Source organism: Myotis nattereri, assembly GCF_964212035.1.
Source record: "Myotis nattereri genome assembly, chromosome: 4".
Lineage (NCBI taxonomy): Eukaryota > Metazoa > Chordata > Mammalia > Chiroptera > Vespertilionidae > Myotis > Myotis nattereri.
The window spans coordinates 72,535,128-72,679,306 of record NC_138079.1 but is presented as its reverse complement, the minus strand read 5'-3'; the positions used below and the strand labels follow the sequence as shown (position 1 = coordinate 72,679,306).

The following is a 144,179-nucleotide window of genomic DNA, read 5'->3' as shown; positions in this document are numbered from 1 at the left end:
TTTCCTAAAAGATTTTACTATTTGGGTAGATTCTGGACTTTCCTCCTCACATCGAGGTTCTGAAAGGCCATGAAAAATCAAGTCCTGGGTATTAATTTGGGCAACTGCCTTTCAGGTGAAAGCCAAATTTAGGGCTCCGCTTATGTTCTGGGGTTGGCAAACTTTTTCTGTAAATAACCACATAGTAAATAATTTAGGATTTTCAGGCTACATACTTACCGGCCATACACTTTCTTTACACTCTTTGTTTGTTATTTGATTTTTTTTAACCCTTTAAAAATGCAAAAAACTTAGCTCTGGAGACATGCAAACATAGGCCTTGGTTTGATAGACTCTTCTCAAGAGTCTATATTCCCTCTTCACATTTTTTTTTTCCCTCTGAGATCCTTTACAGTTCAGTGATGTATTTTAAAGTTTATAAAACCTTTTTTTTTTTTTTTTGGCATTTTCAATAGTTGTTAGTTGGAGTGTCAGGATATCCAGTGCTACTGAAAATAGAAGTTTTATGTTTATTTTACGCAACTTTATAAATATCTACTTAGATCAATGTTCACACTGGTCATGTTCTATTCATATCATGTTTGTCTTCTATCTCAGATCTTCGTTCTGGTATAAAATTTTTCTCTTTCAGATATATCCTTTAGCTGTTTCATCCATGAGAGGTCTGTTGTTGGTCAAATTCTTGCAGTTTATATTCTTTTTTAAAAGATTGTTTCATTGTGCATTTAATTATGTGTTTCCTTGTATTTTCATCAGCCCTTTGAAGATACTGTGGATTTAATTTTACTCACCCTGAATGGGATTTATTGTGCATTCTGATTCTGCAGATTTATATTTCTTTCATTAATTCCAGGAAAATTCCAGCCATTAACTTTTTGAAATACCTCTTCCTCATTCTACTCTTCTGTCTTTGGAAAGTCCAATTAGATATTCTTTAGACTTCTCAGGGTCCTCTGTGTCTTTTACTTCATCTTTCATTGTGTCTCTATCTCACTTTATCTCTGCTCCCCTTCCTTCCTCTCTGGCTTTCTGGTAATTTCTGTAACATTTTTTCTAATTCATTAATTCACCCTTAAGTTATTAATTCATCCATTGCATGTATTTTTTAAAATATACTTTATTGACTTTTTACAGAGAGAAATGGAGAGGGATAGAGAGTTAGAAACATCGATGAGAAACATTGATCAGCTGCCTCCTGCACACTCTCTACTGGAGATGTGCCCGCAACCAAGGTGCATGCCCTTGACTAGAATTGAACCTGGGACCTTTCAGTCCGCAGGCTGATGCTCTATCCACTGAGCCAAACCAGTTAGAGAAATTGCATGTATTTTTTTTTAAATCATTATAATCTTTGTTTCTGTAAGTTCTATATTTTTATTTTCTAACTCATTATTTTGGGTCATCTCCCATTAGCTGTTCATTTTGTTGATTTTCTCATTTATATATTTTAAAATATTAAACATAATAAATTCTATAGCTTGTTTTTTTAATTATAATATCTGAAGTGTTTAAAAGTATGTGTTGGTTATTTTATTAACTCTGTCTTATAGTGTGTCTCTATTTTTATAAATTTAATGGTTAAGAGAATTTTTTTGGGGGGAGCGGTATTCCATGTGGTAATCCTATGAGGCCTCGAATGAGAAGATTGCCTTTTAACAGGTACAAGGTTGCTTACCCTATTCATGATAGTTAATTTAAATTAATTCAGGATGTGGTTGGTAAGCCTTTAAATGCCATTCCTGCATGTGTTCTAACTTTTGGATAGGAATTCTCAGGGGCCAACAGTCTGTTTCACTCTACTCATAACCAAAGCAGGGATCAACATATTTTGTTGCTATCTCCTTTCGCAGAAGTTGTTTTCTTTTTTCTAGTGTACTTTTTTTTTTTTTTTTTTACCAAGGGTAAACCTCTTCAGAGGTATACACATTAGGGATTTGTTCAGAGTCTCTACTAGCTTTTTATAATAGAAGCATAGAAGCTCTTTGTTACCAAGTATCAGTAAATACCTTCAGGTGCTTCTATTTTCATTAATTTCTGTTGCTTTTTTTGTGGTCTCTGGAGATTTCCTTTATTCTTTTTTTTTTTTACTCTCAGACTATACTTTAATTGGACATATTTAATATTTTCACTAGTGTATTTGAGTGTTTGGGAGGACAAACATCTTCTGGATTTGTAGAATATTCCCAGAGAGAGAAATCTTGTGTTAGACATGTTATTTTAATTTATTTGCCTTCAGAGAAGACAAACTACTTAAGGATTTAGGATCAAATTTTTATTAGAATCTGATAGTGTTTTCCTGATCTTAGGAAATCACTTACACTTACAGTCTCAAGTGTTTATTTGTTGTTGTTTTTTCCAACTAAATTAGGATCATATTAATACCAGACTCACAGTACTGTGGATGGATGGATGAGTTAGTGGATGTCAACATACTTTTGAAAACCATAATGTACTATGCAAACATTAGGTGTTATTATTATACTAGAAGGTTTTCCTTCCCCTGGCTGCTGGCACCCGGGACCCAGGCCTTTGGTCCGGCCACAGCGAGGCTTGGCTTCTCTGCTGTGGCTGCAGCGGAGAAGCCAAGCCTCTTTAGTCTTCAGTCTTCAGTCTTCACTCCACGCCTGAGTATGCAAATTAACGGCCATCTTTGTTGGGTTAATTTGCGTAGTTGCTCTGATTGGCTGGTGGGTGTAGCAGAGTGACACCAATTTGCATGTTTCTCTTTTATTAGTGTAAATTATTTTTGTCATAACTACCATGATGAACATACCTTTTTTAGGTTCTCTAAACCCCAAAATAGAAACTGTTGCTGACCTATAATTGTAAATTGATAATGTTTCAGATGCAGAAAAAGAAAAGTGTTTCTCAAAACAAAATAAGACAAAATACACATCCACAAACTTGTTTGTATTTGTTACTTAGCAAAATATTTATAAATAAATAAGATAAGATAAAACCAACAGTTGTTTTATCATACTATTGTTAACTTTAATAGTGTTTTAGAAAAAAATTATCTTATTAATAAGTCAAAGTAAAAATACAAATGTAGACTTTCTCAATATAAAATGTTATTTGTCAAGCAAGTTAAGCTCCCATAAAGTGTTTAACAAACAACATATTCAATTATTATCTGCACATTATGGTATGTAATTCCATTTACTTGTACAACTTATAAAATTTTTAACAATACTTATATTATGTAGTCTATCTTTTTCTTATATCCTGCAACAGCTTACCATGTAATTTTAAATTGTAATTATTTGTACTATTTACAATAATGAATTGTGTTTCTTTGTTGCATTATTTATTTGCCTGAAAAAAAATTATTACTTCAACTTCTAAGAAGGGTAATACAAGAAGACAGCCTTCCTTCTTAACCATAAATTGTTTAAAGTTTATATGGTCACAAATACATCTTATTTTATGATTACAAAATTATATTTACAGCTTCTGTGGGAAGTATTGTTCTGTGGGAAGTTTATTTTTTGGTTAATTGGTTGGTAAAGCACCAACAAATTTAATATGTCAGAAAGAATATGACCAATTTAGTTCAGTAAGAATTTTTTTCTGATTGGAAAAGTTTAGAGAATTTATGACAGAAAAAGTAGGACTAGCTTCCAAAGAGCAAATTGAAAACGACAAATCATTCTCAACCAGAATTCAACTTGAAACACACCTGAAAAGTTTTTATTTATCTAGTTTTAGGAAGATACTTTAAAATGTCTTCCGTTTCTTAAACACTAACAGAAATAGCTAACAATTCTCTTTCCGGTACACTTCTAAGCACTTAATAATGTTAATATACTTAAACATCCCAGTAGCCCTGTGTATGTTTCCTACAGATGAGGAAACAAAGAATATAGTGTGAATAACTTGCACCAGGTCATCTATCTATAATAATAAAAGTGTAATATGCTAATTAGTCTGGAAAGCTGAACAACCTTCTGGACGTCATTCCGGACACCCTTCCAGATGAAGCCATGGAAGTGGGGGCAAGGCAGAGGTGGCTGCCATGGTGGGTGGGGGCCATGGTAGAGGCCGTTAGGAATGATCAGGCAGGCAGAGTGGTTAGGGGTGACCAGGCAGGCAGGTGAGCAGTTAGGGGTGATCAGGCTGGCAGACAGAGTGGTCAATGAGTCTGGCAGACAGAGGAATTAGGAGCTATCAGGTAGGCATGCAGAGTGGTTAGGAGCCAGTGGTTCCAGATTGTGAGAGGGATGTCTGACTGCCAGTTTAGGGATTGGGCCTAAACTGGCAGTCAGATATCTCCTGAGGGGCCCCAGATTGTCAACGGGTACAGGCTGGGCTGAGGGACCCCAACCCCATGCACAAATTTTGTGCACTGGGCCTCTAGTATATATATAAAAGCCTAAACAACCATTATGACCAAATGACAGGATGACCGGCTGGTAGCTATGATGCGCACTGACCACCAGGGGCAAACGCTCAATGCAGGAGCTGCCCCCTGGTGGTCAGTGCGTTCCCACAGCCAACCTTCCACAGTCCCTCTTCCCGGCCGGCCGATTGGCCCTGATCAGGACTGGGCAAGACGGCCCCGATTGGCTCCAATTTCTGGCCAGGCTGAGGGACCTCACCCGTGCACAAATTCGTACACTGGGCCTCTAGTTTAGCAAATAATAGAGGGGCAAGTCTGAACCTGAACACAGCTCTGCTCTGGAGTCTCTATATTGCCTCCAACCAATTCTTTTTAAAAACCAATTTAAAATTTTCTGTTCATATTGGTAAAGTCCTCTTCACTTTTCTTGAATAACTGACTTTTGAAAATACTTGGATTTTAAAGGAATGCTTGGTAATTCAAATGAATTTTTATTGACATAACTCCAGTAAACATAAGAAGGCAAAATGAAGAATTTGAGGCAACTTAGAGGAACCCATTTTTGTACATGGGACAACTGGGGAGTATGTTCTTACCAAGAAATAGTTTCTGAATTTCCCAGCCTTTCTTCAATGTCATAATTCTGATTCAAACATCTCCCCAAATGCATTGACCAAGACAGGCCTGATATTCCCCTTAGTATCACTGAATTGTAGACATACTTCTTTTTGGCTATAGGCCTCTGACCCTTTTTAGGCACATTTACTAAGGAAACTTTTGATGGTAAATTCTTTCTCTGCCTCATTGAGATGTAAATATTCTCCCTAGATCCTGACAGTTTTAGGATCCAGACTGTCTTACTGGAGTTCCTGGGAGTCCCCCCACCCCCTTTGAAATGTAATCATCAAGAAAGATAGGGCCCCTATTTTCCTGTCCCTGGGGGAGGGCAGGAACCTAATTTTGATAGGTGCCAATTACCAACCCCAGATGGCTCAGTCACTTTGACCAACCTCCTCCCCAGTGTCCTGTCCTCTACTTTTCACCTAGTTCATCACTCTCCCTAGTGTTTAAAAACAAAGGTATTATGTTTCAGTGGAATTGAGTTCAATCTCTCTCCTATTACAGTTCTGTTGATCTCTATTGCAATTGTTTTATATAAAATACTAGGGGCCCAGTGCATGAATTTGTGCACCTTGAAAGGAACTGTGGGCTACAAGGCTGCGGAGGGCACAGGGGCAGGTCTCGGCCCATCCTCCACACCCCTGGCTGGGCCCTCCCACTGTAGCCCCTGGTCCCCCATCTGCTGGCAGCCCCACTCCCACCGCTGCCCCTCCCACATGCTGACATGTCAGCGGCAGGTGAGAGCACCGGGAAGCAAATAATTTTCAGTAACCACCAGAGGCTCACCCTGATGACGGAAACTGGTGCCCCGCCTTGGTCTGGCACCCCCGCTCACCTGCTCCACCATCCCACCTTGGCCAATGCCCGCCATGTTTCACATGCGCCCCCTAGTAGTCAGCGCACGTCATAGTGGCCGGTTGTTCGGTTGTTCCGCTGTTAGGTCTATTTGCATATTAGCCTTTTATTATGCAGGATTCCATGCTGTTTTAAACAAGTGTCCAAGGCACCTTTTCCTTTACAGCATCAAGACATTCCAACATACCTCCAGAGGTTTGGGGGTGAACTCTACACAAGCTGGACTGTTTATAAGAAAGATGTATATAAATTGTTGGTTGTCTAGATTGTTTTCCTTGTTCATTTTTACTTAACTCATCTAGTTCTATTTGGTAATTTTTCTTTTGTTATGATTTAGCCTATGGGGACTGAGAGATAAATTGCAATGTTAGTGGAACCTAGCAAATTAGGATATTTCCCAAACCAGGAGAAACATAATCCTTGAGTTTTTAAAAATTCTCCAAGTATTTATATAAGCATCAATTCAACTGATATTAATTGTACAAGCACCTTTATTAGTGCATTAGTGCCAAGGTTATAAGGAAGAATAAGTAAGGACTTCCCTGATTTCAAGGGGCTTGCATTCTATTCAGATGTTAAGAGTGACATGGGCAAAACAAGGCCTCCATAACTGTGTAAAGATGACAAAATCCTAAACTGAAAAGGAAATACATTGTATCTGAGCATTTGAGATGTGTTGGTAAATACATAAATACTAATACAAGTAGGATAGGGTTTTCTGTTTTAATAATGCTCTGCAATTTTGTTTTCTCTCTCTACATTCTCTTCCTTTATGCTCTGCTCCTATCTGCTATAAAGACCATTAACTGCTGACATACACTTTGTCAATTATGACATTCAGTTCTGGCTTGACACATCTGACCTCTACAAACCCTTAGGGCTGCTAAGTGGAGCAGAATGCTGAGCTCTTGGTGAAAGAGATAATCTCACATTTCAGTACACACATGCATATGACTTTGATAAAAACAACAACACAACTCTGTATGGAACAAGCTAAATTAAGGAATAGTTAGGAGTTTTCAAAACAAGTCAAATATCTTACAATCTATGTTATTTTCCTGATAACGTCCTATTTGGCATGTAAAACATCCCTAGAATTTTTTTTCTTAAATGTGTAGTATCTTCCCATCAGCATTGTAGTTCTTTGACTTGTTAGAGAATAACTAATTCCTTTAGATGCTACTGTAGTTTTGAATTGTCACATATTGATTTTGTCAAATCAATAATGCTATTTATTTCCATTTCCATTCTAAAGGTAACACATGGTCATTACTGACTATATTACAAACTGAAAAATAATTTGCATGTTTTAGAAAGTGTGCTGAACAATTTCTAGGTAACACTTCAGTGAACTCATTTGTATAAATTGATAGTGTACTTTAAAACTGTAAATTAAAATAGGCACCACTATATTGGTTTATGAGTGTTAAATAATAAGGAAGGACAAGTTTGAAACGAATTGTCTATCAGGAAGAAATATATTTCCTTAAGGAATGTCATTCCAAACAACTTTGTTCTGCTGTAAGGTTTAAATTAAATCTTGTTCCCAACAAGAAAGTTATGACTATTGATTTTCTTAGCCCTAATTCACCCAAGCCATTATCTCAGTCTCTATAGCATTTAACTGCTTTAATTTACTTACCAAGCTGAGGATAATCAACTCCCTTTACTCTTTCACTAGGCAAATCAACAGTAATTTTCTCTAATCAGAAACTATTGTATTGCACAAATACATATCTCATAAAAATCTGGCTGATCTCTTCAAAAAAAGATGAAACCCTCAATAAAAATCATCATTTTAGTTTCATAATGAGTGATAGAAAAGTATGGTGAAACCATAGTTTTGCATACCATGACACCATTGACCATCTATTTTTTTCTTTATGTGTGTGTTCCTATTTTTGTGGCAGGAACAATACTTAAAAAGTTGAAATATATTGGGTTGTCCATTATGTCTAAATATTGCATTTGATTGGCATGAAATTCAACTTCTATTACAAGGAAAACAAAGCCTTTATCCAGCTAAATAAATCTAAACCTCCTATTGAGATTTCCACATTTGTTCTTTCTTGAACTTGTTTGGACACAAATGAGCCCAAAGCTCTTCTTTATTTGGCCACATTACCAAGCAAACTTACCTGTGCTCCAGGTTTTAACTTTAACCTCCAAGGAGACACCCACTAGTCCATCTAGCCTTGAACCTCCTCAATTTGCAGCCTTGTAATTATTAATAATGGAAATAACAATAAAAACACCTTAGCATTGGAGAATCATGTGGACTGCCCTTCTCCTTGGCTAGTGGAAGTAGGGTTCTTATATCTTGAGAAAAAGAATTTTCTAAGACTCTCACAAGAAAATGAGTGGTTTTTATTTGTGTGAAATGATATCCCTCGGTTTCTAAAGTCCCCTTTCCCTTAATCCAGTTCTGGAAAATGTGCTTCTGGGGATTCAGCAAAGTTAAAAGCAAAGCCAGTGTCCAGAGTTTCCCTTCTACGGTAGAGCTTAGTCTGGCAGAGCATCAGACTAGTTGTAATCCATTATGTGGGGTCCATCTGGCCATGAACCAAGTGAGCGAATGCAGGGGAGCATGACACCTACAACAAGAGGTCCAAGAGGGCAAAGGGGCCAAGAGAGGGAAATCCCTTTGCTCAGGAGCTTATGTATCTTGGATTTTGCACCCTTGCATGGTGGCTACTCCTATTTTGGCCAATGCCCTGTTCCCAGATGTGACTGACAGACAAGCATCTTTACCATGTCATTCAGACCTTACTGGGCATGTATCTCTTCTTTATGCAATCTATTTCCCCAGGATCTGTGGGGGACTGCAGCTTTCTGGCAAAGCTGTACAAATGGCATGCCTATATTATCTAGCCTTCCCTTTGCTCCTTTCATGTTATTAATAACCAGGTTATTATAATGGTAGCAATCTTTTACATATAAACTCTGTTTATAGTTACACATAAGCTATACATATTTTGGAAAAATACTTCCATACATATTATCTTGTTTTACCTTTGCAATATTTTTATTTATTTATTTATTTATTTATTTATTTATTTATTTATTTATGGCTTAAAGTATTACAAAGGGTATTACATATGTGTCCTTTATTCCCCCCGCCCTTGACAGTCCCCTGGCCTCCCCTACGCCCTAGTGTCTTATGTCCATTGGTTATGCTTATATGCATGCATACAAGTCCTTCGGTTGATCTCTTACCCCCCTCTCTCCTGCCCCCCAACCCTCCCCAGCCTTCCCGCTGCAGTTTGACAATCTGTTTGAGGCAGCTCTGCCTCTGTATCTATTATTGTTCATAAGTTTATAATGGTCTCTATTATCCATGAATGAGTGAGGTCACGTGGTATTTTTCCTTCATTGACTGGCTTATTTCACTTAGCATTATGCTCTCCAGTTCCATCCATGCTGTTGCAAATGGTAAGAATTTCTTCTTTTTTATAGCAGCATAGTATTCCATTGTGTAGATGTACCACAGTTTTCTAATCCATTCATCTACTGATGGGCACTTAGGCTGTTTCCAGATCTTAGCTATGGTGAATTGTGCTGCTATGAACATATGGGTGCATATATCCTTTCTGATTGGTGTTTCTGGTTTCTTGGGATATATTCCTAGAAGTGGGATCATAGGGTCAAATGGGAGTTCCATTTTCAGTTTTTTGAGGAAACTCCATACTGTCTTCCATAGTGGCTGCACCAGTCTGCATTCCCCCCAGCAGTGCACAAGTGTTCCTTTTTTCTCCACATCCTCTCCAGCACTTGTCGTTTCTTGATTTGTTGATGATAGCCAGTCTGATAGGTGTGAGATGGTACCTCATTGTTGTTTTGATTTGCATCTCTCGGATGATTAGTGACTTTGAGCATGTTTTCATATGTCTCTTGGCTTTCTGAATGTCCTCTTTTGAAAGGTATCTATTTAGGTCCTTTGCCCATTTTTTGATTGGATTGTTTATCTTCCTTTTGTTAAGTTGTATGAGTTCCCTATAAATTTTGGAGATTAGGCCCTTATCAGATATGACATTGGCAAATATGTTTTCCCACACAGTGGGTTTTCTCGTTGTTTTGTTGATGGTTTCTTTTGCTGTGCAGAAGCTTTTTATTTTGATGTAGTCCCATTTGTTCATTTTCTCTTTAGTTTCAAGTGCCCTAGGAGCTGAATCAGTGAAGAAATTGCTTCAGCATATGTCTGAGATTTTATTGCCTTTGGATTCTTCTAGAATTTTTATGGTTTCCCGTCGTACATTTAAGTCCTTTATCCATTTTGAGTTTATTTTTGTGTATGGTGTAAGTTGGTGGTCTAGTTTCATTTTCTTGCATGTATCTGTCCAATTTTCCCAACACCATTTATTGAAGAGACTATCTTGACTCCATTGTATGTTCTTGCCTCCTTTGTCAAATATTAATTGAGCATATTGGTTGGGGCCGATTTCTGGGCTCTCTATTCTATTCCACTGATCTATATGTCTGTTCTTGTGCCAATACCAGGCAGTTTTGAGAACAGTGGCTTTGTAATACAACTTGATATCTGGTATTGAGATCCCACCTACTTTGTTCTTTCTCAGGATTGCTGCAGCTATTCCGGGTCTTTTTTTATTCCAGATGAATTTTTGGAGAGTTCGTTCTAGTTCTGTGAAGTATGCTGTTGGTATTTTAATGGGAAGTGCATTGAATTTATAGATTGCTTTGGGCAGTATGGACATTTTAATGATGTTAATTCTACCAATCCAAGAACATGGTATGTTCTTCCATCTGTTTATGTCTTCCTCTATCTCTTTTTTCAACGTCCTGTAGTTTTCTGAGTAGAGGTCTTTTACCTCTTTAGTTAAGTTTATTCCTAGGTAGCTTAATTTTTTTGGTGCGATGGTAAACGGGATTGTTTTTATAATCTCTCTTTCTGAAAGTTCACTATTGGTGTATAGAAATGCCTCAGATTTCTTGGGGTTAATTTTGTATCCTGCTACATTGCCAAATTCATGTATTTTTCTAGTAGCTTTTTGATGGAGTCTCTAGGGTTTTGTATGTATAATATCATGTCGTCTGCAAATAAGGACAGTTTTACTTCCTCTTTTCCAATTTGGATGCCTTTTATTTCTTTTTCTTGCCTAATACCTTTGCAATATTTGAGGTGGGTTGGGAAGGTAGTATTTTTCCTGATATGACTTAGATTACCTAATATTTCCTCAAGCCTAACACTGACAAAATGAACCCCACTGATGTCCTCATTCATTTACTCCTATCAGAAGAACATGGACTAGACACCTCTGCTGCCTCTCTGATTCTTCTCTTCCTCTCTTCTCTTATTGTTTGATATGGCTCTTGAATCTGTACATTCTTTTCCTCTGTATCCTGCCTCATTTTTGATTTTCATCATTGCATAGTTAACTGATTCTAGCAATCTGTGTATGGCTTCCTTGATTCTAGAATTCTCCCTCTTTATACTGCATATTAAGACCAAGTCATATTCCTAGTCTAACAAGTTCAGCAGTCAGGCTACAAAAACATCATGATTTCTCTACTTTCCTTTGTATAAATTCAAACTCTTTCTGGGCATCTAAGGAACTTTTTACTCTGGCTCCATCTTGCATTTCTTAGTTCAATATCATCTATTACATGTCATCATGGCCTCCCAATTTCAGTCAAACATGACTCACTATCTTCATTCTGACACCTAGTTTTTAGAAATTTATCTTTATTGTTGAAAGTATTATAGGTTCCCCACCCCCTTTTCCCCATTGACCCCTTCTAGCCTGCACCTGCCTCCTGCCCCAGGCCTTCACCATATTATTGTGTCCATGGGTTTTGCATATATGCCTGCAAGTTCTTTAGTTAATTCTTCCCCCTCCACCCCTGCAACCTCCTTCTCTCTCTGAGGTTCAACATTCTATTCCATGCTTCTATGTCTCTGGATCTGTTTTGTTCTTTAGATTCTACATATGAGTGACATGTTTTTTTGATATGCACCTGAGTCACTTGACAAGATGGCCCTTTTCCTTTTCTCCTGTCCATCCTTATCCATACCTTAAAGCCAAAGACTAATCCCACTTTCTCAAACCTTTCTGGATACAGTTAACTAATCTTTCAGACCTTGATTTTTGTGGGTTTTTTCTCTTTATTTTTATTATTGACACTATTGCAGGTGTCTTCATCCCATCCCCTTTTCCCTATTCCACCCGACCCCCAATTGCCCTTCCCTCTGGCACACTGTTGTCTGTGTCTAAGGGTTATAGATATATGTTCTTTGGATAATTCCTTACTCTACTTTGTACATTTTTGATTGTAGAGTTTAGATAATCATTTTCTTTATTGTAGCTTATACATTCACTTGGAGGTCAGATTGTAAATACTGTTCTTTCCTACATAAAGTTAATTATTTGAAGTGTATGTTTTGGAAAGATAGATGGTAGGTTTTGTAAAGCAGCTGGGAAATATTTTTGCCTTCCACTCTATTCCTTTTGCATGAACATCAACGATTGGTTAAGCTTTAATCTGCTATGTGAAAATTCAAATAGACATCCAGATGGTGAGAGCTTTGCGTTTGGTTTGGCTTTCACTAGAGTACTGGTGATGTGATGCATCTCCTTCTCCTACAAACAGTAATTTACCTCAAGCCTTAAATACAAGCATATGGCAGGTTGGGGCTGCAAGTCACTTTGGTTTAGATGACATGTTGTCCACTACAAACTCATATATTTAAATGGCCAGTGTATCTATAAATATCAATGAGGTTGTTTGATTTTCTTGAGTATAAATTTTATAATGGGTGTGATGTGCATATCTCATTCTTTGAGATGATGATTGAACATCTCAGGGGCTAAGACTTATGTTAAACCTCATACATGAGATCATGGTATAAGGCACAGAATGATGATTAAAAATCTTATAACAACTAGATTCTGCAATAGGGTGAATAGGAGTCATGAATAGAGAATGGTGGAAAGTATCCTTTTGAATCCTCTGTTAAAAGTAGCCTAAAGGGATGGTAATTTTCAATAGTTCAAAGCACCTATTGTTTCTAAATGAATAAATTAAAATGAAAATAGGTATTTAAAACCTCCCTCTTTTAACATACTAGAGGCTGGTGCACGGATTCGGATTCAGATTCGGATTCAGATTCGGATTCGTGTACCCGTGGGTCCCTCGCACTGGTGCATGATTGGGGCGTGGGGGAGACTGTGGGAGGGCTCCAGGGCGTGTCTGGCCCATCTTGCCCAGTCCTGATTGGCCAGACCCCAGCAGCAAGCTAACCTACCAGTCAGAGCATCTTCCCCCTGGTGATCAGTGCACATCATAGCTATTGGTTGAATGGTCAAATGGTTGCTTAGGCTTTTATATCTGGAGATATCAGTGACAAATATGGAAAAGAATGCACTCTGCCAAGCACAGAACTAACCTGCCTTATGCTAACTCCAGCACTAGATTTGGGGGTATTAGTGGCACTATGAGAAGTGAAGCATTGATGAGGCTTCATGCAGAGAAGCATAGGTTACCATACAAGATGGAATGTTGTTAGCAAGTGCTATGGTTTGCAAAGGAAAAATGAGATTTTATTTTGGAGTGATATTTACTTTCCTTTGAAGGTAACTGTTTTTCTCAATTCCATTTTTTTCTGACACTTTATTGTATTGTAGTAAAGTACAAATAAAATTTACCACTTTAGCCATTTTAAAGTGTGCAATTTAGTGGCATATAGTAAATTTACAATGTTGTACAATCAGTACCTCTATCTAATTTCATAATATTTCATCTTCCCAAAAGTCAATCCCAGACCCATTAAATAGTTACTTTCTATTTTTGTCCCTCCACCCAAACCCTGGTGGAAACCACTAATCTGCTTTTTATCACTATGGATTTATCTATTCTAGGCATTTCATATACATGGAATTGTGTTATTGTTCACCTTATTTCACTTAATAATATAATGTTTTTAAGGTTTATTCATGTGGTAGCATATATATCACTACTTCATTCTTTTTTGACTGAATAATATTCAATGTTTGACTATAGAATATTTTGGTTATCTATTTATCAGTTGATGGACATTTTGGTTGTTTCCAGTTTTTTTACTATTCTGCATAGTGCTATTGTGAACATTTGTGGACAAATATTGAGCATCTGTTTTCAGTTCTTTTGGTTGTATATCTAGGTGTGGATGTGCTGGATCATATGGTAACTCAGTGGTTCGCAACCTTGGCTGCACATTAGAATCACCTGGGAATCTTTTTAAAGTCCTGATTTCTGGGCCTCATCCTCTGTAAATTCTGTTTCTTTGTTATGTGATGGGGCCACAACATTAGTAACAAAGGAACAGAATTTCCGGAGGGTGAGGCCCAGAAATCAGGATTTTAAAAAGATTCCCAGGTGATTCTAATGTGCAGCCAAGGTTGAGAACCACTGTGGTAACTCTATGTTTAACTTATTAAGGAACCATCAAACTATTTTCCACAGCAGCTGACCATTTTACATTTCTACCAGCCATTTATGGAAATTCTGATTTCACCACATCCTCACCAATATTTTCTGTTTTCTTTAAAAATTTTTCTTATAGCCATCCTAATGTGGTTTTCACTTGCATTTTCCAAATGTCTAATGACAGAGAATATTTTCTCAAGTGCTATTGGTATATCTTCTTGTTCTTAATACTCTAAACACCTTTAATCTACAGCATAAATTAATTGAACCTGTATCCTTCCAAGAACCATTTATTATTCATTACTGTTTTTTGAATGACATATATTAAAAAACCATAAAAAATTTTCCTAAAAATTACTCATTTAAAGTAAGATTCAAGTATCTTGCCATTCCCTACCCCTTTCCCCCGCCAATTTTTTTCCAAAAACTTTTCTCTGAATTCCATAAACCAACGGGTAGCTGGGTGTTGGGTGCTGTGAGAGGGCAGTCTCTTCTCTAAAGACATTTAATGATAACACAATTTTATCTTTAGATTCCTCCACCCCATTCCTCTCTCTTACTCTATTACTATCTTTCTTATCTCTGTCATTTTAGTCAGAAACAGATTTGCCTACTCATTGAGATGAACATTCTGTATAGAAAGGTGAGATAAATTGTCTCCTATGTTGTTAACTATCTTTCCTGTGACCTTAATTATCTCTCTTGAAGATTTCTCTTTCATACAAACCTCAACAAATTAGACAAGATTGAGACAGGGTTTTTCCTATGGCATGTAGTTAGTAATGGAAAGCTGACTCTTTTGGGGTTGTTTATGTGACCCAAATTTAGTGGGCCACAGATGGAAAGCAAGGGAATCCAGCTTTGGGAATGGCTGTTTACATGTGGAGGGTTTGCTGGAGGCCTGCTTCAGCCACATTTCCTGCAGGATTCCCTTGAGGAGATAAAAAGAGCAGCTGAATGCTGCTTTCACTGTGTGTTCCAGGCTATTCTTTGTTTTCACCCTGAGTTTTGTACTTGTGCTTATATGTGTACATCATTTTCAAAGGCAGAATGTGATGAATGTGACTGTCATTGCAAAAAAAAAAGTTAAAGCAAGTTGTTCCCCAATGATTTCTACCTCTTTTCCATGGGTTCCAGTGGATAATAGAAATAGAGTCCACCTACCATAAGTAATGGTATATGTTTACTGCATGTAATACATCCACACACTTCAAATGTTGAAGCAAATTTCACTTATGGTACCTGAAACTTTCTATTACACAGAAAAGTTCTGTAGGTAATTTGTGCAGTTAATTAACTGTGGATGTAATCGACTATTTTGGAGAATAATTAGCCACTTCACTGTCATATAAGTGTAGAAAAGACAAAATACATACAAATTAGAGAGCTGCCACTGTAATTAGTTGAGGTTATTGAAAAGAACTCGTCTATATTCGACATTTAAGAAGACCCTGCATCAACACAGGCAAATTAGAAATGACTATTTAGATACATTAAAAAATACTTCTTTTGGCTCACTCAACCCAATTTTTATAAAACTTTGAGACAACCTTAACATTAGTTAAGTATAATGTTATGCAACCCCAAATAATATTTAAAACATTATTTTAAAAAAATTATAGTGTTCCATAGGGTTATTTCCAGGGAAAATAAATTTAGAGAATTTCACTTTCTACATTATTCTATAAATATTATTTTAAAATATACAAATATTTATAGAAGAAAATTAATTAGCTTTGGAAACAAGTTGGTACATATACAAAGAATCCAACACTATCAAAAGTTCAAAAACTCAACTTTTCATTGGCTATAGAACAAATCATTAGGGGAAAAAATGCCTGATGGGCAGTAACACTGACAGATGGTAATACACTGCAGTTAATACTTACAATTTCCATGCTTAGAAAGTTTCTTTCTTTTAGAATTAATCTTCAAACTGTGACCCACTTGCAATTTATGGGAAGAGAGAAAGTATGGTAGAGCTCATTAAGAAAATGAAAGAATAATACATCTAACTATTTTTGGCATATGATATGCCCTTTAGATGGGATATGAACAAAAGGATTATGTATGCTGTTATAAAAGGGTATTAAAACAAAACCAATTAGTATATTCCACAGAGAGTTGTTTTATAATTGTGTCCTTGGGGCAAATCAGTCAAAGCTCTAAACCAGGACCTTTAACAAATTCCTCAGAATGTGCTTCACTGAATGAAATGTGCTGAAGACCAGTTTTTCTTATGAAAAGCTAACAAAATTAGGAACAGCAATGGGCTGAAAATGCTTTTATTTGTAGGTGTAAGACATGTCCTGCACAGTGACAAGGTTTGTGCAATGTTACTTATTTCTGCTTCCTATTGAACCACATAACCTTGCTGTTATAAAAAGGAATAGTCAGTCAAAAAGGACATTAGGAGTGTGAGGTGCTTGTACACATTGTCCATTTTTATTCAGTTATTCATTCAAAAGACTTTTCAGCATTTGCATAGGGTTGAGAATTTTGTTAGAAATTAACAAATCAGGGTGTTTAGTAAAGTGATAGAATCAAATGAATACATCAGTATTTTAGTTTCTAATAAAGGTATACACCGAGGGTATTATAATTGGGTGTAAGGAATAAACAGGCCATTTTGTCAAGAAACAGGAAAGACCTGATAGGGGGGAGACGGGAGTATGTGTGTTCATTAACTCAACAACTATTTATAGATTGCCTAGTAAGACACAATACCTGTCCTCAAGAAGCTTATAATTTTGAAAGATGAGTAGTTATCACCAGTAGATGGAGGATAAAACTGCATTCCAGGGAAGCACAGAGTCTTTGAGTATGTTTGGATACGTTAGCCAATGTGTCTTCCGCACTCATCTACCACATGTAGCTTAAACTGCTACAGCTTCTCCCAGGGAAATAGTGCTCAGTTTGTTTTGTTTTTGTTTTCCTGTAGAAGAAGACACTGGTCAGTGAGTAGAAGACAAAGTCTTAAAGAAACAATACATGATCTGCCCACTGATTTAAGGTTTTCTCCAAGTAGTGAGGAGTTCAGCTAGAGTTTTAACCCAATGACACATGGCACAATAATCAGTTGGTGATGGGCTTTGGAACAGAGAGAACTTTTGTATAGAGCTCTTGATTGTGGGCAGGCTGTTCCATGTAATAGATGAACTGAGCAGAGAAACCATGTCAATAAATTAAAAATAATGAAGCAGACGTAGGGAGGCAGAAATTGGAGCCCATGCATTAATTTAACAATTTAATAAAAACTTTCTAATTCAGATTTTCACTCCCGATGGCCTTAGTTGTAGATATTAGCCCATATGAGAATGTATGAGCTATTCATACTTTTTAAAATGGATTTTAAATAGAGGAAGAGGGGAGAGAGAGAAAGAGAAATACTAACCACCGGTTGCCTTCCACATGGAACCCAACCAAGGATCGTACCTACTACCTGGGTATATGCCCTGACTGGAAGAGAACATGCCACCTTTTGGTGTATACCCCAACCAACAGCCAGGGTGAGCTATTTATACTTTTATCACAAGCATCTCCTTCCATTTCTGACTAGATTTTTTTTGGTATCCAAAAGTACTAGTAACATGGGAGGTTGGGGGATCTCTAGGTAGTTTTGTAAGGCTGTAATATAAAGCATAGTAAGAGATGAGTCTGGAAAGAAATGGCAGGGCCAATAATATGAGTGGCTTTACTAGTATGTGCTGTGATTAGGAGTTTGATTAGTAGTAGAAACAATGGAAATGACCACCAACCTCCAAGGTTGGCATGCTCAGACTGCAGTATGTAAAGGTCACTTGGGTGCTTTGGAGAGGTCATCCATGGAGGCAGTCTCCCAGGAGACTATGAGAATGACATTAATAAGGGATATTAAGAATCTGTGATAAGGCAGTAACTATGGAAATAGATGATATTTAACTTAAGACATTTCAGTGTGGTAGAATTTACATGACTTGGATGCAGATTTTGAGAAAAGAAGAACTGAAAGTAGAGTCTAATAACAAATGAGTGTCAGTACTTCATCAATAAGGGAAATCCTGGAAGTGTGGTGGCATTTAAAGAAAAGGAATGAGTGCAGTTGTAGAGATATTAAGATTGGGGTGTTCCTTCAGTAAGTATTCAGTCGGTAAAACCAAGAATGCAATAAAAGTAATTTGTATTTAAAAATGACTTACAATTTCAATAAAAAGCAGATTTGAACACAGGGAATTAAGCAGGAAACTAGATGATAGGCACTTCCTAAGATTATTATTAAATTGCACCTATACATATTAATTTTGTCCTTTTAAAAATTGCAATAGCTGTCATTTGGAGACTCTATGCCAAGAACTGGGTAACAAATTCATGGGCATTATTTAATTTTCCCTAATAACCATCCTCTGAGCAGTTATTAATAATCTCATTATATAGGTGGGGAATCCTGGACACACAATGGTTAAATAACTTACCCAATGTGCTAGTAAATATGGTAAATATCCAAGCCAAGTGAGACCACTCCTGTCTCACTTCATAGTCTGTGTAATGAGCAACTGTGTGCACATTATCTCCCAAACGCCAACTGCCGGGTGAACTGGAGAAAGCTCAACTGTCCACGAGACTGGCCATAGGCATAGGTCATTTGAGCACTTCAGTTCTCTCCCTCCTCCACACCAGTTTTCTTCTGACTCTGTGGGCTGCGCTGGAGTGGGTAGTTTGAGGAGTAATAAGATGCATGGTAAAAAGCAAATTCAGGAGTAGAGAATTAAATGGTATTTCTCACCTCTTTAGCCTCATGGCTGCAACAACTGAGTCTTACTATTAGCCCAGCAGCATGTGAGTGGGGAAGCCATGGTGGCTGGTTCTACCCCACAATGTCACACTGGCCAGGATGAGAGAAAGAGACTCTGTATGAAATGCTACTTAATTCAGTTTGACAATTATTTGTTTTTGACAGGTGAGATCAGACTTGATACATGATTTTTGAGTTATACTATAAGTACAACCAATTTTTCTTTGTTGCAAAAAGGAGAAAAGTCATCACTTTTTATTAACTAATAAACAGACCATACTTTAAAGAGTTAATGTTAAATACATCCTGAGGCATGAGTTGGCGGGGGGGGGGGGGGGGGGTTATGAGGAGAACGAAGTCAGATATGTAATACCTTAATAAAGAAATTAAAGATTGAAAAAAAAATAAAAATAAAAACATCCTGAGAAATCTTTGCAAATGCTGTCTCTTAGCTTGTTCTCAAAATGTAAAGGTTAGAAACTATTTCAGAAATCATGGTCACATGTTTTAAATAGCTTCTTCTTTCATTTAAGCAGCTGTAAAAGTATATACATAATTCATTGTCTTGCATTAATGAATAATGCCTTAGAGAAGAAAATAACATAGAAGAAACCCAACATTAGAGAGGAAGCAAGCAGCCTGGACACATTTCTACACATTAAAAAATATATTTTTTAGAGATAATATTGCATAAGGCTTATACAGTTTGTTTGAAGGCACATTGGAATTATCTGGTCTTGAACTATTCAATACTATGTTTATTTAAATAGCCTTATGTGGTTGTTTGGGTTTAATGAAAATTAAATAAGAAATTTATATCCTTTCTCATAGTAAAAATCAAAGAAACAGAAAACATTAAAAAAACAAAACAAAACAAAACATAGAATGGCCCTGTCAGTGTGGTTGAGTGTTGATCCAGGAATCAAGAGGTCTCTGGTTCGATTCTCAGTCAGGGCACACGCCAGGGTTGTGGGCTTGATCCCCAGTAGGGGGCGTGCAGGAGGTAGCCAATCACTGTCTCATCCATGTTTCTATCTCATTATCTCTCTCCCTTCCTTTCTTTCTACAAATCAATAAAAACATATTTAAAAGAAAACACAGAATGAAGGAGGAAAAACATTAAAAAATATGGGAGATTATATATCAAATATATGTTATCTTGTTTTAGATAAACTTCTATATTCATTTATTTCCAATTTTTTAACAATTAAAAATGAAATTTATTAGGTATTTAATGACAGATTTGTCAACCTGTAGGTAAAGATTATAGAATGAATTTGTCCAATAGTTTTGGCCAATTAACCACTAAATATTTTATTATTGGGGTTAATATCTTCTTTTAAAGCTTTATTATTGTTATTTTTGTTGCAATTATAAGTTTTGTTTGGATTGCTGCTTCTGTTCCTCTTTTTAATCTCTTCTCACTATCCTTGAAAGAATGCAAACATTTAGTGCAGTTTTATATAATTAGATACTTTACAAAAATAAATAAAAAATGGACTTTTGAATTCTTGAAATTCCTGGATATTGCAGGAATTGAGTGTCAAGGTTCTGGAAAAAAATACAATTTCTTTGAATTAAGGTAGATAGGATATCAGTAAGCTAGACTTCGCAGATTTTAACACATAGGCTTCCCATTATACTTCTACTTGATTCCTTCTTAGGGCAATGACAAATGTATTGTTTTGGATGGAATCTTTCTGAATTGGTGTCAACCTAAAGATTATCTCTAAGATTATACAAGACAAAGAATGTGCCATTTTCAGGGCAAATAAATAATAGGGTTATAAATAATGAATGATTCTTTTGGGTTATTACTCTTTGTTGAATGTCAACATTAATAATGCTAACTTTATAGAATTTTTTAGAAAAGTGTCCTTGACATAATAGAATAGGTATTTACTATAAGTTTTGTTTAGATTTTTCATTTTGCTTTTTAGGTAACCTGGTACACTATTAACTCATTGGGTTGAAGGGAGCCCACAAAGCTATGTTTTTGCTAAGTCATACTTGTCATCTAATCATAGGTGTTTTGTCCAAGATTTTACTTATATCACTAGAATTAGGAAGTTCATTAAGCTTTCTAGGTATAAAATCAATTTAAATGATAATTACATTTCTCTATATCACCAACAAAATATCAGACTATAAAACTTTAAAAATAAAACCACTTGTAATAATATCAAAAAACATAAAACACTAAAGAATAGATCTGACGAAAGATGTGCAAAAGCCCTGAACCAGCAAACTATAAAATGCTACTGAAATTAAAGATTACTTAATAAAGGGAGGGAAATACCATGCCCATGATTTATAAGACTTTCCAAATTGATGTATAGATTTAATGTTATTCCAACAAAATACTAACAAGTACTTCTGTGGAAATGAGCAGGTTTATTCTAAAATCAACAGATAGACAAAAGGTAAAAAATAGTCAAGAACAAAGTAGGCACATTTAACATAAATAAGAATTGTTATAAAAATATAGTGATTAAGGCACTATGTATTGGTGCAAGGAAAGACAAATAGGCCAATGAAACTTGATAGTTCAGAACTAGAACCACACAGAAAAGGACGCTCGATTTTGACAAAAATGGCACTGGAAGAAATAGACTTTTCTATAAATGGTGCTACGTAAGGATATACTTAAATAGATATATAGGCAGATGGATAAGAAAAATTATAACTCCCACTTTACAATGTATACAAATATCAGTTCCACCCGGACGCTATATATAGGGTGTTCCAAAAAAAATGTATAAGCATATATATTTTTGATAGGTCAATTGATGTTTTTTTCTTTTCAGATTTAACCCATTAGAATTATTCAAAGTGTGCATACATTTCTGGGGGACACGGTGTATGTTAAAGGAAAAAAAATCTACAATAAAAATAAACATGACTTTGTGGCATGGAATGCCTTATTAAACAGGGAAACAATGCTCTAACACAAATAAAAATATAGATTAGACTACATTATTAATAGATCCTCTTATCAAAAGACAAAGAATGAAAAGGTAAGCCCAAAATGAATTCCATCACCCATTATTTCTCCATTAGCCTCTCTAATCACTTTACGGTAGCTCCTTATTCCATTCTAAACTAATACACCACATTTTGTAAGTATGAGTGTGTTCAGGGACTGTGTCTGTTTATTTCAGTACTGCTTCCTGTGCCTATCCTGGAACTTTGAATATAGAGAGCACTGAGACAATATATGATGAATTAATAAATTTATGTATTAATAGTGGCCTTGGGAGAGTATGTGGCATGCATAAAGATAACCAAAGTTCGAACTTCAAAGAATAGGTAGTCAAGACATGAGAATGTAGTGTGGAGGTCTGAGAAGGAATAACTTGAAGAATAAAAGTAAATTAGGCAGTATCATGCACACTAAAGGAGAAGAAAATAACACAAGCAGCAGTCAATGACTAACTGTCAAAAGGTGTACAGAGGTCAAGGCCAATAAGAGCTAAAGTATGTTTGGCTTTGGAAGGAGGATACTCATAACAAGGGTAAACATAGATTAAGTGATGCAGATGCTAGACTTCAGATGTAAAATGGTTGCCATGTAGTTTATTCAAATAATTTCTAAAATATTTTATATTATCATTGATAGAATCATTTCTTTTGACTCCATACACTGTATGTAGGTATGGATTAAATTTCATGGCTAGGAAAAGCCTTAGTTTAACCTGTCTTTTTGACAAAGGTAAGATTTAAAAGCCTAAAGTAGTGCAGCAAAAGCAGAACTCACATGCCCTATACTCACTCCATTATTTTTCCTCTTACACCATCCTATATAATAAAAGCGTTGCATGCAAATTGTGTCCAGGAGTTTGACCAGGGGGCAGGGCTGGCCAGGGGAAGGGAAAGAGGCCCCAGCTGGCAACCGGCAGCTGCTAGGGACCCTACCAGTGCACAAATTTCATGCACTGGGCCTCTAGTCTGTTATATATAAGTTGCCTATGCTCAAAAGGAAGTATAATATCAGACAATACCAGACAAACAACCAAGGACAAGGTTAGCCTCACAAAAAGCAGTTGGTAGTTTGCCAGAGGGTACCATTTACTTTGGCAAGTGTGGGGTTTGCATTTTCTTACATCAATGCTGCTCTTTAAAGTCTCTTTAATGGCATGTGAATTTAGGGGTTAAATATGCAGAGGTCACAACATACTAATATGGTTCCATTTATCTAAATACCAATTGCTAACAAAATAAGGTGGGCAATTCAGAAAATAATGTGCCAATTGAATGAGGAGGTAAAAAATTTAGGTTGTATATAAATTTTATATACTTTATATATAAAGTCTTAAGTATAAAAGCAAAATGGGGAATAACAAGGTAACCAGGTGGCTACACAGAGGTTCTGAGTTCCTGGGTGTTAAATGGAAGGGGATTTAAGAAAAGAAAATCATAATCAGTGAACATTTATTCTTTTAGGGACTTTAAAACCTTTAAGCAATTTAATCCTTATAAAAAGTCTGGCCCTGACCAGTTTGGCTCAGTGGATAGAACGTCGGCCTGCAGACTCAAGGGTCCCAGGTTCAATTCCTGTCAAGGGCATGTACCTTGGTTGCGGGCACATCCCCAGTAGGGAGTGTGCAGGAGGCAGCTGATCGATGTTTCTCTCTCATTGATGTTTCTAACTCTCTATCTCTCTCCCTTCCTCTCTGTAAAAAATCAATAAAATATATATTTTTAAAAAAATCTGGCAATAGATGTTATTGTTATCTTAATTTTCAAAAGGAAACACCAAAACACAAAGTGCTTATAGTAACTTTCATAAGAACTTAAGTGAAGAAGTTGCAGCCGTGGGATCTGAGTATTAAGGTATCTATCTCTAGGGACTATGTCTTTTAAAATTTTTTAATTTTATTTATTAAAATGTTTTCTTATCGATTTTGAGATAGAGAGGAAGGTTAGGGATATATATAGAGAGAAACATCATCAATCATCTGATCAAACGCCTCCTGCATACCCCTACTGAGGATCGCCCACAACCCAGGGCATGTGCCCTGACCAGGAATTGAACCGATGACCTCTTGGTTCCTGAATCAATGCTCAACCACTGAGCAACACTGGCCAGAGCCACACTAGCCAGGTGGGACTATGTGTTATCCACTGCATTGTACAGCGGATGAGGAAACAAAGGTTCAAAAACATTTTCCCTGCCTGAACATAGCAGTGGTTCTCAACCTGTGGATCGCGACCCCTTTGGCGGTCGAACGACCCTTTCACAGGGGTCGCCTAAGCCCATCCTGCATATCAGATATTTACATTATGATTCATAACAGTAGCAACATTACAGTTATGAAGTAGCAACGAAAATAATTTTATGGTTGGGTCACAACATGAGGAGCTATATTTAAAGGGCCAGAAGGTTGAGAACCACTGATAGAGCAACAAGATAAACCTCATCTGTGCTCAAGTTTTTCTCATTCTGTAATCTGTGCAATCCCTCCACTTTCTACTTTGAGGAACTGTGCACATACCCTCCCATTCTGGTGGTGCATAATTCAAATTAATATAATGAAAACTTCAATACATCTTGTAAGAAAACCTGTTTATTTTTACTCAACTCAGCTTTTCCAAGTGTGTCTCTAACTTATTTGACCATGTCATGACTATTTTACCTGTAAAATCTATTAACTTTACACCAATTTTATATCTTACAGAATGCATTGAGAAATGGTGCCCCATGCCAGATAGTATCACAATTAACCAAAGGGTGTTTAATGTAGCAGCAAAGACAAATTTCACCCCACCTCTGATAAGAGCTTACTGCTGATGATTTATTATGCCCCTCTTCAACTTTTAGGATAGCTAGAGTAAGAATATTCCTGAGTCATTTTCTGCTTTGCTTTATTGAAACCATCTAATCCGAACTGAGAGTGAAGACATAATAAATAGTTATAATAACTATATATTTTACACATTTTTAAAAATTTTTTTTTAGCCCAGCCAGCATGGCTCAGTGGTTGAGCGCTGACCTATGAACCAGAAATTCATATTCGATTCCCAAGCAGGGCACATGCCTGGGTTGCAGGCTCGATCCCCAGTGAGGAGTGCGCAGGAGGCAGTTGATCAATGATTCTCTCTCAACATTGATGTTTCTAGCTCTCTCTCCTTCTCCCTTCTCTCTGAAATCAATAAAATATATATATATATATGTGTGTGTGTATATATATATATATATATATATATATATATATATATATATAAAAGAATATTTAAAAAAAAACAGAGGAGGGAGACTATGAAATATTTTGTTGGTATTTGAAATTTATAAGTATACTACCTGAAACAGAGCTATTAGCGGGTAGAGCAGGGTTAGCATTCAAGTCTTGTTTCTGGCTTGGATGTAGAGTGGAGTTATGTTTCATTGTGCACAGTTTTTAACAGCAAATCAGACTTCGTTAAAAATTTCACACTAGGGATGAAAAGGATTTAACTTTAAAAACTGACAAAGGGGAACCTGACTATTGTTGTGGAAAAGTGTTGTATTCCCAGAGTCCCTGCAAATAATCGGTCCCTTAAATTACCTGAAAACAATTTAAATGCAATCAGATAATGTGACAAAGTGTTTAGTGAGCTGTGGCTAACGCCTACTTATACCCAATTGAGTTTTGAACGTGATCTGTGTAAAGAAGGATTGTGTGGCTTTGGGAAAATGGAAGAGGCAACATATTCTTACATAATTTTGCACCTAAAATTGTTTAGTTATTATCTGTCACTTTTTTCTTCTTGTTTTATATCTCAATACATTATTATCACCACCCCCCCCACACACACACACACAGAATGCAATTTGAATAATGTGCATACTCTGAAGAGAATGAGAAAGGGGCAGGGAGGGAGGGAAGTAGGAAGAGAGAGAGACAGACAGACTGAGACAGACAGAGAGTAAAACTTTAGGAGTAAAACTATGTTTAAGGAAGGGAAACATAAGTTATCAAAATCAATAAATTTTTAAAATTGTTAGTAACTAGTCTAAGTGGTTAAAGTAGTTAAAGTTGTATGTACAATCATAGAACCCCAATCAAGTACTCAGAATATGGACTTGTAGTTAGCCATGATAAAATGTGCTAAAAATATTTAGCCAAAATTCTATTAAGCATATTTTACTTGTCATATTTTTTCTTCGTGTGTATATGTTTGCATTTTCCATTATGTAAATGCTAACATTTATCACATGGATCATTTTTGAGGAAGTAAAATTTTCATTTACATTTTATAAGAAAAAAGAAAAACTTTTTATGTAGACTGTTTCAGGAAATATTCCTAAAGAGAAAATGTATTGCCAAGAAAAAACAAATGCAGGTTAATTTCCATTTATGGATGATAGGTTTTCTATGGTTATCAAAATAAAGATTTATTTTCCAAGGCTAAGAATTTATAGAAAAGTAAAACAAATAAGCAAAGAGGTAAGAATTTAGAAAACTTTTTTCTAGAGATTATTATTGGAGGGTAGTATTATAGAAATGAAATGGCAAGAACTTGTAAGCATGGTTGATACAGGACTTGGAAAATTAAGAATATTTGGGATAGTTTGAGTTTGAGATTTGGAGTTGAGGGTTTCAGAGGAGGTAGAGAAGGGGGAAGATTTGGTTTTTTTTTTTTTTATCTATTATCCTTAACCCATTTGGTAAATATCAATGTAGCCCATGAATGACGTATACAGTTGAGTATGGGTGTGAAATGAATATGTGTATTTAAACTTTCAGAGTTCTTTTTTTGCATAAGTCTTATAGATGACATTCCTTCTAGTGATAATTTTATGTCATTTTTAACAAAATAATAAAAAATGGCAGCAGGTAAATGGTTTCTGCTTGATTCCAAAGATAGAAGAAGCAATTAGACAAGTCAAATAGATCAGAAAACTTTTCATGAGGTTCTTCAGTATGAAACAAAGTCTTTGCTGTCTAATTCAGATCTTTTAAACTCAACCTTTCAGGGCATTGCAAACCTTGTTTATGCATAGATGAGTTGTAGCATTATTCTTTGGTAGTAAAGCAACTTGCCAATAAATTTGAACATGACTTAGCATCTAGATGGCTCATTAGACTCTAGAAATGGAAGGAAAATTTTTCATGTATATTGCAGTATAAAAATGTAACAATATGATTGTATGTAATCTTAAGAAAATATTGACAGATTCACTGAATTTTTAGGTGTGTGGGGAAATAATGTTTTTCAATAAATGGATCAATATAATCATATATGAAAATAAGTTAGTCATAAAACACTGGAATTCTCTATCTTATTCTTTTGGCTTTTCCATATTTCTTGCCTACCCTCTTAGCTTAAATTTCATGTCCACACAACTCTTTGGCCAATATATCTAGTTCTTTGTTCTCTTGAAAATATTGCATACACTGACTCCTTCATTAACAAATGAGATTATAAAATGCAATAAGATTATATCACTAGCTTTTAATCATCTGCAGCATTGTAGCTCCTGATACTCTGCCAGTTCTTCTATAAACACCATATAAATCCCAGCCAGAAGAAATGCAGCCCTATTTTTATTAGTGAGAAAACAAGTACAAAAAAATAGGTAACCTTCCCCCAAATCTGTAACTATTAATTGTCAGAACTGGGTTCAAATTTAGCTCTGATAGACTGTAAGCATCATTATATTTCCACTACACTGTTTCTTGCTAGTAGCACCATTCAAATAATCTATAGGAATTAGTCATTTAATGCAATTTATAGCAAATTAATATTTAATAATGCTGCACTTATTGTAATGTTATCATGGTGACTGTAAAAAGGAAGAAATTATTCATGAGGTAAATACTATTTATTCTATTCTGTCTGTCAATATTTAACTTTTATCCTATGTCTGATAATAACTAAGATTAAGGTATATTCGTATCAATAAGCCAACAGGGAAATAGTGTAAAAACTTCTTGTCTCTGCCTTAGCATTATCATAGGCCAGCCTGTTTACTAGCACCATCTTAGTAGTCTAGATACAGCAAGCAGAGCTGTATCCACCAGCTCATTTTCCTGTCACTTGCCTAAAACTTTTTGAAAACTGGATTCCTTCTCCTTGGCTGGGTTCCAAGTTCAGTGCTAGGTGCTATATGGACAAAACAGGCATTAATTGGCTTGTCATCTTAGAGTTAACTCTCTAGCAGGGGATACAGATGTTAAATATATCAACATTGCATGTGTGTGTATATGTTCTATGTATATATGTACTTATATATATGTATACATATACATATGTACATATTTATAACATGTGTATATATTTGTATAGATGTATTTATAAGTGCTATAAAGTTATAATTAAATAGTTTCATGGGAGAGAATAAAAGGTGGGGATATAGTTTAGTTAATTTAAATGGGTGGTCCTTACAGTCATTATTTTGAAATAATATTCAGGCTGAAAACTAAAATATGAATGGGTATTAAGCCAGTGAAATAGGAAGGGAAAGGTATGTGTCCTTTTAAAGTACAAAAAATGACTAGTGTGTCTATAGCATGGTGAATGCATCAGATAATCACGAGATAATAGTGGAGAGGTCAGCTGGCCTGGGTTATGCGACAGTCTCCGTTCCTTTGGATTTAGCTGTAAGTAGAGTGAAATAGCATTGAAGAAAGAGGCTTTTACTAGAGGATCTAAATTCATTTTTAAAAGAACACTAGTAGGTGAGTGGATATAAAAAGCTGTGGTACATTTACACAAGGGAATACTATGCAGCTATAAAAAGAAGAATCTCTTACTCTTTGAGACTTCATGGAGGGACCTGGAGAGTATTATGCTAAGCAAAATAAACCAATCAGGGAAAGACAAGTGTCACGTGATCTCACTTATATGTGGAATCTAATGAACAAAATAAACTGAGGAACAAAATAGATCTAGAGAAATGGGTGCATGGAACAGATTGATGAATCTCAAAGGGAAGTAGGGAAGAGGGAGGCAGGAAGAGATTGATCAAAGAACTTACATGCATATATGCATAACCCATGGACACAGACAGTAGTGTGGTGAAGGCCTAGTGGAGGCAGGAGCAGGGTGGAGGAAGTCAATGAAGGAAAGAAAGGGGACATCTGTAGTACTTTCAACAATAAAGATAAATTAAAAAACAACAACAACCCAACACTCTGGATGCTGCATAGGAGATGGACTGTAGGGAGCCCAAAGTGGTATCAGTTAAGAGGCTGTTGTATTGAGTAGATATTGCTGCCCTCAATCAAGAAGATAGTAATGGTGATAGAGAGATGGATAAAGGTAGATGGGCTCAAGATATATTGCTGGTAGATTGGATGTGAGACCTGTGTCAAGAATGACTCCCAGGTTTCTGAATTGACCAGCTGACTGATAATTGTGTCATTTAAGCATGTTTTAGGGTTTCTGTAGAAGAAATGCAGCTTAGTTAGGAGCATTAATGACTTAATTTGAAACTTTTTTAAATATGAGAGACCTGTGGAATATCAGAGTGGATATCTCTCAGTGAAGCAGTAAAAAGAAAAAGTACCTAAGACTTAGATTCAGGTCTGTACAAGAGACATGCATGTGAGGGTAACCAGGTTATAGATGGTGTTAAAAGCCAAGTAAAATAAGATTAATTATGGAAGAGGTATAGTCTAAGCCCTGAGGATTGCACAAAAGGAGATCTAGAAGTGTGCCTAGCGAGTAGGGGAAAAATAAAAGGCTTTAGTTTCACAGAAACTATATTTTTCAGGAAAGAAAAAGTAGGTAAATGTGTCAAAGCTTCTGTAAATTCTAGTTAAGAGAAAGCATATCTGGGATTTGATAACATGGAATTTGCTGGCTACAAATAGCAGAATATCAACTCTAAGTTACTTAAATAGTAAAGGAATTTATTCTCCCACATAACCAGAAGGGCAGGCAGAGTTACCCTAAGATTAAGACAATGGCACAATGAAGTAGAGGTGCTCTTTGACTTACAATGGTGTAACATCCCAATAAACTTGTAAGTCGAATAAATGTATTTAATACATTATAGCTTGGCTTATACTAACCTACCTTAAATTCACTCAGAGCACTTACATTACCCTACAGTTGGGCAATTGTCTTGAATATTATCTCAAGAGTAATTTTCTTCCTCTTCTTCTCTCACCAGAAGCAGGAGACACAGATGGGTGTTTTGTAGACATGATGAGATGTAAAAGCACAAAACTCAGCATCCACAATATGCTGGCAGTACAGTGAACTGCAGAGCACCGGTTGTTTACCCTCATAATTGGGTGGTTGACTGGGAGCTGCAGTTGGCTGTCTCTCCCCAGCATCACAAGAGAGTATCCTACTGCATACCTCTACTAGGAAAATATCCAAATTCGAAGTATGGGTCTTCTGAAAGCTGATTGCTTTCACGCCATTGTGAAGTGGAAAAATCACAAGTTGAACCATTGTAAGCCAGGGACTGTCTGTCATCATCTTTCCTCTGTATAATTCTTACCACATTGGCTTTGTCGTAGGCCATATTCCAGGCTCCTGCACTGGCAGATGACATACCCAGACACAGTAGTGCCAAAGGAAAAAGACAGTCTCTGTTTCTGTGAGAATACCTTTCCCAGGACCCCTCAGCAGTCTTAACACTCAGGTTGCAGTGACCAGAATGACATCACATTTTGCTAGATTTGCCCAGGTGAATTTTCAAGGCTAATATAATTACTAAAACTGGTTTATGAAATTTAGGACTCACTTCTTGGGGCTGGAGGATGTTCTAGACTTGCCAAAAATGTCAGGGTCATAGTTCTGTAAGGAAGGGTAAATGGGGAGATAACCAACAATGTCTTCTACACTGGAATACAAATAGTAAACCAACAACTTGCCTTACAATTTAACATGCCTGGAATTTTCATCACATTTGATTATTCTCAGAAAGAAATAGGATCATATTTTTCAAATATCCAGTATGTCTTTGAGTGATAAAATGAAGTGAATAAAGTTCATCTTCAGCACTCACACTTACCCTTTCTGGTACCTCTAGCTCTCCTGTCGTCACTGTTTTTGCTTTGCAATCTTACATAATTGACATTCTGTTTTATGTTCTGTATTTGAATTCACAAGGCCAGGATTCTCATTCTGTATGCAGGGAAGTATTGAAGCACTGTAAGGTGTCAGTTGCTTATTAGGCTTAATAAAGTACCATTCCCAGGTAATGTTTGAAATTTAAGAGCTGTATTTAATATTAATGGGACAGAAGTTGGTGGTGATGGTGGTGGAGAAGGAGGTGGATGAGCAGGAGGAGGGGAAGAGAATTATGATGGAAATTTTAGGCCCTAAAACAAATTATGGTGAAGATATTTTGAGTGGAAGACTTCTGATCTGCAAATAATTTACATAGGCCCTTATTTTGCTTCAAACCAAGGCTTTCATATGCAGTAAAGTTTATTCTTAGCCCACAACAAATAAATGCTTCACAAGTATAAATTCAGCTAGTTTTCATAAGGTTTAAGTGATTTTTAAGGGTTTTTCACAACATATTAAATACCTAGCTTGGTATTCTTCCTTTGGTAGTTGTTCTGTTAGTATGACTAAATAATACATACACACATAATAAATAACCATTTTTTATGCTCCCATTCATTTGTACTTTCAACACAATCAACATATGCTGAGTTCTTTGTCTAGTGGGCACACTTCTGTTCAATTAAACGGGAAACCAAGCACAGCATTCTTTGCTAGCTTTCACCTCAGAGGGTACGCCAGTTCTCATTCACACTAGCAGCTGACAGGCATGAAAAATGTGCATTCTAATTGTACCGTTGCTCTTTGTCACAGACATTGAATGTAAATTGTATTTTTAGATTTAATCTGTTGAACAAAGTTTCTGCCTTCTAATAGGAAGAGAAATGTTTTTTTACAACACTTTCTGAGCACATTCAATCTGTGTATTTTGAATTAATAGATCTGTCTTAGTCTTCTCATCACAGACCCTGCATGGTAAAGGTTAATCTCAGCCCATCTGGATTGATCACAGTCTTATTTCCAAAGTTACCTGGAGCATGATGGTGAGGCTTGGCCAATGTGATAAAAACATTAACTAGAGATAAATAATGTTTCATAACCATGGATGGTTCGTGAGTTGTTTCATGGTAGGACATACCAACTGATCAGCATCGTTTGATAAAAATAATTGGATTTATGGCTCCTAAATAGCTACACAATAGGGCTTGGTCACCAAAGAAACCAACCATCTAATTAGAGTGTGGTAACTTCTGGGGAGCGGAGAGAGGCTGGAGATTGGGTTATAAAGTCTCTTAAACGGGAAGATCAGAAGAGCTTCCAGGTGGTGAACACATCAACATGCTGGGAGGCTTGCACGGCTAGAGAGGGCATGGAGGCTCTGCAGAACCCCTGCCCCGTCCCTCTCACTGTACACCTTTTCCCTTTGGCTGTGTCTGAGTTGTGTCTTTTGTAGTAAACCTGTAATCGTTAAGTATAGCACTTTCCCAAGTTGTTCTAGCAAATTATTAAATCCGAATGGAGGGTGACATGGGAACCTACAGATGTGTAGTCAGCCAGGCAGAAGTGCTGGTAGCTTGGGGGCCCCTTTTGCAGCTGGTGTCTCAGAGCAGTCTTGTGGGACTGTGCCCTCATGCTGTGGGGGTCTGTGCTAACTCTGGGTAATGTCAGAATTGAATTGTTGAACAACTAGTTGACATTGTAGACTTACAGAAAAGATTGTTGAGGTTGGGAAACACAGCATAGATGGTCACATAGCTAAAATGTACCTAGAATAAACCTATGCCATTAGCTCACTATAAGAGACCCTTCTCCCCCATGATGAGCAGATTTGGGACATCCTGATACCAAGATGCTTTGCATACCTACAAGTGGTGCCTCTGTACTGGAGGAGACAATGCATGTCTTGTAGGGCCCAGATGTGAGAGGACAGGTAGGCTATATCTGCGACCTGGCTTTCCTTTCCATGAATACATGCTTCTCTTGTTGTTCTACTGTGTTTTTTATGTGCGTGTGTGCTTGTAATACAGGTCTTTTCTGAGCCTAAACTGTTTTAGTCCAGTGAATCTTTTCAGCAGTTGAACACTTAAAATGATTAATGCATAATTAATAAAGATTCTTCCATCAATCTTCACTAATATTCTTAGTCATTTAGCAGACTAGTAGGTGAAAAGAGAATTCTAGTATTTAAAATCCATCCTGCTAGGGAAATATTGACACAAATACCTGCTCTGTATTAATGGGGAATAAAAAATTTAGCATAGACTATGGCATCTCAGCTTACTCAGAATTTGTTCAGCAGGTCATTGTATTTATTAAGCTTTCTAAAAACTGTATTTTTAACAGGGACACAGAGAGGGTGGTCACTACTAGTTACTTTAAATCTGTCTATTTCATATACCATCTAAATCACAAAGAAAATTTTTCTAGTCCCATAAATGCATGGAGTTAGTCAGATAATGTATTTATCACATTCATTCATCTCCCTTACAAGTGTAAATTTTACATCTCATTATTTCAGAATTTTTATGAACAGATATAATTTTACCATAATAATGCTATCCTATTATGGGTAGATTTTAAAAAAGAAATGCAAACAACATCTAGTGAAAGAAAGTGTTAACATCTTAGAATTTTAAAATATAATAGCTAATTAAGCATAAATGTCATTTTGTGATATTTAAAAGTAGTAATAAAGTGAATAATTGCTTTATTTGGTAGTAATAAAATGTTGAATATAAGCAGTATTATATAATCAGTAATTAACTTCCAAGTGCCTATTTAAAAGAATTAAGAAAATACCTTTAATGCAGCTGATGAAGAATTAAAGGGTTGTTTTAAACACTGCCTGTCAGTACAACTGCCTCACTCAAATCTCAGTGTCTATCGACCAGGCAGTCTGTGCATGGCAGATAAACCCAAGCAATCACTTTGCAATGAGCAGTTTTATATTTTCAGACACTCTGTGGGAATCTTCTGCTTTTGACAGACAGCTTTTCTCCCCCATAATCACCCACACATGGTGAGAAATGAAGCAGCAGCACTGAGTTCTTATTGCAAACTGGAATAAGAAGCTCTAAATAAAGCACGGAATTATGAGAAGGAAAAGAAAAAAAGGTCATCTGGCTATTTGCCTATTATTAGATTTCTTCTCACAGTGCTACTCTTTATCTAATGTCAGTTTTCCAAAAAGATTTATTTGGATATATATTTTTTCTGCATTATACATTACAAACATAGGAAATAGGGCTTCATATTTTCTTTGTGGAAGCCTACACTTCCTATATGTTTTCTGTGTAAGTTACTAGTGGAAACCTCTAAGATTATTTTAGTGCATGAAAAATGATACAACGGTAGCAGATTGGATAACTAACAAATATAAAAATACAAAAATACCTGTTTACACCAGAGGACGCAGTGACCATAGGCTATTAAAATGATCTAGTTTAAGTCAGCCAGCTGGTCAGCAGCAGAGGGCAGTACTCTAAAGTAGGATAGACAGTTTCCTCTACGTCTGAACTTGGGTGGCTTGAGTTAGAAAGGTGATTCTTTTACCCCTTAGGCAGATGAATGCGGACTAGCAAGTGGATGTGCAGAGCATTTATGAAGTGGGGAAAACAGTCACCTTGCTTCTGTGTATCTTCTAAGCTTACTGTGTGGATCTAAGCATCCAATGAAGACTCTTCATAAAGCCATTCCTCATGCTCTGGCATTGTTTTCCTCTTATCGATGGAAGACCTTTTCTTCTGCTTAAAATTATAGCTTTTTATATAGTTGTTTTAGTTCAATAACAGAATTGCATTTTAAGCTTTTTGAGAGTTGAAACTATGCAGTGCTAATGTATCTCCAACAAAAACAATCAGGAATCCTCCTATCCAATAATGATGATAAAAAAATACCTCATGTATCACCTTAGGCGTGCATTCACATCCACTCACCAATTTATTAGAAGGCAATCAACACACACACATGCATACACACATCTGTACACCTGAGATAAGAATTTTGATCTGTGACTTTCTTATTTTAAACCATTAGGAAAATTGAAAGCTGAATTTCTTCTCTACCTTCAAGCATACATGAGCAGAGGCAAGCTTGGAGATACATTTTACCAAGAGTGATTATGATGTCTGCAGTGACTTAAATAATTATACTTTTCTTTCTTAAAAAGAGTAATAATAATAGTAAATGTTCCTGTGTGTTTTCTTCCTCTGTGTTTTAAGGTTTGGGGAAGGGTCAATGGGATACTTTCAGTGAAAGGACTCTAAACATTTTTCAGTTGGAAGACACAAGAAAGGTAATGGCATTGGAAGAAAGTGCCCTGTACAGACAGCCAGGAGCCCAATGTACACACTGGAGTCTGGCTCATTACCTCAGTTATATTCATTAATCATCCTGTGCCACCCTTTCCTTTAAAAATGATTTTAAAACCCCCAAAATGTGTTGATGCTGAGACGTAGGATGATTGAAGGGAGCAAGATGTGTGAGAGTGAGATTTTAGTCCTGTTTCTAAATGGAGTGAATTCTTGTATTGTTTCCCAGGGCAGATTTAAAAAACAAGAATGTTTTGCTTTAAGAGAATAGGTTGACTACTGGGTATGGCTGTATACAGGACTATTTACTACATTAAGTAAAAAAATATATATAGTATGAGGTTCATTTTTCTAAAAGTCTACCACTCTGCCAAAAGATCTATATTACATTCCGGCTCAGAACAGAAACCCCCATACTCTCCCTGATAATCCTCAGACTGTCCATCTCTAAAGAGCTAGCGTCCATTGATTACCATGATGTTTACAAGAGACACACTTAAATATCCAAGATTGTTAAAAGTAAATGTGTTACTGAATTCAAGGGGTTTGCCGCTAAGGTGCTCTATTCAAGAATGAGACATGGTTGTCGCAGGTAGTTTATTTACTTGCAGCAAGTAAAGCAGAGAGGGGGTTCATATCCAAACCTCTGTCTCCCTGAAGGGAGACTTAGTCACTGCTTATGTGTACTGTTTGGTCAATTTCACATTGATTCCTTCTTTGCAGTTGGCTGCCCTTTCCTGGTTGAATTCTGTCAAGCTCAGCCTGTTTACAGCTGGTCTGAAAATACTGTGCTACATTTTACTATTTAGCAAGAATAACCTTTAATAATAACATTAGAAATGCCCAGACCTTTAGACCCTTGTCCTACCAAACAAAAGGATGGAAAAACAGTATTACAAGCACATACTAATGATAGAGTTCAGGACAAAATATTTTGCCAGTAGTAAGGAGGGGCATTTCATAATGACCAAAGAGTCAGTTCATCAGAAAGTTATATCATAAATGTATACACACTTAAAAGCTTAACTTCAAAATACATGAGGCAAAAAAATTACAAAACTGGAAAAAGATATACATTCATGATTATAGTTGGTGATATCAACAACCTTCTCTCAGTCATTGAGAATTAGTCAGAAAAACTGTAAGGATATAAAAGTCTAACAGTAGTGTTAATGGACTTGACCTCACTGACATTTATAGAACAGACCATCCGGTAACTACAGAAAATGTACTTTTCAAGTGCATATGATGCAGTCACCAAGACCGTAGTTCTTTGTAGTTTAGATGATCCCCAATTCTACCCTCAGGTTCAGTGATTTGTTAAAAAGTTTCACAGAAGTCAGAAAAGCCATTATACTAACAATTACAGTTTATTACTTATATAATACCCATAGTTCTTCAAGGAAATCAACAGAGCCCTCCAAACAAGTGTAGTATACAGTTCACTAATGAAGTTGCCAATTCCTGAAACTGTTCTTAGACTTTATCTTCTGTAGGCAGTGAGTGGGTAGTTTCTCAGTCTTACCTAACCCTATGGCTAACTTAAGTAGACCACCCAACATTATTAAAGATGAAACTGTCATTGTGGAGCAACTGAGAAGAACAAAACAGTTTTAAAGTGGTTTGGTTAATAAACGTTCTAGGCTATATCATGCATCTGTGGACTGTTTCCAGGCCGCCCTACTTGTGCAACCAGCCAACTATGACTGTAAACATCTTTATTAATCCTGTATGCTTCTTACAAATTCAACACACTTTTCTCTAAGATCCATCCACCTCTCCTGGATGTTCTTGCCTGATAGGCTGAAGGTAAAAGCCGAGTAATAATGAGAAAGAATAAGGACTTGGGAAAAACAAATAATTTTAAGTACTACCATTTTCTTTAGATAACTGTCCTCTATTGGTATACTTTCTTGTTAGTGTAGGAAACCTGAGTGGTTTTGTATTCTCTGGAGGTTTAAATTGTAGCAAGCTTCAATGTAAATAGTATAAGGCCTTGAGATGTGTCTCCCTTTATCGGAGCACATGACATCCACAATTCCTAGTCATACATACGCCTTAGTGTCCAATTTTTCAGTTTCAGAAAAGGCTGGCCTCTCACTGAAAATATATTAAATATAAGCTATACAATTAAAAGATGTTATTGTTTTAAACAGGGAGTTTATTTTTTATAATAGGGGAAAATAAAGATAATGTCTTGTTGACATCAAATGGTACAATGGGAAACTTTCTAATTTTCTTCCAACAAACACCCATATCCTCTAAAATATCCAACTTTGTTTTAAATATTGATAACAAAATAAATAAAATAGTTTAAAACTGGAAAATACAATTTTAAAAAATAAAATTATTTTGAAAGATTCATAGGTTACATTCCATTGGAGTTTAAATTTCTAGGACTTTACAAATTCTTGGAATTATCTACGTCCTTCAAAAATTTTTGATTTCCTGTTTTCTCCAAACTGTACAGGGGATTCCAATTGAAATTATAAATTATATCCTGATATAAATTAATTCTCCTGTCAGATATTATTTTGGAACATATTGCTTTGAAAAGTTCATACCAGTGATCCAATCTTGACAAGCCTTACAGCTGGTGCTTTGTATAGAAGAGTCTTGGTGATACCTGGTTAAAAACAAAAACAAATCTTTCTATAATTTTCTCTTCTTACCCATTCTCTTAGTGCCCATGCCTTCTTTTTTATATGTTTAGCACAACCCTTTACAACAGATTGGCTTCTGTTTTTAAGAACACACCCACATTTTCTTTCCATTTTCTATACTAAGCATCTTCCCCAGCCCGGCCCTAACCTCATGTAATTGACAGGACTGTATTGCTTGGTGCTGTTGCTGTTTTAATTTCGTGTGAATGAATATCCGGACCATGTTGTGATTATGTACTTTTTTATACTTGTGGAAATGCACTCACTGTAATTGCTTCGGTGACAAGTATAGGCAACAACCACGGCATTTCCCAGAAACAAGATGTCAGTTCAAAGAAGTTCATATTACATTTTGAAAAATACTTCTCGTATGCTTGTACCTGAAAATGAATTTTACAGATATAAATGGAGGGAAATGTTTATGAATTCCAGTTTTATTTATATTTTTGAGGATCTATAAATTTTATCTGTTGAAGTTACACATTTTTTTTGAAACTTTCATAATTTCTACTTTGTTTTACTGACCTTTTCCAATTAAATTGCTGTGGCCACAGAATTTAGCATTAAAGTATTATCCTGCTTTGTTCTTAAAATATGCTTTATAAACTCAAGTTCCATCTTACATTTTTATGATCCGCAAAAATACTAAAAATAACGTATTCATCTCCTTGCCATTCCTCTATAGCATATTTTTAAAATATTTATTTTGGTTTAAAATTCCAGTTTTGAGTGAGAGGGAATAACTCATTTTCCTACTTGTAAACACAGATTGCATAAAATATAACTGATTAAGTTATTTTCCAAACAGGTGTGATTTGTATATAGACATAACCTTACATGCTAATCAGAAATTACATATACACATCAACAAAATAAGTAGATTTTCCATGCCACAGTTTATTCTTTCACTATAGTGGCTAACTAGTCATGTTATGTTCCATCCCTATCAAACTCATTCTGTGGTGAATAATATTTACTGAAGTTCCATTGCATACAGTAGTTCTGACTTAAAATAATTTCTTTGCTTGAGTAAAGTATGATGAGTATAGCAATTCTTAACTCACTCTCCTCCTAAAACCAACCAAAATCGCCAGGAACAAAAGGTACAAGATATTTAAAAACCAAAGCAAAAACTCCTCTATGAAGACGCAGCCTCAAAGGAGAGTGCCTTATGAAGAAACTGTCAATTGCAATGATCTTTGGACAACATAAGGGAGACTATTTGACAACAGTCCACACCATATAGAATTTTAGTCATAGACAAGTAAGGAGCTCTCCAGACGGACACAGAGAAAAGCAATCTGGAGGGAAAAAGAAAAGCACTGCAATGGTAGGCCTGAGAGGACAGACATAGGGAAAACCACTGGAAAGTTAATAGGAAACGTTTTCCCAAAGGCAAGTTGTGTTGCAGGTTGATAATAAAGCAGTCATAACTCAAAGTTATGACACTTTGAGTTATGACTGCTTTATTACGAACAATGGCCCCAGACTCACATTTCTGTGCCATCTGTTACTGAGGACACCCAATTGCTAAGCTACCCTCAACACATGATAGTACTCAATCCCTAGTTCATCCCCACTTCTAATCTCATTTTAGAAATAGCGACCAATCCAAAACTGATCCCTACTTCTCTTATACTGTCTTATGGCTCTTATGCCTGTCTTATACTCTTATACTCTTATGTCTCTTATACTCTTATGCCTGTCTTATGGCTAGTGAGCGCAGGGGTGGTGGCGGGAGCCTCCTGCCTCTGCAGCAACTCTAAGGACCCCTCAGGGGATGTCTGCCTGCTGGTTTAGGCCCACTCCCCTGAGCCAGCAGTTGGACATCCCCTGAGGAGTCCCAGACTGCAAGAGGGTGTAGGCTGAGCTGAGGGACCCTCCCACCCCACCCCCAGTGCATGAGTATCACTCTAGTTAGTATATAATGTGAATCCTGGGGGGGAAAGCTGACCTGGTTATTCTTTCTTGTTACATGGAAGAGATATTAATAAAGTCCACATATAGGAACCACATATCCTTACTGGGAGTAAAAAAAAAAAAAAGAAAATTACTTGATTGTATAATAACTCAAATATCTTAGTGAGATGGCTGGAATGCTGGGATCACTTTAGATTCAGGGCTAGTTTGGTCTCTGTTATCGATTGAACGTGTCCCCCGAAAGATATGGTGAAGTCATAACTCTGGTACCTGGAAATGTGACCTCATTTGTAAATAGGGTATTTGTAGATGTAGTCAGGTTAACATGGGGTTAACCCAATATGACTGGCATCTTAATAAGTAGAGGGAAAGTCATATGTGGGAACATACAGGGAGAATGCCGTGTGATAACAAGCAGAGACTGTAGTGAAATAGCTGCAAGCAAGGAAACAGCAAGGACTGCAGCCACCGCCAGAAGCTAGGAAGAGGCAAGGAACGATTGTGTGAGTTTCAGGGTCATGGCTTTGTGGACACTATGATATGCCACTGGTTACCCCCACAACTGCCAGAGAATTAATTTCTAGCCTTTTAAGCCACCCAGTATGTGATATTTTGGTACTGAAAAATATGTTGCTGCTGTCAGAAATAACTAAAAATGTGGAAGTGGCTTTGAATTAGGTAATGGGTAGAGGTGGGAAGACCTTTGAGGTAGTTGATAGTACAAACCTAGATTTTCCTGAAGAGACAATTGGTAGAAATATATCTGATAAGGAGTTAATATCCAAAATAGATAAAGAACTTACACATTTCAATAGCAGAACAATAGGAAATCTTGCCTTTGAAACAACATGGATGGACTTTGAGGGTATTATGCTAAGTATAATAAGTCAGAGGGAGAAAGACAAATATCATATGATCTCATTTATATACTAGGAGCCCAGGCCGCAATTCAAAATCGTGTGGCGCCTCCCACTCCCTCTCCAGCCCTTGAAGCAGCCATGGCCGCTGCTGATCAGGCCCTCCCCCAGTGCAGGCATGTGGAGGCCCCTGCCGCCCCGCCCCCGATGCTGCACGCACAACCTCCTCCTGTCCAGTCGACCCATTACAGCATCCCAATTAATTAGCATATTTCTCTATTTTATATATATATATATATGGAATCTTTAAAAAAATACCATCACTGATAAAAAAAAAATCAAAATCATAGATAAAGAGAATAGTTTGGTGTTTGCCAGAGGTGGGGAGTGGGGATTTCGAAAATTCGGTGAAGGGATCAATAGATACAAACTTCAAGTTGTAAAATAAATATGCCATGAGGATATAATGAACAGCATGGTGACTACATTTAATAATATTTTATTGTATAGTTAAAAGTTGTTTCAATAGTAGACCTTAAAAATTTTCATCACAAGAAAAAAAATTTCTAATTTATTAAGGTGATCATATCACAATACATACAAATATAGAATTATGTTGTACACGTGCAACTAATATAATATTTTATGTCAGTTATATCTCAATAATGATAAAAAAAAAAACCTAGAAGTAAAGGGTGTCCCAAAATTCACGCAAGAAGTAATTTTGACAGAAAACACAGGTTTATAATTAAAAATTGTACATTTTTTATAGATTCATAAAGTATACAGTATAGGGTTATATATGGAATAGTATATCAGGTAAATGGCCTCCATGGCTTTGCTGGCACATATGCACTCTTTTGTTGAAATTTTCCATGACCGTTTTGCATAAATGTGGCTGAATTTCAATGAGGCTCATTTTCATCTTGATGGTTTGGTTAATTGACAAAATTGTCACATTTGGGGTTCGGAAAATCCATGAGTGATTGTTGAGAAACAAATGCATCCACAACGTGTCACTGTTTGGTGCGGATTTTGGGCTGGAGGCATCATCGGACCATTCTTCTTTGAAAATGCAGCTGCTCAGGCAATAACAAAAGAGTATGTATGTGCCAGCAAAGCTGTGGAGGCCATTTACCCAATATGCTGTTCCAGACATAACCCTATACTGTATACTTTATGAAGCAATAAAAAAATTACAATTTTTAATTATAAACCTGTATTTTCTATCAAAATTACTTCTTGCGTGAATTTTGGGACACCCTTTAGAAGGAAAGTGGCTCAACAAAATAAAAGCCATCTATGAAAAGCCCATAGTTAACTATAATACTCAGTTGTAAAATACTAAATGAAAGCTTGAAGATCAGAAACAAGGCAAGGACACAGGGCCAGTTCTAATAGTAGTCTAAATCTTTTCCCCATAAGCCAGCTTCTCCTTAAATTCCTAGTAGCACCTACAGGCCTGCTTCTAACACAAGGTTTCTCAAGGTATGTTTTCCTGATCAGCATTAGTTTCACCTGAGAACTTGTCAGAAATGAAACCCTCCTGCTCCACCCCAGGTCAACTGAATCAAAAGCACGAGGCCTGGGTGTCATACATCGTGTGTAACCAGCCCTTCAGCTGAGCTGGCTTCACACTGAAGGGAAAGAGCAGCAGTTCCACTGCAAACAGTGCAGGAGTACAAATGGAGGACTGCCGGGTGGAACGAAGAAGAGCACACAGGTTACTATTTCTACTGTTTCTTTCATAGATGAGGGAAAGGGGAAAGAAGTGGGAAGAGGAGTAATGAGGTACTGGATCCAATCATTCAGTCCATCCCATTCGCACTAGAATGTCAGATCCATGAGAGCAAAATCCAAGGATCTCGTGTTAACTCTATTATCCACAAAGCTTAGGACAATGTCTGGCACAAAGTAAGCACTTAAAATAATTTGTTAAGTGAATAAATGAAGGCAAACTTTATTGTAAATAAGATGGGTTAGTCACATATTTCAAATACAAGCATTTTTCTTTTTCTTTTGTGAAAACCATCCAGGCCTCTTGCTGTTCAGCAGTGGGAAGAACAGAAGGAATATTGGGGGAAGCAGATTGGAGAAGAGGAACCCAGAAGGAGCTGATCCAGGTATGTCAATTTCTTCTCTGAAGTTCATCAGCCATACATCACTTCGTCATCTGCTTAAGAAATTATAAGGTATGGAAGACACTAAGATTTCTATTTTAATGTGATTTCTAAAACAATAATCTTGCAATAAATGTTTTTAATAGTTTGATTTAAATGTTCGAAGAGCTATTTGAAGTTTAATTGTGTCAAAATTTTAGACATAGCCAAAGTCAAGCCAGTGAATCACAGAAGTAATAATCAGTAAAGGTTTTATTGTGCACACACCAAAACAATAGTTGGGAGTTGGGAGCATGCAAACCAAACAGGGAATGGGACTCGGGGGTATGTTGTTGTAAAGCAGCTTATATAGTGAGCAGGCAGTGACTGTTTACTATTTACTGTGATTGTTTATAATATTGGTTAGAATTTTCCTCAGCATAGGAAGTTGGTCAGTGGTTACCTCATATCAACCTTGGGAAGCAGATCTAAGTTTTTTGATGATTTCTAGAGGCATTCATGCAAACTGACCCAGGGCTAATTAGTCTTGCAAGATAAGCATATGAAGCTTTAACTGTTCTTTTTCTACTCAGGGAATTTTCATGGCTGATCTCCATTTACTTTTTATTTCAGTAATTGATATACAATAATAGTATTTATATAAAGTGTATAATTTAAGTTTTATCATTTAAGTTTTATGCACATGTGAAATTATAACTACAATTAAGCTAATGAAATATCACACCCCAAAAGTTTCCTCATGCCCTTTTGTAACCACTCCCTCTAATCCAGCGGCTCTCAACCTGTGGGTCTCGACCCCTTTGGCGGTTGAACAACCCTTTCACAGGGGTCGCCTAAGACCATCCTGGATATCAGATATTTACATTACAATTCATAACAGTAGCAACATTACAGTTATGAAGTAGCAACGAAAATAATTTTATGGTTGGGTCACAACATGAGGAACTGTATTTAAAGGGCCAGAAGGTTGAGAACCAATCCATCTCTCTTCTTCCCCATCCCGGACAACTATTGATGTGTTTCTGTCACTATAGATTCATTAGAATTTCTATAATTTTATGTAAATGGTTTTTGGTTTGGTTTTTACCTTTTCTAATAATAATTTTGTGATTCATCTATGTTGTTTTGTGCACAATGATCAATACCTTTTTATTGGGAAGTAGTATTTCATTGTATGGATATATAAAAATCTATTTATTTACCTTTCATGGGCATTTGGATTATTTCAGCTTTTGGCAGTTATAAATAGAGGTGCTATACATATTCATGAACAAATCTTTGTGAACAGATGCTTTTATTTCTCTGAGTAAATACCCTGAAGGAGATTTACCCTGCTAGATGGTATGTCAGCCATGTGTTTCACTTTAAAAAACTGCTAACATATTTTACAGTGTTTTTACCAATTTTTTATTCCACAATATTTGAGAGTCCAGTTTTCTCACCAACACTCAGTATAATCAGCTTTTAAAATATTAGTCATTCTAACAAGTGCATACTGTTATCTCATTGTTGTTTAATTTATATCTCCTTAATTATGAATGATGAGCATCTTTTTATTTGGATGTTTTGTGAGTCAGTATCTACTTTGGTGAATTATGGGTTCAAATACTTTGCCCATTTTTGTTTTTGTTATTGTGTTTTGATAGTTTTTATATATTCTAGACAAAAGCCCTTTTTTAGATATATGACTTTATTAGACATATACGTTTTGTGTCTTGGTCTGTATCTTGATTTTGTATATGGTCTGTATCTTGTTTTTCATTCTTGTAGTAGTGTTATTTGAATAACAGAATTCCTGATTTTGACATTAAATTTATAAGTTGGGCTGAATTTGCTTAATTGATATTTCTTCTCATTATGGGTTATGGTTTGCTGCTTCTCTGAATGCTTGGATTGATTATTTATTTATTTATTTATTTATTTATGCATGCCAGACTGTGAATTTTACTTACTTGGATGCTAGATATTTTTGTATTCCTGGCAATGTATTTGGGCTCTGTTGTGGGACCCAGCAATGTTACCTGGAAACATGTTGATCCTTTTGGGTCTTGTTTTTAAATTTTTTAGGTGGGGTTAAGGCAATGGTTTATTTAGGGCTAATTGTGTTCCAGTTCTGAGACAGAAGTCTTCTGAGCCCTTACTTAACCCTCCTGGATTAGGTTTTCCACACTGACCAGTGGGTTTGTTCCCTACTGCTTTCAGGTGGTTCTTGCCTGGGTCTCTGGTAATGTCCTCACGTATGTGTGTACGGGTCCTCCACTCAGTGCGCTCTAGCTGCTGTGGCTTCTCGGGACGTCCGAGCATCTGTTCAGCTGACGGGGAGTGCAGAGCTCTGCCTTTTCCCTGTACCTGGGGGTGTCCTCTTCCCTACACTTTGACCATGATGTGCTCTGCAGGCAATAAGCTGGGGCAATCAAAGGATTATTTCTTTTGTTTACCATTTCTCTGGGATCAATGATATCTTACATTTTGAAAACCCTTGTTTAGTATATATTTTTTTCCTTTCTTTATGTTTTTCAGGAAAAAGGTAAATATAATCACTCTTATTCTTTGCTTTTCAAAGATCATTGAATTTCTAATGTTAAAAATAAGAGGAATTAGAGGGGCACATAAATATTATATGTGATTTTTGTGACATTATGTAATACCCTGTTCGATTTACAGCTACTTTAACAAAAATACGTGGTGATGGTAGGTCTTTAATAGAAAATATATAAATTAAATGGTTGCTGTGGTAAGTACATTGAATTATTAGGGATCTTGACTCTTATCACAAAACACAAAAGTCTCTGATAAAATATATGTAATAGGATAAAATACATTCAAATTAGAACATTTAAAAATGCATCTTGCCAGGAATATTTTTCTTTCTTAATATGAGGTCTGTTGGAAGAAATGGTGTCATATGGATGATAAGTGTTGGGGAAGCCTAGAGAAAACAAATAACACTTATCCTAAAATACAGGATATGGAAAATTTAGTATTTCTTTTCATACCAATTTCCTGTATGGTGTATGAACATGAACATCCTCTAGCACAGAGCTCCCCAATGTCACAGCACACAGAGGTTTGTCCACAGATATACAAGGGATATGTCTGAGTTTTGATTCTGTAGCCCTCCACGTGGTCAGGTAGAGTCTGAGGTGGCTAAAATTTATAGAATTCCCTCTAGCCATAACCAGCCTCAATTTACCACATTGTGCCTTACAAATACTATCTTTTCCTTCGTGTGCCATGACGTGGAAATGTCAGGACCCACTCTTCCTGCAGTTACGTGGCTTTCCTACTGTTTGCTCTGTCCTTTATAATGCTATGCTCAGGTCATAAATTTGTCTTGATTTTCTTACTTCAAGGAATGATTGCCTTGCTTAGAAAGGAATTTAGTCAATGGCAAAGAGAAGAATGAGCTTTCTGTAATTATTTTTATTTTGGAACCCTATTGCCTTTGGGAGGTTTTATTAAAACTAAAACTCCATGTGTCTGTTTTGACTAATACATATATCTAGTTGGAAAGTTAAAAAATGTCAGTGATGTAAATCAATACTGCAAGTACTTTTTAAAACATGAATCTCATTTTTTAAATTTTTCTTAAGAGAACTTATTTAATGACAGCTATGACAGATTTTGCAAATATGTAAGTAGATGACTCTGATACCCTTTGGTTTACCTGTCCAGTATCCTAGCTCCCCTTTTACAAATCAGCATATAGAATGTAGTCTATATTTTAGTAAATAAGAAAGCTTAAACCAGGATACTATGCAAGTGGAAGGATTTTATTATCCAGGTCATGTATGTTTTTCAAATGTAAGAGTCGTGTGGAATAGACATTTCATGCTACATTTCACAGTTCTAGCTGTGCTCTGTTTACCGATGGGGTCTGTATCATTTAAAGAGGCCAACTTTTTTTTTTTTCTGGATTAGGATTTGCATCTTCTAGGGGTGAGAGGCTTTGTTTTAAGTTCTTGAATCATCTTACTTAGAAGGAAGAGAAAGCTAAGAGAACAAGCTAGCGCATAGATAGTGAGAAAGTTATAATTTCTACATACAGTGTACCTTTTTGTCCTTGCACTATAATTAGAAGGCTTCTTACTCCTGGGGATCTACTCTGTATGTGGAATTTACCAACTTTCTTTTCACGTAAGCTTTGATGCCAGATGAACAACAGAAATGGAAAGGTATAAGGAAGTAATATGTAATTTTATTTATGTAGTAGAGGGAAAAATCAGATGAGTGAGCAATTTTACATATTCTGGCCTTTATATGCACAATAAATATATACAGGGTGCCCCCCCCAAAATTCATATACATTTTAACAGCTGACAGCTCAATTTTGAAATGAAATGTATTTTAATACACCCTGGTTTTATAATTATTCAAAGTGTGTGTATACATTTTTGGGGACACCCTGTATATAACAAGTGCAGCCTTTTACTTTCATGACCATGTTTTCAATGTTATGGAGGTATAATGGACTTATGATAAACTACACATATTTTAAATATACAATTTGGTAAGTCTTGACATGGATGTATGAAGCTATCACTTTCCAAGATAATGATATACCTGTTACTGAAGTGTCCTAATGTTCTTTGTAAACCCATCATCCCACTGAGCTCACTCAAGACAATCATAGCTCAGCTTTTTGCCAATATTGGATGAGTTTGTATTTTTCATAATTTTTATAAATATGATGTTATAGTATGTATCCTCTTTTGTCTGCCTTTTCACTCAGCATTATTATTTTTAGACTCATCCATGTTGCTGCATGTATCATTCATTCATTCTATTTATTACTGAGTTGTAATCTCTTTTATGAATACACTAAGTAATTTATGATTCACTTCATGATGAACGTTTGGGTTGCAGTGTTCAGCTATTACAAATAAGAATATTATTAACATTTATGAACAAGTCGTTGTAGGGACATAAGGTTTCATTTATTCTTAGGCATATAGCTTAGGAGTGGAATTCCTAGGTTATATGTCAGGTATATGCTTAGCTTTTTTAAAAATCTATCTTTATTGTTGAAAGTATTATAGATGTCACCCTTGTCCCCCTATTGAACCTCTTTATCCCTCCTCACCCCAGGCCTTGCCAAACTGTTTCCCAAAGTGGTTGTACCATCTTACATTCCTAGGACTAGTGTTTGAGTTTCATTTGCTCCACATCTTCACTTTTGGATGTTGTCATCTTAATCGTAGCCATTCTAAAAGGTATATAGTAGAATCTCATTGTGGTTTAATTTACATGTCACTATTTCACTAACGACTAACGATGTTGAACATCTTTTAAAAAAATATTACAGATGTCCCTCTTCCCCCCATTGATCCCTTCTACCCACCCCCTGCCCCACCCCAGGCCTTCACCACACTATTGTCTATGTCCAATTCCTTCCCCATGTTGGGGAAGTGCTCAGCTATTATTTATTTAAGTTCTTCTATTAATGTAATTAATCTAATATTTACATTTCTGGTAGATTTTTATAGCTCTTGTAAGGCTTATTCACTTTTAAGTTCTCTATCCTTTTTTAAACTAAATTATTTCTATATTCATATCTTCCAAGTCTCTTATTCTTTATTCCATGTGGTCTGTCCTGTTAACCTATATTCTCTACTGCATTTTTCATGTCATTCATTGAATTCTTCAGATCTAGAGTTTCTCTTTGGTTATTTTTATAATTTCAATCTCCTTGGTAAAGAATTCCTTTTGTACATTAATTTTATTTCTGAGTTTATTGAATTGCCTGAGTTTCCTATGGCTCTGATTTCCTTCACAACAGGTATTTTATAAAGAGTTCTTTATCAGTTAGATAGCAATATTCTGTGCCTTTGAGTTTGGTTACTGGAGAATTATCATTTTTGTGTGTGTGAAACCATATTTCCTTGATTTTTCATAGTTTTTAACAATGTATGCTTCTGCTTTTCCATCTGAAATAGCAGACAGATTTCTTAGCTGAAAATTTGCGTGTCTTTGTTTCTTACAATTGAGCAGGCTGGTAATTAGAAACTTTTTTATATTTTGTATTCTAGAAGATTATGCTGTAGCTCAAATTTGTGGTTTCTTGTACTGCAGCTGGCTCTCTTGTCCGCACTTGGGCAGTGCACAGGAGCTGGCAGCAGAGTATGTGGAGGTGTGGGCTTAGCACAGGAGGCTCACGGCGGGTGACCAAGGCCCAGAAGGGGATCCGAGAGTGGAGGATCCTGGAGGGGACTCAGCACTCCATGGGTGGACTTCCTACTGACATCCCAAGGCAAACAAGAAACCCTTTCCTTCAGTGCCCTTTGACATTGTCTGCCTTCTTCCTCTCTTCTGCCTCCCCTAGTCATGGGGGACCCTCCTCAGAAACTGGGTGCTGCTGGAAAGACGCTGATCTTTCCAAGTGCATTCTGAACAGCTAGGGAAGTTTGGTGGTCGCTCACTACTTGCCCTTTTAGCCCCTCTGCTGGAGAGGTCTCCTCTGATGATACCTAAAGCCCACGGCTTGAAGTATCACCCAGGGGAGGGGGCCGATTTGGTGAATTTCTCCATCTCTTCTGCCTCAGACTCATCTACTCTGCTCTTAAGGTTTGTCAGATTCCCCTGTCAGGCAGGCTGAATTTCCACAAATTCTCTATCTTCCCTGGGGATTCACCCAGTTTTGTACTCTCCTGCTCACTTTTCCTAGATGGCTCTGCAGTGCCCCTATCTGTTTACTTTTGGATGCACAAGTAGGTGAAGATTTGTGCCCTGGTATAATGAGTTCGAGGCAAGTAGGCTTGGCTGTGGATGTCCAGTTAGTTGTAAATCAGAGGGGAGAGAAGAAAATCAATGCTGTCATGATGCTGATGTTACTTCCCTGTTCATTCATGATGTTGGTACTTTGTAGCTGCTGCTTTTTCTTTTCTTTTTTTCCTTTCCAAGGACATGCTGAGAGAGGGAAACATCAATTGGTTGCCTTCCCTACCTGCCCGAACCAGGGATTGAACCCTCAACCTAGGTATTTGCCCTGAATAGGAATCGAACCAGCAACCTTTCAGTGAACAGGACAAATCTCAACCCACTGAATACTCTGACAGGACTCTTCTTTTATTCTTGATCAGTTAAACAAAAGTTTAATGAATTATACTGATAGTTTTAAAAAGAACTAACTTTGGTTTTATTTTCTTCTATTTCCAATTTCTCTGAGTCTGCTCTTGTCATTATTACTTATTTCTGCTTACTTGGGCTTTACTTATTTATATTTATTGATTCTGGTAGAAGTTTGGTCTACTGATGTGAGACCTTTATTTTTTTAATGTAAATATTTAATGATATACATATTCCTCTAAACCAGCCGTGGGCAAACTACAGCCCGCGGGCCGGATCCGGCCCGTTTGAAATGAATAAAACTATTGCAATAAAAGACCGTACCCTTTTATGTAATGATGTTTACTTTGAATTTATATTAGTTCACACAAACACTCCATCCATGCTTTTGTTCCGGCCCTCCGGTCCAGTTTAAGAACCCATTGTGGCCCTCGAGTCAAAAAGTTTGCCCACCCCTGCTCTAAACACTGCTCTGACTGCATCTCATAAACTTTTATTATTCTGTTTTCATTTCATTCTCTTCAAAACATTTTCTATCTTCTATGATTCCTTCTTTGATCCATGAGTTATTTATAGTGTGTTATTTAATTTTAAAATATTTCAGAATTTCCCAAATACTGTTCTGCCATTGATTTCTAGTTTGTTTCATTGTTGTCAGAGTATATATACTCTTCTCTCTTCATACATTTATGAAATTTGTTTTATGGCCCAGAATATGGTCTGTCTTGATGAAGCTTCCTTGTACACTTGAAAGAAAATATATTTTGCTCTTGCTGGGTGTAATGTTTTTTTAATGTCAACTAATCAAGTTGTTTGACATTGTTGTTCAGTTCTTCAAGATCTTTACTGTGTATTTTTAACAACCTGTTCTACCAATTGTCAAGAAAGCAATATAGAAGACTCTAAGGATGAGAGTGGATTTGCCTACTTATTCTTATTCTATATAATCCTATACAATAAAAGGCTAATATGCAAATCGACCAAATAGCAAAACGAACAGTCGCTATGATGCACACTGAACACCAGGGGGCAGACGCTCAATGCAGGAGCTGCCACCTGGTAGTCAGTGCGCTCCCACAAGGGGAGTGCCACTCAGCCAGAAATCCTGAGCTGGGCACACAGCTGGTGAGCGCAGTGGCGGTGGTGGGAGCCTCTCCTGCCTCTGCGGCAGCGCTAAGGATGTCCAACTGCAGTCGGATATCCTCCAAGGGCTCCCAAACTACGAGAGGGCACAGGCTAGACTGAGAGATCCTCCTGAGTGCATGAATTTCATGCACTGGGCCTCTAGTCCTATATAATAAAAAGCTAATATGCTAATTAGACCAAACAGCAGAATTACTGCCCGGACGACCTTCCGGATGAAGCCGGGGCTGTGAGAGCCGAGGCAGCTGGGGCTGTGAGGGCTGAGCCCCTTGCATGAATTTTGTGCATTAGGCCTCTAGTGTTTTATATTTTAGAGAGTCCTTTATTAGGTACACATGCATTAGGATTGTTTTGTCTTTTTGTTGAATCAGCTCTTTATCAATATGTAAACATTTGTTTTACTCTCTAGTTATATCCCTTGTTCTACAATTTATTTTTATATTATCTAGTCAGCATTTTGGGGAATATATTTTGCATGATGTCTCTTTGATCATTTTACTTTTAACTTGTCTATATTGTTGATATTTTGTACAACTCTTACATCTTTATTACATGTATTTTTAAATACTTCTCAAAATGCATTAGAAAAGAGCTACCATAGTTAGTCCCTGAAGTAATTATCTTCTCAAAGTGTCCTGCATGTACAACTCTTATAAACATCTTCATTATGTGTTTTCAAACGCTTGTCTAATTGCAAAATGACAAACACATTCCACCTAAAAAGTACTGTTCTCTTTTTTAGCAAGCAGTTACCTCTCATAAACATTATTAATGCAACTGGTTATAAAGTCTTCTCTAAACACATTATGGAAGAGTTCTTACATTTAAAATATTGTTATTTTTGAAATGGGTTTCTTATAGACAGCATAATTGTGTTTTCCTTTTTAATCCAATCTTACAATCTCTGCCTTTAATGGGAGAGTTTAGGCTATTTATTCCTAATGTATTTTTCAGTATGGTTGGGCTTAAACTTACCATCTTGTGCTTTCTTTTTCTATTGCTCATATTTTCATGTTTTCTCTTTTCATGCCTCCCTTTGGATTAACTGAGTATTTTTTTTATGATTCAACCATGTCTCCACTGTTGATTTATTATCTGACCCTCTTTAATTTTAAAGGTAACTTTAAAGTTTACACTCTACATCTTTAGTTATCAGAACTTACTGTCAAATATTATAGTGCTTTATATATAGTGTAAGAACCTAAAAATAGTGTATTTTTATTTTCTCTTCCACAATGCAGTGTTACTAGGTATGTTTTGAACATTTAAAATAGATAATAAAATACCTATTTTTTGTATACCCTCATTTACTATTTCTTTGTATAAACACAAATTTCCATGTGGTGTAATGTTGTTTTCACATGGAAAATTACCTTTCATATTTATTGCATCATAGGTCTACTGACAGGGAATACTTTAAGCTTTCTTTCTTAGAGAATGTTTATTTTTGCCTTTGTATTATATATGATTTTATACTTTTGTGGCTGGTTTAAAGTAAACTTTATTTTTAATAACAGTTTTATATTTACAAAAAGAATGAGAAATACATTGCAGTTCCATATTCCCTGAATCCTTATTTCCCTTTGTTATTAACATCTTATATTAGTATGACTTATTTACTACAATTAATGAAACAATATTATTATCAGTAACAAAAGGCCATACTTTAAGATTTTCTTGGATTTTTATCTACTGTCTGTTTTTGTTATTATTTTTCCAGGATCCCATCTAGGACCACACTGCATTTAGTTGTCTTGGATGGAAAAATTTCCAGACTCTATTTGCTTTTATTATTCTTGACTGTTTTAAAGAGTACTGGTCAGGTACTTTGGAGAATGTCCCTTTATCAGAATTTTTCTATTTTTATGATTAGATGTATGGTACATTTTTTAGAGAAAGACCCTAGACCTAAAAAGCCACTTTGATGATATATTAAGGTGCATACTATCAACATGACATACTAGAGGCCTGGTGCACAAATTCATGCATGGGTGGGGTCCCTTGGCCTGGCCGGTGATCAGGGCCAATCGAAGCCATCTTGCCCAGTCCAGATCAGGGCCAGCTGGCTGCGGGACGGACTACAGGAGATTGGCCGGCCATGGGAGGTTGGCTGTGGGAGCGCACTGACCACCAGGGGGCAGCTCCTGCATTGAGCATCTGGCCCTGGTGCTTAGTGTACATCATAGTGACTGGTTGACCAGTCGTTTGGTCGACCAGTTGTAATGGTTGCTTAGGCTTTATCTATCTATCTATCTATCTATCTATCTATCTATCTCTATCTATTTAGATATATCTATTTAGATAGAGATAGATAGATAGGTATATCTACCTTAATTATTGGATTCCTGTAGTCTTTGTCAAGTTTTCTACTGTAAAATTACCCTATCTTTCCATACTGTATTCCTTTAAAGGAAGTACTGTATGCAGCCCACAGTTAAAGAGTGGTGAGTTATTTGTATAAGTTATATTTTTATTCTTTGGATTATAATTCAATATTATTTTTTCTCAAAGTATTCCAGATTGGGCTATTGGTGATGCTTTCAATTGGTTCTTGTGTCCCTTTGACATACCCCAACCAGTTGTATGTGTGAGTATTGAACACTTTCTTACTTTCTGGCACTACAAAATTTTCACAGATCAGCTATTATATTTCCTGTTTAAGTCCTAGATGTAGATATTTCTCCAAAGAGTCTTGTCCCTTTTATTGGGGAATGGTAATAGAAAACAAGAATTGGGAACTGAGTTAGTACATTGCTACTGAGTGCCATTGCTATAAGCTTTCTCATCTGACAGCAAGTAAATACGTATGTTTATTAACCCATGTATGAACACATACAGGGTATCCCAAAAATGTATACAGACTTTGGCTACCCTTATTAATTCCAATGGGTTAAATCTGAAAAGTGAAAAACATCAATTGAGCTATCAGCTGTAAAAGTGTGTATACATTTTTTGGGATATCCTATATCTATAAATACTTCTCCGTGTAATCATCAGTAATTATATGAAAGATAACATGAGTTCATACTGTTTCCAGCTCTGACCCGCCACCTATGGATCACTCTAGCCTTCTCCTTTGGTTTATTTGTAAATTCCCTCTCCAACAATGAGATATCAAGTTCCTGTCACCTACCATCCATTTATTTAAGTGTTCATTTATAGTATCCATATATAGCAGTTTTAGAATTGTTAGCCTCTTCCACCATGTGAAAGAATTTTATCAATTTGTATACATTGCTTATGTGATTTTTTTAATGAAATTTATGGATTCCAATGATTTTCAAAGTTACTTAGCACATCTTCTTTCATCATCCCCTTCAATGCATTTGTTTTATGCATTTTCACAGTTGGCATTTCTTCCCAGAGTCCCATGAATTATACTTTTTTGAAATTTGTTTAAATCAAGGTTTATTCTTTGTGCTATTCTGTAAGTCTTAATAAATTCATGCCATGTATTCACTGGTAAAGTACCATACAGAATAGTTTCACCAGCCTTAAAATTCTCTTGTGCTTCATGTACTCAAACCTGCATCACTTCATTAGAATAAATTTTAAAATGAAACATATTAATTAATGGATAGAGTAAATAAAATGGAGTTATTATATGCAGCTGATAATATTTTTTTGTCATTATAATCAATAGTTATTCTATACCTTCCTTGATTTAACTGAATTCTGTATCTTCTGTAACTTCATGAGCTGCAGAAGGGCTAGCTCCTCTTCAGTCCTAGGGAATGAATTTTGTTTGGCTTGGGGTGGGCATGTGATGCAGTTTGAGGTAATTATTGTGAAGGCAAGAAGCCTACCAGAGGACTCTAAGGAAGGTTTACCTGAGTTTTATAAAGAGACTTTTAAATGTCCCTTCTTTGACACGTTAGCATGTGGCACACAAAATTTAACCAATTTTCTAGGGTCATGAGAGAATCTAAGCTGAGGAGTACATGCTGAGGATGACAGGATGGAAAAGTGGAAGCTAGTTGAGTACTTAATACAAATATTGAGCCACTGTATTAATCAATGCCATCATTGCCATGCTTCAGATTTCTGATTATGTTAAGGTCATGGATTCTCTTATTGGTTAAACGTTTTGGAGTTGTCCTGCTACTTGTAATCACAAGCTTTACCACAACATTATATTAAAAATTATGATCTTATAGGGTAAGATGTTTTGGGGAGGAAGCCAATATCTATTTTTATGAAGAAAACTAACATTAAGGAAAGCCACACAACTGAAATCTTTAAGGAGAGAGTTTAGTTATGAGAGGCTTGGCAATAAAGACCAACAGTAGTATCCTAAAGAGTGAAAACACTTAACTAAATCAAAGTTTTAGAAAGATTATTCTACTAGTTGTATGTAGGATAGACAGCAGCAGAATAATTTAGATACTTAAAAAGGTGTGTTTATTTTACAAAGACATTGATTCTCTGTGAATTCCTGCCAAAACAATTTCCAAGATATGTGGAGGGTGTGTGTGTGTGTGTGTGTGTGTGTGTGTGTTTTAAAGAAAGCAGAAGTTATATTTCTGAGTTGCTTTCAGTAGAATTCTGGGGTCAGGAAATAGAATAAGATATTTAGTACCTTCTGGCCCTTCATTTTTAAAAGAATGATATATACTTCACACATCATATAATTCCCTCATTTAAAGTAAGCAGTTCAGTTCTGTTTAACATATTCACAGGATGTTCAACCATGATAACAGTCTAATTTTAGAATATTTTCATCACCCTAAAAGTCCCATACCCTTTAGCAGTCCTTCCCTCACTCTTCCCTGCTGCCACCCACCTGTCTGCTTCAGCCCCAGGCAACTCCTAACTCTTTTTCTCTGTAGATTTGCCTATTTTGGAATTTCACATAAAGCTAATCACATACTATATGGTCTTTGTGTCTGACTTCTTTCACTTAGCATGAATGCTTCCAAAGTGCACCCATGTTGCAGCTTTTATTAGTATGTCATTATTTTTATTGTTGAATAAATATTCCATTATATGAGTATGCTGCATTTTTGTTTAACCATTTATCAGTTGATGGGCATTTTTGGTTATTATAAATAAGGCTGCTAAAACAATCATGTACAAATTTTTGTATGGACATATGTTTCTGAGTATATATCTAGGAGTAAAATTGCTGGATCATATGGTAACTTTATGCATAAGACTTGAGAAGCTGCCATACCATTTTGTAAAGTGTCTGCACCATAGGGCATTCCCACCAGCAATAGATGAGAGTTCCAATTTTTTCATATCCTCACCAACACTTGGGATTCTTAATTTTAGATATCCTAATGAATATTAGATACTATCTCATTGTCACTAATGATGTTGAATATATATATTTTCTTATCAATCATCTGTATATCTTTGGGGATATGTCTATTAAGGCCTTTGTCCATTTTTAATTTAGGTGGATTGTCTAAGGGTCATCATTTCACTCAATGGTATCCTTTGAGTTACAAATGAGTTTAGTTTTGAAGTCCTATATTTATTTTTTCTTTTGGTGTTATGTCTAAGAAATAATTGTCTAATCCAGTATCATGAAGGTTTACTTCTATTTTTTCTCCTAGAATATTAGTTTTAGTTCCTATATTTAAGCTTGTGATCCACTTTAAGTTAATTTTTGTGTATTGTGTAAGGAAAGAGTTTAAACCTATTCTTTTGCATGTGGATGTCTAGTTTCCCAGCACTATTTGTTGGAAAGATTCATACTCCTTTGGAATGGGACTTCGTAATCCCTCCCATCAAGTGTGGAGTCTATTTCCCCACCCCTCAAGTCTTGCTTTGCCTCGTGACATTGTCATTTTTGTTAGAGAGTGGCCTGCCAAGTTCCTTACTCTGCCATTCCAGAAGTCGGTCTGGCCCTTCAATTTTACAATAACTTTCTCAAAGGCAACAAAATAACATGATGAAAATGGATGTGGGAAAATGTTGGTAATTTAAGATTATTATGCACTCATGTGCAAATATATATATATTTTAAAGTAAATGTTGTAGAGAAATTGAGACCTTTTGAAGAGAATGCGATCATATATTTTTTCTCCTGGAATCAAACAAAAATGTCTATTTTAAAAAATGCTGGTATATCATTTGGAAACAGAAAATGCTTCTTAGTTTTTCTAAATACTTGTTTTGTTATTTTGAAAAAGATAGCATGAATTAATCTAAGTATTGACGTCTCCATTTCTTTTGCAATTCTATGAATAGAGACTATTAAATGGTATCCAAAACATTCACAGAGATATGAGCCTTTCTCGCCAAGCTGACCATGGTCTAACAGCTGACAGTTACTGAGAACTACATTTCAGGCTCTGCCAGCTGAGACACATGGTGATAGGTTAAAGTATGAAAGCTGCATAAGCACGCAGCCAAAAAGCTCCTCAGATATTAAGTTCCGATGATGGATATAATAATTCTGCACAGTGAAAACCACTAGTATCTCTCTCTCAGAATATGATGGATTATACTAATCTCCAACTTCAGGCAACTGTTCATACTTTTACAATAAAAGGAATGAAAATACCGGCTTCTAACTGCATTTATGTATTGAAGTGGCTTATTTACTATTTTTTCCTACTAGTGTTTGTGCCAAATATGTTGTATGTGATTTCTGGTGAGTCCTTTGAATTTTTCCTTGTAACAGTCATTTCACTTCTCCTTATAGCAAAAAGACTTTCTGTTTTTGACAGGTTATGTGTAATTTGTCATATTGGGAATATTAAGTATTTATCATCAGTTATAAAAAGGTGCATTAAGTATACATTATGGAGTAAATGACCAACCAGGTTCACAGCCAATTATGTAACTTTAATTAGTGTTTGAGACATACATTCAAGTTTTTTTTATCACTAAGTGGAATATTTACCCCTGAATGTCCAGTGGTTTCATGAGAAGTTGGTTGCGGACCATCCGCAAAATAGAGACTTGCAATGCAGTCTTACAGTTACTTTTCCAAGTCAAGGTTAAAGGCCTATTCCTCTACAAAAATGGCCTTAGTTCAGACATTAGCCACAAGTTCAGGGATTCCGGGCACCACTCTTATTTCTGACAAGCTGGTTACAAAATTGAATATTCTCACAACCATCTCAGATTCGATGGTTCACTAGAATGACTCACAGAACTCAAACACTATACTTAGGATTACAGTTTTATAATAACAAACGTTTACAAATCAGAATTGACCAAATGGAGACAGGCATAGAGCATGGTCTGGCAAGGTTCCAAATGTGAAGCTTCTGTCATCCCCAGGGATGTTAGTTTCCCGGCATCGAAGTGTGACAATAATCAGAGAGTATGGTCAACCCGGAATCTCAACTGAGCTCCAGTATCCACTTTTTATTGGGATTTCATTATGAAGGCATGATTGAGTGAATCATTAGCCATGTGGTTACATTAAGGTTATGCACTCCATCCAGGGGACCATTAGCCATGTGGTTGCACTACAACCATGGAGGTTGGACTGATAGCACATGGCTCAGAGTGCCAACTTTCTAGTTGCATGATTGGTTTTTGTGGTATGACCAGCCCCCATTTTGAGTCATCTTGTTAACATAAACTGTACAGGGACCCACTTCATCAGCATGAACTATCAATGAGGTCCAAGGAGACCACCTTGAATAAACATAAATACCGTTATTATCAGGAAAGTTTCAAGGGTTTAGAAATTACCTCCCAGGAACTAGAGATAAAGGTCAAATTACAAAATCTTTTTTATACAACCCCAAACCAGGTTATTGGTATAACTGCCTAATTCACCATTTAATGTGGGAAATATGTGAAAAGTAATTGCCAATATCCATTACTATTCCTATCTTATAGTATGGGGAAAATAAGTCCATAGATGCCAAGTTGAAATGTTTATCCATTCTCCTCCTTTTATTTTTTTCCAGTGTCTAAAAATATTTCTTCACATAGTTGTGAAATAGCATGATAACAAGCTGAAGTTGTAAAAAGGAGATAATGTTTTTATTTCCTTGTGTAATTATTATACATATTTTATAATTTTTGGCAATAACCTATACTAACATTTTACTTTACATAATGTACATATAAAACAGATTTTCTCAGTAACTCTTTTGAATTTCACTCCAAAATCTAGTTAGCTTTAACTTAAACATATCAGAAATCATGGGTTTGATAGGCCAATTCATTTTTCTGTTACATATTACAATAAGCAGAAAAATGTTAAAATTACAAATATAATACTAACTAAAATTATACTACATATCAATAGTGGTAGGTGTACAAACTTTGGAACACTTGGCATGAATTAAATGGCAAAGATACAACCTTTTTATTGAGGTTTATATAATTGAAATATATTAGTATACCATGATGATTTAATATTTGTATACATTGCAAAGTGATCACCACAATAAGGCTACTTAATATCCACCCCCTTATGAAACAGGGGGTCCCTTGGGGGTGAGGATGACGGAGTCCAACGCATTGGGGCATCCTGCATGCACGACTCCGGAGACCAGGTTCAGAGACACAGATCCAAGTTGATTGGGGAAGTACAGCTGTATATAAAGGGGTAAGCAGCCAATGCAATAGGGACATGCTTGCTATGTTATCCAATGGGCGTGAGGGTCGGGGCTAAGAGTAGGTGGCTCCTGGAGATTTGTCAGGCGGGCGTTGCCACTTCCTGGTGTGCCAAGGAAGTCTGTTCGCTGGAGTGTACTCACAGCATTGCTTCAGCCACAGCACTGAGATAGATCTCCCGAGCTCTTCCCATACCCTTACATAGTTAAACTTTTTTTTCTTGTGATGAGAACTTTGAAGATTTACCTAATTTCTTAGCAACTTTAAAATATGCAATACTACTAGAGGCTCAGTGCATGAAATTCGTGCATGGGTAGGGTCCCTAGGGGCTGCCGGCCAGGGTCTGCCTTCATTCTGTACCACTCCCTGGTGGTCAGTGCACGTCATAGTGAGCGATCAAACTCCTGGTTAGTCAAACTTCTGAGGGCACACTTTGCATATTAGGCTTTTATGTATATACTAGAGGACCGGTGCACAAAAATTTGTGTGCTCGGGGGGTCCCTCAGCCCGGCCTATGCCCTCTTGCAGTCTGGGACCCCTCCGAGGATGTCCACCTGCTGGCTTAGGCCCCCTCCCTGGGGGATCGGGCCCAAGCTGGCAGTCAGACATCCCTCTGGCAGCCCTTGGGGGATGTCCACTTGCCAGCAGGGAGCAGGCCTAAGCTGCAGTCAGACATCCTTAGCACTGCTGAGGAGGCAGGAGAGGCTCCTACCACCACCGCTGTGCTGGCAGCCATCAGCCTGGCTTGTGGCTGAGCAGAGCTCCCCCTGTGGGAGTGCACTGACCACCAGAGGGCAGCTCCTGCATTGAGCATCTGCCCCCTGGTGGTCAGTGTGTGTCATAGTGACCAGTCATTCCCAGTCATTCTGCTGTTAGGGTCAGTTTGCATATTACCCTTTTATCATATAGAATAGAGGCCTGGTGCATGGATGGGGGCCGGCTGGTTTGCCCTGAAGGCTGTCCTGGATTAGGGTGGGGGTCCTTCTGGGGTACCTGGCCAGCCTGGGTGAGGGGCTGATGGCTGTTTTCAGGCTGGCCACAGCCCCTTCAGGGTAGGAGTCCCTGCTGGGGTGCCTGGCCAGCCTGGGTGAGGGGCTGAGGGCCATTTTCAGGCTGCCCAAACCCCCTTCAGGGTGGGAGTCCACACTGGGGTGCCTGGCCAGCCTGGGTGAGGGTCTGATGGCTGTTTTCAGACTGACTAAGCCCCTTGTGACTGAAGCTCCCAGCCTTTCCTTTTTTTTGTTTTTTTGTTCTTATTTGCTCCAGCTCCGTGGCCATAGCAACTGGAAGCAGGTATCTGGGTTTATTTATCTTCTATAATTGAAACTCTGTTGCCTTGAGAGGAGGCAGCAGTGGGGGCCAGGAAGTTTGGCTTCCTCCATCACTGGAGCAAGCAAGCCTCCTGCTCGCTCCAGCTCTGTGGCTGCCAGCCGCCATCTTGGTTTGGTTAATTTGCATATAATTGCTCTGATTGGCTGGTGGGCATGGCTTATGGCATAGCAAAAGTATGGTCAATTTGCATGTTTGTCTTTTATTAGTGTAGATATAGTCACTATGCTGTATATTACATTCTCATGACTTATTTCATAACTGGGAGTTTGTACAAAATTACTCCCTTCATGAATACACATATTCATCTCCATTCCCAAACCACCTTTGGTTCTTCACATCCATAAGCTTGGTGTTTGGGTTTTGTTTTTTGTATTTCAAGACTTCTCATATAAGTGAGATCATATGGTATTTGTCTTTCTCTGTCTGAATTATTTCCTGTACCATAATACCCTGATGTCTTTCCATGATGTTACAAATGGCAAGATTTCATTGTATACACATATACACCATAGTTTCTTTATTCACTCATCTATCAGTGGACCCTTAGTCTGTTTCCATATCGTCATAATTGTAAATAATGCTGCAGAGAACATGGAGAAGATTTCTCTCTGAACTTCTGTTTTCATTTTCTTTTTTTTTATTGTTTAAAGTATTACAAATAGTAGTACATATGTCTCCTTTTTCCCCCCATTGACCTCCTGGCCTCCCGTACCCCCCAGCACATGCCCTCACCCCCTTGCCCCCAGTGTCTGTGTCCATTGGTTATGCTTATATGCATGCATACAAGGCATGCCTATAAGTCCTTCGGTTGATCTCTTACCCGCCCCCCGCATCCTCCCCTGCCTTCCTGCTGAAGTTTGACAGTCTGTTTGATGCTTCTTCATCTCTGTGTCTATTTTTGTTCACCAGTTTATGATGTTCTTTATATTTCACAAATGAGTGAGATCATGTGGTATTTTTCCTTTATTGACTGGCTTATTTCACTTAGCATAATGCTCCCCAGGTCCATCCATGCTGTTGCAAATGGTAAGAAGTCCTTCTTTTTTATAGTGGCATAGTATTCCATTGTGTAGATGTACCACAGTTTTATAATCCACTCATCTGCTAATGGGCACTTAGGCTGTTTCCAAATCTTAGCTATTGTAACTTGTGCTGCTATGCACATAGGGGTGCATATATCCTTTCTGACTGGTGTTTCTGTTTTCATGGGATATATTCCTAGAAGTGGTATTACTGGTCAAATGGCAGTTCCATTTTTAATTTTTTGAGGAAACACCATACTGTTTTCCACAGTGGCTGCTTATTTTAATAAATACCTAGAAGTGAAATTGCTGGATCATATTTTAATTTTAAAGGAAACTCCTTCTATTGCCATAGTTGCTGTACCAATTTACAACCACATCAACAGTGGTGAAAGGTTTCCTTTCCTCTATTCCCTCATCAGCACTTGTTAATTCTGGTCTTGTTCATACTAGCCACTCTACCAGGTGTGAGAAGATATCTCACTATGGTTTTGGCATTTCTCTGATGACTAGTGATGTGGACGAAGCATCTTTTCATGTACAGAAACACAACAGGTTTTTGTAGATTAATTTTACATTATCCAACTTATTAGGAAAGGGTAACAGAACTACTAGATCTATCCACTTTTCCTGTAAAGTTGTAAAGGAAAAATAATATTTTTTTTTCAGGAGGATTTTTTAGGTGCTAAATGAAGATTTTCTTTAGAGTTTTTATAAGGGGAGATGGAATACTATCTTTTTAAAAAGGCTTTTCCTTAGTCTAGTCAGTGTTGTTTTAAGACTTGATATGACATATGTGATAGCTGACAAGAGTGTACTTATAGGATTATTGAAACACCACCGCACACGTAAAGTTACCCATCCCTGCAGTGGAAGGGTCAATGAAATAGGCCATGGCTTTCTTGTGTTGGAATTCTCTGTCCTACAGGATTTTTATAACTCTGAAAGATCCAGTCACCTCTTGTTGAAGGGAATGAGATCCCTCCCCCCCAATAATTCCATGAACATTGCTGAGACTCAACATGATGTTACCGAATGAAAACATCTGCCTGTTTTACAATGAGCCTTTATGCTGACAAAGATATGGCATTGCCCCAGCCCTACAGAACCTGAGTGGGCAGCAGCTGGAAACCTACCAGACACCAGTGTTCCTTTAAAGTTGTTAAGCATTGAGATTACACTTTTAATTAAGTAGATAAATCACAAATTTACTAAAACCATGTCTCAGATGCATAAAAAAAATTGTAGCTTTTCATTTTTTATTATGTGATCTTTCTCACAAGGCCTCAATATTTGGGATATTTGAGAAAATAACACAAACAGGTTAACATTGACCAATTAACGGTGCCTCAGTCTCTTGCCCTTTATACAGTCCGATGTCCTCCCATCACCTTCCTCTATCTAGTACTCCCTGAGAGGGCATCTGGTATGAGGAGATATGGACCATTTTAAAGGTAATGGGAGAAGGCTCTTAAATCCACACACTAATCTTTGGTCCCTGCTGTGTCAGACTTAAGTGGCTGGTCTCATCTGACCTTTGGGAACATTTTACTAGGACTCATTGCTGAAGCCCACAGCCACCCATGTACTTCTAGTCAGTAAATCCTTGGACACTGCCACCTCTTTGCTCTGGTCTCAGTCTTCCACTGGCTAACCTACCCATTCATTCAAAAGCTCTATGTATTCTCCCCAAAGAAAGGGAGACAGTTTAGGTAAGCTTCACACTCTCCAGGAAGTGGCGGAAAAGACTTTTTTTCTCAAGTTTATCAGGTCACCTCCCTCTGGTAATGCTGAGGCATATATCTTGTGCACCATAGGAAGTGGTTTCTAGGTAAATGCCAAGCTTCTTTTAGAAGCCTAACCCTTGCCCCTTGGTATCCCTAGGGAATTAGCTCAAATAATATGCTTGCTTCTATAAACCTCACTTCAAGGTTTCGCTTTAAGGCAGATAGATGGCACAGGAGCATAGAAAACACCATGGCAACGAAATTCTTCAATTTTCCTTTTATCACATACTTCTCCGTATTCCAGGATCATGAATTAGGCATCTTGTTCTTTGCAGGAACTTCCTCCGTGATCTATCCTTTTTATTTTCAGTGACACAGAGTTTCTTAGCTTTACCTTAATGTCTTATAGGAACAAAAAGAAAATATTGACAGACAAATAAGGGGATACCTGTAGGGAAGGACATATTTTTAAAATAGTATTATTATTATATTTTTTTATGTAGAGATTTCACTTGTGTTATTGAAGAACATTTATTTTCATCTAGTATCCCTCTACTTCTAAGAAGGCGGAAACCAAACTTTTACAGTTTTCTCTAACTCAGTTCCAAATCTCTCTCAAGATGTGCCTGGGGTAAGTAAGCCTGGATACTAAATGAAATAATCATCTCTTACCACTAGGCGGCACTAATCAATCTTCAGGAAATTTGACTTCTCAGTATTGGGTCAAAAACTCCTTGCCCAACCACAGAGACCAGTAAAACGTTATTGCATAAAAATAATTATCAGATTCTAGAATTATGTCACAGTAAACAGGTGTACTTACTTTAAGGCAAAATGAAATGTGGGCTGGCAGTGCAACCTCAATCTTGATCATAACCCATTTCCCCTAGAATTAAGAACAGAGGCTCACAGCATTGCCTACATCATATAATCCCCCAGGAAGTGTTTAAAAAAGAGGTGGAACAGTTGAATTATAATGTCTGGAGGGCTAGGTTTTTTAAAAAGCTCACCAGGTGTTTTTTTTTGCATATGAGGATTAAGAGCTGTAGAGGTAATGTGTATAAACTGGATCAGTTTTGCACAAGTTGCATGGCCCATTTTCTGGTTTTACTGATACTTTCCAAGCTGACTTAACTTTTGCATTTTGGCCTGCTTATGGAATTTTCTCTTGGTGTACAAAGCACAAATAGTGTCAAATGCAGCCTAAGGAAGCCCTTTAATGAATGAAGTTTTTGAAACTGGACTTGAATTCAGGACTTTAAAATTCAGTCTCCTAGGGGGACTCCACTGTGAGTGTTCCTATTGTTCTCTCTCTCTCTCTCTCACACACACACACACAACTTGCCTGTTTTCTCTTTGACTCTGCATACTTGGTGTTACAGGGTCACATCTGGGGCTTCATTGTAATTCAAAGTGGGAATAAATACTGCACAGAGGTTTTAGAGTCCCAGAGAATCTCTTACATGTATTTTATTTTCGGTAACTGATGTAATACCAGTAGGGTTGCTGGGAAAGATAGGAGGTAGGGAGAGGGAGAAGGTACTTAAAACCTATTCAATTTCTGTTTAATACCTATTGATAGACTCAGTCATTTAGGAGAAAATGCTAGGTCTTGCAAATTTCCTCACATTCTTTCTTTCCCTGGAAGGAGACTTACTTGACTTATAAGGAGATGGAATTGGGCCTTTGGATGGGCAGGCTCTTTTGTGGGTCTTGGTGTCCTCTGGTACATGGTGGTTGGTCTGGCCTACTCATTGTATTGCTGCCCCTGCTCTTATCTTGCAGTTTGCAGGCTTCCATGGGCTGAAGTCCAGAGTCTACACCACTTACATCCTATTGTAAAGATATCATTCATCATATATATATATATATTGATTTTTAGAGAGGAAGGGAAAGAATCATTGATTGGCTGCCTCCTGCACGCCCCCATTGGGAATTGAGCCCGCAAACCCAGGCATGTGTCCTGACCAGGAATCGAACTATGACCTCCATAGGTCGAGGCTCAACTACTGAGCCACCGTGGCCAGGCCATTATACACTTTTCAATCTCAGGGCTTCACTGGATCTCTCAGTACTTCTCTATCCATTCACTGGGTCATGTGGAACCCCTGGATATGAAGACTGTAGGGAGCCTTGATATTTGTTTCTATCTCATCCATCTTTACACCTCCCTCTGTGCCATTGTAGTAGTCCTACTTCATATTGGATTTTGGAATAAATCAAATGCCTGTATTCCCTTAGGGTCTTAAAACTTCACCCAGTCTATACTGGATGTCACTTGCTCTGATGTTCTCAGGTTCGTTCATACTACCTGTTCTCATATTACATTTTAGCCCCATAAAGACAGTAAAACAAGAACTCGGATTGCGGACCTGCTCTCCGTATGTCTGTCTCTACTTCCTACATAGGCCAGAATGAGTGGGACTTACACTTCTCTTCTTTTAGAGAGGCCTTCCTATTTTGTCATAAATGTTCTTCCCAGGGACACTGAACCCTGTGGCTTAGCATTAAATGTAGATGAGGTGGAAGGTAAGATAAACTCATCTGATGATAAGAGAACACATTCTTTAAAAATCAATATCTGTCACATGTACCTTCTTAAATTCATATTTCTCACTGAATTCTGCTGGCAAAGACACTTCTCCCTGGACTTTTTAACCCTAACTCTACAGGAACTTCCCACCAATATTGTATTGTAAATAATTGATTCAGCAAAGATATTGAATGATTGTTATATATCAAGCATTATTCTTAAAAGAAGATTAAAAGTAAGTTGGTCAAAGAAAGAAGGAGGCATTTTACTTAGAATTAACAACACAAGTGAAATGACTGCCACTTGAAGAGGTATCCTTGTTCTGCGGGGTTCCTATTCCTCATAGCCTAGATGGCCAAGGAGACATTTTATTTTTTTTAGAGGTGAATGGTCTAAAGAGGTCAATCACAAAGTTTTATAGAAACCCAGATGAAAAAGAAGCAGTTTAGAGCTAATGACTTCTTGCAAACTCTTGGATGCTGCATTTATTTCTGCAATAAGCAAGCCAATTGTAGTCAGCATGCAAGTATTCACTCAAGCTTATCTTCTGTTTCTTGGATGTTATTAAGTTGACAGAATTGTACTCATCATCATTCAGACCTGAAATACTGTATATTTCACAATTAATCACTCAATTTTTTAGTGATTTTTCTGTGAATTGAAATCAGGGCAACTGAATATGAAGACTAGAGTTCTATGGAGAATTTATCCAATGATATTATGTTAAAATTATATTAAGAGCATTATGCCCTGGCTGGGTAGCTCAGTTATCTATCATCCCATCACACCAAGGTTGCAGGTTCGAATTCTGGTCAGGGTACATACAAGAATCAACCAATGAATGCATAATTAAGTAGAATAACAAATTAGATGCCTCTCTCTCTCCCTTTCTAAAATCAATGAATAAATAAAAATAAAATGAGCATTATGCTACTTAAAATTTTTAAAGTCATTTAGGTATGTGTTATATGTGAGAAAAGATGGGAGAGAGAGTGCTGATCCTTATCTGTGTTTCTTCTCTCCTTTTTGGGCATGCAGATTATATTTTCAGATGTGTCTTCAGAGAAATGTTATGCTCATTGTCTAATATGGTGACTATACAAAGAAAAGTACTTTCTACACAAAATGTGTAATCCCCAGAAGTACTTCTTCACAGTGTTCTTTTTTATCCATTCTGATTTACATTGTCTTCACACCTCAAGATATGAGTCCATTTATACACATCCTCTTTCTCCCCGGCCATGCTGCATTTCTAAAATGTACTGCTTCTGAATATAGACAGACAGAGAGTATTGCTAGAGGGGTGTGACAGGACAAAGCCATCCCTTACTCCCTCAAAGGGCATATCTCATGAAAAGAAGTGGGGACAGGTGTTTGTTGTTTTATTTTAAGGAACCTGAGATAACCTCAAAATCCCTAAGAATGTGTAAAGTTTCTAATATTGCCTGCCTATTAGACCACACCTCTATATTTTAAGGGTCAGGTCCTTGGCTTTTTTTGGTTAGACATAACGTAATATATGTTGCTGCCAGTGCAGTTATTTTGCATCTTCCATTAGTATTTCAGTGACAGATAAGAGAGGATAAATAATAGCTGGTGGCAAAAAATTAAACAGCTTCTAGATTTCACATTTCTATTTTTATTTTGGGAAGATTCCTCAAATACATTTTAGAATGAGGATTTATAATTAGTATCCAACTAAAAAAATAGAACACATTTCACTTCTTACAAACATATATGAAGATTTAATGAAGAATCTAGAATTTATTAAGCTCTGTTTCCAACCCTCTTTCTACTTACTACTGAAAATACTAAATATCCTTGTGACCGTCATGAGGAAATGACAGATATTACACATCTCAACTATAAGTGGATCCAAACTAGAAACAATCCCGGGAAAGTTTTATATTCATGGCCCACTAAAGATGCAAGAGTATTCCTACATGGATAACATGATGAGATAGTTGACTCTGGTGTTTTTACACTAGTTTGAAATTAATTCTGAAACAAAAAATCTGAGAACTATAGTAATGGGGCTTAGTAAGTATTTCTTCCCCGGTTAGTTTAAAACACATCTAAAATGACTGCAACATACCCAACACATCCACAATCTGGCTTGTTCAATCAGCCTTCCCTCCACATGCAGGCCTCGTCTTCCTAGGTTGTGCCATTCTGCTGAGGCCGTTAATAGCAACAGGGATTTTTAACCCACTCTGCATGTACAAAGATGGAACATTCTACTGCCCATGTCTTCCTGTTCTAAATCCTGTTGCTATTCTCCTTCTTTTCTCTACCTGCATTATTTGAGCCCTGTCATAATTTTTGTAATGTACTAGTATGCAGGGCTCAGTTTCCCGACACTACTTATTCAGCTTTTACTAAAATCTGATTCTTCTTGAGCCATTTTCTTTGTCCATTTCCCAAGGCTCTTGTTTGCTCAACTACTCTGTGAAATAGGACTCCGTGAGGCCTCATTATGATTTCACAGGCATAGGATTGATGACCTATTTGATCTTTAAATGGAGCCACTCTGAGGATATCCTCTCAGCACTATAGCTGGAAACTGAGAAAAAAACAAAACTAGAAATTTTAAGAACGAGAAGAGTGTTTTGCTTTGTGGTTTGGTTTAATCCCTGTATAATTGGGCTCCTTTGGTAGACGTCCCAGAATGGAGCCAGAAGTATTCCTAAGATGATAACTCTAGCTGTGAATTTATCCAATACAATATAAGTGTCTCAGTAAATCTTAGCAAATTCTAAGAAGCATGCTTTTTTAAAATGCTGGGTTTTCCTGTGGTGATAATCCATTATTCTAGCACACTGATCAAAGCCCCCCAAAATGTTGGTCGTCTATGAGCCAAATCCTTATTCCCTCCCTCACTGATTTTATACTGAGGATGAAGCTTAAACTGGGCCATGGTAACTCAACACGATTCTAAGCTTATATTGGTCAGAGTCCCAAACTGCTCTTTCACTGGGAATGGTAAATGATAAACCAAACAGATGGGCAAGCGAGTGTTTATGTGCACTCACAAAAACATCAACAGAAAACTCTGGTACAGACCAGGGATTTTTCAACACTGGGCAGCTCTTGAAAGCCTGAGGCCATATCTGTGCTGTCAAGGCACAGCTTGGTATGAGCAAATCTGAGACAATCGCCAGCTTTCCATCCAGACAGAGTGGATTATTTACAAGAAACACAGACACATTATTTTCTGGGACCCATGGAGAAAACCTGTTTTTTCTGACTTACCTTTGCACGCTACAGTAGCTTCAGGGCAGGTTTCTAGACAAAACTGGCAAGCTCTTCAGACAGAAAAGAACTACCTGCATAGTTGTATTTTGAGGGATAAGAAATAAAAGGCTCTCTAGCTCCTGTTATAACACATAGAACCCTTCTGTTATTACCAATTGCCTAAAATTTATACATTTTGATTAAGGCTACTTTTCAACCTCCATTAATGATTAGCTCTGTCATTTGGAACAAGCTTCTTAACATTTATCAGCCGTAATTTATTAATTTCCCAAAGGGGATAATGTATGGATATTATAGAATTGTTTTGAGGGCTATAGGAAACAATTCATATAAAGTGTTCAATACAGTTCTAAAAAGTTAGTCTTGTTGTTATTATTATTACTGCCATCATCATCATCAGTTGCTTATGAACCCTAATGACTTTGGGAGTGCTCATTCCTCCTTGGTGGCAGGAGAGGGGAGGAAAATCAATCAATGGAAGAAACTCTAGATGTTCGTAGCCCCGACCCATACATAACAGTGACCTGAAAAATGTGCCTTTCTGTCAACAGGCCTGGGCTCTGCCCATAGAGCAAGTGAAGCCACGGTGATACATTCAGAGCCTGCACCTGTGCTCTGACTGTTCACATGTCTGTGAGGCACACACCTGCAGTGTATGCAAAATTCTCCACATTGCAACTTCAGCAAATTTCTAGAAAATTATCACCGGTGGCCAAAGCTCTATGATTTCATCCATCACACACAGAGCTCCTCCCTCTACTGTACCTCACTCTATCCCGAGTTAACATCATCAGCTATATGTGACTTATTTCATCAATGTATTACCCTCCTGAGGGAGAAGCCCCCAGCAAGGGCAGCCAGCAACGTGCCTGTGTGTTCCATTCTTTCCTGGATCCTGGATCGTTGCTGCACTTGAAAACACTGCGGCTGTGTTCTTATCTCATTTGACTCTCATTTATCACAGATGTGTAAGCCTGCTGCAGCTTCTCTTCCTGGAGCAATCTCACAGAGAACATGCAGAGTGGAGCACTCAGATGAACTCAGGGAAATAGCTGAGTTATACAAGCTGAAGAATGGGACACCCAGTTAATCCACATTCTTAATACGAAAAGGTGCTAGCTCTGTGTTTTTGGATCTAGAAATTCTTATAGCTTGCTCTTAGATATGTTTTTCTGCAGCACTCTGTTTTGCTAAGCATGGTGTTTCCTGGTTGTGCCTTGTTTTAGATCTCCCTGACTCTGGTTTTCAGGCCCCCGAGGTGGGTCATCGGGTACATCGGGTCTGGTTATTGGAGGGGAGGCAGTTCCTAAAGTCCCCAGCTTCACAGTGGTGGATGGAAAAGCACCTCTTTCTGTGGCTCACTGTTGTAGGAGCATACAAGCCCTCAGGACCCTGCTGAGGGACCTTGGGTAGTTCTCCAGGTCCCCACTTTCCTCTTGACAAGAAAAGAAAACATGAAGGTTGGGAACCAGCCAAGGGAGGGTGAGGAGTTGAATAGATTCACATTACTTCCAGAAACACAGGCCAGAAGAAAACGCAATAGGATTGTGAAATAGGAGCAAAACATAAAGTTAGTCCCTTCTAGCAAACTAGTTCTGTGGAGGTGAAATATCACGCTCTTCCACAGGAGGTATCCCCAGCACAGGCAATTGGTGCATGGGGACTGTTCCACCCTCTCTCGGCATTCGTTCAAGCTGGTCCGAAGTAATTGTTGTTCGGTCTGCAAGTGTAACTTTGGCCCATTTATCCTGTGGAAGTTGATTCATAGCTTACCTAAAACAATTTTTCAAGTGTTAAGGAGGGATGGAAAACTAAGAAGAAGTCTATGCATTTTTAGAATCTGTCTCTAGTTTTTCTGGCTAGATGATTTTCTAAGCTCCTCAAAGATATGGGATCAGGAGAAACTTTTTTCCTTTAACCAAACAGTCCAGAAGGCCTGTACTCTAGTGACATTTCTCATCCACAAATAATATGAGGTTGCAGTGTTTTTACTAAAACGTCATTTTCAATGAAAAGCAATGCCTTCAGTAACATATTAAAAAAATGGCAGCAGCCCAGGTATGTGCCTTTGACTGTGAATTGAACCCAAGACCCTTCGATGCCTGGGCTGATGCTCTACCCACTGTATATCCTTCCAGAGTTCTCATTTGGTCAAACCAACTGGAACTCAGAGAATATAGGGGTGCCACCCCTTGCAGGCCTGCCTTACAAGGGAGAGAGAAAACAGGAAAACTATACAGAAATTATATAGAAAAATATATCCCAGCAATTTAAAAGTTATATGTTATATATATTGACATCAGTTTAAACAATTAAGTTAAAAACTGGAACTAGTTCCTGATAAATTAATTTTTGTATATTATTGCAAACCAAAGTATCAAGGGAAATATAAACATAATTATTTGGGCAAGATATGAAAATGTCATTACCAGAACAAAGAGAAGTTAGAGTTATAATTTGTTTGAATTCTTTAATTTTCTTCCCTGGAGTCTGCATCAATAGGGAGCCTGGAAAAATATTTGATACCATGCAGGCATGCCAAGAAAGTGTAGTCTGCAGTGCTCCTATAAGACCAAGGTTTCCATTCTGCATTTATACTTGAGCATGTATACTGAAATATTCATGAGGTAAGTGAAGAAAGTTGAGTACAGATTTAGAGATAAATGATTAAATAACATTGAAAATTGATTTATGTGGCAAAATGAAAAGTGTTCAATATATACAGCCTGTCAAAGGAGAAAATAGGGAACAAGATAACTGCCTTCAAACACTCATCTGAGGCATAAACAAGGAAGAAAGGCTTAAAATGTCAAGTCATATGGTGAAAAATGAAGGAAACAAATTAAAAAGATCTTTAAAAGTGTCCTAACACCAGGGACATTTCCCCATTGCTGCTTTCAATAAAGCTCTATTGAAATACATGGCTTTTAGTCGATCAAGCACAAGTGTGAGAAGATTATCTGTGTTCATGATTGGAAAGGATCAATAGGGTGAAATGTCCCCACTACTCAAAGAAATCCTCATATTTAATGCAATCCCTATTAAAATTCCCATGACATTTTTCCAGACATAGAACAAACAATTCTAACATTTTTAGGGAACCACAAACGTACCCAAAAAGTCAAAACAATGTTGGAAAAAAACAAAACCCAAATCCAAAGACATCACATAACCTGATTTCAGTTTGGTCTTGGCATAAAAACAGACACATAAAACAATGAAGCAGAATAACAATCCCAGATATAAACCCACATGTTTATGGCCAATTAATTTATGACGAAGCAGCCAAGAATATACAATTGGGAAAAGACAGTTGCTTCCATAAATAGTGGTGGGAAAACTGGATAGCCACACATGAAATAATGAAACTGGACCACAGTATTATGCTGTACACAAAAATCAACTCAAAGTAATCTAAAAAAAATTACAATTTTTTTTCACTGTCTTCATCTCCACTGCACAACTCTTTCGCTTCCTTGGTTAAATTCACTCCTCAATTGTTTATTATTTATGTGCAAAGGTAAATGGGATTGTTTTCTTAATTTTTCTTTCTGATAGTTTATGATACATATATGCAAACATAAGAGGTTTTTGGTACATTGATTTTGTACAGCACTTACACAACTCAATGCCAAAGAAAAAGAAATAATGCAATTAACAAATAGGCAAAGAGCCTGAACAAAGTTTTACAAAGAAATTATATAAATGGCCAGCAGGTACATGAAAGATGCTCAACATCACTAATCATTAGAAAAATGCAAATAAAAACCAAAAAGGCATATCACCTCATACATGTTAGAATGCCCATCATCAGAAAGAAAAGAGATAAACACTGTTGAGGATGTGGAGAATAGGGAATATTTGCTCACTGCTATTGGTATTGTAAATTGGTGCTGCCACAATAGAAAATAGTATGAAGCATATATGCAAAGGAAACAAAATTGCTAACTTAAAAAGATATCTGTGTCTACATGCTTACAGCAGCATTTTTTTTTTTTACCATAGCTAAGTCATGAAAGCAAACTATATGTCCATCAATGGATGAATGGATAAAGAAACATGGTACAAAAACTAAACTCATAAAAATAGTTCAGATTTGTGATTACTAGAGGCGGGAATGGTGGGATGGAATTGAAGGAAGGTGGTCAAAAGGCATAAACTTACAGTTATGAGATAACTCCTATGATATAACATATGACAACTATAGAACATTGCTATATGACATACAGGAAAGTTGTTAAAATGGAAGATCATCACAAGGAAAATTTTTTTTTCTCTTTTTATTGGATGTATTCAAGATGATGGATGTTAACTAAACCTACTGTGGTAATCATTTCCCTTTATATGTAATTGAAAGCATTCTGTATGGGTTAAACTTACACAGTGATGTAATTCATCCGATAAGATGGAAAAAACAACACAAAAATGGTCCACTAGTCTTTTTAAAATAGGAACATAAGCAACAGATAGACCACAGAATAAGAAAAACAAAATTCAATGTTTTAGATAAAGTGACTGTGAAGGAATGGAAATACTCTGCCAACGATGGGCAGAGAGGATTTGAATGAAGCGTTATAAATGTGGAAGTCCTTAAGTTAGAATTCGAAAGGGAAAACTTTCTGCTGGTTAAACTGGACCATATTGAGAGGAAGGCCAGAAACCAAACCATATGAGTAGCAGGTGAGACATCCTTGCAAACCCACATGTATAAAAAGTCAGTGAACATCAAAGGCTCAATAGAACTTCAGTGTGTTAGTCCCTTTTTATGTTGGTAACAGTGATTTTTTTCCTAAGAAATTACTCTGCACTGAAATAACTGAATGCTGAATACACAATGAGGGACAGATAAAAAGCAGTAAGAGGAAGACCAGATGGAGGCAGAACACACAATCATTCTGTAGTTGAAAGATAAAGGAGCTTAAAGTTTTAGAATTATTAATCAGTTTGGTTTTGAAATTGTTTTATGCTGATGTAATTCAACAAAAGAATAATGCACAACAATAATGAGGACAGCTTTTACGTGCTTTGCTTTTGTTTAATTTTTATCGCATTCTTGATGCATTGCCAGAATTTTTTTAGCTTAATGTGAAGAGCTCTGATGTTGAATTTCTTTCTCCTTTGAATGTGGAAAGAACTACTTAGTATTTTGTTTTATTTTTAAAGGAACAGATAATTAAAGCACTCTGTTTTAACCTTAAACTTCTAATAGGATTTCTAAACATGTTTAAGGCACTTATTTAAATATTTCATATCGCCTCACAGCCCTTGCCCTGAGAAACTAAAGGCAACAGATTAATTCTGCCACTCAAACTCGCTGAGTCCATTTCTTCCCAAGGGATTCTGTGCTTTTCTCTGTCTTCTCTCTGAAATGCCTTTGCATGGATGGCTCTCTCTAAACATTCAGTCTTTGTTTAACATCACCTTAAAACATCCCTCAACCAGCCAATTACCACCCTACTCAGCCTTTACTACAGCATTCTGCTTTGTTTTCCTTAATATGATGATCAAAAAATATGCATTACTTACTGGTATATGATCATTCACTGTTTCCTGCTACTAAAATATAAGCTTCACAAGAAAACATCTCTTTTGTAAACTTCAGCACCTGCTACTAGTAGGGGCACAGTAAATGCGTTCTGGTGAAAGAAGGTATGGGAAACTTTAAAGAAAAAGTAGAGATTCTTAGGACTCAAAGATACATGAAGAAAGCATGTCATGTTATGATTCATCCTCAGGAAAAACAATTAAAACACTCAAAGTAAATTCATAGCTAAGCCCATTCTTCAGTGATAATCTGACTATTTCAGTCTCCACTAGAAGATGAGAGTACACACCCTGGAATCCGAGTGCCTCTTTATATCCTGTCGTTGTGCATGTCATTTAGCCTTTCTGATTAAGCACTGGGATTTATTTTCCTCATTTGAACTTTGTAGGGCTTATAAACGGCTTCATAAGTGCCAGGCATATGGGTGCTTATTAAACATTATTGTTACTATTGCTAATAAAGGTTTCTATGTTTCTATGTAAATATTAAGTTTCAATCAATGGGATTATCTGTATCTGCTTTTCAATACCATAGGTTTTAAGCTGACACATCATGATAGCATCTCCATATTAATAAATGTAAATTTGACTCATTACCGGGCCCGGCGCTGAGGTAGAGAAGCCCTGAGGGGCGATCAGGGCTGGCGCCGGGCGCTGGCAGCAGGTGTGAGCACCGGGTGGGACTGCGGCGCGTGGGGAGCAAAGAATTTTCAGTAACCACCAGAGGCTTGCCCCGAAGACAGTGACCGGCTCCCCGCCTTGGTCTGGCACCCCTGCTCCATAATCCCACTGCCCACCATGTTCTGCACACTCCCTGGTGGTCAGCACACGTCATAGCGACTGGTTGTTCAGTTGTTCTGCCATTCAGTCTATTTGCATATTAAGGTTTTATATATATTCTAGAGGCCCAATGTATGAAATTTGTGCAAGAATAGGCCTTCCTTCCCCCAGCTGCCAGCACCGGCTTCCCTCTGGCACCCAGGTTTACCTCTGGCTGCCGGCAGCCACGTGGGACCTGGGCTTCCCTTGCAGCCCCGGCTTTGTCTGGAAAGTCATCCAGAAGGATGTCTGGTCTAATTAGCATATTATGTTTTTATTATTATAGATATAGATGGTATTGCATTTTATGAACATTCCCCTATTTTTCTCATTCTATTACTGAATATTAAATTGTTTAATTCTTTTTTCTACAAGAGAGATAACATTAAATGTTTTAACTTTAGCAAATAAAATGAAAGCGTGCACCTTACTATTATTTATTACCATCAAAATGTAGACATGGGACTTAATTGGTCCCAAAGAAATAAAAAACAAAGGGTTGCTATTGATTTTTCAAAAATATAACCACGCATCTGATACCCTATACAGCAGCGGTTCTCAACCTTCCTAATGCCGCGACCCTTTAATACAGTTCCTCATGTTGTGGTGACCCCCAACCATAAAATTATTTTCGTTGCTACTTCATAACTGTAATTTTGCTACTGTTATGAATCATAATGTAAATATCTGATATGCAGGATGTATTTAGGCGACCCCTGTGAAAGGGTCGTTCGAAGGCCAAACGGGTCGCGACCCACAGGTTGAGAACCGCTGCTCTAGAGGAAAGGACTTCAGATCTCAGAGGAAGAAATCTACCAGGGAGTTTGGAGTATGGGTCACTATGTTAGATTTAGTTTCCAAGCCTAAAAACTGGAATAAAGTCATAAACGCAGGCGCAAAAAATGAGTACAACCTTCCAGGCTTATCAGAGTTTAGCCACTCCGGTGCTATGATGGCAACATGGAGAAACACTGAGACCAAGGCCACTTCTGCTGAGTAGGTGACAGAGGAGGAAGGACATGCATCCCAGGCCTACAGCGCATGCAGGAATCTCAGGAGTTACTATGCTCCTGCAGACTGCCAGGGTCTTCACTGTAAAGTCCCTGGCCAGGTGGCTCTAGAACCCACAACCTCTATGGGAGTCAGGCTTCCTCTGTTCATCAGAAAGTCTCTGGTATTAGACCACCAGAACCCCACCTGTCACACCTCAAGACTATGAGTCATAAGTGACAAACCTAGATCAGGTATTTTCTAAAAAAAAAAAAACACAAACAAACTGGTACACAGCCCAATGTCTGCTAGGCATTATATGAAAAGAAAAGGTTTCTTTTATACTTCCAGATAAATGCCATTCATCCTTAAAGTCTCAGTCTGTACATAGCACTAAGGTGTATTTAGTAGTAATTTATTACACGTAATACTAATAATAGCTAACACATATAGTAATTGTCTGTATAAGTCACTGTTCTAAGAACTGTTCATCTATTGGTCAATTTAACCCTTACAAAAACTTAGTGAAGTAGGAACTTTTAGTAGCCCAAGTTTTTCAAATGAGAAACTGAAACACAGAGGTTAAATGACTTGTCCAAGGTTACATGGGTTTTGGAGCTAGGATTTTAACCCTGAACTATTAAGAATGTACTTAAATTTGGTATCGACTAAAATAAAATGATTAAGTAAATCAATAAAAATAAACTACTTTCAAAGATTCTTAACCTTTAGAATAATAAAAAAAAAAAGACGTGGTCTTTAAGTATTTCAGATTTTTTAAAAAATCTGTAAGGGCCATGATAACAGCATTTAAGAACTACTGATTTTTTTTTAAGTATTACAAATAGTAGTACATATGTCTTCTTTTCCCCACCACTCACCTCCCCCCAGCCCCCCCTACCCCCGGCACATGCCCTCAACCTCCTAGTGTCTATGTACGTTGGTTATGCTCATATGCATGCATACAAGTCCTTCGGTTGATCTCTTAACCCCTCCCCCACAACCCTCTCCTGCCTTCCTGCTAAAGTTTGACAGTCTGTTCAATGCTTGTCTCTGGATCTGTTTTTGTTCAATAGTTTATGATGTTCTTTATATTCAAGTGAGATCATGTGATATTTATCTTTCTCTGACTGGCTTATTTCGCATAGCATAATGCTCTCCATTTCCATCCATGCTGTTGCAAATGGTAAGAATTCCTTCTTTTTTATAGTATTCCATTGTATAGATGTACCACAGTTTTATAATCCACTCATCTGCTGATGGGCATTTAGGCTGTTTCCAAATCTTAGCTATTGTAAATTGTGCTGCTATGAACATAGGGGTGCATATATCCTTTCTGATTGGTGTTTCTGTTTTCTTGGGATATATTCCTAGAAGTGGGATCACTGGGTCAAATGGGAGTTCCATTTTTAATTTCTTGAGGAAATGCCATGGATAAAAAACTTAAATGCTTAGAAGAAGCCATAGGCAGCAAAATAGCAGACATTTGTCATAGCAATATCTTTACCAATACAGCTCCTAGGGCAATGGAAAATAAGGAGAAAATAAATAAATGGGACTACATCAAAATAAAAAGCTTCTGCACAGCAAAAGAAACCATCAACAAGAAAGCCCACTGCATGGGAGAACATATTTGCCAATGTTATCTCCAATGAGGGTTTAATCTTCAAAATTTACAGGGAACTCATACAACTTAACAAAAGATAAACAATCCAATCAAAAAATGGGCAAAGCGCCAAAACCGGTTTGGCTCAGTGGATAGAGTGTCGGCCTGAGGACTGAAGGGTCCCAGGTTCGATTCTGGTTGAGGGCATGTACCTTGGTTGCAGGCACATCCCTAGTAGGAGATGTGCAGGAGGCAGCTGATCAATGTTTCTCTCTCATCGATGTTTCTAACTCTCTATCCATCTCCCTTCCTCTCTGTAAAAAATCAATAAAATATATTTTAAAAAAATGGGAAAAGGATCTAAATAGATACTTTTCAAAAGAGGACATACAGAAGGCTGAGAGACATATGAAAACATGCTCAAAGTCACTAATCATCGGAGAGATGCAAATCAAAGCAACAATGAGGTACCATCTCACACCTGTCAGAATGGTTATCATCAACAAACACCAAGTGCTGGAGAGGATGCAGAGAAAAAGAAACCCTCTTGCAATGCTAGTGGAATGCAGATGGGTGCAGCCACTGTGGAAAACTGCTGAATTTTGAAGACCACTTTCAATAGGCTGTGGATAGGCAGGCGATGGAAAGACAGAAGAGCATACTTATATTTCTGCATCTGACAAATGGCATGGCAAGAGAACCAGGCAATGATTCATGTCTAAGAGGATGAAGGAAAATTTTATGTAATAAAGAAAAAGGCAAAAAGATTTGTGCTCCTGCCTCCTGGAGTGTTAATTAAGAGTGTTGATATTTTGTGGTTAATTTCACGTTTTTAATTTGTACTCAACACAATGTCATGTGGTTCCAAAATACTTAACCACAATTCTATACAGTAACCATAATAATCAATTGGCAATTTTAATATAGTTAAGATGATATATCTCCCAAATGTGCTGTTTTTATTTTTCAGAGCAGGAACATTAGCCCATTTAATATTACAGAAAGAGTTCCAATCATGAGAAAAATAGATGTTTAAAAATGATTAAACATATGGAAATTTAGTACTAAATTTTAATGATCAAAGTTGCCATAGTTATTATTTTAATTATGAAGTACTCTGGGACAATATCCAATTATTTTCTAATGCCTTTCCCTAGTTAAAAATGGCACCATAATACTGAAATATGTAACATTACATATAATTCAGGAGTTGAATTAACAATGGTCATAACACAATAATGTGTCTTAGGACCTGGCAACATTTTGAAATCAGTACTCTTTGCAGTTGTTACATTTATTTATTTAATATTATGACTTCACTTGATAGGCAAGTAAATAGTTTTAAAATAGAAACTATCACAGGGTAAATAATTATTGAAAGAGCTAATGCCACTAAATTCTTCTCATAATTACATTTGATAGCAAATTATTAAGGAAAGTCAACTTTAGATTTCACTGTGAACACAGAAAAATCTAAACAGTTAAGTATTTAATTTATAAATCTTTAACTTCAAAGTAATATTTGCCACATTGTTTTCTATAATTAAAATATGTAGAAAAAGTACCTAGTAATGAAAATTAAAATGGTTCATGTTTGTTTTTCTACTTAACAGTTTATTTTTTCATGTTTTTAATTCAATACACAAATAAGGTCTATGAGTAAAAAATATTTATCACTATGTTGTATTATCAATCCCATACATATTTATTCTTTTTTTAAAATATATTTTATTGATTTTTCACAGAGAGGAAGGGAGAGGGATAGAGAGTCAGAAACATCGATGAGAGAGAAACATCGATCAGCTGCCTCCTGCACACTCCCCACTGGGTGTGTGCCCACAACCAAGGTACATATCCTTGGCCGGAATCGAACCCGGGACCCTTGAGTCCGCAGGCCGACACTCTATCCACTGAGCAAAACCGGCTAGGACTCTTTTATTCTTCATATTGTGAAATTCTTGAGTACATGCATTATGTTTTATTTATCTATTTCTAGTAACTATAGCTGTATCTGATCTAAAATAGGTACCAAACAAATTATTAATTTTATTTATTTGTAATTTAACCCATTTTATATAAATCTTATGACTTTTATAAAAGCAAATAAATGGATAAAGTAGAATTCTAGCTTATAATTATATATATAATTCCAAAATGAAGCCTTTATATATATTAACAGATGTCAAAACAAAAGTAATGATGTCTCCTATTGAATGCTTTTGGTAATTTTCTCTGTTTTTGACATCATGCTTCTGGATATGAACACTCAGGAATAGTTGGGTTTCAACACTATTTCAGTATAGGAAGAAAGTAATTTTGTATCACATACTTAAAACAGCCCTGTATACTAGGGAAACAGCATTCATGTACAATAAGACATAGCTTAGATTAATTAATAAATAGAGAAAATTTCTAATTGTTTCATTCTGTTCATCTGCCCAGCATTCACACTGCCATGGCTCTAGCAGGCCTGACCCAGTCCCAGTATAGTATTAGCCCAGGTTTAACCTCTAATTATCTTCCTGTGGCATTTCAGCTTTGTTCACAATTGCTCTGCATACATGAGCATTGTTGTCAGCTCAGAAAAGATAAATTCCTTACACATATGTACAGATCTGAAGACAGGATCATTACGGCCTCTTGTGGGCAAAAGGTCTACACTGATTTCTCACTGGTGAAAGTTGTTGGTACATCTGTACCAGAAGATGAAATAGTCTCCTCAATTACTAGCATAAAGGAAAGGGGCCAGAGCATGACAGAGAGAAGTAGAAGCTGAAGTTCCTACAAAGGAACATCAGTCAGCAAATCCCAATTAAATCGTAGATTTTCTGTTATGTATAAAGTTTAACTTCCCTGATAGAAGCTCTGAGTAAATGACATGCAGTTTGGTGAACATGAACATGAAGAGGCTGCGGAGCTCTAGAGGATAATGGATTCAGCCAGCATAGGGGTGAGAATGGTATTATTTTCCATTAAGTATAGTCTGTCTATGAAGGACCTGGTAGAAAATATACAGATGTAAAATTTTGGGGCCTGCCAATACAAGGTTTTCCAGTCTAGTTGAGATCAAACATAGAGGCAAAACATAGATATAGTGTAGAATGTATAAAGAGCATGGTAATGACTCAGTTATGGAAGGAATTTTCCAAGAATGAAGTACTTTAGCAAGAACTAGAGAAATGGCTGTGAGTTTCAAAAAAAGGACTTAGATCTAGATAAAAGAGAAGCAGCGGTTTTGAAGATTAGCAAACTTGAATGAGTATACTACATTCGGTTTCATCAGACCAGAAATCCAAAGATGTGTATTAAGGATAGCAAGTTAACTACATATAATTTAATAAATATTTCACATGTCCTAGGGTCTTTGCTCATATTATCCTTCCCACTTTGATATTTATTTCATAGGTTGGAAAAAGTGGATATACATATAAAAAGAATTATATTGGACCTTATACCATACACAAAGGTCAACTGAACATTGATTAAAGATGTAAGATCCCAAATTGTCAATCTCCTAGTAGAAAACATAGGTAGAGAAACTTCTTGACATTAATCTGGGCAACAGTTTTTCTTTGGATGAGACACCAAAAGCACCGGCAAAAGACATACAAATAGACAAGTGAGATTACATCAAATTAAAGAGTTCCTGCACAGCAAAGGGAACAGTCCACCAAGTGAAAAGGCATCCTATAGAAAGGGAGAAAATATTTGCAAACCATCTATCTGATAAGTGGGTAAATCTCCCAAATATCTACGGAACTCCTACAACTCGACAGCAAAAACCAATTAACTATTAAAAATGAACAAAGATCTAAACAGACATTTTTTCCAAAGAAGTCATATAAATGGACAACACACATATAAAAAGGTACTTAACATCACAAATCAATAGGGAAATTCAAAACCACAATGAGATACTGTAAACATTTCTCACTTTTAAGGAAAGCTATTATAAAAAAGACAAAAGGTAAATATTGGTGAGGATGTGAAGTAAAGGGAACCCTGTATACTTTTAATGGAAATGGAACTTGCTCTACCAGTTGTGGAAATTGTATGGCAATTCTTCAATATTAAAAATAGAACGACCATGTGATCTAGCAGTTCCACTTCTGGGTACTTATCAAAAGGAAATAAATGAAATCAGTATCTTGCAGAGATCTGCACTGTAAATGTTCACTGCAGCATTATTTACAATTAGAGGCCCGGTGCATAAATTCATGCACAGGCCAGCCGGGGGAGGGGCCGCTGGCGGTTGGCTGGCTGGCCCTGCCCCCTGGTCAAACTCCCGGTTGAGGGGACAATTTGCATATTAGTCTTTTATTATATAGAATAGCCAAGTATGAAAACAATCTAAGTGTCTATCCATGGATGAACAGGCAAAGAAAGCATGCTTTTATACACAGACAAAATGAGATATTATTCAGCCTTAAGAAAAATAAAATCTTTCCATTTGCAATAGAATGGGTGAACTTGAAGGACATTGCTTCATAAAATAAACTAGATGAAGAGAAACAAATACTGCATGACCTCATGTATATATGAAACCTAAAATAGTCAAACTCATAGAACTAGAGCAGCCCTGGGCAAACTACGGCCCACGGGCTGGATCCGGCCCTTTTGAAATGAATAAAACTAAAAAAAGGAAAATACCCTACCCTTTTATGTAATGACGTTTACTTTGAATTTATATTAGTTCACCCAAACACTCCATCCATGCTTTTGTTCTGGCCCTCCCGTCCAGTTTAGTTTGCCCACCCATGAACTAGAGAGTATAATGGTAGTTTTCCAGGGACTAGGAGGAGGCTGAAATGGAATGATGTTGATTAAAGGCTCCAACATTTCAGTTATACAAGATGAGTACGTTCTAGAGAGTTACCGTACAGCAATGTGACTAGAGTTAACAACTATGTACTGTACACTTTAAATTTTCTAGAGATTCGCTTATAAGTGTTGAAAAAAGGGAGGGAGGAAAGAAGGGATGGGAGAGAGAAGAGATGAGACAAAGAGCATAAAGGAGGATGGATGGAAAGAAGGAAGTGAAGGGAGAAAAAAGGGGAAATAAGAAAAATCATATATATATATACAATGGATTTATTCAGCCACAGAATAAGAAATCCTGCATATGCAACAACATAAATGAAACCTGAGGACATTATGCTGAGTGAAATAAGGCAGATTCAGAAGGACAAGTACTGTGTGATTCCACTACATGAGCAGGAAGCAGAATGGTGTTTGCCAGGATTTCGGGAACAGAACAAGGAGTTGCTGCTGAACGTAACATTTCAGTCATGCAAGACAAATAGTTCCAGCAAGCTTCTGTACAGCGGCATGATTATAGTTCAGAGTGCTGTGTTGTAAACTTTAAAATTTATATAAAAGGTAGATCTGTTATTGATTCCTACCATAATGAAATATAATTTTTAAGAGTCATTGCTATTATAATGCATACTGGCCATTGTTTCAGAAAGCTCATTGCTATTATTGCACTTGAAATTTACCAGAACTCACCGTGGCTGTAGTAGTATAAAAAAATCTCATATTCAGGGATAAAACAGTAAATATATATAATAGATTTTATAACAGAGATCATATTAAATTCTGTTCATAAATAGAAGCAAATAATATATTGTTTTTGTCTCTTGAGAGGGATATTATAGAAAATTATATGAACATGAAACAATGTATAAGAATTGAAATCTATATAGAGCTGCAAGAAGTTAACAGAGAATGTGAGGCTCTTCAGTTAAAGTGGTACCCATTAAGAAAAAAGATAGATTGGAAATAATGAATTTCACAGATATGCACTATTATTCTGAATAATGAGTTTCCATTTTATACTTTTTCTCACTTGCTCAGATGAAATAAATTAAACAATTGGAGGTCATTAATATGTGTAATTATACATCATTTATTATTCAATGAAAAATAATAGATTAAACATCTAAGTGAGAGTGATTCATAATGTACCTGTCACACATGAAAAACTGAATACATAAATCAGTATGTGATAGTCATAGATTAATGAGCTCAAGTCATCTGGCTGTAACATTTCCATTCATAAGTTATCAACGTTGACGATAAGAGCTCAAACTCAAGGCATAAAATAAATCTGAGACAATAATAAATCAAATTGAAACACAGTATGTAAATTTTATCTTGAATTAATTTAGAAAAAGTCACATGCTAAACCACAGATACTTATAAAACTGATGAATATACTGTAACAAAACTTTATAAAATAGTTTAAAAATATTATTTCAAAAGTGGGAGTTTATAATTAGGATTACCAAGCTATGAAGGAGGGGAATGATCAATGTGAATTGTTTTTGTTGTTGTGGTTTTTTTTTCAGTGAAAAGTTTCATTAGGAGCTACTCCTAGTGATATATTTTGTACAATGTTTAGAAATTATGTGATTACAAAGTGAATAGATACTTTTCAGAGAAATGAAATCATGAAAACAAACCTATCATAGTAGTAAGGAATATGGCAAGCTTGAAAATATTGAGGTGGGACACATAATAAAAAGCTCAAAAACTAGGCATAGATATGCACCTTCATGTTTAAAGTTACTGAGGCAGGTTGACTTATTGAGTAAATAGTGTACATTGCTTCATCCTATATTGATTTATCTTCCTGCTTATAATTCCTTGATTCAAAAATATTTTTCAGTGGCAGAGAGTGGTAAATTCATGACTGAGTAAAATGTCAGATGTGATAATTAGTGTGAAGAGAATAACATGAGGAAAGTAGATGTGATTGGAAAGTGATGACAGTGATTAGGGACGGCTTCTCTGGAAAAGTAGAGGTTGAGTGGAAAAATGGAGTTGTGGGCAAGAACATCACAAAATATCTGGAAAATACTATTAAGCGGAGGGAATAAAAGCTCCCACCCCAAAATGTATACCTTTCAGAACTATATGAACAAAGATAAAACGAGTCATCAGTCAAAAATAAAATAAAAACTTAAAGAGTGTAAGCACTGAGGTAACTAAGTATATGAGGGAAAACAAATGAAATCAAAGAAACAAATAGTTATGAAGCACATATGGTATGTCAGCATTGTGACAAACAAAGCAACGTAGGTCTTATTCTTGCGACCCTTATAGTGTAGAGAGATAATGAGATAATGTTAGATACAGAAATATTACACACCAGAGAGGAGGGACAGCAAATAGCCTGGGAAGTCGGAGGACTCATGGATGAAGTGATAGCTATATTGGGTATAACTGATGGCTCGGGATTAGGAAAACATAGAGGAAGGGAATGCTCTTAGAGTTCCAAGAGAATGAATAGAGGTTGTGAAGGGCCAGAGGAAAATGAAAGAACAAATCAGTTTTTGGGTCAGGAATTCAGTCTGCTTCAGATGTTGAATGTAGGGTTACAGAGAGAGCACTAGAGACATTGGCAGAGATAATGAAAGACTGCTACAACCGCACCTCAAGGTCACGGAACAGTAGGTGAAAGGATAATGTGATCAGACTTTTGTGCTAAGCAGTTGCCTCTTGCTGCAGTGTGAGACTGGCTTGGCATAGAAGATTGGGAACAAAGAGTTTTATGGGTCTGCTATAATGTGAGAGAAAAAATTGGAATTGGTTACACTAGAGGTTTAGGGTTGGAGAAGAGTAGAAATATTCAGAAGGTAGTTTAAAAATAGAATATAAATGGCTCAACAACTGAGATAATGTGAAGAGAGAGGGAGAAGGAATGGAGAACGATTCCTGCTTTCTGGCCTGGGAGACAGTGAATTGCTGTACAAATCACTGTGAATGGGAAAAAAGCTGCCTTACGTCAAGAAGATAAATTCAGCAAATGATGTGAATTTGGAGTGACTGTGAGACATTAAAATAGAAAAATCAAGAGGTGCCTGGATATGAGTAGAATGATATCCACCTCTGTTTGCCCCAAATAGCTCTGGTTCATTCTTGCTGCTCGGAAGTGTAGCACTGCCTTTCCCTCTCAAAAGTCTCCATATTGGTGATGAATTAAATAATATAAGAAACTGAAGCTGCAGAAATCTATCTGTAATACTGACACAGATTTTGTGGTTAAAAATACATAGATGCCAGAGCTCTGTGCAGAGATGGATTAACCATTACTAATGGGGAGAACAGGAAGAAGATGAAATAGAAAAAGAAATTTGAAGGACGCCAACATTTTGACTACAGGCAAGGATTCTTGCAAATGAGACTCCGTGTTACTCTGGGATAGGAGGAAAACTAGAAGCTTATCTCAGAGCATTGAAGCTGTGAAATTTTAGTTAAAAAACAAAACACCACACTGGATTCTAAAAGATAAATACCACCACAGTGACATTCCAGTGTTTGAAAATACCACTAATTATTTATCAAGTCCACTGTTGATAGTTTTGTGTTGAGTGTTTCACTGTGGAAAACAATGCTACTACAAATTTCCTTGCACAAGTCTATAATTCTCAGATGACAGAGTTTCTGCAGGGTATATTCCAAGGAGAGGAACTGCTGGGTATTAGGATATGCAAATTTTTAACTACACTAATGTGTAAATGTTTTCCAAAGGGGGTTAACAACATTATGTTCATATAAGCAGCCCCTGAAAACCCCTTCACTTTGTTATCCTCACAAACACAAAACATTGTCAATCTGCTGGGCATGTCATGGCATCTCATTTAATTTTACTGTCCATTTTCCTAGTTACTAATGAAATTGAATAACCTTTTATGTGTTTCTTTATCATTTGGTTATGTTATTTTTCAAAATTATAAGATTACTGTTCTCTTTCTCTAGGTGTATTTTTTAAAACTGAATACAATATTTTTACTTAAAATATGCTTACCCTTTCATTCTCTTTATTGTGTCCTTTGAGGAACATAATATATTATTAAGATATCACAAAATGCATAGTACTTTATATACATTACTTTTTATTTGGATATGATCTATAAAAAATGAAGTGTATAGAACGAGTGTGCACAGTAGCATGAGTTTTAATGATTGTTTACAACCATGTAATCAACATGATTGTAATAGACTGAAAGATAAAAGAAGAATCAAAGAGACTTCTTGGGATACTTACTATCCCAATATATTGAGGAAGGCTTCACGTTGAAATGGAGAAGCAGGCTACGAATAGAGGTTGGTGAACGGCTGTAACTGGCACCCCCTTCCAAGTTAAAGCTGACTAGTTGAGTTTATATATAAACTGGAAGTGGGCTTGTAAGAAAGGGAAGAGTCAAAGATAATCCCCAAGTGTTTATTTGAAAATTATAAGAATGGAATTATGGATTAGATTTTGGGAAGTTTATGGATTCAGTTTTGGTTTTTGAAATTTTAAATGTCTGCGAGGTGTTCAAAGGAGGTATCACACAATGTGAGATACTCAAACTCAGCATTAAGCTGGAACTGGGGACATACATCTGAGTGTTACTACTGTATTTAGGGGTGGGCAAAAGTAGGCTTAAGTTGCTTGTATGGAAAATAATAATAATACAAGAATAAACTCTGTTTCACATGCTCGCAACTGTAAACCTACTTTTGCTCCACCCTGTATATTCTTTTAAAGTCTTAAGAAACAATAAAATCCTTAAGTAGTGAATATAAACCTTAAGTAGTCAATATAAAGAGAGGGTAAAAATGGATAAATACTAAATTTTAAATATTTGAGGAGAATTTAGCACATGAGTCTGAGAAGAAACTCTCAAAAGGGTAGGAAGAAATCAGGAAAATATGATATCTTGGACTACAAGGTTATTATTTCAAGAATATGGTGTCAAATATGACTAAGAAATTGAATAAGGTAAGGACTGGTGATTAACCAATGACCATGGTCAGCCTTTCTGCCAGGCACATGATTTAAAATGGGAATCATAAAGATGCATAGTTTTTGCCTTTAATGGATTCGTAATTCAGTGGGAGTAGAAATACATTCATCAAATTATTACCAAATAAATAAAGAAAAGAAAATTGCATTTGTGTAAAGGGGTCTATGTTGCTAAGAGAAGGATATATGATCAAGGTATGTATGTCGACTGGTAACTCCTTTCTGAAAAGACATTTATACTAATAGCTGAAGGATGAATAGGAGTTAAATAGGAGCTAAATAGGTGAAGAATGGGGAATAAAAACAACAGCTATTGGAAACTGTGTTTGTCATAAAAGGATACTAAAATATTGAAGGTCTGACAAACTCAACCGTGGCTGTAGGAAAAAAAAACAAAACAAAACAAAAAACAAAAAACAACAACAATGTGTGATGCGAAGGTAAAGGAATAGAGAGAGACCAAACCATGTGGGAAACATTCAGCCATATTAAGAGGTTTGTTTTCATTCAAGGTAATAGGAAGCAGTATAATGGTTTAAAGCAGAGAATAAACAAGATTAAGTTTGCTGTTTTAAATAAGTTGCTAGACTGAAATGTGTAGGACAACTTGAAAGAGATACTAGAATGGACAACAATATGCAACTTAGAAAATGACAGTGTAGTACCAGCAAGAGAGGCTGGTGCTGGACTACGATGGTGGTGGTGGTGAAGACCCATGAGAGATTTTAAACTTAGAAACAAAGAATTCAAGACTATTTGTCTGTAACATGGGAGTGCACAACATCACCTTCAATTCCTGTAACCACATGTATTATTATAGAGTATTATTACATGCTGAGTACTTTGCTAAGAAATTATCTTTTTTATTCTAAATCACCCTGTGGAGTATGCTTTTTATTATGCCATTTTTGACAAAGAAGCTGAGATTAGAGAGATTAAGTAACATTCTCAGGATCACACAGCTACTAAATGAAAGAGGCAGGATTGAATCAGGAAGAGACAGTGCTCTAAACCATTACATTCTGGTATTCTCCAAAGCAGAAAAAAATTAGGCAATCTTAATTTTTTTAAAGCCCAAATTTTCTCACTGAGTCTTTAATCTTCATTGTCCAAACTATGTAATCTTATTGATTCCCAATTCACTTGACCTTTGTAGCCACATTTAATTTTAAAACTTAAAACCTTTAGTTGGTCTAAATAATGGTTCTTCAGAAACATTCAGACATCTTAAGGTCACTAAAATATAGGTGTGTTTTTCCCCCCATTAAAAATGTATTGGTTTTTTAAAATTGCACAGACATTTGAAAAAATTATTAAGTACTGCCCTGCTTCACATTTTACTTTGGGAAAAATTAGTCCCCCATCTCCCAGCATTCCTATATAAAGAGAGAGGAAAAATGGATAAATACTGAATTTATCCCGTTCTGAGCTACTCTTCATGATCCAACCTACCCCTGAGGAGAGGTGGCCAAATCAGCAGGGGAGAGGATAGGGCATTCACTTAAAGGAGAACAAGTTTCATTCCATCTAAGGTTTTGCAGACTTTGTCCAGGGGTGGTACCAGTTACAGCTCAGTGGTCAGTTTTAACTCTCCACTCCAGAATTGACCCAATGACCAGGCCTCTCCCAGTGAATGTGATAACCCCATCTCCTCTCCACTGCTGAGGTCATATTAGACACCTCACATATTTACACCGGGAGAGAAATGAAGATGGGGTTCACTGAAAACTGAAAGAACTTATGTGGTTCATGCAAGTAGGACCTACATTATCTAAAGAAACAGACTTGATTGCCAGACTGAACTAAAATATAACATCACTTCCTCATATGTATTTGTTACATATTTAAAAAGTCTAGGCTAATAATAGAGAAAAAAAATAAGTAAATCTTCCTTAAAAAAACAAAACAAAACAAAACCCCACAACAGTTAGAACTGAGACCTAGAGATTATTATGCTAAGCGAAATAAGCCAGAGAAAGACAAATACCCTGTGATCTCACTATCATGTGGAATCTAATTAACAAAATAAACTGATGAACAAAATAGAACCAGTGGCATGGATACATGCAACAGACGGACAGATCAGAGGGGAGAGAGAGTGGGGGTGACTGGATGAAAGAGGGTGAGGAGATTAGCCAAAGAATATACATGCATAGCCCATGGACACAAGCAACAGTGTGGTGATGGCCCAAGGGAGAGGGGGCAGGGGCTGGGTGGAAGTAGGTAAAGGTGGGGGGAAGATGGGGAATATCTGTAATAGTGCCAACAATATAAGAAAAAAGAAAGAGAACATATTTTGAGGAATAAAGAGTAAAATGCATTGACTATGAATGACCCAGAACTGCAAAAAGAGCGTAGTTCATTTAACACTGTGTACAGAGAAATAAATCAGAGTAACTTCTCCAAAAGAGTTCAGGGTGCCAGCTCAGCACACACTGTGGTCCAGGGCTACCCAGCAGCAAAAACTGAGAAACAATTTAGCTAACTCTGACTTCAAGAACTATTATCTAAAAGCAAAGAAAAACAGAGTGTACATATGAGAACATCAAAGAGAAAAGAGAGGTAAATAAGAAAGAGGATTTTTCATAGAAAATATAAAACATAAAGAGAATCAATAATCAAGGAACAAAAAAGAAAGCCAAACCACATATTTAGAAAAGTAAAACTCAAGTTGATGGTTTTTAGTATTTTTTAAAATAAAAATGTGCTTTCTTTGTCTGGAAAAACACACACACACACACACACAAACCTGTTCTATGTCTAAGATGAGATCTTCTGCTCATAAAGAAAATTGGGATTACCAAAATAATGTGAAAATGTCACCTTTAAAATTTATACTGTAATAATCATTTTTTGTAAGAGCCCCATATTTCATTTTAATGATAAATCTGACAGGGGCTTCTGAAGAAGTTGTATGATAAAAGGACCAAGCAGCAGCTTATCGTGCCAAATAAATGTGTCTCCTAAAGGTACGTGAAACATATTTCCATTAAAATATATGCAACAGAGCATCAAAGAAATACTGCAGACAGACTGCAAGGTACCTGAGTAAATTGTCAGAAAGTAGGAGTTTCTATTTAACCCAAACATGAAGGAGTATTACATAGTCTCCAGAACATGGACTCTGGTGTCTGACTGCCTAGCTCCAAAGAACTGTGATATTTACATAATGTAGAAAACAAGGCAAGGTGCTCAATTATCTTTATATTCATTCCCTCGTTGATAAAATAAAATAAAGTCTCTTGGATTACACACCTCACAGAGTTGTCATGACCATTAAATAAGGATGTGCATGTTGACCATTTAATTCAATTCCTGATGAACAGTAGCAACTAAAATGTAAATGTGATGATGATATGATTTTTTAGTTGAAGATAAGGTTTCTAGAATTTCTACTTTTTTTAAGAATATAAATAATATGTGTTAAGTTTAGAAACTCCAAAATATTTTATTTTTGCGTCAGTTTATAAATGTTAACTAATCTACACTATATTGTAAGTAATTTGTGTCTTAAGTTTAGGCAGAATTAATAACTAGACATTCTTGGTTTGATATACTAGATCATTGTACCTAGAAGACCTAAGGGGCCTTGAAATACTGTCTATCAGAATTTCCATTAAAAAAACTGTGTTCTTTGATTAGAGACTTTACAGATACAAATAACATATTCTATGTTTTCAAATTTAACTTTCATTAAAATGCACAGTATATATTTAGGGTAGAGGGACAAGATTACTACAAGTTCATATTGATCATAAAGTAAATTCCAGTTACAGAAACAAAGGGAGGTTTATCTTAGGAATTAATAAATTTGGCTTTTTGTCTTAGATACACCTAATTCTACAGCACAGCACATTATAATGGGTACCCAAATAAATAGTTTAACTTACATACTTTTAATATATACTTTTTAATATAAAAATGGGACTTTTAAAAATTTTATATAAGGGAATGAACACACATTTTATATAAATAAAAGCATCTACCTTGTTATTATCTCTTTTAGTTCAATTTAAAAATAAATTTACTGAGGACACTCAATTTGGAGTCAGATTAGGTACAATAATCCAAAATAGTAGACCATAACCAAGAAATACCTCTGTAAGTTACCCCTATATTTCTGTGTACTATATTCCATTATTTTGGGGTATTTTCAAAGCTATATTTGTTCAGTACATTGCACTAATTATTTTAACACTCAAATATTAACGTTGATTAACATTTTAAGAGCTATGATCCAACTTCATAATGATATTAGTTACAGGAATTTCAAGCACTGTGGCAAAATCTGGCTAAGGAAGTCTGGAGGAATTTGGATATTAGGGTACATTTATTTATTTATGGTTAATCCTCACCTGAGGATATTCGCCCCCCCCCCATTGCTTTTCAGAGAGAGTGGAAGGGGGAGAGAGAGAGAGAAACATCAATGTGAGAGAGACACATCGACCTATTGCCTCCCACACGTGAAGAGCAAACCCACAACTCAGGTACATGCCCTTCACCAGGAATGCAACCCAAGACCCTTCCATGCATGGGCTGATGGTCTAACCATAGATCAACCCTGGCCAGGGCCCTTAGGGAATCTTTAAATCACAATCTACATGTGACTAGGACATTTGTAATAGCATATTAACCCTGTGTATCTATGAAAGATATGAAAAACGAATTGAGAGCTCCTAACACAAGTGTAAGTCACATTGCAACGTTATTGGAAAAAATATGGTGATATTAAGTCATAATATGCAATAACAATAATATCACTTCTGCAGATTTCAAAAGGCCTTGAGAATTTGAGGAATGGGATTCAGAATGCTATGTATAAATCAGAGGGAGTTTATGTTGTTTACATTGTGAAGGATAGAAGTTCCAAGTTGTATCATGTAGAATTAAATACAAGCAAGTTTAAGAAATATTTTTTTCTTTTTCTTTAAAGGAAAACACAGAAATTAAAATTTTAATGGTAAGTCCTAGAAACTAGCACTATTTCATTGATGATAAAAGAAGGCAGAACACTCTATTGTACTCAAGAGAAATCCAGGTTTTATTATCCCTGTGTTATCTCGCCCTTGGCTTCCTCACTCCATGAATTTCAGCCCCCTGAGGTAGAAAACTGTGCCAACTGGCTGACATACACTATTTAACAAGGTGTGTCACTGAGCCAATTTCATCATCTTTAGTTATATTTAACAGAATTTATATGTAATATATTTGGATAATATTTCTGTTGTTAATGATTTGAAATATAATACTATTTCTAATAAAATATAAAACAAGTTAGATATGTAAATTATTGTAGCCTTTTTTAAATTTATGAATATTTATTGCTACATATTTTGCCTAGATTATTTCTCTGCTCATGATAGAGCCAAAAGATTTATGAGAGAAAAGGGGTTGGAGGAGACGGAAAGAGATTAACCAAAGAACTTATATACACATATGAATTACCAATGGGCACAGACAATAGTGTGGCAAAGGGTTGGGGCAAAAGGGGGAGGGGATTTGGGGGACATCTGTAATACTGGCAATAATTAAAAAAATACCAAAAAACCCCACAAAGATTGATGAGAACGCAAACATTTAGCCCCACAGAAGAAAACAAGAATATGTTTCAAGTCACTTTGGAGTCAATGCTCATAAGAAATATTGGTGGTGGTGTTTTACACAATCTCTAGAAATATCCAAAAGTAACTTTTAGAAAGTCAGAGATCGATCACCTTCTGATGTTATTTCTTCTTTAATAATGTCATGGGCTTTTTTTGTTAGAGTAACTCAAAAGGATTAAGACAAGAAGGAAATCTCAAGCAGTATAGCTATAAGGAAATTTACACCCAGACACATTATAGTAAAACTTCAAATCATAAAAGATAAAATGATAACCTTTGAGGTAGCCAAAGTAGCAAAACAGAGTAGTTTTACAAAGCAACAGTCAGACTGAGATCTGATGTCCTAGCAGCAACAGTTGGGGCCAAAAGATAGAGAAATTATCTTTCCCTCTGTGCTGAAATCAGTAACTGCCAATTGATAAATTAATTCCAGGCAACGATATAGTTCAAGAATATGGCCAAAATAAAATTCTTTTCAAAACTAAAATATAAACTATTTTAAAAGACTGTATTTCCGTCCCAACTGAAAGATTTAAGAGGTAATGAAACCTGAGGGGCAAAGTAAGTGTTAAAATGCTAGGGAATCTAAGTAAGCACTGCTTGAAAATATAATAATGTATTGCAGGAATAAAACTGAAAGAAAAATAGAATTAAAATATATGGCAATAATGTAAGTCACAAACAGATTCAAGAAAAAATAAACATTCATTAATTTTGAGTTTGACAAATTAAATATTCATATTGTCATTTATTGGGTAAGAAGTGATGATTAGAAAGAGGGTGTGTCACTTTAAAAATACTACATGAAAGGAAAATAAAACAGTTAAAATAAACTCTGTAAATCCAAAGAATTTAAGAGATGGGAGGGGAAAAGAAAATAAAACAGATGGAACAGAAATTACGTGATGGAGAGAATTTATATATATTGATTTCTAGAGGAAAGAACAACAACCATTACATGAGAACTTTATATACTACTAGAGGCCTGATGCACGAAATTCATGCAAGGGGCTTGGCCCTTGCAGCCCAGCTTCATCCGGAAGGACATCCAGAAGGTCGTTCGGCTGTCCGGTCTAATTGGCATATTACACTTTTATTATTATAGATAGCTATAACAAATAAAACAATATATTACTTCTAAGAGAGACTTGTGAAATGTAAGGATATAGAAAGTTTGAAAGACAGGATGGTAGAAGAAAGTATTCCATGCAGAAACATAGGAACGATTGGGCAAGAAGTTTCTGTATCCATTCAGACAATGCAGCTGCTGGAAAACAATGAAATGAAATGGTGGTAGAGGTAAACCTGGTGTCCTCAGAGGTAAACCACTACCCACACAGTGCTGCAGACGAAGTTAGAAGAAACTGCTTCTGGTAGGACATGTGTAAGGTTGTAGCTTATCAGACACCAGGGAAGGATTGTGGAGTAGGGATAAGAAACTATTTTCTCTCAAGGTCTAGGTTCCTCAGGCTGCTATAACAAAATTCCATGAGTTGGGTAGCTTACAAATAACAGAAATTGATTTCTCACAGTGACAGCATGGTTGGGTGAGGACCCTCTTCTGGGTTACAGACTTCTCCCTGTGTTCTACGTGGCAGAAGGGAGGAGCTAGGAGGGACTCCTGTATAAGAGCCCTAATGTTATCCATAAGGATTCTACCCTCATAAGCTAATCACTTCCCCAAGGCCCCAATACCATCAGCTTGAGCATTAGGTTTTAACATATGCATTCAGGAGGAGACACCAGCACTGAGACCACAGCACAGCATTCAGTTAACCAAAACGACTGAAACGGCTCTTCAGGTAAGTGGGGTAAATAGATAGAAACTCAAGGGTAGGGAATTTTGATTTAATATCAGAGATTTTAATATTACTGTCAACATCTGACTATGGAACATACATTTTCAGGAATAATGAGCTCCTCATTAACAGAGGTCTTATTTGCATACTTCCTCTTTTTATATATATAGATTATTTATACAAAGTATAATTGGTTTTCTGCAGGACTATAATGAATAGATATATCCTTTTTGTTTTTCTTTATATTCTATTTATCCATCTATCTATAATATTCACTACACACAGCTGTTATTCATTCTCCCTCATGCATGACAACTATTTTGTAAAATCAGTTTAGCATCAACATTGATAAAAGAATCTTCTGGCATTTCAAAGTAAAATTTCCCTTTGAATGAGGGAGGCATCAAGAAAGTGTGATTAAATTATTTCTCAGAATTTCAGTCTCTAAGTTTCTGAGGATAGGAGGCTCTATGATGTTAAGAATGGCAGATTAAATTATATTGTGGCAGTAGGATAATGGGTTTATAAAATGGCAAATTTGAGAACCCAGGGTGCTCCTAGACAGTTAATGTAAAAGTGAAAAATATGCATTACTGGTGAAGGAGATTTTAAAATTGTACCTAATTACAGAATTTATAGAGCCCACTACTTTAGCTATGCTATAATAATTATATTTTATAATTATATTTAAAATAATATCGGATTTACAATGTTGGATCAATGTATTTTAAGCTGAAGTAATGAAAGTTGAAAGAAATGTAGGATCTTAGGAAGTATCCATAAACTTTGTAGCATTTTCTTCTCACTGCCAAAAACGTAATTGGAGAGGGTAAACTACAGAGTTTGATTGATGCAGAAGTTACCTTGCTTGTTTGATTTCATTTTTTTTAAATAGAAAAAACAGTATTTGTAAAAGAGATAGTTTTTACCACCTGTTCAGTATTATTTTTAAAAGAAAAGTAAATCACATCATGACCACAATATCTCCAGGAAAGCAGATCTCAAATCTGTGCATTTCTCAGAAAAAAAATGTTGACAAATCTCAGCTGTCATCTCAATTTCATTCTCTAACTCGTATGCTCAATCTCCATCATCGACTGTAAAGCAAGCATCCTTTCATTGACATATAACCGAGAAGAAAGACATACAAGGAAAATATTTTCTCAAAAGGAGCACTATGGATGGTGGGCGCTGAGATTAAGAACAGTAAATCTCAAATGGCCCTTCTTCTTCAAATGCAAGGGAAAAGTGTCAAATTTAAATGCTCTTCACAAAGAACTATATTCACTCTTTTCGTTTTTATCTCTGTCTTACAGCTCATCTCATTTCAGGTCTAACCTGGAGAAAGAGAAAGCCACAGTGACGAGGGAAACATCTACCTCTGGTACCCACAGCTGTCAGGGCTGCTCTGATGTTCAGTTCTTTTAAATTCAATCCTTGAGACAGTGTATTTTTTATCTGAGAATTTCTAGTACCTGACAAATAATGCCCAGATTATTGATTGAACTACAATTATTTTGGCAAAGGTTTCAAATCCTTGAAAAGTATGGAGTAAAAGATGGATGCACAACTGACTACTTTGTCTACCTAGCATTGGTCTCTAGTATATTATCCTTCAGTGATTTGGAAACTATCAGTTTATGCTGATATGCACACATAATTTAAAGACTATTCATGCTGAAACAAAATATACTCAGAGGTCTTACATCCAGTAGTGTCTCATGGGAACTTGGCAGGCCTGTATACACCTTTCAAATTGAAAAAGATGTTTGAGAAATTGTAGTTTTGTATTCAGTTCTGCTCACACTTTAATGCTATCACATGGCCGCTGTAGTATATTAAGAAATTATATGGCCAAAACCGGTTTGGCTCAGTGGATAGAGCGTCGGCCTGCGGGGTCCCAGGTTCGATTCCGGTCAGGGGCATGTGCCTGGGTTGAGGGCACATCCCCGGTGGGAGATGTGCGGGAGGCGGCTGATCGATGTTTCTCTCTCATCAATGTTTCTAACTCTCTATCTCTCTCCCTTCCTCTCTGTAAAAAATCAATAAAATATATTTAAAAAAAGAAATTATATGTAAAAAGTGAAAAGATCTCTAAAGACTCCACTGATATTGCAAGTAAGTTGAGATTATCTACTCTGCATATTAATATCAGGGATGTAGCTTGCATGAAGGAGGTAATAAGATTATGTTCCTCCTCATGAGATAAGTACTGGCTAGATATTCAGGATTGCCCATGGCTATTACCAATTTTATTATAGCCACCAAATATACCTTCCTTAGAAAATGTGATAAAGGATCACCTAGATGACTATTCTTTCTGTAGTATGTTAAGGCCAAAATAAAAGTGTAATTTTATATGATGGGAGTTCAAACAGGTGACGGATGGACATTATTTAAAGGTGTCTTATTGATCATGTGTGAGAAAATATATTCATATCTGCTATGAAATTCCTGTACTTGACTTCTAGTACTGCAAATGGGAAAGAGAAGAAAATTTTGTTACATTAATAAGATCTATGTAATTATAAGTAGAAGACAAAATGATAACAAGGGATATTTGGAAATTATTCTGTCAAGAGAGGTTAAAAGCATACATTTTAATAGGATTGACCTTTTACATTAAGATAGAATAAAATGTCACCAGAATTAAAGTGATTCAAAGGGCAGCAGGAAGATGCCTTCCACACAAATACATTTGCTCCCTACTAAATCACTCTGATGCATGAAATTCCAGTGTTAGTGTTCCTCCCCTTTCTTAGAATGTCTTCCTCACAGTTTTTATTGCAAATTTTACTCAGGACAGATAACTAAGAAACCCTCACAGGATTTTTGTGGTGACACCCATAAGTAAATAGACATGAGGATCAATAAAATAGGGGGCAGAAAAAAAAAAAGAAAAAATAATTTATAGGACCAAGTTTACTTACTTGAAATTTTATCTCAAGCTTTTAGACAGAGATAATCATGAGAAAGTTGCCCTGTCATGGATAATACCAGCACTTTTGAACAAATATTTTTACATCAAATTCATATACTCTTTACTAACCTAAGGGCATGGATATGTTGGCAAAGGAAAAAGGGGCAAGGCCAAACCAATAATTTAATCATTTGCTGGTTTCACAATGGCTGTTAGGAGAGTGGGGTTAAGGAATGTCAAGGTTGGGTTTCCAGAGATTGCAACGGGCATAGTCTATTAGGGGTGCTTTAAGAATCTATATCCATGGAAGGGAGAATGAAGATACAGGATTGTGCAGAGGGGAGGAAGCTGAACAGAACAGCAGCATTGCAGTCCTGGCGATACCTCAGCTCCCAAGGTGACCTCTGATTCTGTAATGACCCTTCAGAGTTGTCAGGATTTGGGTTTGGACCCTGGGCCTTTAGGTTCTCATATCAAAAAGTCATTGGATATGGGTTGTCTCTGGAAAGGGATTGGACCTTGGGCAAAGCTCTCTATAGGTGAGTCTAGCTTTCAGAAGGGGTTGAAAGCTGAGAACTATAAGTCAAAAACCTTTCCAGAATCTGGGGAATAAATTCTTCTGTTTCAATGGTGGTTCTTAGCATTCACAACTGAGATGTACTACCTTCTTCAAATTTAGCCAAGGTACTTATTAAAGACACTCTAAACATTTTTACTTTGACTATTTAACATTCTTTTTTCACATAATCTATATGTATACAAGCCCCACAATTCCCTATTCTTTTCCGTCTCAATGTATCCATCTTCTGTCACCTTTAATGTATTTATTCAATGTTATCTTGTGTGGCAAATATTAGAGTAGACCATTTAAAAATATATAGGGAAGATACCATCATTCCGTGCTTTAAAGGACAATAATGTCTGATACATGTTTTATATTTCTGTGGTTTCTACATTGTTTTTTGTTGTTGTTGTTGTTCAAAATATTACCATAGTATGAGTCATTGCATCTTTTGTATTCTTTACTGCTTATTCTCATTTATATGCAGAAAGTATGAAATAATTCTGCCACAATATATTAGTTGAGTTGGAAGTATTAAAGTAGCTACTCTGAATGGCAGAACTGGGAGAGCTGACTTCATTATGCTGTCTTAGAAATACATGCTGTCATTAACCAACAATAAACGGGACAGCTGAGCTTTCTCCCACAAGGCCAAGCCTTGGGTTGTCTGAGAAAACATTCTATCCAGAATGTAATACAACTAATCACTTTATGTATTACTTACTCAGTGATATTGTAAAGAATAAACTGTTTTAAAGTGAGAAATTTTTAAAAAGTGAGTGTCAAAGATGAAAACATCAACTGAATTCTCATTTTATGTACTACCTATGAGGATTTTACAAATGTCTAATTAAACACAGTCAATGTTTTTCACAGATTCCTTGGTTGATTGTGCCTATCTGTAATATAGTCATTGTCAAACTAAAACAACACATTCCAAAGACCATTACATGATGAATTTTGCCTAATGGGACCCTGATTCTGACAAGTTCTTGATGCATATTCCATAAAGTAGTTCACGTTCCCTGGATACTATCATTTTTGCAAGAGTAACTCAATGTCACTATTCAAAACTCAGTTTTACATGAATTCACCAGTCTCAATTCCAAACTATGCTATCACTCCTTATATTGCAATTTAGATGCCTACATGTCCCTCATATCATGGGTGTCAGGCAAATATTAAGTAGAGTTGACTTGTGAACAACAGGAAGATTGAGGCACCCACCCCTGTGCAGTCAAAAATATGTGCATAACTTTTGACTCCTCAAAAACCTGGTTGTCCCTTAGTACCTGTGGGGATTGGTTCTAGGAACCCCCATGGTTCAAGGATCAGCTATACAAGGTATTTGTTGACATAATTGTTGTCTGTCTTGTTCACAGAACTCTAAGCTATATCAAGATCTATGTGTTTAGCATAATGCTCTCCAGTTCCATCCATGCTGTTGCAAATGTTAAGAATCCCTTCTTTTTTTTCTTTTTTTTTTCTTTTCAACCATAGCATAGTATTCCATTGTGTAGATGTATCATAGTTTTATAATCCACTCATCTGCTGATGGGCACTTAGGCTGTTTCCAAATCTTAGCGATGGTAAATTGTGCTGCTATGAACATAGGGGTGCATATATTCTTTCTGATTGGTGTTTCTAGTTTCCTGGGATATATTTCTAGAAGTGGGATCACTGGGTCAAATAGGAGTTCCATTTTTAGTTTTTTGATGAAAATAAGCCAGAAAAAGATAAATATCACATGATCTCACTCATTTGTGGAATATAATGAACAATGTAAACTGATGAACAAAAACAGATCCAGAGACAGAGAAGCATCAATCAGATCATCAAACCTCAGAGGGAAGGTAGGGGAGGGTGGGGGTAAGGGGAGAGATCAACCAAAGGATTTGTATGCATGCGTATAAACCTAACCAATGGACACAGACACCAGGGTGGTGAGGGCATGAGTGGGGAATGGGGGGGGGGGGGGCAATGGGGGAATAAGGACACATATGTAATACCTTAATCCAGGGGTGGGCAAACTTTTTGACTCGAGGGCCACAATGGGTTCTTAAACTGGACCGGAGGGCCAGAACAAAAGCATGGATGGAGTGTTTGTGTGAACTAATATAAATTCAAAGTAAACATCATTACATAAAAGGGTACAGTCTTTTTTTTCAATAATTTTATTCATTTCAAATGGGCCGGATCCGGCCCGCAGGCTGTAGTTTGCCCACGGCTGCCTTAATCAGTAAAGAAAAAATTAAAAAAACCTTTGTGTTATTCACTCTTACATCCTGAGAGCCCAGGAATTGGCCAGGCATATGAGAGGCAATTTTGATTTCTAAGTAGCAATAGAATGAACACATGAATATCAGTGAACTCCTTAATATATGGCTTAACAAATCCATATTCAAATTTTGAAAATACACTATCACTCTTGTCCTTATCTTACAATAAATGGATAACATTCATATAATATATATGCTTGCTTTATTTACTTGCTATTTCCTTTACCCATTCATTTAGCCACTACTTATCTGATACTCAATATTTGCCAAACACTGGGTATACAATGTTGAGCAAAACAGACTCTTGTTCTGCTCTCAAGCACATTAAAGCCCATGTGAAAAACTAACATTAATCAAGTATTTACATAACTATCCATGTCCAGAAAATGATGAGTGCCATACACACATACCAACAAAAACTATAGGGAGCTATGAGAGTGTGTAAATAGGGCATGCTATGAACTATGGGGGTTAAGAAAAACTTCTGGAAAAAGCATTTGATCTGAGTAGTGAGGGCAGATTAACAACATGTGGGGTGAAATCTTCTCATGCATCATGTCGTACGAAGGTCTTAGTGCTGGAGCAAGTCAGAAGGAGCCGGTGAAGCCCTGCTGAAACTTACAGACTAGCGCAGCAGTGTGATGAGTGCTGTGGGCTGTGCTTCATAAGGCCCCTGCTCCCTCACTGTGCTTCCATGGCATGCAGTTAGCATGAGAGGGGTTTGTGCCAGCAGTCTATAAGCCCGGGTGTTAAAAGGAGTTCTGGAAATGCTGTTTGCCCAGGGCGGAAAACCGGGTTCAGATGAAGGCCCTCCAGAGAGGATATGCCTTCTTTTTGAGGTACCTTGTTGCTAGGCACACCTAGTAAGTCACTGTGATCAATCATTAAGCCACCCTACTGTTCTCCACGTAGTGTAGAGAAGTAGCTAAGACTGTAAGGTAGGAAAAAGAACAGATACCTGAAGACATGAAAGAAGACTTCTGCGGCTTGAGCAGAAATCATGGGATATTTCTACTTAATTAATTTTTCTGCATACGGCCAAGTTCATTTTTTAATCTTTTATTATAAAATTTCCCTGAGCACTTCAAGGTTTGGCTCCACATGAAGTGGACCATTTTATTTTATTTTTTTAATCCTCACCTGAGGATATGTTTTTATTGATTTTAAAGAGAGACGAAGGGAGAGGGGAAGATACAAAGAGAGAGGGAAACATCAAAATGAAAGAGAAACATAGGTCAGTTGCCTCCTGTAAGCACCTGAACTGGGGATCAAACCAGCAACCTAGGTATGTGCCCTGACTGGGAATTGAACCCACCATCCTTTGGTGTACAGGGATGATGCTCCAACCAATTGAGCCACCAGGCCAGGGCTGACATGGCTTTTGAATTAGGACAGTTTTTGTTTGTTTGTTTTGGGTTTATTTGGTTTAAGGAGATATATGCCACATAAGTCTACTTTGGTTTAAGCACTTAGCAATTAAAAAACACACACACACACACAAACACACACACAATGTCACGGGAATTTTGATAAAGGTCAGTATTTGATGCAATAAATAACTTTGTACCTTCTCTTTTCTGCTCTTCCAGAAACAGAGTTTTAGTCACAGCTCATGCCTGCTGGGCCTCATGAGGGCTAATTGTCACTGTCTTTGCTACTTTTCTTGTGTAATAGTCCCCATATTATTAAATTTAGGTTTTGAAGTAGACTTACTTGGCATATATACCCTTTTTAAAAAGTTTTAAGAACATGACAAAACCCGGAGCCTCTATATCAGATACAGGAGGAATTAGAAGGCATTGATGTTACAGCTTGAGGCAGTGCTGTGAAATACACAGCCACCCTACAAAGCACACATTAATTAATAGTGGAGTGATGATAAATGTCTTTTAATATACAGCTGTTTACATATACAGCTTCCTGTTAGAGCTGCAGGAAACATTTCTAGCCATATTGGTACTCCAGAGAGGAAAGCCAGGCACTTTTGGATCACTTTTGCATGGTGTACATTATTTTCTTAATTAAAGGCTGCTGTGTTATAAACATTGACTGACCATCACATACTGAAAAATAGGTCTAGGACATGCCACTCCAAAGTGTTCCTATTTCTTTAGACTCTGTTAGAACTTCTCACTGTGACCTTGCCACTGACTCAGCACTTCTCTCCTGGACATGTCCTGAGGCTTTCTTCTCTAGCATTTCATTTCAATTTCCAACAGTCAGTCTCCCTGGTCATTCATACCGCTCCTGGTAGACAGCACCCTATGACAGGGATGACAAATACTTCTCATTCTGAGTACTGAACTTTAGATCAGAAAGGACTCCCTAGAATATTGAGTTAAAGCACCATTCATCTGTTGTAAGCTACAGTGGGACTGTAGCCATATGTGCTGATGTTCCTTATGATGTCAGCCGAACACACTGAACAGGGTGATGGAAAGAGTGCAATTTATATTGGATAAATTCTGTTGCATATAGAAAAGAAATACCATGGGCTTTGGCCTTAGACAGACCAAAAATTCTGATTCAGGGAATGGTGGGTGGGAAAACTGTTACAAACTTTTAGGCTGAGAGAATCCAAAAATACTAAATTACATAAAAAATAAATCTTCCTAAAAGCATCATGTAGCCAACGAGAGAGAGAGAGAGATAAAGAGAGAGAGAGAGAGAGAGAGAGATATCTTTGGAAAGACAAACATCTACAATGGTGAATGAATAAGGCATTTTTGTATCGTTTTTGCACAGTTGGAATTATCTAATTCAGAAGAGGTGGTCTGGATTACTTTCTTTCTTTCATTCCTGGGGTCAACCCCTTGAATAAAATGAGAGACAATGTTCCAAGCCAACTGCTAAACATTTCCTTCGCATAATCTTAGATTTCTTATAGGTTGGTGATATCATTAAAAAGGTTTATGTATGCCAAGATAACAAATTATGTTCTTTTGGCATTTAAACACTTGCTCCATCTGGAAATTGTTTTCCTACAATATAATAGTTATGAATATAAATGTATGATATCTGTACTACACAATTATCCAATGTTATTAGTTGCATACTAATTTCAAGTTAAAATTTCATTATTAACTTTATTTCATGAAAATATATAACATTTAGTAAATGTCCAGGATTACGTTATTCTTTCCTATAAAAACTTGAACTTCTTAATTAGCTTTAATAAATAAAATTTTTTTTTATTTTGATGATATATTGTAGTTTTGTAGTTTCTACAGCTTACTTTAATAAGATATAGATTCTTAATATTTATATTAAAAAATAAGTTCTAGTGCTACTTGCTGTAATTTTCAATTTCCTTCTAATACTATTCCTCCTAATAATAGAGCAATTGCTGTAATATAAACCATTCAATCTTTTCCAGTGTGTGGTTGTTGTGTCATTTTATTTTTCCTTTTTAATCAGTTTCAAGTCCATATGATCTTTGATTTTAGCTTTATATTTTACATTTTAGCTTTGTAAATGTTATATTTTATAATTTTTTTCCCTTTTGTACCACTGATTATTCCAAGGACTCTGACACTGCCTCAATTATCAGTTTCATCTATGTAAATAAAGGTCTTATAAGATTAAATAGTTGGGTGGGGTTATGTATTAGTATTAAGAGTATTATTAATAATTATTATGATTAGTAATTATTATAGTGTTATTAATAATTATCTATTAAAAATAACTTAATTTCATCTTATAAATTTTAAACTTATAAAATTTATGCTTAAAATTGTAAGGGGTAAACTAAATGGCAATTCAAAGTGACTCTGGATTTATTTCAAGACCTTATATTTAACTTAATATAATGAAAATTCCCAGATCTATAAGTACTTTAATATAGTTATTTTAAAAATCAGATTAATTATATTGCACATAATCAGATTGCTTACACTGATATTATTAAGTTCCTCTCTATCCCCAATTAAATAGAACAGTGGTCAGCAAACCGCGGCTCAAGAGCCATATGCGGCTCTTTGACCCCTTGAGTGTGGCTCTTCCACAAAATACCACATGCAGGCGTGCACGTACTTTGCGAAGTTGACTTAAAACTTTAAGTAAAGTTTATTAAGTTAATTTTAGGGAACGTTGTGGAGTGAAAGAAGATGTAGTGTCGAGGATTGAGAGGTATGTTGAGATGGTTTGGACATATAGAGAGGATGAACAAAAGGAGATAGACAAAACCAGTATACAAGACGAGTATGGATGGGAGAGTTGGAAGGGGTCGACCTCAGCGAATGTACCTCAATCAGATTGAGGACGTTTTTAGCAACGGCCAGCATAGGAGTACCCTAATTAAGTTAATAACAGTGTACCTACCTATATAGTTTAAGTTTAAAAATTTTGGCTCTCAAAAGAAATTTCAATCATTGTACTGTTGATATTTGGCTCTGTTGACTAATGAGTTTGCCAACCACTGGAATAGAAGAATGAAGGGTTGAAAGAGGAAGGAGAAAAGGATTAGGAAAAGAAGAAATTTAATAATTATTGGAAAAATGATAGGGTTGTCAAATGTAAAATGAGTTTATGAAACAATTTGAACATATTTAAGAAAAATATGTTTAAGATATTGAACAATCATATTTTTCAATTTAAAAGAATGAGAATGATTTTATAGATTTGATGACAAATAAAAAATATAACAATGATCAGCTATTCAAATATTCATATTCTAAGCTGCTGATCCCATCTTTTTAAAAATTGAAAGAAAGTTAAATATCATGACATCTATGATAACACCTTTTTTAAAATATATTTTATTGATTTTTTACAGAGAGGAAGGGAGAGAGATAGAGAGTTAGAAACACGGATGAGAGAGAAACATCAATCAGCTGCCTCCTGCACACCTCCTACTGGGGATGTGCCCGCAACTAAGGTACATGCCCTCGACTGGAATCAAACCTGGGACCCTTGAGTCCACAGGCCGATGCTCTATCCACCAAGCCAAACTGGTTACGGCTAATAACACCTTTTTATTTTTTGGTTATTAGAGACATATCCCTGTCTTCAAACAACTGTAAAAGTAAATTAAAATCTAAATGCTTATTTTTAGGGAAGCACCTACATTTCTGAGTTCTAATAATTGTCTTTATAAAATTGATATAAAAGGGGGAAGAAAGGTGCAATAAGAACCCAAAGATTTTTTTTGCCATTTGCTTTTCCTTTTAGTTATGGGAATAATTAAAACAAACTATATGGAGGATAGTAATATGAAAAGTTATATGTGCATTATCTTGATTTAACAAAAATATTTGCTTCAAGTATTTTTTCAAAGTTTTTTGAAGTAAATTGTAAGCACCATTACATTTCAATAACACACATGTCTGTGTGAATCTCAAAAAAATAAGAACTCCTTTGCCTAACCATGTTATGATTGTCAGGCCTATCAAAAAGAGCAATAATTCTCTAACTATATCTAATATCTAATCCATATTCTCATTTCACAGTTTCCCTCAGTATCATTTATAGCTGGTTGAATAGATAATGGTCCATTCCAAGGCAAACTTTTGGTTGCCGTGGCCCTTAAGTATTTTTTAATCTAGACGAGTCTTCCCTGTGATCTGGCAATGCTTGGTGAAGAGTCAAGCCATTTGTTTTGCAGATATTTCCTACCTTCCACGTTGATCTGATTGTTTTCTCCTGGTGGCATTTGACATTTCAATCACCTGCTATGACCAGCAAAATGGGTATTATATTGAAAGGCTTACATAGATTTAGGTTAAAATAATTAGGAAAGATTACTTAAGAGATGCTGCTGTATCCCTTGGATTTCATTACGTCAGAATGCCTGTCATGTTCTGTTGTCCCACTATTAGTGATGCTGACATTCATCTCTGAATTAAAATAGTGACAGGTATAGCTTTCAATGCAAACATGTTTACTCTTTCTGCAGCAACTAATCTGAGATATGATAGGTGGATAACCTGTGTTTGCCATCAACATCTTACCTACCAATTTTAGCATGCATTTAAGATCCTTCCCAGATCAATATTTTAGAGGTAAAAATATTGGAAAATTAGAAATATTTTTATCATTCTATCTATATTTATTCACTGCCATGCCTCAGTAAAAAAGGAGATTTATCTTATTTACTGAATGATTTTTAACCATGAAAATATTTCCTACAAGAGAGTCAGGATTAATGTGTAATTCCTTCTTCTTACCAACTTTCAGAGAGAGTGGGTTATTTGTAATGGTAGCATATAAGCATTTGTTGTCATTGTTTTACACTTTATTTTTTGAATATTATCATGGTTTTCATAAATTTAGTGTGCTTCAAGCCACTGAAGTACTTCTTTATTTGATGTTCAAGTAGTTCTAAAATTGGACAGTAAGAGGTGTTCAAGATGGCTCAAATGTCTTTTTATCACATTTTTGTTTGCTTGTTTTTTGCTTCTCTCACAATAAGCTGTTCTAAGCCTTTCTCACATATTCTCTGTCAAGAAATGGAGTCTGCCAGTTCTCTGAAATGCCTTGGTTCCTCTTAGGAAAGAGTGGGATTTATTCATATTTAGGGACCAGTGTATATTGTTAATGGGTATCATTGCTTCTAAATTCACTATTAAACAAGCATAAAGATCAATAAATTATTATAAAGTGTCACTTATGTTATTGCCAGCCACCCAGATGCCCGCCGGTTGATATTAATATAACCACGCTAACTTTCTACTGACTAGTGATTGCATGGTATCTTCTACTACTCCTACTTGCTGTTACTGTCGTCTAGTAAAAATTTTACTTTTATTATTACATATTTAATGTTTAGAGTTTCCATTTGATTGTTTTCTTTATTTCATTTACTTTTCATTACTTTTGGTATTTGAGCACATAAAGGTTATGTATAATAACTAAAGTTCATGTCTGCAAATCCAACATCTCTGTGATTGCTGCTACTGTTTCTGTTGATTTTCTCCTATGGGTTAAATTTACCTCTGTCTTGGTATGTCTAGTAATTTTCGGTTGAATGCTGGACTCAGTAATGTTACCTTTCAAGGCCTGGATTTTATTGTCTTACGTTAAAGAGTGTCTGTGATCTCTGTTTTAGCAGGCAGTTACTTACAATTTAGCTCGATACTTTTGAGATTTGTTTTTAGGCTTTTTAAAAGGAGAGTCCAGAGTGACCTTATTTATTTATGAGTTTAAATCCATTACTAAGGGGCAACCCTTCTGGAGTCTCCACTGCATACTCTGGGTGTTCGATGAAGTCTCTCTTTACTCTGACTACTGGGCACTCAGCTGCCGTATTTCTGAGAACTCTGCTAATTAATTGGCTTAGAGTTCTTCAGAAATGTTTCTTTCTTTGCATTATTCTTTACTGGAGCTCTTGGGGTTCTCCATAGAAGTATAGATATTGTTATTCAGACAGAACCTAAGAGAGTTTCCATGCAGATTTTTGGAACTTTCTCTGCACACTTCTCTTCTTTTTCAACCTGATCCACACATTCCAGTCCCGTTAGGCTACAGACTCAAATCTATTGGGTTCTGTTTGTGTTCCCTCTCCTGTTTTGTGGTCCAGAAATTCCCCAAAGGAAAAAAATCACGACCAATTATAGAACTGACCCCATTTCCCCTTTTCTCAAGGATAACTGTCCTATGCAGTCTCGTGCCAGTAACTGAAAAGAGTTATTTTATATGTTTTGTGAAGTTTTCAAGTTATTTATGGTAAAATGGTAATTCTGGACTTGTTATACCAAAATTCCTGGAAGCATAATTCTAATTACCTTTTTAGTTTCTTAGAAGCCTATTTCTTGGTTGTCCATTGCTTTGTACTGTTTAAAATTCAGCAATAAACCCTAGGTAAAAGCTTAGTAAAAAAGCTATTTGACTTCTGTGAAAATGTCCTCCCTTAAATCTTTCTCTCTCTCTCTCTCTCTCTCTCTCTCTCTCTCTCTCTCTCACTCTCTCTCTCTCTCTCTCTCTCTCTCTCTCTATATATATATATATATATATATATATATATATGTATATGTATATATATATGTATATATATATATACACACACACACACATATGTGTGTGTATATATATATGTGTATATATGATTGTGTTATAATTTCATTTTCCTCTTTGATATTTGAATATGTTTTTCTGAAATGCCTTTTAGAAAGATGGGGTTTGGGGGTCAGTTTTATGTCTTTCCATGTTTCCTTAAAGAACATTTTTAATTTTTTTTAAATATACTTTTATTGATTTCAGAGAGGAAAGGAGAGGGTTAGAGAGATACAAACATCAATGATGAGAGAGAATCATTGATCTGTTGCCTCCTGCACGTCCCCTATTGGGGATCGAGCCTGCAACCTAGGCATGTGCCCTTAGCCGGATTTGAACCTGGGACCCTTCAGTCTACAGGCCAATGCTCTATCCACTGAGCCAAACCAGCCAGGGCTCCTTAAAGAACTTTTTCTATTTCTTTAGTAACTGAAAGTTTCAATAATATGCTGAATCTTGAATCTTTTGGTGGTTGTTGTTCGATTTCTCTATTTTAAAGAGTTCCTGAGCCTTGGTTGTTTTCTTCCATTCTTTTAATGTCAGTTTCTTCCCCCCAAGAGAAATATGTGCTGCTCCACACATTTTCCTTTTAATTAGTTCACTGTGACGACTGAACTGTTTGTCTCAGAGACACAGTGGTTCCCATTCCAATGGTGCCTCTTTCTTCTGGTAGTAAACCTTTGCTGAAGTTATTTAGATTCTTCTGCTACTAAGGCCTTTCTGCTCCCTGTTATTCTGTGCATCTACTATTAGACACACAGCACCTCGATGGGTGTTGGTTCTCATTCTGCTGGTCTCGGGTACTTGTTTTTCTTCTTAGGTAATATACCTAAATTGAGGTATATACATTGTTTATCTAGTCATTCAGTAGAGTTAGGTCAACTGTATTTTCTATCCCTGTTGCATGGTATGAATTTAGAAGAGGTGTGGGGATAATTTGAGCCAGGCAAATGTCTTTATTCTAGAACAAGCCAGAAGATCTACCCCATAGAATCTGATGTGGTTACAGAGATTAGGCCTCAGTAAGGCTAATTAGGTAATAAGAGAGTTAACTTATGGTTTAATTTGCCTAACCATAGAGGGGGTAGAAGAGAAAACTGGTCAGGAAAAACCTGTGGTAATGCACTAATATAGCTCCATTATAATTCTATTTATTTTTGATACTCCACAGATATGGTGTTAGGTATAGGGTTGAAGTTATTGAAAGAAATCACACTAGATTCCTTTGAAGAACAGCACATAATGAATAATGCAAAAATTTAGTTCTATAAAATAAATCGTGACATAAAATTGAGGAAACAGAAGGAAGAAATATTTATTTAATGTCTTACACATGGTTGGTACTATATCAAAAGAAATTGGGATAGGGCATACTTTTTCTTTTTTAATCCTCACCTAAGGATATGTTTTTATTGATTTTAGAGAGAGAGAAAGGGAGAGAGGGAGAGAGAAACATTGATGTGAGAGAGAAATATCAATCTATATATACCCCAACTGGGGTCTGCAACCTGAGTATATGCCCTGACCTGGAATCTAATCCACATCCTTTCAGTGCAAGGGAGAATACTCCAATCAACTGAGCCACCCCAGACAGGGCAGGATAGGGCATATTTTTAAACAGTTCCTTGGCATGTTAGATACTAGTTTTGCTTAACAAAGCATCTTAATTATGAAAATATTAAGTGATGGGGCTGAAGATCCTAAGATTATTATCTCTGCTGGGGCACTCCTGATCTGCAGAAGAAAATACTGTTATTGTTATTAATATGAAGCTACTAATTACTGAGTGTGATATCTCTATGAGCTTGTAATTGTATTAGCATTATATTCATATGCACATGAAGAAAGTACCAGAAACAAAGTATTAATTCAATATCAAACACAAATAAAATACTCCAAACCGTGCAGCTCCAAAATTAATGCCCTTAATTTCTACAATTGACTGCCTCTAAGCAGACAGTAGCAATTGTACTGTAGTTCTAAAGACCAGTAGTGTGGGATTACCAAGGTAAGATGATCCAGACAGTGGAAATCTAAATTGGATAGTTGACCTATGAACATGCTCTTTCTATAAGTAAAGTAAATGCAACAGAAATATATCCTAGTGGTATATATCATGATGTCCTTACAACTGGTTTTATAACCAAATGCTTTATATCTTTTAATATGCTGAAGAATTACCTACACTTTTTATGCCTCTACCTCTGGAGTTTGAAATCTGGCACCATGTATCATCATAGGTAGTATTCTCATTGAAGAGAACATGATGTTTTCATACAGTGCTGATATTTGGTAATAAAAGTTGAGTAATTTTATTTGTTTGGGGATATATCTATTGATACTTAATATAGTCTTTTAAAATACCCATGTTCTCCTTTAGTTCATGCTCATCTAAGCTAAGGAAAGTTGAAGCAATGACCATATTAAATTAAGCATGAAAGGAATGTACAAAAACTAGATATAACTGTACATATTGCTATCCATGTAAAGCTACTGATTTGTGAGTGTTTACATTTACATTTCTTCATACAAACTGTTTTGTACTCTACAATAAAATAAAGTACAACTTGTGACTAATATGTCTTATAAAATTAAAGGAACATAGTTATGAAAAATCTGACAAAAATAAATGTAAATAAGGCAATTTTATCTTTTCCAAAGTGATCATCTCAAACATCTACTTTATGACATGAGTCCCTTAGTTAATAGCAGTATAATGCAGGTTTAATGGATGTCATTTTTCAGACATTTGGATTTTTAATTGCTTTCCTTTCAGCTTCATTAGCACAATGGCAACTTTTTAGTCATTCCAATTTTAAGCAAAAAAATATTCCTGTAACTTCTTTTTGGTTTTAAGAAAATGTGCTATTCAACGAAGATATCACACACATTCAGGCTTTTATACATAGCACCAAAGGTCAGAGTTGCTAACATAGGCTTCTACTGTTTGGCTTTTCCAACAATGCTTTTCCCATAATCTAATAAAATAAAGACTTTTTAACTCTGTAAATCAACCCTTCCTAGCCCATCTCCTCCAGATAGCATGTCTGTCATGGTGTCTAGCCCAGCTCCTAACCCATACTACAGGTAGAGTTGAGAAAGGGTATTGAGATCCAGAAAAAAAATTTAAAAGCCCACCCTCAGTCCATGAGCTATAAGGACCATGTATATTTAAGCTGGTTGGTAACCATTTTCTCTAGCCATATATAAGAAGCTCTCTCTGTACAGAGGAAAGAGAGTGGACTTTTTGTTAATAAGACTATGACTTTTTGTTAATAAGACTATGACCACATATTTGGTGACTTGTTACACTTTTTTAAAAATATATTTTTTATTGATATCAGAGAAGGGAAAGATAGAGAGATAGAAACATCGATGAGAAACATCAATTTGCTGCCTCCCACATGCCCCCTACTGGGGATTAAGCATACAACCGAGCATGTGTCCTCACCAGCAAATGAACTGTGACCTCGTGGTTCATGGGCTAATTAATGCTCAACCACTGAGCAACACTGGCCCAGCAACTTGTCACACTAAGCCAGGTTAACCGCTGGATTTCCCCATTATGTGAATCATATATTCATGATTTTGATTTGTTAACCAGCTCAAGTTAGCTTTTAGGTGCAGGTTCTTGTACCTGAATTTTAATTTTTCCACTATTCCCTGATTATAAAGCCTTGCTTGATTGGTCTTACTAAATCAAATTCGCCAATCAACCAACTGATTAACTCATTCACAATATTTCATTCAATAAAAAGACAAATTGCTTATTTGTCTACATTGTCTAGCTAATTTTCCCCAAATACTTAAATCATTTAAGATCCCAGAAGCCACTGCCAATTTTAAAAAATAACTTTCTGGTGGTCATAGGAAATCAATTGAAAAACTGATATCCTAAAAAAACAAATGTCACTTTCCAGTAAAGCTCTTTATTACTCAAGTAGGCATGAACCAAATTGTCATAAGTATAGGTGAAAAGACCAGGGAGAAAAAAAAGAAGAAGAAACCTTAAAACTAGGAGCTATAGATTCAGTAAACTTAAAAAAAAATGAAAAGAATTCAATCTAGGATTAAGTGACAAATATTTGAGGCAATGTGTATGGTAAGTATATGAAAAACATATATCCATATAAATTAAGCAGTTTTTCAAACATCATTTTAAACATCTATTGTCTGAAATGATAGGAACTTATCCCTAGGTAGTAGTAAGGATGTATTCATGAAAATTTTAACATCTATGCATGTAGAACAACACACACTGACCCCTTGTATAGTATCACAAACAACTGAGATCTTCACGAGGGGGCCTGAGGAAAGGGCAACACATAGAGCAAGCAGTTGTTAGAAACTGTACTGGTGAGTAACCCAGGATTCAGTTTGCCACTTAAAATTGTTTCCTAACTTTGTAATTTCCGTCTGTGCCATAGTATATTTTAATAACTATGTAATTTAATTATATAATTCTAAATATAAAAAGGAACATGAGTAGGTTATAGGAATGTATGGGATTATATCTATGGTTTTCCTTACATGTCCTGAGAATAAACACAGCCAACCCCTTTTGTTCTGCTGTGCATCCTCCTATCACTAACCAGTGGAGGCCCCCAGGTATTTTGACAGCAACCATCCTATATAATAAAAGTATAATATGCAAATTGACTGAACGGCAGAATGACCAGTCAGCAGGGGGCAGGACTGGCAAGGTGATACCAGGCCAACCAAAGCGCATGCCAGCAGGCAGAGGGAGGGGACGACAATGGGGGCAGCAGCTATCAGTGGTGGCAGAAGGGGGATGGAGGGAGGGGACGACAATGGGGGCAGCAGCTATCAGTGGTGGCAGAAGGGGGATGGAGGGCGGGGCTGCACCAGCCGGCACCTTCCCCTGATCGCCCAGTCACCTCCCACAGAGGGAGGCCAGACTGCAGCTTAGGCCCTCTCCCCAGTAGGACATCCCCTGAGGGCTCTTGGACTGTGAGAGGGCACAGGCCAGGCTGAGGGCCCCCCCCCCCAAGTGCCTGAATTTTCGTGCATTGGGCCTCTAGTGAGGAAATGAAGAGTTTTTCCTATGCCTCAATATCCCTTATTTTCTTCTCTGCCAGTCTCTCTTTGTATCCCTCTCTTAGCCTCTGTCTCTCTCCTATTTGTGTCCTTTCTTATCTGACCCCTTTTCTGTAATCCCAAAGTATATTAGCTAATTTTCATAGTATGTGATCATGTGTTACATAAGAAAGAGGAAACTGAGAGAAAACATTGTAAGACTTGTAAGCGGCAAGGACCAAGGCAACTTCCTGTGCCTTCCATACCAATGCAAATGAAATTTTAGGATGGAAAGTAGTCTACAATTTAGAAGAGAAAAAGAAAACCATTCACTACACTGTAGTAGCATTATATTGCCATCACACCAATGGCTAAGGCCACTTGAAAAACAGGTTATCTAACAGCACCTCATTCCCTGAGAGTCACATCTTAAAACCCATTTAAAGAGAATTGCTAACATCAACCAAAACTTAAATGAGTAACAGCTTTTACCAGCAATGAGCCTCTCCTCAATGATATGTTTGACAACTTCCATTTCTACCAAAATGCCTGATGAAGAGCAATTAGATGGAATACCACTGGCCAAATTCTAAAAGGAGGTTAATCTCAACAGTGAAAAAAAGCAGGTTATATATAAGGATGTAACTTAGGCATTTCAGACCACTATATAAATTCAAGATATGGATAGAAATTCTTTTTATTCTTTTTAATTAATTTATTTAAATGTTAAATTCAAACTTTGTGAAGGATATTTTGCCATTATGTCTAAGAAACCTTAAAATTGGAAGAAATTATTCAACTTCCTGGAATTCAACTCAATATGAGAAAATAACTATGGACACTGATAGATCTAGAGATACATGAACCATCTTGGCATTATTCATAAATGTTCTTGCTCCAACTTCCAACATTACCTTCTATAATAAAGATATGAAAAGTTTGTTTCTCCTCTGAATAAAGCCAGGAAGCTAATACAGATGGCCACCCAATTACTAAGTAAAGTCAGGTGATGTAGGTGTGACAAATGGTACTGCGAAGTCCTCTCACTTGAGGACTATGAGGAGGTGAGACTATTTTCTGTCTTTGCAATCATTTAGTGGAATGCCTGTGGTATGCATTGCATCCAGGTATAATGCTTACTGAAAAATATAAATGCTTTCTGTCTCTACTCTCTTTGTGGAGTTTTCTTGGTTAGAGATTTTGTTTTCTAATTGTATTTCCCAACAACACATGCTCACAAACACACATATACACACATTTTCCATTTAGTGTGTTTTAAAATTTGCCTTCTATATCACTTTCTTATTTACTAGAGGCCCAGTGCACGAATTCATGCACCAGTGGGGTCCCTTGGCCTGGCTTGTGGGATTGAGCCAAAATCAGCTCTCCGACATCCCCTGAGGGATCCCGGATTGCAAATGGGTGCAGGCCAGTCAGAGGGACCCCACCGGTGCACCATCAGGGCCAGGGAGGCATGCGGGAGATTGGCTAGCTGGGAAGGGACCCCAAGAGGGCTCCAGGGCGTGCTGGCCCATCTCGCTCAGTCCTGATTGGCTAGACCCCAGCAGCAAGCTAACCTACGGGTAGGAGCATCTGCCCTCTGGTGGTCAGTGCACGTCATAGTGATTGGTTGACTATCTGCCCCCTGCTGGTCAGTGCACATCATAGCAAGTGGTTGAGCGACTTTAGCATATCACTAGCATGTTACGCTTTGATTGGGTAAACGGACGACTGGAATGCCAGACACTTAGCATATTAGGCTTTTATTATATAGGATACCCTTCATGTGGGTGACTCTGTCTTGTTTTCCTCTTTGTTCTGATATACTCTGGAGAAATTCTTCTTGTCACTTTCCCATCTAAAACCTTTATATCACCCCTATCCAAACCATACTTTAGGAGCTGAGCATAACATGATCTTCTATGAGTACATTGCACTGTGGCTAATCATATATGTTTAAGTCACTCATTGGCTCAATATGTAGTCTGCTTCTCTATCAACTGAGGCACTTAGCAAGCCTTTCACTTTCTTCTTTCCCTAACCCCTGTATTTATTTACCAATGCATGACAGAATCATCTGCTACAACCTCTCTTACATATTTACCTTTTAAGGTTGTACACGTATAAAAACTGGTTGTATGTTACTACAAGTGAATTCTTGGCTTACTTCTAATATTTTTAATCATTTGCTTAAATAATCACAGATTTTAGTGATCTTACCTCATTCTCTTGTCATTCAAGAGTCTCTATGTAATTTACTGTTTTGTTTTGTGTGTGTGTTTTAAAATATGTTCTGTATGAAGATTGAGGAGAAAAAACACTTTCCTATACTAGATGGCACTATCAATTTTTTTTTTGTACTGCCTTTTTCCTTTGTTATGAGTTAGCACACACAACAAAAGAACATCAGTCTGTAGCTGGAAGAAGTGTTTTATGGACATCCTTCTTCCCTAGATCTGGTAGCTCCCCTTTTTAATTAAATTGGGATAGTTCCCCAGACAAGAAAACACTCATTGTTACATGGCACCCTTCTAATTCTATGAATATATACAATAATGAGACCATTTCCCTCTACTGGACCACTTTCCATAGTGTCTACTGATGCTTACACAGCACACCGCTCTATGCATAACAGAGAGCTGGGGGTGCAGTTGATGGGGGACAACGTGTGCATTAATTGCAAGCATTCCACAGTAAAATTTCCCTTATGCCCACATTTTCTGTTTATGCCCATGACCTGACAAAGATAAATAACATTTACTTAAGAAACAGCAAAAGTATACATTTAAATAGTCTGCTCTCACTATGTTTAATGGCCTATGATACAAATAATTATGAAGCCTGACAGCAGATAGTTTTCATTCTATAAATCAAATACATAATAGCTGCCGCAGGATTTCAGAGAGAAAATGCTTTGCAGAGAAATCATTTGACAATTTTTGAAAGTTCCCTTCTTTAACTCAGAGATATTTTGCATTGTCAATCTCTTATTCTGGCCTGGTTTCTGTTTTTTAACCACGAAGCAAATTCAAAGGAATTGGTCCTTTGGAGAAAGTCAAAATCAAGTCACCTGTAAAGTGTACTTTCCTTCACATTTGACTTAGGCTATTGGGCTATTGATAGGGAGTCAGAATACCCAAGTATTTGTTCAGAAGTCATACCTGTATATTTCTGGGCATATATTTTTGTATATCTAATATTAAATGCCACTATTTGTGTTGATGAACTTAAAAATTTAAGTCAATTACCCAAGAACAGCGGTTCTCAACCTGTGGGTTGTGCCTCCTTTGGGAGTCGAACGACCCTTTCACAGGGGTCTCCTAAGACCATCAGAAAACACATATATAATTACATATTGTTTTTGTGATTGATCACTATGCTTTAATTATGTCCAATTTGTAACAATGAAAATACATCCTGCATATCAGATATTTACATTATAATTCATAACAGTAGCAAAATTACAGTTATGAAGTAGCAACAAAAATAATTTTATGGTTGGGGGTCACCACAACATGAGGAACTGTATTAAAAGGTCGCGGCAATAGGAAGGTTGAGAACCACTGCCCTAGAAGAATATGAATGCAAATAATCACTGAAAAAGTCAAGTTAGATTTGATTAGTTCATTTTATAAGTAGAGATAAGAGAAACAAATCTGGCCTTAGCAGGGTCAGGCCACTTTTTACACATTATCACTTTTAACTCAGAATTTCTTCAACTTTACATCAAGGGTAGGGTAGAAATATTGGGGTTATGTGCCTCTATTTCTTATTCATTTTTAAAATCTAAGATGTCATGCTAAATATATCTATTCATTTACTCATTCTGATTTAAGTGTTGATTTAATCAGCTAAGGACTTAGTATACAATGGCAAACAACAAAAACAACTTAGGCTTTAGTTAAGGGAGATCTTAGATATCCTGGAACAAACAGATATCTAATTAAAAATTATTAAAATACTTTGAAAGAATAGTGAGAAAATAAAATGCCATCAGAGAGAAGCATGGGGTAATATATTTCGATGTGGGTCAATGACAGTTTATCTTTGAGGCTTTAGAAATGTGCAAATGATGCAGATGAAGTACGTCTGAAAGAATAGACTGGACAGAGCATTTGAGCATCAGAGAACAGAGCAAAGTGATACTTGTCTAGACGAAGTAAAAAGAAGAGCGGGGACCAGGAGATTCTGTTGAAGTAGGCAGAGTTTAGGTAATACCTTATATGCCATATACTGATATAGAATATTTAATACAATTTTACCTCTAAAGTAAGTTACTTACTTATAAACTCATAAATGTAATCTCCTCTTGCTTCCTATATTCATTTAAACACCCTGTGCCAGCCTCAGATTGTCTTTTGGAAGCTCAAGATTCCTGGGCATATTTCCTAAAAGCCTGTATTTCCCAATCAGTAACCCATTTGCCAAGGCCTCTCCTGGCTTCTGCATTCAATCTACCTCAAATTAGACCTGCCCTATTTCATCTCCTTTGAATTCTTGGGAAGAGTTAATTAGCTGAAGTAATATATACAAAAATGAATTCAATTAATGATAACCAATAAACAACTGATAAAACAATATGTTGCTCATCCACTGAATAGTTTCATTGGGTTATGCTTTTAAAGTCACTTACAGAAAGAAATGAGAATTGTGATATTTCAAAAACTGTCAAGAGAAATGAAGGTGATATCGTGACTCAGAAAAGTTTGACCTTATCAAATTGTATCTGCAGTCACCTTCTATCCCTAAATGTAAGTGTGTGACCAGTGACATTTGAGCAAAGCACATTTTAAGCAAAATAAAAAGCTTAAATAACACTTCTCACAGAAACAGGATTCCAATAAATGTTTTAGACCTAGGGAGTAGGATATGCCATTTAGTTTTATTTCTTCTTCAAGGCAAATATATTAAACAATGTACAAAGTAAAGTATTTGAACTGTTTAAAATTGCTTAGGACACAGGCTACAAATTAGAAAAGAAAAATCTTCCTCAATATGCAATGTCCCCAAAAGTTGCCTAGTGTGTGGTTTGTATGAGAAAAGATGATTAGGTTTCAACCCTCATGAGATCCCAAAAGATATTAATGGGAATTCTTAGCAAAATTGATATTTTTAAAAGTAAATAGACATTTACTTTATGATTTATTGAGGTAATACAATCATCAGAGAGGAACTCCTTTGTTGTTCTGAAAACGAATATACAGGGTGTCCTCCCAAACTGTACATACATTATAAAGGCAGTGTTTATTAAAATACATTCAATTTAAAAATGTAAAAGAATCTATAGCTATCAGTTGTTAAAGTGTGCATACATTTTGGGGGACATCCTATATTTATTTCTCTAGCAATGTTTTCCTTCCATTCTGAACATGAATCTCATTTCTCTTATCTTTTCAAATATTTTTCTCAGTCATTTATCCCTCTGTTGTATTATTAATTTCTCCTATATGGCCACCTCTGTCCTCCATATCTCTTTTCAACAAATTCCTCCATTTCTCCTGTCTCATTGATGCTGCAATCCAGTCTGAATTAAGCCTTCACCATGCCACTAAAACTGCTCTACTTATGATAAAAACTCTTAACAAAGTGGGTAGAGAGGGTACGTACTTCAGTGTAATAAAGCCATCTATGACAAGCTCACAGCTAACATATTCAGTTAAAAGCTAAAGCTTTTTTGCTAAGATATGGCATAAGACATAGATGCCCACTCTCTCTACTTCTTAAACATAGTATTGGAACTCCTAGCCTGGGCACTTAGGCAAGGAAAAACATAAAGGCATTCAAATTAAAAAGGAAGAAGTAAAACTGTCAATATTGCCCTGACCGGTTTGGCACAGTGGATGGAGCGTCGGCCTGCGGACTCAGGGGTCCCGGGTTTGATTCCGGTCAAGGGCATGTACCTTGGTTGCGGGCACATCCTCAGTGGGGAGTGTGCAGGAGGCAGCTGATCGATGTTTCTCTCTCACTGATGTTTCTGGCTCTCTGTCCCTCTCCCTTCCTCTCTGTAAAAAAATCAGTGAAATATATTAAAAAAATAACTGTCAATATTTGCAGGTGACATATGATGTAGAACACTCTAAAGACTTCACATACACAAAAAAAACTGGAGTAATAAATTCAGTATAGTTGCAGGATACAATTCAATATAAAAAAAACTGTTGTATTTCTATACATTAATAACAAATTATGAGAAAGAGAAATTAAGTCAATACTATTTATAATTGCATAAAAAAGCTTAAGATACCTAGAAATAGATTTAACCATGGAAGTGAAAGACATACACTGAAAACTATCAGATACTGATTAAGGAAACTGAAGACACAAATAAATGGAAATATACTCTATGCCCATGTATAAGTTAATATAGTAAAAATGTCCACAGCACCCAAAGCAATCTACAGATTCAAAACAATCACTATCAAAATTCCAATGACATGTTTCACAGAACTAGAATAAAGAGAATACATTCATAAGACAGACAACACTTTGCCTTATATTCTTTACCAGTTTCATGCATTTACTAGTAAAAAAAAAAAAAAACAACCAACTAACTTCTGGCCCTTTTTAGGTGCCATTTTATTTTTCCTTTCATTTAAAAATAATTGTCTTATTAATTTGTGCTTTTGCTTGAAGAGCTGTATTGTTCGATAATTCTATGAATACATAACTTCACATTCAGACTGCATACCTGATATTAGACTATCACACTGGCTTTATGTTCAAAATACATCCACTGACACCATCCTGCTCTGAGCAGAGGCCAACCTTTCCTGAATTATAATAGGAACGCCTAACAAATCATCCTGATCTGACCTTTCCTTGGCAGCCAGAATAATTATTTTCAAACAAAAGGCCAATCAAGTCACTTCCCTGTTTAAAATTCTCCAATACTTCTCTTTTCAATCAGAGTCAATGTCAGAGACCCTCTGGTGACATCCATAGCTGCACAGTTACATCTTTGAGGTCCCTTGAATATGACAGACAAGCTCTGACCTTATGTCCCTGAATGGATTGGCTGGTCCTTCTGCCTAGAACACTCTTCTCCTAGTGAACCAACTCCCTCCTCTCCTTCATCCTGGGGCCTGGCCATTAGAGGAACCCCGGTAGGGAAAGGGCAGATGGCTGAAAAAGCCTTACCCCTGAGACCCAGGCAATTAAGATTCTGGCTGTGCTCCCTACCCTAGTGACCTCCTCCCAGCAGGCTTGTAAGCACTAAGTACAAAGCTAGACCACTGGTGAGGGGACGAGTGTAGAGAGCATTGCCTTCCTATATGCAGGTGCATCAGGACGGCCTGAAGCCAAGGCTGGAAAAGGGACACTGAGCAAGCCTCTCTGACACACCAACCCCCATCATACACACAAGTAAACTCTATTGGGAACATCTCAAGGAAAGAGACTTCTTTTTTCTTGCCCCTACTGCTAAAGGTCTTCACCTGTGCCTTGGGGAGGACAAGGTGCCTTAAGAGTCTATAGGGGGCCTCAGCATGTCCCCCACAGGCTGGTCCCCTCTCCCAGGCCTGTGTACCCTGGGAAGCTTCCTTCTGTGTCTGCCTCCGATCTTTATCCTGAATCCCCAGTAAGGACTATAGTCTATAACTAGGTGTACACTCCCCTTTTATTATTTTCATCGAGGGGTTTATACTCTTCTGTTAGATCACATTGTCTTTAGTAATCTGTCAAAAGTTTTAGCTGAGTTTTCCCCCATGTTCTACAGCCATGCCCTTCCTATTTGCCCTACACAGGTTAGCCAGTGCTCAAGTCCTGCTTCTCTTTGAAGCTACTTACTTATCTTTCTTTCAATTGCAGATCAGTTGTTTGCTCTGCACCACCCCTCCCAAGGGTTCAACAGAAATAATGATGTGGCAGAGAGCTGTCTTTTTCTTGCGGTCAGGGTGAGGGCAAAGCTCTTTCCAGCTCACTATAACCAGGGTGAACAGAATTCCCCTGGGTATAATCCACAGTATAATTCTTGAATCCTCACCATAAGACAAAGTACCACATTCCTTTAGTGTTAAGTGGGTTTGACTTTTTTATGCAAATGAATGAAAAAATATAACATGTATTCAGTTTGATAAGTCACTCCCTCAATATTAGTAACTGTCTTTTTGAGAGTGAGAGAGTTCTGTCAGAAGTTCCTAGTGAGTCCCTAAAGGAAATTTTGAGTTTAGCCACTGTGGATCAACCATTTCTTATTTTTTATTCTATTCTATTGATTTTTCTCTTTTCCAGCACAGAGGCATTTTTTATTCCCCAGGTTTACACTCTAAGCAGACTTGAGTTCTCTTGAAGTCTGACCTTGAGGCACCCAAGGGTCTATAAACTCCCTTTAAAATAAACAAACAAACAACAAACACACACCAGAAAAGATGACCTGGCATATTGCAGTAGGATACAGTTGTGCATGTGGAATATAAAATGCAGTATAGTTGTAATGGTTTATATTCTGGAAAACTAGGTCCCTGCACTCTTGGAATCTTGTTCACCATCTTTTCACATTTATTGCATTTAAGATTCAAACAGGCTCATGTTACAAGGGAGAGCTATTCTGTACTTCTTGATATCAAACTTTATGCTCCTGCTTTGTAAGAGAACATAAACTGTTAAAATGCCTTTGCTTCCATGGTTTCTAATAGGCTCCTCTTTCTTTTCTGTCTACAGTGTTCACAGTAAGAAAATAAAAGGTGAAATCTGTCAGATTTTCAAGGATGAATAGGGCAAAGTAGGGATACAGCAGCCTAACATAGTCATGTATTTTTCTACTTCAACTATTTTTCTAAAAGTAATGTACCCTATTCACACATTTCACATGAATGGTGCAAAAAAGATAGTTTTATTTACAAAATAAGAATAAAGGGGAAAAAAAGTCCTCAATAGGAGGGTTTTGCATATGTCATGAGAAAAACCATTTAACTGAATGTATGCTTTGGTGAAAATCTGAGGGAAGTTGTAAGCTTCTGAAGGTTGTCTTTGGCTGTGATGCCTTGAGATGATAATCGTTGTTGTTGTTAATCCTCACCCAAGAATCTTTTTCCATTGCTTTTAGATAGAGTGAAAGGGAGAGGGAGAGGGAGAGGGAGAGGGAGAGGGAGAGGGAGAGAGAGGGAGAGAGAGAGAGAGAGAGAGAGAGAGAGAGAGAGAGAGAGAGAGAGAGAGAGAGAGAGAGAAGAGAGGAACATGGACGCGGGAGAAACACATTGATTGGTTGCCTCCCACACTACTCTGACTGTGGCTGTGGAACGAAACTGCAACCCAGATATGTGTCCTTGACTGGATTTTGAACCCAAGACCTTTTGATGCTTGGGACGACACTCTAACCACTGACCTACATCGGCCAGGGCTCAAGATTATTCATGCATGACAGCCCAAGGCAATGAGGCTGTCTGAGAATTTCAACCTGGCAGCATATTCAAAGGACAGTGAATCGCTGTAAGCTTGCTTGGAGTGGACTGCCATTGCAGAGGTGCTATAGAGAGAGGGCAGCTGCTCTGCTGCCAGGATGTCAGATGGGAGGCAGTGGTCCGCCCCGGGGGCAGCACTGTGATCAAACCTCCTCCCTTGGGAGGAAACAAAGCTTAGGTCCAGGTCGACCTCATTATTTTTACGAGTTCACCCTTTTGTACAGTCTCACTGCTGAAGCCTACCGGCCAGGTTTGGTTTTCTCTGTTTATTTCCTCATTTTCAACATTTGGGATTACTGACCCTGAGACATCCCCACCTACCTAAATGATACTGTCATGGTTCAGTACCACAGTTTGAAGAAACCAAAATAGAGCCTAATGTCAAATTATACTAGGACCTGAAACAAATTAATTTTGCTTCAAGGAGAATAAGTGTATGTAATATACATATATATACACATTATGTACATATATATTAAGATATATGTAGTGTAAAGCATACATACTGTATATAGAATAGATAAATATACAGCATTATAAAATATAGAGTATAAATATATTATGTTTTACTATATATACAATATATAATTTATCATGTAAACTTGTTATTCTATATATATTATACAATTCTATCTATCAGTTTATCTAAGATGTTCTGTCAAACTAATTTTGCAAACCATTGAGCCAAATATCTTTCTTTATACATGGTATTTTCTCTATGTGGTACTCTTAGAGATAATTTTCATTGCCTTTCCAATTGGGTTTATTCAAACAATTTGCTAGGCTGATATGTGTTAACTGGCATATGAAATAAAAGATGATCTAACAAAAATAATGCTGACTTCCAGAAGAATGACAACAATTTGCCACACACTAGACAATATATAACCTTATGTTATATCTCAATTACCAGAATCATAACTGATGTATATGAAGAATATGCCATGCAATTTTAGAGAGAAACATATCAAGATTTTGACAAGAAAACATCAAGCTCTCTTAAAAGCAAAATGTAAGCCCTGTGGGTTTTTTTATAGTTTTAAGTTCACCAATCACTGTTAGGTTCCAGTTGTACAATGATTAATGTTTTTTCCTTGCTCTCAAAGAGCACATATTCTGATGGGAAAAAACTGACATTAAAACATAATTACAATTCTATTTCAAAAGCAATACAGACAAGGGTCAGAGAGAATACGTTTACTAACTCAGAAAGTCAAGAAAAAGTTTACAGAAGGGATATATTTGTGCTAAGAGGGTGAAATGGGATTTAGAAGTCACCAGTCAGAAGAAGCAGAAAAGATAATTACAAATAGATGCATGAGGTGTGAAAGAGCAAGGCTTGAATGTTCAAAAACCTGGTAGTTCACTGGACTGCAGCAGAGAGCAGATGAAGTTGGAGGAACATGTGAAAACCTCCAGTCGTGATAAATCACAGTGGTGATGTTAGGCATCCTTGTCACTAATTCTAAACTTTATGTATGTAAACTTTGTTTTGTATTGTCCGATGTGGCTTTCACTAGAGACCCTATACAAAGTAAGGAAATAACTTTTCAATCTTAAATTGCTAAACATTTTTGTCTTTAGAAATGTTACTAAATTCTCTGTCACCATCTATCAAGATGGTTATATATGACCATATAAATTTTCTCCACCTTACTCTTTTATTTTGAACTATATTTATAAATATGTAAAGATTATTGAGATCATCCTTATATTCCTGAGATAAATATATATTGATTTATAATTTAAAATATGTATAGTTACATGTGCAAATATTTTTGGGACTTTTCATCAATGTTCAGAAAGTCAAGTTTATTTAAACTTTTTCCTTTTCCACCTATTTTATCTGATTCTGGAAAAAAGGAAGAAGACAATTTGGAAGCAGATACACCAAACCCAGCAGCTCTAGCAGGTACCATGTGGATCAGAGAAGTTCTCAGATAAGACCTCTCTAAATTCCTGAATCACAAAATCATATGCAGAATAAAATGGTTGGTTAAAGCCATTAAGTCTTGGGGTGATTTGTTATATAATAATATAGAGCTAAGCACCAATTCACTTCTACAAAGCTTTATGTTCTTAACAAGTAAATGGACTTACCTCAGGTTTGTGTGGTCCTGTAGCACCAATCCGTAGTCCATCCTGAAATGCTGGCATCATATAAATCATGGGGCTAGGATTTTTTACTAGCTTTGACATTTTTTTCTATATTGTTGGTATTTTATGTTTTAACTCTATTCTGAGTTATTATTGAAATATAAACTCACTGTTTTCAAGTTAACATACAGAAAATAGTGCATTGAAAAAATATAGTAATAAAGTACTTACAATTGCTTGCTTCTTTAATTTTCATCCACAAAAAAGGAATTTCCTCTGTGTTTGTTGTGGGGCCACAGGCATTTCTGTCTTCATTTTTGATGAGTGAAATGAGAGTCCTAAGGAAGCCAAAAGAAGTGAATAGATGCCTTTATTTAACGAAATGCGGATTACTACCAAACTATCTACCTTATCCCTCCTCCCCCACAATTTGTTTTCAGTTATGATTTTTCTTAGAAATGATTCAACTCTAGATCTGCTTCTTTGGTCAGAGTCAGCTTTACATACCCCACAATTTTTGAATTGACGTCTGAATAATGTATAAATTAGATTTGACATAATGTATGTACATATTATTATTTTACTGGGTTTTTCATCTTTGAAAAGAAGTGATTGAGAATTATGTATATGTGGCATTTCCATTTCAGAGATAATGTCATATTTATGGGAGGACCAGATTTTAAGCATATTTAACAAATGCAACCTTCCTATTCCTCTCTCCACTAGGTAAATAGATCACAGTATAAAAGATCAACCTCCAAGTTAAAATTTACACAAATCCAGGGTGGGCAAAAGTAGGTTTACAGTTGTGAGTATATGAAACAAAGTTTATTCTTGTATTATTTTCCATATGAAAAACGGTAAACCTACTTTTTCCCCACCCTATATTAAGTGAATACAATATTTGAGAGAAAAATTTCATAGTTTGTGGAATGGTTTTATTTTTGGATAATGTCATTTCATTTCTTTAATCTATTTGTTTCCAGATAAGTTATTTTGTATATTGTGGCTGTGGTGGGTACATATTTTCTGCCCCAAATCTACCCACTTTGAATAAATATATTTCAAAGTGAACACAAGCCCCTCTTTGAAGGTACAATAAAAAATTCCGGAGCAGTTGAAAACCATGGCTCCCAAGTTGTCCAGGTCACAGATGTCATCATTGGCTCCTCCCTAATTTCATTCCAATGTGAGAGATTCTTATTAAGTACAATATATCCTTTCAATATACTAGAAAAGAAAAAGGCTAAGACCAACAGGTTTATGTAGTTTGAATACTTATTAATAGATATTTCATAGTATGTATTAAATGATCCATAAACAAACACAATTCATTAGCTCCCAAAAGCGAAACACAAGAAAGCAAGGGTGGGGCTTCCTCAGGGACTAGGAAGCTGTCGGGACTCTTTCTGCCTCTCATCCCGGTTCCCATCAGCATGGAGTTTTTAGTTTCTCTTACTGTAGATGTATTTTTTCCCCTGGCAGAGAACAACTTCACTGGGAACTCTGCATTTGCATTTTTAGAGTGTCAACATCACTGGGAGAAAGGAATCTACATACTCCTCATAAGGCCAGCTGGAAACAACAGAGGAATGATGCTGAGTGATCCAATTTGACCCTGAATCAGGGTGAGAAAGCATTGAAATTGATGGAGTATTGTCGAGGTCAATGGAGCTCATAAGGGTTTGTGATCCTGGCTGGAATGCAAAAGCCAACTCCCTGAAAAAGGCCCAGGATTGTTATAGACCAGTGATGGCGAACCTATGACACGCGTGAACTCATTTTTTTGGTTGATTTTTCTTTGTTAAATGGCATTTAAATATATAAAATAAATATCAAAAATATAAATCTTTGTTTTACTATGGTTGAAAATATCAAAAAATTTCTATATGTGACATGGCACTAGAGTTAAGTTAGGGTTTTTCAAAATGATGGCACGCCGAGCTCAAAAGGTTTGCCATCACTGTTATAGACTAAGCAGAGCATCCCCCCACATTCACTTGTTGAAGTTCTAACACAGAGCACCTCAGAATGTGACTGTGTGGAGATAGAGTCTTTAAAGAGTGAAGTTAAAATGAGGTCACTAGGGTGGCCCCTAACCCAATACGACAGGAGTCTTCCTAAGATGAGGAAACCAGGACCCAGATGTGCCAAAGAGAAGACCATGTGAAGACACAGGGAGACCACCAGGAGAGAGGCTTCAGAAGGAACCAATGTCTCAACACTTTGGTTTTGGACTTCTAGCCTCCAAAACGGAGGAAATAAATTTCTGTTGTTAAACCACCCAATCTGTGGGGCTCTGTTAGAACAGTCCTACCAAACTCATACAGTCATTCAAAGAACAGAATCTGCTTCTACTACCAACTGACCCACCTTCTTTAATAGAAGAAACATGAGTGGTTATTTCAATGGGCATCATGAGACTATTCAACTAATATGTGTCTGGATGAAGGTACAGATGATTATAAGTGTTTCTTTGATCTTGTATCTAACTCTAAGAAATTATAGCAATGGATCCACTAAACATTGCAGGATCTCTTCATTCTCTACTGTTTGCACATTTACATGTATACATATTTTCTGTTCATTTTTACTCATAAAATATTTATTATGTTTAATAAAACATTTTGGTAATTAATAATTTAGCACAAAAATGACACGTTCCTGTCATCATACCTCAGAGGATGTTTAGTGATCAGTCAAAATCTAAGAAATTTTCCCAGTAGTTTTTCCTCACACCATTTCACCCTTTTCTTCTACTCTTCTCATGCATAGTCAATGTCCATGTCTCTTCATTCTAATAAAAAACAAAAAGAAATATATGTACATATATAAATTATATGAATTGAATACAAATATAGAATATGTTTTAAGGGTAAATATCTTCTTTACTTAGCCAAGACTAGTAAAAAAACGCTTTAAATTGCATAAAAAAAACAAAAACAAAAACACACTGTATATTTTTCTTAGTGTTTCAAGAAAGATATATCACTGAATAAAAATTTATCTTACAGGCATATAAATGTAAATGTTTTTTTCTTTCACTGTTGTAATAAATGTATTTGGATTATTAAAACTTCTGCAAGAAATGTTTACAATATAATTTTATCCCTGATGAGCTGAAAATGATGATCTTTATGTGAGAAAAATGCTAAACTCTTTTTATAAGTAGGGAAAATAAGGTTTTCCGCCTGTTGACTTTGTATATCCAAAATCCTATATAGATATTGAAACTGTGAAAAAGAAAACAACAATTTTCAAATGGCATCAAGAGCAAAAAAATGCTCCTTTCAAAACATATTTAAGAATTACACCTTAAAAAAATATCCCATTTATCATTGCAACAACAACAAAAAATAAGATACTCAGGAATACACTTAACCAAAAAAGAAAAATACCTATACTTGGAAAACCAAAGGACATTGAAAAAAGAGATAGAAGAAGATATAAACAAGTGGAAGAACATACCGTGTTCATGAATTGATAGAATCAACATCATTAAACTGTCCATACTACTCAAGTCAATCTACAATTCAATGCAATCCCTATTAAAATACCAGTGACATATTTTACAGAGCTAGAACAAATACTCCAAAAATTCATATGCAGTCAAAAAAGACCCTGATTAGCTGCAGCAATTTTGAGAAAGAAAAACAAAGTTGGAGAAATCACAATACCAGATTTCAATTTATACTACAAAGCCACCATAATCAAAACAGCCTGGTACTGGCACAAGAACAGGCATATAAATCAATGGAAAAGAATATAGAACCCAGAAATCAACCCAAGTCATTATGATCAATTAATATTTGACAAAGGAGGCAAGAGCATATACAGTGGAGTCAAGAGTGTCTCTTCAATAAATGGTGTTGGGAAAATTGAACATATACATGCAAAAAAATGAAACTAGACCACCAACCTACACTATAAACAAGAATAAACTAAAAATGGATAAAAGACTTAAGTCGTGAAACCATAAAAATCCCAGAAGAAACCATAGGCAGCAAAATCTCAGACATCTCTCAGATATAACTCCTAAGGCAAAGGAAACTAAGGAGAAAATAAACAAATGGGACTACATTACAATAAAAAGCTTCTGCACAGCAAAAGAAACCATCAACAAAATGAAAAGAGAGCCCACTGTATGGGAGAACTATTTGGTAATGATACATCTGATAAAGGGTTAATATCCAAAATATATAAAAAACTCATACAATTTAACAAAAGGAAGACAAACAATACAATTAAAAAATGGGCAAAGGACCTGAATAGACACTTCTCCAAAGAGGACATACAGGTGGCCAAGAAACAGATGAAAAAATGCTCAAAGTCACTAATCATCCAAGAGATGAAAATCAAAATGACAATGAGTTACCATCTCGCACTTGTCAGAATGGCTACCATCAACAAATCAACAAATGACAAGTGCTGGCGAGGATGTGGACAAAAAGAATCCTAGTACTCTGCTGGTGGGAAGGCAGACTGGTGCAGCCATTATGGAAAACAGTATGAGTTTCCTCAAAAAAGTAAATATGGAACTGCCATTTGAGCCAGATCCCACTTCTAGGAATACATCCTAAAAAATCTGAAGCACCAATCAGAAAGAATGTATGCACCCCTATGTTCATAGCAGCACAATTTACAATAGCTAAGATGTGGAAACAGCCCAAATGCCCATCAGTAGATGAGTGGATAAAAAAACTGTGGTACATTTATACCATGGGGTACTATGCACCAGTCAAAAAGAAGAATCTCTTACCCTTTGAGACAGCATGGAGGGACCTGGAGAGTATCATGTAAGTGAAATAAGTCAGAGAAAGCCCAGTATCACATGATCACACTTATATGTGGAATCTAAGTAACAAAATAAACTGATGAATGGAGTGGATCCAGAGACATGGAAGCATGGAGCAGAATGCAGAATCTCAGAGGGAAGGCAGGGGAGGGTGGGTGGATGGGAAGTAATCAACCAAAGCCTTGTATGCATATATGCGTAACCCATGGACATAGACAATAGAGCGCTGATAGCCTGGGGTGATGGAGGGGGGAGGGCATGGGGGGACTGAAGTGGTCAATGAGGGAAAAAGGGGACATATGTAATACTTTCAACAACAATAAAGGATTATTTAAAAAAAAGAATTTCAACCCTGGCCAGGTAGCTCAGTTAGTTAGAGCATTGTTCGGATATGTCAGGGTTATGGGTTCAATCCCTGATCAGGTCACATGCAAAAGTAATCAATGAATGCATGAACAAAGTGGAACAACAAATTAATCTCTCTTTCTTTCTCTCTCTAGAAAAAAAAAAGAATATCAATTAAAATAATTTCTATTCAACACATTCCTATTCGTAAACAAGTTATTTATGTTGAGTCTATTTAACTTTGCTCTGTTACAACAATTTTAGGACAGGTGAGTATAATACAGTTTTTTTGTTTCTTTGAAAAATAAGGATTCCTTTTTTTTTCTTAAAAGTCTTCATATATGTCAATCCATTTGTATATACTTGTTGCTATTTTTAAATCCTAATGAACTCACAGAAACAATTATCAGAATTTAAAATCAGGTTTTTCTGCTCTAAGGAACACATAAACATGGATATGTGTATACATATTTGGCAGGCATATAGAGTCCAATTCATAAACGATCAATCAAATCACATATTTTTAATGATTATTTTCCTTTTAAAAGAATCAATATAAATTTAGAGAATATAAGATGACCTGCCCAATATGTATTTTATATTCATACTGATATCATCTTAAATAATAAAGATACTTTCATTGTTTCTAGATGGGATGATAGGAGAAAACACTTATTGTTATTCTCATTATACTAAGTATCAGGGGAAATAAGTGGTAGCATTTTATTGACTAACATCCCCCACCCTCACTTTTGTTTTTAAATTAGGCTGACATGGCACAGAGCCAGGCTGAGGGATTTTGTTTTGAAAGGCAGTAAGCACCCAAAGGGAAATTATTGATCAGAACTTGGAGACAGAGTAGAAAAGAAGCTTTGTGTTATCCTTTTTAAAGGCCATTGGATATTAATCTACATCAGTCTGCCTCTAGACGTGGAAGGCAGGACAAATTAAATCAGAATTTTAAGCTCCAATTTGATCTGTTTGTATAGATAAAACCTCAAAGGTTTATCATGCCTAATATACCACCTTAAGCAATTTGTTTCCTTATCATCTTTCCTTTGACATTTTATTACGGGACAGACCAAGAAACAACAAAGGTTTCCCTTGGAGAGTTTAATCCACATGGGGTATCTTTTAGAAAGCGTTCCTGATAGGAATAGCAATCACAATATGAAATCATTCACTTTTAATAACATCTTCAAATATCACATGATTTACTTGCACACAAATTAAAGTTGTGGAAGGAATATGTCAAAATGGCTTCAATATTGACAGAGCGGAATTCCTGCCCAAGGCCTGGAGAGCAGTCTAGTGACCTGAGACTTGCTCTCAGCTTTGTTTTCAGCACATGGACCGGCATCTGCATGCCCCTGGGAAACTGTACAAAGTACAGTAGTTTATGTGCACTTTCCCACAAGGGACTAATTAAGTAATAGGAACTAACTGAAGGAAATTCCCCAGGGACAGTTTAGGAAGATTAAACACAGTGAGGCGCAACTACCTTACTGCCCATTTCTTCTATTAAATAGCTTCATGACAGCAGAAAATGCAATCCTTTTATTTCATTATGTGGTTATGGCAAATGTTTCAAATGTTTTCTATTACCAGCCAACGTTCTCTGCATTTCAAACACATTTTTAACTAAAAAATGTGAATTTTGAACCACTTTTATTTCATATCACCGATTCCTCTATCCTTTATCTCATCCTGCGCCGACATTTGACAAAATTCAACATGTTTAATTGTAGAAATGCTTTAAAAATTAGGGATAAGAGAAACATACCTCAACATAATAAAGACCATATATGACCAGCCCACAGCTAACTTTGTACTCAGATATGAATGGTTGAAAGTTTTTTCTTTATGATCAGGGAAAGATAACGGTGCCCATTTCACTACTCCTATTCAACATAGGAATGGAATTTCTAACCAGATTAATCAGTCAGGAAAAATAAATGAAAAGCATTCAAATTGGAAAGAAGGAAATAAAATTATCTTTATTTGCAGAATCCCAAAGATTATACCAATAGCAGTCAGAACCAATAAAAAAAATTCAGTAAACTTGCAAGATATACTATCAATATACAGAAATCAGTTGTGTTCCTGTACACTAACAACAAAAATCTAAAAAAAGAAATATTTCTATTTTTATAACATCCTAAATAATAAAATAATTAAGACTAAATTAAACCAAAGAGATGAAAGTTCTGTACAATGAAAACTAAAATAATTTGATTAAAGAAATTAAGAATACACAAATGTAAAGATAACCTGTGTTCAAAAATTGGAAATAGTACTGTTATTTAAACTAACCATACAACTCAAAAAAGCTTCTATGCAGCAAAATAAATAATCAACAAAGCATAAAGGCAATCTATGAAATGGTTGAAAATATTTTTAAACCATATATCTGATTTAAGGGTTTAATCTTCAAAATGTATAAAGAACTTGTACAACTCAATACAAACAAAACAAAACTAAAGTAAAAAAAAAAAAACCCAAAACCCAATTTAAAAATGGGCTAAGGATTTGACTAGACAGTTCTCCAAAGAAGACATATGAATATCCAACATGTATGCAGACAATGATTAATATTACTAATTATCAGGAAAACACAAATTTACACCACAATGACAAATCCCCTTATACCTTTTAGGATGATTTTTTTTTTAAGACAGTCAATAGCAATGGCTAAGTTATGGAGAAATTGCAATCCTTTCACACTGTTGGTGGGTATGCATAGTGGCGTCACCACTATGGAAAACAGTTTGGAGTTTCCTTTAAAAATTAAAAATAGAACTACCATATGCTCCAGCAATTCCACTTCTGGCTCTTTACTCAAAAGACTTGAAACTCTTATCTCCAGAAGATATTATAATCCCCATGTTCATTGCAACACTATTCAAAATAGTGAAGATGTGGAAACAAATGTCAAATATGGATGAATGGATAAAGGAAATGTGGTGCATACATACAACAGAATAAAATTCAAACTTTAAAAACTGTTTTTAACGTTGGTTATTTGAAGAGAATGGTAAAATAACAAACCCTTTACAAACCAAATTTTCAAAAAAATATGAGAAAGTAAAAATCAAATAGACCCATCCGTGTCTCTCAGTGGTTAGGCTAGAGGGTTAGAGAGTGGGTCTATGCACTGAAGGGTCACGGTTTGATTCCTGGTCAAGGGCGCATAGGTAAGCATTCTCTCTTCATTTATTGTATGTAATTCTCTCTTTAAGGTTAACATTTGAAAATAGTTGAGTATAATATTTCAAAATTCTCTAAGACTATAAGTAAAATTTGCAATCTTAGTAAATGTTTCCAGCAATAAATTCCAGCAGTTTTTAATTGGTTTTCAACAACTTAAGAAATATACACAAGTTTAAAAGTTTACCAAATTTTAGGAAAGCAAATCACTTTGGTAATGATAACATGTGCCAACAATATACTTCATATTTTCACTCTTCAAATATAATTGAAAGAGGAGAATATTACACTTTTAAAAACTCATACATTTATGAACTGTTTATTTTACCAAACTGCCAAGATGTATAAGTAAATACTCTCCTAAGACCTTTACAAATAATAAAACCATATTTGTTTTTAGGGGTCAAATATCTGCAACGATAAGTAAGGACTGGTTTTGTCTTTAGTCACATTTAAGAAGAAGAAAAGGAACAGTACAGTTTCCTTTGAATGTTATTTTTTATTCAAAGGTTACCTCTCATTTGTTATAACTGAAAGAGTATTATGAATAATGATATCCCTAAGCTCCAATTATGTTCTGCAAATTAGAATTAGGTCAGATGTTATGCCAGATACAAAACAGTCTAATAAATGAGCCTAGAAATCTTAAAAATGAATACAAATTTCATTAAATGTAAAATCATCTGTTTCAAAAAGGAAAGGTTATCCTTTGGGTCTAAATATGCCCCAGAGAGAAGTCCACAAGAGGAAGAACTTTTAATTTAATTGCCAGTGAGTGCAATATACTAGAAAATAGAAATGAATAACGTTGCAAAGCACACTTTAATTTGAAGTTCTTTGAAGTTACTTATTAATAAATTGCTTTGATTTTGTTCACTTTTCTCCTTTGACAGTAAATTGCTTGAGCAGATGAGCTTTGAGATGATGAGAGGTCAATTTATTTATTTATTTATTTATTTATTAATTATTTTTATGATTGATTTCAGAGAGAGATAGGAAGGGAGGGATGTTGGCAGGAGGCAAAAGCATGCCAGATCCCTTGATGCCTAGACTCACTGGGGCATATTATCACGTCTGCCACAATCAATATATGAAAGAAAATCATGAGGTCAGCTCAGATTCAGGGATAGAGCAATATACTCAAACTCTTAATAAGTGCATCTATAAATTCATTGGAAAGGAACATACTAGTAAATACAATGGGAGGAATAATCAGGGTCATTGTGCAAACAGCATACCACAAATAATTTATAAACTGTAACAACACAGACCAAAACCAAAAATTTCAAAAAATATAGAACATTAAAAAATAAAAAATAACCACTGAACTGTCCTTGTTATTGCAATCTAACTCTATACTTAAGCACAACTTTAAAAATTTCTATAAACAGAAATATATTTGTCCATTCTGGTTCTGGGTAAAATGGAGTAAGCATGCTCCATCTAGTTTCTGCCACCGAATTCAACTATAAAACCTGGACAGAATGTATGAGAACAGCAATTTGAGGACGAAGAAAGGAAATGGTAGCAGGCAGATGGAGGAAGAACATACTGTTTTGGAACAAGAAAGGGAATTCTTTCCTCAGGAGAGTATAGAAATACATTATTTTTTTATTTTCTCTCTTCTCTTGCCCAGTCCACCAGCCACTCCCCATGGTGGCAGTGGATTCTAAGGGAAATTACACTGAGAAATGGAAAATTCCCTCTTCATTTAGTGGAAATGCAGTTCTAAAAATATGGGGCCATTCCCACTGTTTTATTTTTCTTGCTTTTCATTCTCCATTCCATGTCAGACCTGGATGTCATCATGCAAGTGTACTGCAGAGTGAATTTGTTAGTGCTGCAAGTGTTTGACTGAATGACAGACAAGGTCCATCTCATGGAACAGGAGAGCACTGGGGAGCACTGGAATGAAGGAAGCTCAGGAAAGAGATGCTCTAATTTGTTTATAAACTCCTAGACTCACCTCCTACCTAACCGTACATAGATTTGTTCTTAATTAGCCTATCAAAAACTTCAAGAACTGAACCACTGAATAGACAGTCATCAGGTTCCAGAATGATAACTTGAGTGACACACATCTCGGATCAATTTGAAAGCACGCAAAGGTTTGGAAAAATAAACTAAAAATGAAACTAGAATGTTAGAATTTAGTTTCTGACCTTAACTATCTTGACTGCCTACTAATACAAAAATATTAACATTATCCACAGGACTTCAGACCCAGTTGTACGATTGAAATACTAAAAATAATCAGGTTACAATTTACGATTATTTGACATATAAAAAAATTCAACATACCAAAATGACATAGATAAGCTTTTATCTCTGATAAGACTTTAAAGTGACTATTATAAAAATGCTCAAATAAGTGATTCTGAACATTCTTATAAAAATAGAAAAATACAAAGGGCTAGTAATTAAATAGAAGATTAAGAAATAAACAAGTGGAAATATTATAATTGAAAATTTCACTGAGTAAAAATCTCACTGAATGATTTCAACAGGAGAATGAAAATGAAAGAAAAAAGAGTCAATGAGCTCTTCAAGACAGATCAATAAAAAATATTCAATCGAAATAACAGAGAAAAGGACTACGGAAAATGAACAGAGCTTCAGGGACTGCTAAAAGTTAATGAGTACTCTACAGTTCATGTTATTCATGTTCCAAAAGGCAAGACGAAAGAATGTGGTGCTGAAAAGTATTTAAAGAATAATACAGAATGGAGCAAAAGTAGGCCTACAGTTGTTCATATGAAAAATAGTACAATTAGTAAATAATATCAAGCATAAACTCTGTTTCACATTTTCACAACTGTTTTTGCCCCACCTTGTATATGAAAGCTTCTTAAGTTTGGTGAAAGACAAGACATTACAAATTCAAGGACCTCAATGAACCCAGAATGGAATAAACCCAATAGCTCTTTGTCCAGATACATCATAATCAAACTGATAAAACTAAATACAAAGAAAAGCAACCAGAGAAAACTGACATACTAACTATAGGAAACAATTCAAATGACTAGATTTCTCATCAAAAGCATGGGGACAGAATGAAGTGGCACATATTTATGCATATACATGTGTATACATATGTATATGTATATGTATATATGTATACAGATATACACACATATACATATTCATACACTATATACATTGTATATATATTTAAGGTGTGCAACATGACTTTATTATATATATTACACAAATTATCTATGATATATTATACATTATATATATTAAATGGTTGCTACAGCCAAGATAATATATCAGCTCCTAAGAGTTATTTTTTATGTGTGTGATGAGTACACCTGAAATCTACTCTCTTGACATATTTCCAGTGCTCAATACAGTATTATTAAATATAATCAGTATGCCTTTATATTGTATCACCAGACTTATTCATCCTACATAACTGCATCATTGCACCCTTTAACCAACACCTATTTCCCCAACCCAGCACCTTGTAACCACCAGTCTATTCTTGGCTTTTATAAGTTAAACTTTATTTTATTTTTAATATTCCACATGTAGTGAAATCATATAGTAGCTGTCTTTGTCTGGCTTATTTCACTCAGCCCAATGGACTTCAGGTTCACCCATGTTGTAAATGAAAATATTTCCTTCTTTCTCACTACTGAACAACATTCCACAATATCTGTATCTCACATCTTTATCCATTCATTCATTGACTTAAGTAATACATCTTTTAAAGCAATAAGTGGAAATATCTGTAAACCCAGAATTCTGCATCCAGTGAAAATGTTTTTTAAGTAATGAAGGTAAAGTGACAACATTCTGTGATGAAAGAAAACTGAAAAACATAGCCAACAGACCTAATCTAAAAGCATTGCTAAAGAAAATTATTAATATAGAAGAAAATATCAGGAGCAATCTTGGAAAATTAAGAATGAGGAAAGTGAGAGAAACTGTAAATAAGCCATGTAAATTAAATAGACTATACTCTAAATTGTTCAAAATATTTTTGACAGTTGAAACCAAAAAAAACAGTGTCTAATGAAGTTTCCAACATAGGTAGATATAGTACCCATGACAACTATACCTAAAAGAAAGAGGGTGAAGACATCTGCTGGTGGTAATATTTCTACATTCTAATTCAAGTAGAAAAAGGCTGATTTTAAATAGACTATGAAGAGTATTTATATATTTTAAAAACCATCGTAACAACTAAAATCTATACAGAGATTTATTAAATCACAATATAAAAATTAAAATAGAATACTAAATCTTTTTTATAAACCAAAAAAGGGTTTAGAGAAATAGAACAAAGATAAGAATGAACAGAAAACAAAATGGTAAACCTAAATCTACACTATAATCATATTTAAGCAAATAATCTAAAAATATCAATGGACAGATTTTATCAAAACAATTTAAAATCAAGTGAAACAGCTGTATGCCATCAATAAGAAATGTATTACAACTATAATGATATAGGTAAGCTAAAAGTGACAAGGTCTACTATAACACTATTTGCATATTCGATTCAGATTTTAAGAAATAAATATTGCAAATAAGTTGACATTTCTCTGCTCAGTCAATTGTCCTCTCTCCACTTCCTGTGCTGAAGTTAATACATCATCTGCAGGGCATGCTTTAAAGAAATTTGAAGCACATATATGCATCTGTAAATAATACTGTAATGTTTTGTTTCATTTTTTACAATCACAGGTTGTGTTACATTTAAATTGTGTAACTTCCTTTCTCTAAGCAATGAGGTACATACTGTTGTCAAGATTGATTTATATTGACAAATATAGACCTGTCTTGCCCATTTTGACTATATTGTATAAACTATGGTAAAATGCTGGGTTTTGTTTATATATTTTTCCTAGTTGTATATTTAGTTGTGGTTGTGCAGTTCAAATTTTACCTGTTATTAATATAAATAAAATAAAAATGCTTGTAAAGGTTTAATTGTACACAAATGCAAGTTTGCCCTTAGAAGGTATAGATCTTGAAATGCTGTTTATGGGGTATATTCATCATTAACATAAAATCTTGCCAAAAGTTTCCCACAGTAATCTATTTAATTCACACACTTATAATTAACTAGAGGCCCAGTGCATGAAATTCATGCACGGGGAGGGGGGGGCAGGGAGGGTGGTCCCTCAGCCCAGCCTGCACCCTCTTGCAATCTAGGAGCCCTTGGGGGCAGTCAGACATCCCTCTTGCAATCCAGGACCGCTGGCTCCTAACCACTCACCTGCCTGCCTGCCTGCCTGATCGCCCCTAAATACTCTACCTGCCTGCTTAATTGCCCCTAACCATTTGCCTGCCAGCCTGATCACCCCTAACTGCTCACCTGCCTGCCTCTTCGCCCCTAATCACTCACCTGCCTGCCTAATTGCCCCTAACTGCTTACCTGCCTGCCTGCCTGATTGCCCCTAACTGCCTCTGCCTCAGTATCCTCCGCCGCGGCTTTATCCAGAAAGATGTTTGGAACGACGTCCGCAAGGTCATTTGGCTGTCTAGTGTAATTAGCATATTACTCTTTTATTATTATAAATGTGTTAGAATTTCTCTTTCCCACAGCCTTGTTAACAGCTAACTAATAGTACCTCACTGTATAATAAGCCAGTCTTTATAGTTCTATTAATATACCAGAGGCCTGGTGCATAAATTCATGCACATTGAAAGGAAATTAATTAGAAGTAATATTTTAGAGTCCTGGGAGGAACAGCAGGAGATTGGCTCCAGGGCGTGTCCAGCCATCTCGCCCAGTCCCCTACCGGTTGGAGGGTCTGCTCCCTTGTGGTCAGTGTGTGTTATAGCGACTGGTCGAGCGGTCAACCGAATGGTTGACCGATTGGTGGGACACTTAGCATATTAGGCTTTTACTTTTCTGCAATCCTTATATTTTTATGTTATGGTATATATGAAATAAGTGACTTATTCCTTTATTGTGTGCACTCACATCTGTTGCTTTAAGATTTGATTGTTCTGAGAGAAACTAAGATGGCAGCATAGATAAACACCGGGAAATAGTCGCCTCACACAACAATTGACAAATATCCCAAAGGACGGAGCAAAGATCGTCCAGAACAACAGGAAGGCCGGCTGAGTGTAATTTCTACAACTAGAAGAAAAGAAAAGCACGCTGAGAGCCAGAGGAGCTGCGGAGGCTGAGTGCAGAGGTACGGCGGCGGCTCGCGCGTGCGGAAAGGGGGTGGCACCTGAGGACGCGGCTGTCTTTTTGAATCACAAGCTCCCGACTGCTCTGAACTCTGGTTCCGGGAAGTCTCTGGGGACCCAGGTCTCATACGGGGAGAGGCTGGTCTGTCAGGCGGCAGCGGGCGAACTTGAGGGCGGATTTCCCTCAGAGGTGCTTGCAGCCGTTACCCGGACACTGAGACGCGTGACTCTGGGCGCGGAGAATCAGCCATAGCCTCTTTCTCCGCCCTTTTGACTCCCTGAGACCCCGCCCCACCCAGGCTGCAGCAGAGGCTTTTGCATGTGAATGTACCTAACTACAGCCCAGCCAAGCAGACCCGGAACTTCCAAGAGAAGGCCCAAGGCCCCGCAGCGGCTTGCATTGCTTCACAGCTGAGCCTCTTCGTGGCTCCTGCTGTGTGGCCTCAGGCAGGGGCTGAATTAGCACCTCCTTAGATCCAGGAGCCACTGTACCCAGTGGTCAGAGGGGGACCATTCTCCCACTTCAGACACAGCTGCTTCCCACAGCCAATTGGCCTGGAGGTCAATTCCTCCCACTGATCCTACAACAACCAAGGCACCAAGAGTGCACCAAGAGTGCCCACCCCAGGTAACTGGGGAGGCTGAGCCACTGGGCCCTACAGGACACCTGGTGCGCAGGGCCACTCTATCAACACAGGGAAGCAGCCAAAATGCGGAGACAAAGAAACAGGTCACAATTGGCAGAAACGGAGGAGGACAGACGACTGGATATAGAGTTCAAGGCCACGTTTATAAGGTTTGTCAAGAATTTTATGGAAACCGCCGATAAATTTAATGAATCCCTCAAGGAGTATAGTGAGACCATGGAGGACATGAAAAAGGAACAACTAGAAATTAAGCATACACTGACTGAAATAAAGAATAATTTACAGAGATCCAACAGCAGACAAGAGGATCCCAAGAATCAAGTCAAAGATTTGAAATACAAAGAAACAAAAAATACCCAACCAAAAAAGAAAAAAGAAAAGAGATTCAAAAAATATGAAGATAGTGTAAGGAACCTCTGGGACAACTTCAAGCGTACCAACATCAGAATTATAGGGGTACCAGAAGGAGAGAGAGGGCAAGATATTGAAAACCTTTTTGAAGAAATAATGAAGAAAACTTCCCCCACCTGGTGAAAGAAATGGACTTACAGGTCCAGGAAGCGCAGAGAACCCCAAACAAAAGGAATCCAAAGAGGACCACACCAAGACACATCATAATTAAACTGCCAAGAGCAAAAGATAAAGAGAGAATCTTAAAAGCAGCAAGAGAAAGACAGTCAGTTACCTACAAGGGAGTACCCATCTGACTGTCAGCTGATTTCTCAACAGAAACCATGCAGGCCAGAAGAGAGTGGCAAGAAATATTCAAAGAGATGAATAGCAAGAACCTGCAACCAAGATTACTTTATCCAGCAAAGCTATCATTCAGAATGGAAGGTCAGATAAAGAGCTTCACGGATAAGAAAAAGCTAAAGGAGTTCATCACCACCAAACCAGCATTATATGAAATGCTGAAAGGTATTCTTTAAAAAGAGGAAGAAGAAAAAGGAACTCTTACCATTTGCCACAGCATGGATGGAACTGGAGAGCGGATAAATACCACAAGATCTCACTTATTTGTGGAATATAATGAACAACATAAACTGATGAACAAGGACTGATCCAGAGACGGAGAGGCTTTGATTGGATTGTCGGGCTTTGGAGGGAAGGTAGGGGAGGGTGGGGGCAAGGGGGAAAGATCAACCAAAGGACTTATATGCAAGCATATAGGCCTAACCAATGGACACGGACAACGGGGGGTGAGGAGATGAGCGGGGGGGGGGGGGGGGGGGTAGAGGGTACACATATGTAATATCTTAATCAATAAAAAATATTAAAAAAAAAGATTTGATTGTTCTTTATAATTACAATTTTCAAGTTGGCATAAGCCTTTAAGAAAATGATGAAATAGGGTACCTTTAATCAACGTGTCCTATTATCAGAATTTCAGCGTAATGAGTACATATCTTACCCGTACACAGTTAGTTTTGTGTTACTGTTGAATGAAAAATAATATTTAATCTAATTCTAAATACTTAGGTCTAACATATCCTAAGGTCAATTTTTCTCATTCATGTCTTATCTGTTGCCACCTCTGCTCTATTATTACTCAAGAGAAGGAATTACACGCTGTAGCTTATCCATCCACTTCCTCCATTTCTTTTCCAGTCCTCCTACCTAACAGTAGTGCCCAAAGAAGCATAGGATCCCTGAGAGGCAGAAAATGATTGAACAATCATGCAAAGTCCAACTGACAAAGATCTCCTTTACCTTCTGGCAAATGATTCCCACATTTTCACATTGTAGTATCATTCAATATTTAAAGAGAAAATTGCACAATTTCCACAGCAATGATGGCCTTTGAAATACAAAAATAAAAACTAAAATATAAAATAAAAATTATAGTGGAATGATTCTTTAAGATGAAACTGTTGTTGCTATCACATGCCGCTAGATTCACTTTGCATACATACTAGTCAAGGTTCTCCAAAGAAACAGCAAGATAGATATAAATTATAGCTATATAAACATGTGTGAGTAATAGAAAAATTGTACAGAGTTAAACAGTCAAGACATTATTTAAGACTACTGCAGTAAGAGCGAGCATTTAATCTTGGAGGGAGCACTGAGTGAGCTGGAGGAAAAGTACTGAGGGGAGTGAAAGAGTAGTTGGTCAATGTTTTTAGACCAGCTGTGTCTGCTAATTGGTGCTCACTCAGGCTTCCACCTTCTTACACAGACCGACACACTATCTTTCTTGGTGATAACCTTTCAAAGAGATGGCTCCTAGTCCGTGAGAAAGACACTCCTAGGTTGTAAAGCTGACAAAAGTCTGGGAGAAGATTTACATGTCAAAGCAGCAGGGAGAAAATTTACAATTCCAAGTTTTCTGAGGTAAGTGCTCTAAGAGCAGGTCAGGGGCCTCCAGTGAGGAAGAAGCTGGTCTAAAGTTTGGTCAAGCTGACAGGAACAGAAAGGCTGTCTTGCTCAGTAGATGAAGGGATGTGTCAGGCTGACATAGGCGAGGGAGATGACAGGAAGACTGGCAGTTTCTTATATAAGAACTCACAGGGAAAGGACTCCATTTTAAGAGGCTTAGAGAACACATTTCCAGTTACGTACCCAAAAGAATTATTGGCAGACACCAATATGTAAAATGGGGATGATCAATGTAAGATGTTTTCTGGAATTAATATTTTTGTTGTAATATTAATATCTGGATTAATCAAGTGATCGAGTACACCTCAATTAGAATTAGTACACCTCATTTAGAAATCCCAGACCTGGGAACAAGTTTAAATAAAAAAAATCAACAAAGTAACAGTCATGAAATGATACTCTCTATAATGTCTATAGTAGTGGCCAATAAATTTGCTTAAAGGCTTAAAATGTTCCTTATTTTGACTTTGATCTTTTTCAAATATATTACTGGTGTTTTATTTTATTGACCTAATAGGTTACAAAAATAAAATTAAACCACATATAACTAAATAAGAATGCACTGATAGCTAGGCCCTGGGAATTTACTTATATGATATGTTTTAAGAAAAGATAAATAAGCTGATGTTTATAAAAGACTTCTGGCATAATAACAAAATAAATAAAAAACAATTAAAAAACACATTATTCTCACTGTGAATATCAATTTCATGAAACATGATGTGGATACTAGAAGTTATAAATATGAAGACTCTGTACACATTTGG

The 144,179-nt window shown here is 36.4% G+C and overlaps 2 long non-coding RNA genes across 2 annotated transcripts in view; both read left to right on the top strand.

Moving 5' to 3' along the window:
• Positions 1-53,602: 53,602 nt before the first annotated feature.
• Positions 53,603-127,484, top strand: LOC308517774. The gene is made up of 3 exons (XR_013995890.1): positions 53,603-53,624; positions 125,647-125,695; positions 127,405-127,484. It is a non-coding gene; the product is annotated as an uncharacterized lncRNA (long non-coding RNA).
• Positions 127,485-143,212: 15,728 nt separating this feature from the next.
• LOC308517773 overlaps positions 143,213-144,179 on the top strand; it is a 22,972-nt gene continuing 22,005 nt past the window's right edge. The window contains exon 1 of the long non-coding RNA XR_013995889.1: positions 143,213-143,367. This is a non-coding gene — a long non-coding RNA (uncharacterized lncRNA). The remainder of the gene's footprint in view (positions 143,368-144,179) is intronic.